We start from the raw sequence: 144,179 nt of genomic DNA, 5'->3' as shown, positions 1-144,179 counted from the left end.
AGTCTTGAGACAGCAGGTAACGGCAGCAGAGTAGACAGGCCCTTGCCCTTTAGAGACATGGTTTGAAGGATATAACGTCCAGGAAATGGACTTGTCACAGCAGTAGTAAGTATCATTAGGTCTTAGAGTCTTGAGACAGCAGGTAACGGCAGCAGAGTAGACAGGCCCTTGCCCTTTAGAGACATGGTTTGAAGGATATAACGTCCAGGAAATGGACTTGTCACAGCAGTAGTAAGTATCATTAGGTCTTAGAGTCTTGAAACAGCAGGTAACGGCAGCAGAGTAGACAGGCCCTTGCCCTTTAGAGACATGGTTTGAAGGATATAACGTCCAGGAAATGGACTTGTCACAACAGTAGTAAGTATCATTAGGTCTTAGAGTCTTGAGACAGCAGGTAACGGCAGCAGAGTAGACAGGCCCTTGCCCCTTAGGGACCTGTGTTGAAGGATATAAAGTCCAGGAAATGGACTTGTCACAGCAGTAGTAAGTATCATTAGGTTTTAGAGTCTTGAGACAGCAGGTAACGGCAGCAGAGTAGACAGGCCCTTGCCCTTTAGAGACATGGTTTGAAGGATATAACGTCCAGGAAATGGACTTGTCACAGCAGTAGTAAGTATCATTAGGTTTATGAGTCTTGAGACAGCAGGTAACGGCAGCAGAGTAGACAGGCCCTTGCCCCTTAGGGACATGGTTTGAAGGATATAACGTCCAGGAAATGGACTTGTCACAGCAGTAGTAAGTATCATTAGGTTTTAGAGTCTTGAGACAGCAGGTAACGGCAGCAGAGTAGACAGGCCCTTGCCCCTTAGGGACATGGTTTGAAGGATATAACGTCCAGGAAATGGACTTGTCACAGCAGTAGTAAGTATCATTAGGTTTATGAGTCTTGAGACAGCAGGTAACGGCAGCAGAGTAGACAGGCCCTTGCCCTTTAGAGACATGGTTTGAAGGATATAACGTCCAGGAAATGGACTTGTCACAGCAGTAGTAAGTATCATTAGGTCTTAGAGTCTTGAGACAGCAGGTAACGGCAGCAGAGTAGACAGGCCCTTGCCCTTTAGAGACATGGTTTGAAGGATATAACGTCCAGGAAATGGACTTGTCACAACAGTAGTAAGTATCATTAGGTCTTAGAGTCTTGAGACAGCAGGTAACGGCAGCAGAGTAGACAGGCCCTTGCCCCTTAGGGACCTGTGTTGAAGGATATAAAGTCCAGGAAATGGACTTGTCACAGCAGTAGTAAGTATCATTAGGTCTTAGAGTCTTGAGACAGCAGGTAACGGCAGCAGAGTACACAGGCCCTTGCCCCTTAGGGACCTGTGTTGAAGGATATAACGTCCGGCAGTAGACTTGTCACAGCAGTAGTAGTAAGTATCATATTAGGTTTGAGACTGCAGGTTTTTGATGTAAAATTCACGGGGGAAAAAATCAGATACAATATTCGCCAAGTTTGTAAGGGATAATTTTCATTTTCTTCAACAATTTTATTTTATTTGGTCTCCTTAAGGATCAATAAGAGGGGCATTAAAATCATCATTAATCCAGGATTCGTTCATTTTGATGAATGTGAGTCTGTCCACATTTTCTGCAGACAGACGTGTCCGGTAGTCAGTGACCACGCCACCTGCCGCACTAAACACTCTCTCAGATAGAACACTTGAGGCGGGGCATGCAAGTACCTCCAGCGCATACTGAGCAAGTTCTGGCCAGGTGTCAATTTTTTTGGTCCAGTACTCCATGGGGTCATTACTCTCTATGTTATCAGGAGCACTAGCCGACCCTAAATAGTCACTCACCATACGGTCCAGCCGCTGGCGGTGACTACTATTGCTGCTGGTGCTGCTGCATGGAGCATTGGAAGACTCTGGCTGATAAAAGTCATAAAACATACTCAGCAAATTTTGTGGTTTTTTGGTACTGCTGGGACCACCACAAGTTTGCTGAGTACTTTGCAGAGGAGTGAAAACTGTGGCCCGGGGTGAAGGTGCGGGAAAAGCATCTTCAACCCAGCGAGCAAGGGCTTCATGGATCTTTCGCATCATGTTGTCTGCCTGGGATGGGGGAAGGAACTGCCTTAATTTCCCTTTACAGCGGGGATCTAAAATGGTGGCCACCCACATGTCCAGCCTCACTTTCAATTTCTTTATCCGGGGGTCACTCTTGAAGCACTGGATCATGTGAGCAGCCATAGGAAAGAGGTGCCTGCCAGAAATCTCCTCTTCCGGCCTGTTATCACAGCTGTCACCATCCTGCTCCAGCAGCTCATCAATCTCTTCCCACCCCCGTACAATTGCCTCTTCCTCCTCCTCCTCCTCAACCTCTGCCTCTCCTACGTCCTCTTCCTGGGCATCAGCATGATCAGACACTCCCAAATTTGCCTGTGCACTCTGATCTCCACGTCCAAGCAAGTTAAACAACATTTTGTCAAGCATGAAGATAAGGGGGAGTACTTGTGAGATGCTACAGTTCTCCATGCTGACCAACTTTGTGGCTTGCTCGAAAGGCTGCAAAACTTGGCAAACCTGACCAATTTGCTCCCACTGGTCCCCAGTAATGTAGTCCAGTGACAAATTTGAGGAAGCTGTCTCAGAAAGATAGATTCTGACTGCCATTCGCTGCTCCCACAACCTCTGCAACATGTAGAGGGTGGAGTTCCACCGCGTTGGGCAATCACTTATGAGTCTGTGCTGCGGAAGATTATGACGGCGCTGCAACAACTTCAAAGAAGCGGAGGCGGTTGCTGAGCGCCGGATGTGAGCTGACACCTTTCGTGCTGTTGAAACAGCGTCCTTTAACCCTTCATATGTTCCTAAGAACTTACTAACTATAAGATTGAAGACGTGGGCCAAACAGGGAAGATGGGTGTAGCCACCTAGACGCATAGCAGACAGCATATTAGACCCATTGTCAGAGACGACAATTCCTGTAAGAAGTTTCCGTGGGGCCAACCACTGGCGGATCTGATCTTCAAAGGCACTAAGGATTTCAGATCCTGTTTGCCTCTTCTCTTCCATCGATACCAGCTTCAGCATTGCTTGGCATCGATGGTGCTGCATGCCAGTATACGAGCGAAACTGCTTGATGGGAGGCTCATCAACTACCTGGCCTGCCACAGAACAGGTGGCAGAGGGGAGTGGAGCGGGCCTCCCCTTGACCCCACGAGGTGGCACCACAAGCTGTTGAGATACTGGACAAGATCTTCCACCATCCCCAGCACGATGTAGAGTGACCCAATGGGCTGTATAAGTTATATACTTCCCCTGCCCATGCCTGCTGCTCCAGGCATCTGTAGTAAAATGGACCTTTCCACCCACCGCATGGTCCATTGACCGGGCTACACACGCCACCATTTGCTGGTGTAGGGCAGGTATCGCTTTCCTGGCAAAATAATGTCGGCTGGGGATCCTCCATTGTGGCGCCACACTGCTCATAAGTTTGCGGAAGGGGGCACTGTCCACAAAATTGTAGGGTAGCAGCTGTTGGGCCAACATTTTTGCCAGGAGCCCATTATTTTTTACAACAAATTTGTCATTTGCAGGGAGCATACGCTTCCTCTGCAACATTTCAGGAACCGAAGGCTGGCGCTGAAAACCTAATGAGGTGGATTGGTGCACTATTCCAGCCTGGCCTGCAGAGAGAATCGGACAGGATTGGGAAGGTGCAGGCTGAATAGGGACAGGCCGAAGGCTGGAAGGAGGAAGGGGTGGGCCTGCTGTTGCTGCTGTTCCAGCCACACTCTTCCCAGAATTCTGTACCCACTGAAATGCACTGTGGTGATGGACGCGCAGATGGCTTCTCATGCCAGAAGTGCCAAAGCCGCTGCCCTTTTGGCCTCTGCTTACCGCTTTGCGGCATATGGTACAGACCACCTTGCAAACGTCCTCTGCATGGTCTGTAAAGAAATGCCATGCTGGGGATGACCTTTCTGCACTCCTACTGGTTTTTTTGGTTGTTTTTTTACCAGCATTGGAATTGGCAGCAACAGGAATTACAGCTGGAAGTTGCTGGCCAACTGGATGATCACTTTGACCATGGTGATTGTGCCTACTGCTGCTGACACCTAGGCCACGAGATGCCGTCCATGTAGGAACATTAGCCTCACAATCATCTACTTCAACCACAGAATTATCATCTTGTTCCTCCACCTGCACACTGTGCAAATCAGTGGTTGTATTAAGAAGTTGAGTAGTACCACTGGTGTCACAAGCTTGTGGAGCTTTTCTGCATGACAAAAAAATGGGGGCCATTTCTGTCAAAACATCACCCACTATTTCTTGAGAGCTTGGACCCAAGGTCTCTGCCAATGCCTCATCCAAATCTTTTTGCAAATCCCTCTCCTCATCCTGAAATGTTAAATTTAGCTCTGGAGAAGAGCACTGGGAGGAGGCAATCACATCACAATCAGCAACTGCCGCCAGGGTTTTCACAGCCTCACGAGGAACATGAGAACTGGTGCTGCTGTGACTGTCAAGACTACCTAACAATTCCTCAGACTGGGTACAGGGCTCCTTTTCAAAATAGTTCAGGACAGTATTGGCTCGTTCCTCATTAATAGTTATCCTGCGACCAAACACAGGGAACAAATTGCGTACCAAAGGGGATCTATTCCTGCTGCCACCTTCTGCCTGATCACGTGCTTTGCGTGATCCACCATCGCTCCACTGTCTTTTTGGAGTGAAAGGTGCATCCTGCTGCTTTCGATCCATTGCCTTTGGACTCAGTAGATAAAATAAAAATTTTATATATATATATATAAAATTATAAATATATGTATATATATATATATATATATATATATATATACACACACACACTCTCTCTGTCACACCACAGTAAGCTAACTATCCCTGACCCTCGCACACTACAGCAAGTACACTCTCTATCACACTACACCTGACTCTCTCTCTCTATATATATATCACTCTAAGCTAAACCTGACTCTCTCTCTCTATATCACACTAACCTAAGCCTGAATCTCTATCACACTAACCTAAGCCTACCTCTCTGATTCTCCTCACAGCAAATATTACACACTACACTACAATCTAGCTCTCACACTCAATCTACAATCTGTCACAAATACCCAGCTAACTCACTAATCCTCACTCTAGTCTAAGCTCACTCACACACAGTCTTTAAAAAGACTATTGGTTTATTATTTATACAGTAAAGTATATATCTCAAACTCAGTCAGTAACAAAATATGGGTCTGTCTCTCTCCTCTGCTCCACAAGACTGAAACCCACAAAATGGAGGACAGCCTCTCCTCTATTTTATACAAGATGGGTGGGATAAGTTGTGATAGGTCGCTAGGAAATGGTTGCTAACGTATGATTGGTCTATCTTTTTAAAGCAGCCCTATTTGTTCAGCAATTTCGCGGATTTCCGCGGAATTCCGAATTCCGGCAGTTGCCTGATTGGTTCATTCATTCCGAATGCAATGATTGGCTTAAAAATACCGTTCTGCCGGAATCGCGGAAATTCCGCGGAATTCCGTTTCCGTTAACGGAAAATTCCGCGTTCCGCGTTCCGATGCGGAAACGTAATTTCCGGCCGGAATTGCGGAAATTACAATTCCGCGATATCCGAGCGAGCAACCCTACTATCCACTACCACAGAAATTTTGAAAGAATTTAAAGAATTCTATAGTAACCTGTATAGGAGCCCCCCAGACCAAGTCTGTATATCTCGATTCTTAAGCAACTGCCAACTACCAGTGGTAGAGGATGCAGACAAGTTACTGTTAGATGCCCCACTCACCCTTGAAGAAATTTATCTGGCCATCAACAATCTTAAACCCAACAAGACCCCGGGACCTGATGGGATACCGGCAGAGTGGTATTTGAAGAGTAAAATGATATCTGCCCCGGCATTACTTAAAACCTTTAATGGAGCGTTCGACTCTGGTTGCTTGCCTGCCTCCATGAGGAAAGCGCATATCACTCTTCTCCTGAAGCCAGGTAAGGATCCGGACACCTGCGACTCCTATAGACCCATATCCTTATTAAATTCGGATGTGAAAATACTCGCTAAGGTTCTAGCAAATCGCCTGAAATTAATAATTGGGAAATTGGTATTTCAAGATCAAACAGGTTTTATTCCTGCAAGATCCACTAAACTAAACCTCAGAAGATTATTTGTCAACCTCCAGCACTCACACAGTAACTCGGGATCCAGAACCCTTTTAGCACTAGATACAAATAAGGCTTTTGACACTGTCTCCTGGCAGTACCTATGGACAGTGTTGGATGCCTTTCAGATTGGTGCCTCCTTCAAGAAGTGGGTACAACTTTTATATACTGACCCTCTGGCTCGCGTTATTGTAAATAATCATCTCTCGGACCAGTTCCCCATAAATAGAGGTACACGGCAGGGTTGCCCCCTGTCGCCATTGCTTTTTGCACTAGCAATGGAACCCCTGGCTGCATATATACGGGAGGATCGGGGTATTGGTGGGTGGAAAATTAGTAAAGTACATGAGAAAATCTCCCTATATGCGGACGATGTCCTATTATATCTTGATAACCCGGGTCCCTCGCTGCGGGGGGTACTGGAGGTCTACGGAATGTTTGGTGGTATATCTGGCTTAAAGGTCAACTGGACAAAATCAATATTATTCCATGTGGACCCAGTGCCCCCTGAGCTATTGCTGCCCAATCAGCCACTACAAATCGTCCCCTCATTTAAATATCTTGGCATCAATATTTCAAGACGTAATGAAGACTATATAAAATATAATCTCACCCCAGTATTACATAACATTGAAGGGAAGCTAAAAAGTTGGTCCGCACTGCCCTTGGACTTACTAGGAAGAGTAAATATAATCAAAATGATTATTGCCCCCAAGCTTCTATATATTTTACTAATGGCACCCTGCTGGATCCATGAATCCCACTTCCGCAACATCAATACTTTAGTACAGCACTTCCTTTGGGCAGGTAAAACACCTAGATTATCCCTAGACACTTTACGAATGCCAGCTAACTTGGGAGGCCTAGCCTTGCCGCATTTCCAACTGTATTATTTGGCTGCTCAGCTTACCTACGTTAGACGCTGGCTGCACTGCATTAGAGATGATGCCTCTCTTGATACCGAAGCTGATATAGCTACTTCATATGAGTCATTATGCAATGTGATATATAGGGGTAGCACAGTTATACCAAGAGAAAATACAATTTTGAAGGTCTCCCTTAAGATTTTTTATAAATCCATGAAGGTTGTAGGTGAAAAAATTGATAAATGCTCTCCTAGTTCCCCGTTATGGTGTAACCAGCGCCTACCAGAATTCCTAACTATGGAAGGGGCAGATTTTTGCATCCAAAGGGGTGTAAAATACATACATCAACTCTATCAAAATGGTATCTTTAAAACATGGTCTCAAATGGTAGCTGAGTTCCAATTACCCAGATACTCTAAATTTAGATATTTTCAAATCAGACATGCTGCTATGTCCCAATTTAAATCCCTACAAGTACAACTAACTGCAGGGGTCGTAGAAAGCTGGCTATTAGCCAAAGATGATATAGGACTAATCTCCAAATTTTACTCCAACCTTGTCACCTACAAGTACTCGCCACGTCTAAGGAAGTCCAGGGCATTGTGGGAAAACTGGGGAGAAGAAATAACGCGGGAAGAATGGGCAGATTTCGCTGATACATACATGAAGTCAGTTGTATGCTCTAGGGATAAACTTATTCAGCTACGCTGGTTTCACCAGGTATATTATACCCCAGTTAAAATTGCGAAATTTGCTAGTGGAGCCAGCGATGTCTGTTGGAGGTGTGGACATAGCCCGGGTACCTTTCAACACATGGTATGGGACTGTACTATAATACAAGTATTTTGGCAGGAGATATCACTCTTTATGAATAATGTACTGGAAATATCCACAATGTCCTCATATAAGGCTTATCTACTTGGTATGATAGACAACTGGCCTTTAAGTAAGCATAAAACAACTTTGGTTAGACTGCTATTATTCTATGCCAAAAAAGCCATCGCTCTTGAATGGAAAAACTCCTCAGCTCCCTCCATCAACTTATGGAAGAAATTAATTAATAACGCCCTCCCTTTATATAAGCTAACATGGATGGCCAGGGGGTCCTCAGCTAAATTTGACAAAGTATGGAAAAAATGGATAGATGCTTCAGAATCAGCGATTGATCACTTAGATATAAACCCACATGTCTTAGACACCTTGTAAATTTATGATAAGGGGGTTTGGCCTACTTCATTCAAAACCATCATATGTATGATTTCAGTGTGTTCTCACTTACTAAAAGCACTATAACACAACCTATGGCCTCTTACCTGTACTATACAGAACTGTCATAAATATGTGCTTGTTTCTTGCAATATATGATTACGGCTATATAGCTTGTTCAACTGTACTTTTTAGTCACTGTCGAAGATTGGGGATACTGTTTTGTCTTGTTTTGTTTTATCTGTTTAAATGTCTAAAAAAATCAATAAAAAGAATAATAAAAAAAAAAAAACACACAGAGAGCATGGTAAGTGTTTTCTCTAATGTTCTTACTAATATACATGGTAAAATACACAAGGGTGCTTCGTCTCTGGTTCCCTTTAAAGATGTCACCACCTTTGATACATTTCAGAAACTAAATCAAGGTGAGGAAGATTTTATAATGAGCAAACACAGAATAATAATTTATAAATGAATATTGTAAAAAATAAGCACTTTTATTCTTTACAATTCTGTTCATATAGTATAGTTCCTCTTAGTTGGGAACTTTACACTATGAAGACCTCTTCGAGCCAGAGCCGGATTAAGGCCAAAGGAGGCCCTAAGCAAAGTACCCGATTTGGCCCCCCTCCCTTAACCACCCATTAAAAATTTTAATAAAAAACTATAGTCAGATGTGCCCTCCTTTCCACATCCACATATATTCAGATGTGCCCCTTTTCCCCACTCGTCATATGTGCCCTTACTTTCCACCTCCCCCTATAGTCATATGTGCCACAATCCCCCCCCCCCCCCCCCATATAGTCAGATGTGCCCTCCTTTTCCCTATAACCAGATGCTATAATTGCTGCAGAGCAATGGGGCCATGTAGAGAGGGCTGCAGTGTTCTTGCAGGCATGTGGCATCATAGCATGCAGTGGCTGTGGTGGCCTGGCATTCCAGTCAGGAAAGAGGGATGAATGATACATATCCATGATCGCCTGGCTGCTCTGGGCTGCTGCCAGCATGTAAAGTGAGGATGATATCGGGTGAAATGGCCGGCTGGCAGGGGCCGTGTGCAGCCTATGTCCTGGTCGTGTTGGTCGGTAGGTAGTGCTCAGCAGTTAGGAGGGGAGCAAAGGTGATGCGTGGTGATGTGTATGGATGGAGCCACGGACCAACCACGTGCTTACAGCGAGGTCCCAGCTGATCCAGCTCCTGTGCGGCGGACATGCTCCTGCTGATTCCAGCTAACACAGAGTGGATGCAGGATGTGGCGAGGTGCCGGCCACGTGAGTTACAGCCAGGGAAGAGCGGAGATGCGGGGTGGCATGTATGGAGCCGCTGCCCGACCACGTGGGCCAGCCAGGTCCCAGATGAACTGGTTCCAGCTGATCTGTGCGGCGATCTGGCCTCAGCTAATTCGCCTTATGAATCAGTGCGGATCCGGCGAAACAGAAGGTTGCTAGGTGCATTGGGCTACAGTCTGCGTTACTGTCAGCCAGGTCTACGCTGATCTGGGTCCTGTGGTGGTGGACTGGACTCTGAGGCTTTGTGCATCCTAGGTCTTTCCCGCAAATAGCATCCATCCCTGGATCCATGTGACAGCGCGTCTCTTCACATACCGTTGCTGCAACCATGGAGAGGACGCCGGGGGCACTGTGGAAGAGAGCTGTCATCGCAGGAATGCCGGTGAGGTTTTTTTACTGTATTGTACTGCCCGGCTGCACGAAGAGGGACTAGGGAGGGAGAGAAGGGGACTCGGGGTACCTTGTCGGGGGCCCTTAGACTGACACATGGGGCCCAAGCAAATGCCTCAGGTGCCTGGTCGGTAATCCGGCCCTGCATTGAGCACAGAGAATATCTAGTCCTGCTCCTTTCATGTTTTTGTGTGCTACTGCTCCAAATATTATCTCTTTTAGGTCTAACCCTGACCTTATTATGCAATTTACTTTTTTTTTCTGAGTTTTCTCCTAGGTGATATTTTCAAACTTGTCAATAAAAAGCCTTTTAAACCACCAGCAAGCAAAAGAATACTGTATATACTCGCATACAAGCCGAATTTTTGACCCCCAAAAAGGGGGCCAAAAGTTGGGGGGTCGGCTTGTATGCGAGTCGTGGGTGGTGGTCTGCGCCCCCCGCCCGCCTGCTTGCTCGCCCCCTCCCTCCGCGGCCGCTGCTGCTATTACCTGCTTCAGCGGCCGCTTCCTAATCCGGGTTCCCCTCTTCATCCTGCGGACTCCGTAAGTGTATCACAGCAGCGCGCCCGGCGCTGCTGCTGTGACGATGCAGGGGGCAGGAAAGAGCGGTTCCCCTGGTAACGGCGCATCGCCGTTACCAGGGGAACCGCTCTTTCCTGGCCCCTGCATCGTCACAGCAGCAGCGCTGGGCGCGCTGCTGTGATACACTTACGGAGTCCGCAGGATGAAGAGGGGAACCCGGATTAGGAAGCGGCCGCTGAAGCAGGTAATAGCAGCAGCAGCGGCCGCGGAGGGAGAGAGGGAGGGAGCGTGTGGGGCAGTGCGGGGCAGGGCACTATACTAGCTATACTGAGCACTATACTAGCTAAACTGGGGCACTATACTAGCTACACTGAGCACTATACTAGCTATACTGGGCACTATACTAGCTATACTGAGCACTATACTAGCTATACTGAGCACTATACTAGCTAAACTGGGGCACTATACTAGCTAAACTGGGGCACTATACTAGCTAAACTGAGCACTATACTAGCTATACTGGGCACTATACTAGCTATACTGAGCACTATACTAGCTATACTGAGCACTATACTAGCTAAACTGGGGCACTATACTAGCTAAACTGGGGCACTATACTAGCTAAACTGAGCACTATAACGGAAAATTGTTACTTACCTATCCGTAATTTTCCTTTCCCGATGCCTTAATGTCATCACACACAAATGGGTAGAAGCCCCGCCCACTCTACCCCATAGGACGTTTATCTAATAAATTTGTTGCAGTTCCGCCCCCCCCCCTCAGTCTCGTCGTCCTCGGAAATACCGAAGGCAACAAGAAGGGTGGGTGCTGTGTGATGACATTAAGGCATCGGGAAAGGAAAATTACGGATAGGTAAGTAACAATTTTCCGTTTTCCCAATGCCTATGTCATCACACACAAATGGGAGTTAACTAGGAAATGAAGGGAGGGTCATTATGCCGTCACACAAAAATAAATTTTAATTATATATTTATACAGTAACAATGTTCAGTACAGCTTTGCCGAATGTTACTGAAGATTGGGCAGCTAGGTCAAGGCGATAGTGTCTCATGAATGTATTTATATTCGACCAATTGGCTGCCTGACAGACTTTATCTGCCGGCACCCTGTTCATGGCCGCCCATGAGGTTGACACACTACGGGTAGAGTGTGCTACCACTTGTTCAGGTGGCTTTAGTCCCATCTTTTTGTAAGCTGCTTGAATAGTTTTAACTATCCATGACGCCACCGTCCTTGTTGTGGCCGGTTGGCCTTTTCTGTAGCCTGATGGGATTACCCATAGTCTCTCTGAATCACGAAAGTCCTTAGTGGCCTCTAGATAGAATTTTAATGAACTTGCAATATCCAATGGATGAATGGACTGGGAGTCTTCCTGTAGAAACACTGGGAGTGTCCAATCCTGATTGAGATGGTACACTGTAGCCACCTTTGGAATAAACCTTTGGATTGGTCTCAATAGTACTCTATCTGGAAAAAATATGAGGTATGGCTCCGCATGGCCTAGAGCTTGGAGTTCAGAAACTCTACGGGCTGATGTTATGGCCACGAGAAATATTGTCCTCAGCGTTAGGTTCCAAAGAGAACATTTTTCCAAAGGAAAAAATGGTTCCTTTGTGAGGGCCTGTAGGACTAAAGGTAAATCCCATTTGGGAAATAAGTTCTTTCTGGGAGGTTTGAGCTTCATTACTCCCCTAACGAATTGCTTAAGCAATGGATGACTCGCCCATGATGTTCCTGTTAAAGCAGAGATTGCCGAGATGTGACCTTTAATTGTGTAATATGCTAGTCCTTTATCCACACCCCTTTGGAGGAAAGCTAAAAGCTGGTGTGGCTGTGGGAGTAGTGGGTCGAACTGTTCCCCCTTTGCAAATTCTTCGAATTTATCCCAGACTCTTTTATAAGTTGAATTTGTAGTAGTTTTCCTCGCTTTTAGCATAGTGTTTATCACTGAAGGGTTGCAACCTAGTGACTCTAGCCTCTTCCCCTCAACACCCAGGCCATGAGGCTCAATCTGCGGGGGTCCGGGTGATTGATTGATCCCTGTTGTAATAGATTCTTCTTTATCGGGAGGGGAAGAGGAGACCGTAACTTCAGCTCCCAGAGGAGGGGGAACCAGGGACGGTTCGGCCAGTAAGGTGCAATCGTAATCAATGTGACCTTCTCCTTCAATAATCTCATGAGAGGGTGGGAAATCATTGGAGTCGGTGGAAAGGCGTAGCCGATCTTGAAGTTCCAAGTGGCCGTGATCGCATCTATGGCTATGGCTTGGTTGCATGGGTACCTGGCCATGAAGGTCTTGCATTTTGCGTTGGCCTGCGAAGCCATTAGGTCTATTTGGGGATAACCCAGTTGGCTGCATACCCAGAGAAACACATCCTCGCATAGGCTCCACTCGCAGTTGTTCAGTGTGTGTCGACTCAGATAGTCTGCCTTCACGTTCTCTGAACCTGGAATGTATAGTGCTCTGATGTTCCAGAGGTTGGCTTCCGCGAACTGAAAGATCTTTTCCGTCTCTTGTAATAATCTTCGACTTTTCGTCCCACCTTGGTGTTTGATGTAGGAGACTGCCGTACGATTGTCTGTTCTGATTAACACTGTCTTCCCCTGTATCAGCTTTTGAAAGTGTAGTAGTGACTGGTAGGCCGCTCTCAATTCGAGAATGTTTGCCGGTGTTGATGTTTGTGGTGTAGGCCATACACCCTGTGCTGTGTGTTGTTGATGGTATGCCCCCCATCCTTTCATACTGGCATCGGATGTGATCACGATCTGATGGTTGGGCTGGATGAGATGGCCCTTTCTCAGATTGGCGTCTATCGTCCACCAGTGCAGACTGTGCCTCATCGTGGTTGTTATCACTATAGACTGATACATACTCTTCCTGTTCCATTGTTTGAGGAATCCGAATTGAAATGATCGAATGTGCCATTGAGCCCACCTGACCATAGGTATGGTCGAGGTTAAGTACCCTATTAGGCTGAGGCACTGTTTTGCTGGAGTCGACTTTGCCAATTGTATCTGACGTACTCTCGCCTTCAGAATAGTAATCTTGTCTTCGGGTAACATTATTATGTTCTCCTGAGTCTTGATTAGGGCCCCCAGAAAAATCATATGTTGTGTTGGTTCCATTTGACTTTTTGTTAGGTTGATCTTCCAACCGAAGTTTTGAAGTGTATCCAGTAATGTCTGTCTGTGTTGCAACAGAGTGGGAAGGTCCTGTGATAACAGCAGTAGATCGTCCAAGTATTGATGAAGTCGAAGTTCTTTTAATCTTAGTAGAGCAACTATTGCTAAGAGTATCTTTGAGAATGTCCGTGGTGCCGTGCAAATCCCGAATGGGAGGCACGTAAACTGGTAATGTGTTGTATCCACTGCGAACCGGAGGAATCGTTGATAATCGGCATGGATGGGGACGTGTAAGTATGCGTCCTCCAAGTCCATTGATAGCATCCAATCTAATTTCATTATGGACGCTGTTATGGATTGTAATGTTTCCATTTTGAATTTCTTTAGGAGGATTCGTTCGTTCAGCTTCCTCAGATCGAGGACTGGGCGCCAATCCCCTGTTTTTTTGAGAACGAAAAATAATGGGGAATAGAATCCTTTGCCTTTCGACTCGTCTGGAACCTGTATGATCGCTCTCTTTAGCAGTAGGGTCTCTATGTACTGTGTCAGGATGGACTGTTTTTCTGCCGTCACTGGGATCTTGGTTGGAGTAAAGAAGTCCCCTGGAGGTCTCTTTATGAATTTCCATCTGTGTCCCTGAGTGATAGTCTTTATCACCCAAGGGTTTGAGATGTTGTCCGCCCATACTTGTCCGAACTGTCTGAGTCTTCCCCCCACCGGGCAAGTTTGGGCGGAGACACCATCAAAAAGACTTCTGCGTTTGATTGATAGGCGCTGTGCGTTGTCTAGTTGTTCTAGGTATGGACGACTGGGGGTTTTGCCAATTTCTTCGGTACTCACGACCGGGTCTATATGTGCGATTAATTCTATATTTGGATTGTTGAAATCTAGTCTGTTGTGGAATCTGCTTTTTTATCTTACGGTTTTGTGGGATTAGGCCTGATCTACCTCCCGTTACTCTTTGGATTGCCGTGTCCATTTCTTTGCCAAATAGGTTTTCCCCGTCATAGGGAATTTTGCACCAGTCTTGGCGTGAAGCGGGGTCGGCTGACCAAGCTTTCAACCAGAGCGCTCTTTTTACTACAACTGAATGTACCATGGATCTTGCGGAGCATCTTATCACGTCCACCGCCGCCTCTCCCATAAAATCTGCGGTAAGCTTTAATTCGTCGAGAGTCGCGATTATTGTCTCTTTGTCAACATCGTTTCTTAGATCCTCCTCAATATTGAGGGTCCAAGTCTTCAGTGCTTTTGCAATAGATGTAAGGGCTATTGCCGGCTTGGTCGCTCCTCCTGACGATACGTATATTTTCTTTAATTCCGAATCCATTTTGCGTTCCAACGCATCTTTGAACGACGCTGCATTTTCCCTGGGTAAAGTAGTCGGTTTCGCCAATCTAATTACCGATGCGTCTACGACTGGAGGGTTATCAAGTTGTTTAGACTGATCCTCTTTCATAGGGTATAGTTTTGTTAAACGATTTGCTAGCGGTGCCTTCTTTTCTATTTTCTCCCATTCTTCCCTTATTACTTGTGCGATCTCATCCATCAGAGGGAATGGGGTTATCCTCTTCTTCAAATGGGAGTAATATTCTTTCTGTCTCTTAGGTTTTTCTATACCCTCATCTTCTTCCATGTCTTCCCATTGTATGGCCTCTCTAACTGAGCATACGTAAGGTTCCACCAGAGCAAAGTCAAATCCTGCCGCCGTGAGATCATCCTCAATCGTTATGGGCTGCTGTGGGTGTTCCGTAGAGGTTGAAGGTTGTGCTGGAAGTGCCTCTATATATTCCTTCATGGAATCCTGGACAGCTTGTTTAATTAATTCTGACACATCCATTGATGCTGGTTGGGGTTCAGTGGACATCTCTGAAAAACACTGGCTGCAAACCGTTTTCCATGGCATAACAGGCCTGTTACAGGCCCAGCATCCCTTTCTTTCTCTGCTGTGTGATCTTCTGTATCTTCTTGGTGATCTACTTCTTTCCCGGTAATGATGATGGGAAGGGCTGCGTCTGCGTGATCTTGATCTACTCCTTGTTTTCTTATTTTTGTGATGTTTCCTAGGACTGACCAAGAATAATTATGTCAGTGTTGCACTCAGAGTTTGTGGGCTATAACTTACCTAAGAAAGAAGGTTCCCTACCTTTTAGCCCGTGGCTGGTTTGATTGCTGATCCGAGCTATCCCTAGTTGCAGCAGAAGACGCTGCAAAAAGAAAGAGAAGAGTATAGTAACCTCAGAGTGTGTAAGTTAGATAGGCAAAGAGGTCAGAGCAGTAAAAAAAAATCGCCACGTAGTAGAAGCATTTTAAAGAGAATCTGCTGTGTACCTGTGCGTGCGGGTTGTCGACCCCCTGAGCTCATCGTCGGCTGCTCCGACACTGCCCTCCGGCGCTCCATCTCGTAGCCAGCGAGAGGAACGCCGAGATTCCATTTTAAAATTTCCTCCTCTGAGCCAACTCCGCCCAGGAGCCAATCGGTGGCTGCGGAATGACGTCGCGTCACTTCCGGCGGAAGTGACGTCGTCGGGAACCCCGTCCTGAGACGCAGAAGGCGGAAGACAGTCAGAAGTCCGGCATTGTGGAACGCAGACTGCGCATAAGGAAGGGTAAGCAGGAGGGAACCACCAACTATCCCTACGCGTACATATCGCTTTCTTCAGCCTCAGTCCCAGACATTTAGTCTGTTAAGGACGTAGCCGCCTGAGCAAACCAGCAAACCACAGGCACCCCCAAACTATTTTAATCCTTATATATATATAAAAAATAAAACCTGACGTCCTGAGGTGAGCTTCCGAGGACAAAAAAGACTGAGGGGGGGGCGGAACTGCAACAAATTTATTAGATAAACGTCCTATGGGGTAGAGTGGGCGGGGCTTCTACCCATTTGTGTGTGATGACATAGGCATTGGGAAACTAGCTATACTGAGCACTATACTAGCTATACTGAGCACTATACTAGCTATACTGAGCACTATACTAGCTAAACTGGGGCACTATACTAGCTAAACTGGGGCACTATACTAGCTAAACTGAGCACTATACTAGCTATACTGAGCACTATACTAGCTATACTGGGCACTATACTAGCTATCCTGAGCACTATACTAGCTATCCTGAGCACTATACTAGCTATCCTGAGCACTATACTAGCTATCCTGAGCACTATACTAGCTATCCTGAGCACTATACTAGCTATACTGAGCACTATACTAGCTATACTGAGCACTATACTAGCTATACTGAGCACTATACTAGCTATACTGAGCACTATACTAGCTATACTGAGCACTTTACTAGCTATACTGAGCACTATACTAGCTAAACTGGGGCACTATACTAGCTATACTGAGCACTATACTAGCTATACTGAGCACTATACTAGCTATACTGAGCACTATACTAGCTATACTGGGCACTATACTAGCTATACTGGGGCACTACCTACCCATACTGGGCACTTTACTAGCTATACTGGGACACACTAGGGGAATAAGGCGGCCAGCATTTCCTACCCCCGGCTTATATGGGGGTCAATCATTTTCCCCTGTTTTTTCAGGTAAAAGTTGGGGGGTCGGCTTATATGCGGGTCGGCTTATATGCGAGTATATACGGTACTCAAAATAATTTTGTCAATACTTTTTCACCTACTTTGTGGTAATTTTTCCATTGCAAAGGGCTGAAAAGTTATTCAAAACCAACTATGAAAGATGTTCTCCTAGGACAAAAATCAGGAGAAAAAAATATAGCATATGGCCCATTTAATGCTTCAGTATTTGTATTTTAAAGAAAACACACACCTGCGCTCAAAAAAACAGTAGTGGCCCTTTAAGTTATGCCCAGGCGCTGCTCTCTTTAGACTGGATGGAGCCAGTTACTGATAAAACAAGAGGGTGGGGGGAGACAGAGAGCGCTCCAATGGTGCATTAACCTGGATGTAAATTTACACACACTTAAATGCTGCACTTACAATTGAGATGATGATGCTGCGCTTTGCTTGACAATCCTCCAGCGGGTAACCTCAGCCTAATCCAGCCTGGCCAGGGCGGGTGGTGCAGATGGTAATGCAAGAGGACATCCGTCTGGGGAGAGAGCTGTGCGCCGCTCAGGGGCGGCGCCAGGGGGGTGCAAGGGGGTGCTCGAGCACCCCCTAGAATTGTCCAAGCACCCCCTGGAGTGAACTGACTTCAGGCGTCTAAAAGACGCCAAGTCAGTTCACACAGCGGCAGCACGGAGCAGCAGGCAGGGCTACGGTAAGATGGCCGCCCGGAGCCCTGTTCTGCAGACTTCGAGTCTGCAGTGCATGGCTTCGGGCGGCCATTTTCCCGTAGCCCTGCTCTCTGCATGCAGGCAGGAAGTCTCGTCGTGACGTCGGGAAGGAAGAGGATCGTGGGCGCGCGGGCGCTGCGCGCCACAAGGAGGTCGGGACAGGAGGTCGGGAAAGAAGGTCTTCTGGCTGTAGGTGAGTAAATAGGTTTTTCTTTTCTTTTTCAGGTGATGCTGATTGTGCATATTGGGGTCATATCTGCTACGGATTGTGCATATTGGGGTCATATCTGCTACGGATTGTGCATATTGGGGTCATTTCTGCTACCGATTGTGCATATTGGGGTCATTTCTGCTACCGATTGTGCATATTGGGGTCATTTCTGCTACCGATTGTGCATATTGGGGTCATTTCTGCTACCGATTGTGCATATTGGGGTCATTTCTGCTACCGATTGTGCATATTGGGGTCATTTCTGCTACCGATTGTGCATATTGGGGTCATTTCTGCTACCGATTGTGCATATTGGGGTCATTTCTGCTACCGATTGTGCATATTGGGGTCATATCTGCTACCGATTGTGCATATTGGGGTCATATCTGCTACCGATTGTGCATATTGGGGTCATATCTGCTACCGATTGTGCATATTGGGGTCATATCTGCTACCGATTGTGCATATTGGGGTCATATCTGCTACCGATTGTGCATATTGGGGTCATATCTGCTACCGATTGTGCATATTGGGGTCATATCTGCTACCGATTGTGCATATTGGGGTCATATCTGCTACCGATTGTGCATATTGGGGTCATATCTGCTACCGATTGTGCATATTGGAGTCATATCTGCTACCGATTGTGCATATTGGAGTCATATCTGCTACCGATTGTGCATATTGGGGTCATATCTGCTACCGATTGTGCATATTGGGGTCATATCTGCTACCGATTGTGCATATTGGGGTCATATCTGCTACCGATTGTGCATATTGGGGTCATATCTGCTACCGATTGTGCATATTGGGGCCATATCTGCTACCGATTGTGCATATTGGGGCCATATCTGCTACCGATTGTGCATATTGGGGCCATATCTGCTACCGATTGTGCATATTGGGGCCATATCTGCTACCGATTGTGCATATTGGGGCCATATCTGCTACCGATTGTGCATATTGGGACCATATCTGCTACCGATTGTGCATATTGGGACCATATCTGCTACCGATTGTGCATATTGGGACCATATCTGCTACCGATTGTGCATATTGGAGCCATATCTGATAACGATTGTGCATATTGGGGTCATTGGACGTGTTTTTTGTTAAAATCTGCTCACATTACGTGTATTTTCTTGAGAAAACCTGCACAATTATGTGAATTTTCTGGGAAAAGGGTCACCAAAACTTGGGCCCTCTGTCTTTGCGTTGCACGTTTAAAGGGAACCCGAGGTGAGAATAATATTGAGGCTGCCATATTTATCTCCCTTTAAGCAATACCAGTTGCCTGGCTGCTGTGCTGGTCCTCTGCCTCTTATTCTTTCAACCATAGACCCTGAACAAGTATGCAGCAGGTCAGGGGTTTCTGACAATATTGTCAGAACTGACAATATTGTCAGAACTGACAAGATTAGCTGCATGGCTTGTTTCTGGTGTAATTCAGTTCACTACTACAGCCAAATAGATCAGCAGGGCTGCCAGGCAACTAGTATTGTTTAAAAGGAAATAAATATGGCAGCCACCATATCACTCTCACCCTGGGTTCACTTTAAATTACAGTTAGCCCCGCCCTCATCCGGGCATGACCACGCCCATTTTTTCGCCGCGGCGCGCTTTGCGCGCCGCAGGTTGTAGCCACACCCATATTTTGACGCGGAGCGCTTCGCGCGCCGCAGGTCGTCAGCTCCCCCGGAAATTGGTCCAGCACCTGCATAGCACCCCCTAAAAAAATTTCCTGGAGCCGCCACTGGCGCCGCTGTTACTGTCCTGCGTCACTCACGCACCCTCATAGATCTTTTGCTTCAGTATGTTCCAGAGGTTCTCACTATGATAGAGGTCAGGGGAGGATGAGGGCCACACTATGAGTTTCTCTCCTGTTATGCTGATAGCAGCCTATGGTGCAGAGGCATTCATAGTTACATAGTTAGTTACGTAGTTCTGGGCCCACTGGAGTCATTTCTGCTTTTGAGCATTGGTTAGGGGAGGCTGAATGGAAGGTTTATGCACAACTGCGGATCCTGCACCTTGATGTTCACAGGACTCCAGAGGCACCAGAAGCTTCAAATACCTGTTTGCTGCTTTGTTATGGCACTTTAGAAGCTATTCTCTTAATCTGATGTACAAAAAATATCAACGTTGGTACATAATACAGAATTGATAGACATAGTGATCACAGTGACAAATGTAACATGATGATCAAAATGTATAGCAAATTCATAGACACAAAGGGTGAGAGAGCCCTGCTCTTGCAAGCTTAAATTCCCAGTCCTCCACTCCAGTGCCCTTATGTGGGGTTAGTAATGGTTGTGAAGAAAAAGGCTTACTTCAAGACATACCAGGTCAATTTCCATAGAAGAGAGGGCAAAACTGAATACTATGCCCGCAAAAGACTGGTTATCAGGACAAAAAAATAGTACAATACACCTAAATACAGGATGATAGTGTGTGTCACCAACAAGGACATAATCTACCAGATTGCTTATGCCAGACTTCAAGGTGACATAATTGTCTGTGTTCATTATGGTCATGAATTTAGCAAGTCTGGCATTAAAGTTGGGCCGACAAACTACACTGCAGCTTATTGCACAGGTTGTCTGCTGTCCTGCAGGCTGTTAAACACATTCAGGTTTCATAAAATCTATGGAGGCCAAGTGGAGGTAGGTAACTAGAGAGGAGTGCAACATGGGGAGCATTAATGGACAGCCAAGGCATATGTATTAATACGCCAAGGGTGAGTTGGGAGCTGGGAGAGCCGAATGTCGGCTCCCCCTGCTGCCGCTAAACTCCCCAGTGGCGATAAACACTATTCTCCCTCCGCATTGTTGCAATTTAGAGGGAGGTTTAATTTGGGGTCCAGCAATGGCCAGAGCCCTGAATTACTCTAACGTGCCCCGTGCAGCATAACATTTCTGCTATGGGGCGCCTGGCTTTGCAGCCAAGTGCCTTCCCCCACTGCTACCTGGATGCTGATCTCACTAGAACCACAGCCGACAAACAAAGTCTTTGGAGCACTCAAGGGAGCCATAAATAGAGGACTTTTTATTCTTCACAGCACCAAACATCAAAGGGTGACAGAAGAAATGTGCATCTACTAACCTAAATGGCAGTTGCAGTGCCAGTGCATGGCTAGTGTTAAAGTGCATGTAAAGCCAAAAAAAAAAAAAGTCAGATACTTACCTATGGACAGGGAAGGCTCTGGATCCTATACAGCCTTCCCTTGCTCCCCTTGTTTCAGCGCTGTCATCCCCATTGTGTACTCAACAAATTGGTTGAATACACGTCTGTAAGCGATTGGGAGGCTTCTGAAGCACTCGTGTGCCTGAATGCTTCGGACGATGGGCGGCTCCGTACTGCGCTTGTGTGAGCATGCTTACATGCATACTTGAGTGATTCTGAAGCTGCCCGAGGCTGCAAATTAAACGGGTGATGGCACTGAGATGAGGGGTACAAGAGAGGACAGAGAAGGCTCTAAGCAGTGTTCCCCAACCCTGTTCTCAAGGCCCGCCAACAGTGCATGCTTTGTGCAAATCCACAGAGCTAGTTAATCAGCTCTTCTGAGACACTAATTACATCACCTGTGCATGTTTGTGGTTTTCTGCAAAACATGCACTGTTGGTGGGCCCTGAGGACAGGGTTGGGGAACTCTGCTCTATAGGATCCAGAGCCTTCCCTGTCCATAGATAAGTATCTAACTGTTGGGGGGCTTTATACTCGCTATTTATCCAGCTAGGTATGTGTATATTGGAATTTAGGTTGGCAACCCTGGGGTACTCGAGGGCTGAGATGATAAACCCTGGCCTAGTGTTCCCCTATCCCTCTGATGAAATCTATTAACCCTTCGCACTCTCGCATGCAAATGTTCAAACAAATGCATTCACAGATTCACTCATCCAGGCACAACTGTTATCCCTACAGCTAAGTTAAAATCAATCATCAAGGGGTGAGCAGCACAAACCAACTTTTAATGCAATTTTTTTTGCAAAGTATGCACGCAGCAGTGGAGACCCCAGTCCCCACAAGAAATATATAACATACAGAGGGGCTGCAGCACACAACAGGAAAACAGTGACAGTTTTTAATTTCTTTTTTTTTCCCATTTAGTTGACTCTTGGGTTTTTGGATTAGTTCCCACTAGACTGCTGATAAAAACTAGCATTGTATGGTTAGAGTAGGACTCACCAGATCGGGGACACTTTGGCGCAGTTGGTGAGCTTAAACACGTTAAAGCGTAACCAAGAGCCCCTGTCACTGTTTTCCTGTTGTGTGCTGCAGCCCCTCTGTATGTTATATATTTCTTGTGGGGATTGGGGTCTCCACTGCTGCGTGCATACTTTGCAAAAAAAAATTGCATTAAAAGTTGGTTTGTGCTGCTCACCCCTTGATGATTGATTATAATTTTCCCCTCTGAGCCTGCATAACCACGCCCACCTCTAGCACAGTTAAACATATAAATGAGTGCATTGCACATGTCCAGAGAGTTCGTTTGGTAGCTAGTGAAAGGTGAGGTGTTTTTAATTTCTTTTTTTTCCCATTTAGTTGACTCTTGGGTTTTTGGATTAGTTCCCACTAGACTGCTGATAAAAACTAGCATTGTATGGTTAGAGTAGGACTCAACAGATCGGGGACACTTTGGCGCAGTTGGTGAGCTTAAACGCGTTAAAGCGTAACCAAGAGCCCCTGTCACTGTTTTCCTGTTGTGTGCTGCAGCCCCTCTGTATGTTATACAGCTAAGTTAAAAGTCGGGGTTTTAGTTCACAGAAGAATGCATTCTTATGCTTAGTCACCTATACTGCGCAGAAGTACCCAGGTAAACATAGGTGTCCTAACTCTGGCCCTGTAACATGCATAGTGCAGACATGCAAACACATTCATTGCATCAAACCTATCAATGGATTAGGAGCACACATCCTGACATCCTCTCCTTGGACAGACAGTGCATCCTACCAAGGGATCTAACGTAATGTATCCATGTGCACCATGCACATACACCAGCATAAGCTGTGTGCATGCTGACAAACACATACAGGGGAAGGAGGGAGTGCACTGAATTAGACCCTAGCCACAGGGGTCAGTAACAAGAAAAAAAATACATATATCCAGGCACATCGCCTCTAGTTAGAACATTAAATAAGTTATTAAGGAAAGGGAGGTGCTGAAGGGGGTGTGGCTAGAAAACAGCAAAAATCTATTAACCCTTCGCACTCTCGCATGCAAATGTTCAAACAAATGCATTCACAGATTCACATTCACAGATGGAAATGCACTACCCATTTAGCCCCAGCTTAACAATACTAAATAATACAACACAAGTGGAAAAAAGTCCGCAGCTGATTTTATTGGGGTTTTAAATTTAATCCCAGATTATCTTGTACTACATTTCAAATATAACATGAGAAACCACTTACATTCAATAAGAACCAAAATCCACTGTTAAAGCAAGAACAATCAACATTCTTGGTATCATGCAAAATGACCACCCATACCTGGATGCCATTATACATTGATATGCACTTACACCCCCAATAAAGATTTGGCCGGCGACGGGGAGGGTGGGTGCTCAGCTTCTGACGTCCTGCTGAATTTGCGGTGATGAAACCGCCCTCTTGGCTCCTTTTATCATTCCTCAACCCCCGCCTGATTGGCTTATTCGAAAAGCCTGCCAAGCAGGAGGCCAATCAGGACTCCAGCTGCGGATCTCTACCCAGGTACTGGGGGAGAGCTGCGACCTGAAAGAGAAGCACCTGCTGGGTAATTAATTATCCCCCCTGAGGGTCGGCATTCCCATGAAGGCCCTCCTTTAATGTCCTGGCCTTATCAGGACTGGGATCATTAGCAGCGGGGACCTGGCTTAGCAGGACTGGAGCAGAGCCAGTGGACGAAGACCAGAGACAGCCCAGCAGAGACAGTAGAAAACCCAGTCACCACCACCGACAGTAATCTATTATGATTATTGTTGGGGGAAACACTGCCATTTTATGTTTATTTGGGGGAAACTGCTGCTAGAATATGTTTGGGGTAGCTACTGCCAGATTACTTGCATTTTGGGGGGAAACCGTTCAGTGGCACTTAAATTTCCCCGGCAGGCCTACTTATACCACTGCTAAGGTCATGCGTGTTTGGCCCCACCCATGACCACATTCTGTTGCACGGCCACACACATTTCTTTGGCATGGCTTGCTTCGCATGGGATAGTGACAGTAAAAAATATCCACTATCAGTACATTTTTAATTCTTTGTCAGTAAAAAATAATGTGAAAGGTTGGCAACACTGCTAATAACACCCCCCTGGAGGGTAGTAATAACCCCCCTTCCCATGATGGACAACCAATAATCCCCCTAGGAGCAGGGGCGTAACAACAGACTCTACAAAGGATGTAGCCACAGGGGAGGGGGGGGGGGGCATCCTAAAAGACTGACAACTAAAGGTAAGGAGAGAAAAAACGTTCTGCTCTAGTCTCTGCGCAGTTGTTTTAATGACTGCATCGGTTAAGCTGGCCACTAACGGTCCAATTTCTAGCAAAAACTCGTTCGAGCGATCAGAAATTCTGATCGGACGAAAAATCGTTCACTACACCATCAACTAACCAATCATTGCTTCCTATCTATCACGACCACCAAGAAAATCCAAATTTTTGTTCGACGAAAATTCATTCGGAAAATGCATTTGGGCGACATTTTTTTCACTCGTTCATAATCGATTGTGTCCACCAATGGAGATTATTTACAACCAATCCGATCAGAATTTCTGATCGCTCGAACGATTTTTTGCTAGAAATTGGACCGTTAGTGGCCAGCTTAAGGCCACTGATAATGAATCATACACAGTTTTGTAGACAAAGATTTGTAGACAGTCTCTACTCAGTGTGCAGAAGGAGGGGTCCCCATCCAAAGTTTTGCAATTGGGCCCAGTGATTTCTAGTTTCACCCGTCGTGGAGGGAACTAAACACTGGCAGTTGCAAATAATGACAGCCAGGAAATGTGAAAGAAGGCACGCTTGCGCAGTCCATTTAAGTTGCAAAATATTACAGGTTGCAATATTTTTCATTACACCTACCACTCCTCTGAAGTGGTGTATTCCCTGGGGTTCTAGTGGTTCCTCCTCCTACCTATGAGGCCACTATTTACCCAGCTCCACCTTTGGTATGAAGTATGTTGGCCAGTATAACCCCCCCCCCACACACACACACACACACACACTTGCTGGGTGACCATTGCGCTCCTACTTCCACAGCTGCCTCTGTCCTGCTGACGAGAGCTGTGCATCGTTCCTGTCTGCTCTACTGCTGTCATTAGAGCCGCTGCTCAAACAAATTAACCTACACAGTTGAACTAACCACCCCGCCCGGTGTACGGAAGCCAGAGAGTAGAGAGCGCTGCTGTACACGGGAGTATACACTGCTGGAGGGTCCGAGGGTGACAGATGCTGCTGCCTTTGGGAAGAGGGAGGAGGAGACCATATGGGTGTGATGTCAAGCCAAGGGTGCCCAATCATCCAGCAAAGCAGCATGGATGATGATGAGCGGTGACAGCAGCAGTAGGGGGCGGAGTAAAGGGAGGGTGTAATTCGGCAAGCCTGCACCCGTGCATCCATGTGTCCTGAACAGTCAATCAAACGTATAACTCCGCCCTCTATCTATTTTCCGCCTAATGGCATCATGGCACTCGTAGCGTTGCTTGCACCTCCTCCCTGTGCTGTCTGCTGTCACCAGGGAAACGGGATTAACACGCTAGTGCAACTGGCAACCTAAAAGGAAAACACGTGATTTGAACCCCAAGAACAGCAGGTGAGAGTGTAATTCTGTATTCTAGGTCATGTGTATGAATGCTGCGGCGTCCTATGATCCCTGCGCCAGGTATGTACACACGTAGTGCAGCTGCTATTCCTCTAGTTTATACTGGTCAACAGTGGCAGTGTTGTCTTCTCCTATTTGGGCAGCTTTTTTATGCTGGGGGTATTATAAATACTATAAACTGTTTTCTACAAACTCTTCCTAGTCATTGGTGATCTGTGATTGGGATAATAAATAGCGTACACAGGAGATGATCATTTGTGCCTTTAGTGGTTTGTGTTGTGTGAACACATTTACCTGTCCTTTGCCACATGCTGAGCATGGAGGGCTTAGAAGAAATATGATACCCATACACACAGGGCTGGCCTGCTAACCTCAATCCCTAGTTAATCCAGTCATTTTATCCAACCCTCTGAAAATCAGATATTTTAATAATCATGACATCTGTTTGATTCATTTTACATGTCCATCATTTGATGAAGAGAAACTGTTAAAACTAACGGAAAATCATTTATCGGATTGCCATGTTTGTGTGTAGGTTTTTTTGACAATTGTAAACTGGCAACTAAAAATTACTGAAATTGTCACGTGTGGAAGCCCCGTTATATTAAAATGTAGATATTAGATAATTAGTATCCAGTTGTTTATGGTCAGGTTGAGCAACATTCGAATGTTTGTGTAGTTGCAGTCTATCTTTCCTGATGGACTCTAGTGATCAGACTTGTTACATTGTTCCAGGGGGTTGCTACTGTATTTACCTACCACAGGAGGTCTGCTGCATAAACCTATAAAGAGCACCTTAAATTGGACGCCTGCTTGCAGATAGTTAGAATAGTTCACCGATAGTCTACGATCAGCTTCCCTTACCTACACCTCACACTAACCTCCCCCCTAACTACACCTAAAGATAGCCATACACTATGCAATATTTCTCCTAAAGATTGATGCCTCAACATGCCATCAGAATATAATTTAGATCAATTTCTTTCTGAAATCGACCAAAAGTGCGTGCGTGCGTGTGTGTGTGGTCGAGTATCCATGCGGGTGAGCTAGATCCAGCGATGGGCCTCCTAGGTGTTCCCTCTTCTAATACTGCTTTAGCTGGTGCCCTGCAGTATTTGTGCAGGGCAACAGGAAATGATAGAAGCAGGAGAGGTGAGTGTGGCTTCAATGCTCTGCAGGGGCGCCAGAGGTGACACTGAAGCGAGTGGTGGTAATTAATTTTTCATAGATTTCATGCTGATATCTATTTAAAAAAAAAAAACCTCTAACACTAACCTCCCCCTTCCTACCCTTAACACTAACCTCCCATCAATTTATGCCTAACACTAACCTCCCCTTTCTTACTTCTAACCCTAACCCCCCCACACACCAGGGCTGTGGAGTCGGTCCAAAAATCCACCGACTCCGACTCCTCAGTTTAGGATTCCATCGACTCCGACTCCTCGACTCCGACTCCTCTAATTTGCATATTACAATTTTGTTGATTAAAAGTATGTAACATGAAATTCGTCTCTTAACTGCCAACGCTTAGGAATTTTACAAGACAACTGAAGTGAGAAGGATATGTAGACTACTATATTTATTCCCTTTAGACTAAAACTAGTCCTTGGTAAGAGTACTTGTAAAAGGTACAAACCGGAACAAAGAACATCTATCAGGCCCTAGGCAATGTAAGTGTGGGTACATGTAAGAGTGATGTGCAGGTACTCTGCAGGGGAATGAGGAGATTCTTCCTCTATTACACATTCTTCATGCACAATCTGAACAAGGTTTATGGGTGACAGACAACACCTCTGTGTTCAATGTGCACAGCATTCTCAGTGGATTCCCTACAGCTCTGTGGGGAGTGCATATGTAGAGTATAGTACTACTGTGTAACAAAGTAAACCTGAGACAGATGAAATTAAAGTTTTATACATACCTGGGGCTTCCTCCAGCCCCCTTCAGGATAATCAGTCCCTCGTTGTCCTCCTCCACCACCTGGATCTTCTGCTATGAGTCCAGGTACTTGAGCCAGTCGGGCGTAGTGCGCATGCACACACTCCGCCGCCAGGAGCATACTACACCTGTGCAGCACTATTGCGCAGGTGCAGAATGTTCCTGGCTGTGGGAGCGGCATGCAGCCGGACAGCGCTGACTGGCTGAATTACCAGGACTCATATCAGAAGATCCGGGTGGTGGAGGACAGCGAGGGACTGATTAGCCTGAAGGGGGCTGGAGGTAGCCCCAAGTATGTATAAAATTTTACTCTTCATCCGTCTCAGGTACCCTTTAATTTGTAGTCACCAAACCAGATTTTAACAACATATATTAAATTATTTGATTTCATCAGCAAAGGGAGTGCATACATTTGCATAAATCAGCATCAGTGCAGAATTATTTCCATCTCATTGACCATCTCTATTAGCGACACAGCTACACATCAGGCTTTATTCTTACAGCATAGATGTTATTTAGTATATATAAGAGATTCCTGTGTACACATCATATATACAGTCACAATCAGATATGTATATCTGACCTTAAAAATACGGGGACTGCTTTATTGAAGCAGCACAAGTAACTAATTTTGATTGGTTTATTTCATTTTTGTGGACTAAGCACAGCTATTACTGTATATATACTGTATATATACATTATTTTTAATGACTATTATCTAAGAAATAGAACATTTTATCATATTTTCTATTTTAATTACAGTTACAAATTCATTAGGAGTCGGAGTTGGAGTCGGTGCATTTTTTCCCAACTCCGACTCCGACTCCAGGCACCCAAAATTGCTCGACTCCACGACTCCGACTCCACGACTCCGACTCCACAGCCCTGCCACACACACACCTATTTATGCCTAACACTAACCTCCCCCTTCCTACTTCTAACACTCACCCCCCCCCCACACACACACACACACTTATTTATGCCTAACACTAACCCCCCCTCCTACCCCTAACACTAACCTCCCCCTACTTATGCCTAACACTAACCTCCCCCTGCATATGCCTAGCACTAACCCCAACTCCTACCTCTAACCCTCCCCCTATCTATGCCTAATACTAACCTCCACCTTATCTATGCCTAACACTAACCGACCCCCTAACTATGCTTAAACCCTTACTTTGCCGCCCCCCCCCCCCCCCCCTACACTAATCCCTCTAATCTTACCTATCACTAGCATTGCTAATCTGATGTTTGGCTACATGATAGCCAAATCCCATGTGCCGATAGACCACCCCCGCCACCCATCATGATTAATGTGTGCACATGTTATACAGGGGAGGATTTTGTCAATTAGGGGAGAGTCGAACCTTGGTGCCCAGTTTACTCAGTCGGTGCTGCCGTAGCTGCAATTTGCATCATGGCCTATGACTATGCCTAATTTATTAATCAGGCTTTGGCATAAGCAGGGAGGTAGTGCACCCCAGGATTTAAGGGCACACATTGCCAGTAGGGGCACCATTACCATCCACTCTCCAACTCCTTGCTCACTAAGCACTTCCCTGTTGTGTGCTACCACTCTCAACTTCTTTTTCTCTATTGGAGTGTACACAACTGCAGGTTTTACCTGGCGGTTCTGGCAGCTACTTCCTGGAATCTGGCTTCCACCTCCCTCCCCAGTGAATATCATGTGACATCATTAGCGACAGACATGGGAGCCAGGGAACAATCACAAGATCAAGTAGGCCAGGCTTCTCTGCAGCTGAGCATAAGGGAAATGTAAGGAGAGAGGGAGTATGGCGGTACATATGACCTGCCCTTTATTTATGAGATTATAGGTGCAGTAGATATGGTGGAACATCATTGTACAGATATTATGTGGGGGATATGATGACTGCATTGGTTATAAGGCAGTGTGACTGCACCTGTCAATATTGTAGCTGCACTGGTTATAGGAAGAGCATTGCACACCTTTGTTATTTGGAGGATCATGTAGCTACATCTGATACATGTTGTATGTTTGCTTTATGCATGTTGCAGGGCTATTAGTATGTACATATAGAAATTCAGAGGAGTGTCTTAATTGACTACACAGAGTTACAAATGTTTTTGTAAACTGATACCTCTGACTTTCATAAAAATAAGTGGGAACAGTTTCATGAAATGCAAAACTGTCCTGGCATGTACAGGGGCATAGTCGTGCCAGAAGGGGTTCCCTTAAATATATATCTGCCTCTATCCAACGCAGTGAACACTGCCCTCCATCTTGCTGACACTTCTGCACAGCCAAATTTCCGGTGTCAGAAAGATGGAGAACACCATGCAGCGCATCGGCTACAAGCAGCGATATAGGTAAGGTAAATCCTTCTGCCACAGACCACACCCCAAAACACAACAGGGCAGTTTTGAATATTGCAAAACCATTCCAACTCCTCCTCACTGGTGGCGTCTCTGTGTGTGACTGTGTAAAACAGGGGTCACACTTGGGGGAATCCCATGCACTTTGCCGCAATGTATACCTGCATATAACGTATTGGCCTACCACAATTTCCAGAAGCATCTGTGATTCAGCAATTTGATTTTTTTTGGAGGGGGCATTTTAAAAACTAAATTGTAGTCCCTTACGCACTCCAATGAGTTCTGGGTCACCATGAGCTTGCTGGTTAGTCTGTACCTCTCGGTGTTACAAGCCCTACTCCATAGAGCCAAATTAATCCATGCCATGCACTGATGAGGATCAAACAATCCGAAACAGTCTGTATGCATGTTGGATTAATATGGCTCTGTACAAATTTAACAAGCTGACACATCATTGCATTCCAGCGGTTCTGGAGGTGTGTTTAGCTTCTAAGGGTACAATGGTTAATTTGCATATATTCAGCAGTGATGCCCTGGGAGACATCTCAAGCTCACTCCAACCTGAATTATCGCAAATTATTTCTGTTTTAGGAAAGCAAACTTTTGTTTTTAAAAACTAAATACATGCACTACTTTATGACATACCGCATGCAGTGTCAATTGCAAATCATTACCCAAATTGAAGATGCTTCCAGAAATCGTGGCAGGTCCATAGAGATTACATTATTTTCATTTTGCAGTGCAACTTTGCATTGTGTGAAATTACCTCTACTTCCCCCAAGTGTAGGGTGAGTGGCATTTGCTGTTTGGAATTTGGCCACATCCTTTTAAGTACCTCCAGCCTATTTAATCCTAGTTAAATGCCTCTATTGTGATGAGCCTGTTAATCGTTAGACATCAGCAGCAGGGCTGTGGAGTCGGAGTCAGGGCAATTTTGGGTGCCTGGAGTCGGAGTCGGGGAAAAATGCACCGACTCTGACTCCTAATGAATTTAAACTGTAATTAAAATAGAAAATATGATAAAATGTTCTATTTCTTAGATAATAGTTATCATAAATTATTTATACATACAGTAATAGCTGTGCTTAGTCCACAAAAATGAAATAAACCAATCAAAATTAGTTACTTGTGCTGCTTCAATAAAGCAGTCCCCGTATTTTTAAAGTCAGATATACACATCTGATTGTGACTGTATATATGATGTGTACACAGGAATCTCTTATATATACTAAATAACATCTATGCTGTAAGTATAAAGCCTGATGTGTAGCCGTGTCACTAATAGAGATGGTCAATGAGATGGAAATAATTCTGCGTTGATTCTGATTTATGCAAATTTATGCTCATGAAATCAAATAATTTGATATGTTGTTAAAATTTGGTTTGGTGACTACGAATTAAATGGTACCTGAGAAGGATGAAAAGAAAAGTTTTATACATACCTGGGGCTTCTTCCAGCCCCCTTCAGGCTAATCAGTCCCTCGCTGTCCTCCTCCGTCACCTGGATCTTCTGCTATGAGTCCTGGTAATTCAGCCAGTCAGCGCAGTCCGGCCGCATGCCACTTCCACAGCCAGGAGTGTTCTGCACCTGCGCAATAGTGCTGCGCAGGTGTAATACGCTCCTGGCGGTGGAGTGTGTGCATGCGGAATAAAGGGCCTTGCTCTCACATGGTTAACTTCTTACCTCTCTGGAAGGTCCTTCACAATCTCCTACTCAGATCGGATCTCTTCTCCTCATGCTTTGTCTGTCGGGGTTCCCCAAGGCTCTGTCCTTGGTCCCCTCCTCTTTTCCATCTACATGCATGGTCTTGGTGATTTAATCAACTCATTCGGGTTTCAATACCACCTCTATGCAGACGATACACAACTGTACCTCTCTGCCCCAGACCTTAACTCCCTCCTTAAACGTGTTCCTGACTGCTTGTCTGCTATATCCTCCTTCATGTCCTCTCGCTTCCTAAAACTTAATATGAGTAAAACAGAACTAATAATTTTTCCACCGTCTCTGTCCACCTCCCTGCCTGTAGTTACAATAAATGTTAATATCACTCCCATAACTTCAGTTCCCAAAGCTCGGTGCTTGGGGGTGATATTCGACTCATCTCTCTCTTTTATTCCACATGTTCACTCCATAACCAGTTCCTGCCATCTCCAACTCAAAAACATATCTCGCATCCGTCCCTTTCTCACTCAAGACACAACTAAAATGTTAATACATGCTCTCATAATTTCTCGTCTGGACTACTGCAACGTACTACTTTGTGGACTATCGTCTAACAAACTGGCCCCGCTCCAGTCGGTACTGAACTCAGCTGCTGGTCTCATTCATCTTTCTTCTCGATCTTCCTCTGCCGACCCTCTTTGTCAAGCTCTTCACTGGCTGCAAATTAACCAGAGGATTCAGTTCAAACTCCTAACCCTAACCTACAAAGCTCTCCACAATCTCTCTCCCCGGTACATATCCTCACTAATCTCCAGATACAAACCCAATCGCAATCTCAGATCGGCACATGATCTTCTGTTGTCCTCCTCTAGAATCAACTCCTCACATTCACGTTTACAAGACTTCGCACGCGCTTCACCCCTCCTCTGGAATGCCCTCCCACAACACATCCGTCAGTCGCCAACCTTTGTTACCTTTAAACGCTCTCTAAAAACACACTTGTTCCGACAAGCATATGCTCTACCTTAGGCCACTTCCCTTTGTACTAAGACCAAATTGCACTCCTACTAGGTATCCTAAAACACAAAGCCTCTATATATTTGCTGCATACTACCCCTCCTCCTGTTCCCCCCCCCCCCCCCCCCAAATTCCCTTTAGATTGTAAGCTTCCAAGGGTAGGGCTCTCTCCCCCTTTTGTGTCTTGGTGACCATTATACATTTTATTCATCATGTTAATTTTATCACTGTCATTACCAATTCGATAATTTGTATTTTGTATCATTCTTTGTATTTTGTCACTAATTATGTATCTTGTATATTGGTGTACACCATTGTCTGTATTATTATGTACCCCATGTTTGTATCTTACTTTGTACAGCGCCACGGAATATGTTGGCGCTTTATAAATCAATAATAATAATAATAATAATAATAATAATGCGCACTATGCCAGACTGGCTCAAGTACCTGGACCCATAGCATAAAATCCAGGTTGCGGAGGAGGTCAGCGAGGGACTGATTAGCCTGAAGGGGGCTGGAGGAAGCCCCAGGTATGTATAAAACTTTAATTTCATCTGTCTCAGGTTTACTTTGTTACACAGTAGTACTATACTCTACATATGCACTCTCCACAGAGCTGCAGGGAATCCACTGAGAATGTTGTGCACATTGAACACGGTGTTGTCTATCACCCATAAACCTGGTTCAGATTGTGCATGAAGAATGTGTAATAGAGGAAGACTCCCCTTATTCCCCTGCAGAGTACCTGCACATCACGCTTACATGTACCCACAGTTACATTGCCTAGGGCCTGATAGATGTTCTTTGTTCCGGTTTGTACCTTTTACAAGTACTCTTACCAAGGACTAGTTTTAGTCTATGACTAAAGGGAATAAATATGGCATTCTCCATATTCTTCTCACTTCAGTTGTCTTTTAAAATTCCTAAGCGTTGGCAGTTAAGAGACGAATTTCATGTTACATACTTTCAATCAACAAGATTGTACTATGCAAATTAGAGGAGTCTGAGTCCGTGGAATCCTAAACTGAGGAGTCGGAGTCGGATTTTTGTACCGACTCCACAGCCCTGATCAGCAGACTAATTTAAGTGTTTATGGCCTTCCAGATTTAGGATATTTAAACAATGCAACTGTTGCCCTGCAAAGGACAATATAATCACATGGCAATGTGATGCTGTAATATTGCATTTGTTCATTCACATCTGCGCATTAGTGGTGTCGTTCAGCAAATTCTGTTATGAGACACAGCCAGCTTGCGCTTACCAGGCGACGAGCATATTAACATGGACTGTATGCATGACATCATATTTTCCACATAGTTTTTCAGGATGCACAACACAAAGTGCATAGTGTGAAAGTAGCCTTATGACAGTGCATTGTTTGCTTGTGATAGGATCTAAGTTTGGAGAGCACCAAGCCAACAATGCTATTTTTAAATGGCGTTTGGATACAAATATGGCTTTGGGTTGTTTTGAAGAAGTGATTGGTTGTCATCAATTATTAATTAAAAATACGCTTTTGGTTGTATTAAGTGTTTGCTGGCAATATTGGAAGCAAAATAGGCTAGTGGGCTTAGACCATAAGTAAAGATGGAAAAGAGAATGGAACTAAGGACTGAGCCTTGGGGTACTCCAGTTGAAAGTAGACGAGGGGAAAAGAGAGTGGGGATCTGAAACTCTGAGGCTAAATTCACACTAAGCGTATTGCATTATGCCTACGCTATAAGGGCTTGTTTCCTTTTGCAACATAGAGAGGCTCTGCATTGCACGTGACTCCTTGGAGGGCGGCGCTTGCGATCCCACTCATAATACTGAATGGGATTGCGGCTGCAATCTCCCCGAAATACAGGCAACCATGCGCTGTGATTCAGCGGTGAATCGCAGCAATCGCAGAGCATGTATGGAAATAGCAGACAGTGCAGTCTATGCTACGTCTATGTTGTCCCTGCAATCGCATTTCCATAAGCATGCCTGAAAGCGTGCTATATGGAAACGAGCCCTTACATAGGCATAACACAATGCGCCCCCTGCATGTTTTAATGTGCACTTTGTATTTCACATTATATAGAAACTCTATGACAATGGGCACGTTATCACTTCAAGTTATCCAGAAATGCACTGTAGAACATGCACTTTCATAATGCAGTTAGTTACAGTGCTGAGATATGAAAATGCCCATACACATTTTATTGCCCAAACACTCAGAGGTAAACTTAATATGTGCAGAGCAGGATCATCCACTAGGCAACCTAGGCAGTTGCTTGGGGCCTAGTGAGTGTCAAGGGGCCCACCTGCCACCTTCTTTGACCTCTCTCCACTTCAGCTTACCAAACGGACCACAAGGGAACCCCAAATCTACTACCTTGCCTAGGGCCCAATTACATCTTAATCCATCTCTGCAGACAGCTACCTTAGGCAAGCACAAAGGTATATTCATACTGAATCCACATACCACTCTTCGTTGACTATTCTTCTCCTTCATCCCTCCGACTCTAGTAATCTCTACTAGAAAAATACTGACTTTTGGCCAGGGCTGTGGAGTCGGAGTCGGAGTCGTGGAGTCGGGCAATTTTGGGTGCCTGGAGTCGGAGTCAGGGTCGGGAAATAATGCACCGACTCCGACTCCTAATGAATTTGTAACTGTAATTAAAATAGAAAATATGATAAAATGTTCTATTTCTCAGATAATAGTCATGAAAAGTAATGTATATATACAGTATAAATACAGTAATAGCTGTGCTTAGTCCACAAAAATGAAATAAACCAATCAAAATTAGTTACTTGTGCTGCTTCAATAAAGCAGTCCCCGTATTTTTAAGGTCAGATATACATATCTGATTGTGACTGTATATATGATGTGTACACAGGAATCTCTTATATATATACTAAATAACATCTATGCTGTAAGAATAAAGCCTGATGTGTAGCTGTGTCACTAATAGAGATGGTCAATGAGATGGAAATAATTCTGCATTGATGCTGATTTATGCAAATGTATGCACTCCCTTTGCTGATGAAATCAAATAATTTGATATGTTATTAAAATTTGGTTTGGTGACTACAAATTAAAGGGTAACTGAGACGGATGAAAAGTAAAGTTTTATACATACCTGGGTCTTCCTCCAGCCCCCTTCAGGCTAATCAGTCCCTCGCTGTCCTCCACCACCCGGATCTTCTGCTATGAGTCCTGGTAATTCAGCCAGTCAGCGCTGTCCAGCCGCATGCCGCTCCCACAGCCAGGAACATTCTGTACCTGCGCAATAGTGCTGCACAGGTGTAGTATGCTCCTGGCGGCGGAGTGTGTGCATGCGCACTACGCCTGACTGGCTCAAGTACCTGGACTCATAGCAGAAGATCCAGGTGGTGGAGGAGGACAACGAGGGACTGATTATCCTGAAGGCGGCTGGAGGAAGCCCCAGGTATGTATAAAACTTTAATTTAATCTGTCTCAGGTTTACTTTGTTACACAGTAGTACTATACTCTACATATGCACTCCCCACAGAGCTGCAGGGAATCCACTGAGAATGCTGTGCACATTGAACACAGAGGTGTTGTCTGTTTACAATCTCCTTCTTCCCCTGCAGAGTACCTGCACATCATTCTTACATGTACCCAGTCGGAGTCGGTGGAATCCTAAACAGAGGAGTCGGAGTCGGTGGATTTTTGGACCGACTCCACAGCCCTGCTTTTGGCTGAAGTCAAATTTTCAGACAGGAAGAGACAGTCTTGCTTTGATGCTCCCTCCTATCACCCTTCCATTCCCTCCAATGGGTCAAGGAAGAGCAGGGAATGGGAGGGTGAAAAGCGGGAGCATCATGGCAAGCCTGCCTCTTCCTGTCTAAAGCGGAATGAAACCCAGCATTTCTTCTTTGCTCTAATAGATTATTTACAGCATATTATATACAACCAGCATTTTTTTTTTTTGCTAGAACAGCATTCAAAGGGTTACACACAGGACTTGAAAGTTCAGTGCAGAGAAATCTGGACGCATCCGAAGTTGTAGATAATGTTATCTTGTGTTTAATTGTATCAAGTGAGGAATGTAAATAAACACTTCTTCTACACTGCCGGGTCCCCTGAACAAAGTCAGACAATTTAGAAAGCGTTTCTGCTTGTTAGAACATGAATAAAGCAGTTATAAATAAAATGCAAAATCAGCTTTCAGTGCAAAAAATGTGTACTTTGGGAATGTATAATTTCGAAATTAATACTAATACTTATGCACAAAAGCAAATATGATAACCGTATGGCATATAAAAAGTAGGAAAACATGTTTTTATTGAATATTATGTCAGGGTTTTATACCGCTTTAAAATTTGGCTGTAGTGAGAAAAGTCAGAATTATAAGGAGTGAATGCTGGGACCAAGGGAGATGAGGAGATGAACTGACAACGCACAGGTATATGGATCCATCATGAACATACCTCTGTGCTTAGCTTAGGCAGCTTTGCCTCGGGTCAGGGGCACTTCAAATCCATTACCTGCTATGGGGCTTAGCACCCCTGTGTGCCCAATGTCCGCCTCCTGTGTAAAAGGGGCCTTAAATTGCTATGTTGGCACCTTGCGATAATTAAGAGGGTTTGGGGTTGCAGTTTGTGTGCTCATGGGCCATCACTGTGATAGGTGGTACTTGTATTTCTGGTGCAAGTTAGATTTAGCTGGGTAAAAGCCAATAGAGGGCAGGTAAAATGGGGTTACTGATAACTGCTGTATCCGCTTTGGGACACTATTTTTGTTGGTCTTTCGGAACATCTCTGAACACTGTGGAGACTTTTCATTCGGTCAGTGGTCGAAATTGCCAAATGCCGAATCCAAGAAAATTCCAAAATTTCACATGGAATTCCGAACAATCTCAGAATTTTTCAAATTCCCACTTGCATTGCAAAATTGAGAAATTGTAGTTTTTTAAAAATATATTTGTGGAAATGTCATTGGTAGTGGCTAGTAAGAAGTTACTTATTCACTATCTGAAAAACAGGTAAAAATCTGTAGCAAAATCAACAGGATTGCCTAGCATAAGAATAATACCCATTTCCGGTGAGTTAATCACCTGTAAAATTACTTTTCCTATATTAGGGAACAATGAGGAATACATTTACTGTAATGTATACTACAACCTTGGTAGTCTTTAACATGAACCTAATCAAGGGTCACTTAAAGTTTCATACCGTAGAAGAGGGAAGCCCCCTGTATAGTTGAGAACGTTCCCGAATCTTCTTCGTCCTCACTGATCCAGCGCTGGTACCCTCTAAACATATTCAACTAGGACTTCATGCGCTCACACTCCCATCTGTGCATGAGCGTGGCCACACTGCGCAGACACTGGTGCAGCCCACCCTTAGGCTATGGTTACATTATAAATCGCAAGCGTGATTGCAAGCCCTGAGTGTTTTTATGGGCGATTTTTTTTTTTCTTCCCTCCCAAGTGATTTCTGGCGTTTTCTGAGCATTGGGCAGTTTTGTTAAAGCGCTTTTCTAAGCGCTTTTGATGAGCGATTGAGATTTTCACTTCCTGTTAGTCAGGAAGTGAACTCTTTGACCCAGAAAAGAATAAATACAATGTATTTATTCTTAAAAGCGCTCAGGAAATCGCTATACAAAGCGCTTTTTCAAGCGCTTAGCGATTTTTCCCTATACCTTCCATTGAGCTAAAGCGCTCAGAAAATGGTACAGGCCGCTTTTGGAAGCGGACCGTAATCGAACTGCTCACATGTGAAAACTCTCTCTTATAGGGAATCATTGCACAAGTGCTTTTAGGGCGATTTTTAAAATCGCCCGCGCTTAAAAAAATACACACATGCTCATAGTGTGAACAAGCCCTTATAGTGCACCTAAGCTGAGAGGGATATGGATGTTTCCTTTTAAACAATATTAGTTGCCTGGCAGTCCTGCTGATCTCTTTGGCTGCAGTAGTGGCTGAATCACACCTGAAACAAGCATGCTACTAGTGCAGCTTGTTGAGGGGCTGTGGCTAAAAGTATTAGATCACAGGATCAGCAGGAGAGTCAGGCAACTGGTATTATTTTAAAAGGAAAAATCCATGTCCTTTTCAGTTTAGGTTCACTTCAAACAGTAGCACAAAGATGGCGATTTTCCTCCTTGCACGAGTGGCTCAACGCTACTTTGCAGGCACCTGCTTAGTGCAGCAACTTTCATACACAAAGGGGGAGCACAGCCGCAAAGAAAAAAGAGGGTTCCGAAGTTTCTGGATTATCCTTTTGGTTCTCTTTACTTCGGTAAGTATCTCATTTTTCTCTTTTTTTTTGTCACAGGTTTGCTTTAAAGAGAATCTGTATTGTTAAAATCGCACAAAAGTAAACATACCAATGCGTAAGGGGACATCTCCTATTACCCTCTGTCACAATTTCGCCGCTCCCCGCCGCATTAAAAGTGGTTAAAAACAGTTTTAAAAAGTTTGTTTATAAACAAACAAAATGGCCACCAAAACAGGAAGTAGGTTGATGTACAGTATGTCCACACATAGAAAATACATTCATACACAAGCAGGCTGTATACACCCTTCCTTTTGAATCTCAAGAGATCATTGTGTGTTTCTTTCCCCCTGCAGTTCCCATGCACTGAAGTTTTAGGCTGCACGTTTTTCTCCTGCAAACAGCTTTGCCCTTGTCTGTAATTCTTCAGTATGTGAAAGCCCAGCCAGCTCAGAGGACGATTTATCCAGCTTGTAAAAGATAAGAGAGAAGAGAGAAGCTGCCCTAATCTAAATAATACACAGGCAGTGTGCATAGAGGGGCCTGGAAGGGGTAGTTCATAGCAGAACCACAACACTGAAGAACTTGGCAGCCTTCCAGACACAGGCCGACAAGTCTGACAGGGGAAAGATACATTGATTTATTACAGAGACTGTGATAGTAGAACGTGCTGCAGTAAACCAGAACACATTAGAATAGCTTTTGGGACTTGTAGGATGATAAAAAACAGGATGCAATTTTTTGTTACGGAGTCTCTTTAAGACTGTGAATGCAGTATGTTTAAGGAGCCAGAAGTTTCTCTTTAATAAACTCTCTTAGGACTTCATACCACCCCATTTACATAATGATCCTCCTAAAAGACAACTTAATTACAGATCCCTACACTTATAGATGGTTGCTAGGTGACTCATCCCTTTCCTCTCCATCGTCCCCTCTGGGTTACCCAGGCACAACATATACAGTATGGGCTATATCACTATCCAAGGAAAGATATAAAAATGGGAACCAAATTGTACGTGCTTACCACCTAATCACAGTGAAGCTTTCTCCACCCACATGATCTCTTTTTTTTTATATTCATCACATTTACGAGCTATAAGTATATTTGCATTTTAACAAAAACCTATTGCCAATTTTCTTTTTATGAGGCCCAATATAAGTTTTATTTTCGGAGAGGGACTTTTTGGTCGCATTCGCAGTGGGACGTTATGGTCGCATGTTATAACGTCTTGCAACGCAGCTTACCGCACTACAATGATAATCCTATTCACAGTGCGACGTTAAAGTCGCATTAACAAAATGTTGCAGTATGGTAACTCACTGCTTGCAGTGCGTTACCTCTTAACCAGTGTTGGACTGGGTGGTGGGAAAGCTGCAGTAAGGGCCTTTTTCCACTAGCCTGGGATTTGCGATTTGCTTCTGATCGCAAATCGCAAGGTACATTAAACTAATGGAAACTGCAGCAGCAATTTCCATTAGTGCGACCTGATTGCGATGCGATTTTGGTCAAATCGCAATAGTTGTCCTGCCAGGTTTTGTATGCGATTGAGCTGGACTATAATGAGTACAGTAGTTCAATCGCAATCGCATGGTGGAAATTGAAACGCGATTGCGATCGCAATCGCATTTCATAGTGGAAAAGAGCCCTAACCCTGTGTTATCACTCCCAATAGAAATCTTCAGCAAGTCTTCACAGCGTGCAGCAACACCTGATTACTGCTGCTTGGCCAGAAAGTGGATTTCCTCAACTCTCCCAGCTCCCATTCCTAAACTGCTCTTAACGCAGACACATTGCGACTTTAACGACGCATTAAAACGCAACATCCCACTGTAAATACAGCCTTTGTAAACAGTGTTTCTATGATTCTTCCAGTTCTCCTTTTCTTTTTCTATGTGTTGTATCTCACATAATGTTTTTTTAGAGAGTCTCATGGTCTTGAAGTCCTCTCTGAAGACAACTCTAAACACTCAACCTTTAGGCATGAATCACCTTTTGTAGCTAGGTGTAGTCCACACTGAAAGGTTGTTATGTCAGGGTTAAATAATGCTTCACTTGCTTTCAAAAGGGAATTTATGCTTTCACTGTTTGAATCTCTGAGCGAACTAGACACCTTGTCTCCAAGGTCATTGTATGCAGTATTCATCTATGTTTTCCTTAGAAACAAATGTCCTGGTGTTCCTTGGGCCTTTATTTTTGGTTGCCTGCAGTACAGTTTATTGAATTGTGTGGTACTTGGCTTTGTCCAAGTATTTCACAGGTATCAGTGATCTGAACACTCTTTTAATACACATATGCAGCATTTTTAGCAATCTTTTGGGTGCTATTACTTCTTGCTGTTCAATATGAAACTAGAATTAGCAAAGTTAGGCTGATTTCACAGTGGTCAGTTGCATAACCGAGGCGTTAAAATGTTTGTGAACTGCAATGGAGACTACATAGACTTTAATGGAAAGATTGCATGCAGCGAGTTAGAATGATCACGATCAGTTACAATGTAGTACTATGAACAGGCCCATAGTACTGTATGGGCAGGGAGATGATATGCAGAATTATTCTGCAATGCAATTGAGCTCTGTGAACTACGCCAAGACAAGACAAGACAAATAACATTTATATTGCGCTTTTCTCCTTGCGGACTCAAAGCGCCAGAGCTGCAGCCACTAGGGCGCGCTCTATTGGCAGTAGCAGTGTAAGGGAGACTTGCCAAAGGTCTCCTACTGAATTAGTGCTGGCTTACTGAACAGGCAGAGCCGAGATTCGAACCCAGGTCTCCTGTGTCAGAGGCAGAACCCTTAACCATTACACTATCAGCCATAGTGTGTTGTTATAGTTCATGCTTGAGATGGCTAGATTCAGGCCTAGTTTGTAATGGTTATGATATAGGTTGGAACAGAGCTACCTCCACCACTAACATTGACATATAGTTACCGTAGTTTGTTCAAAAAAGTCAAGTTTAACCAGAAAAAGGTGCGCTAAAAAGTAACATGCTTTCCCGTTAATATTCCATCTATCGATGTGCTCCTACATTTGAGTTGTCACTTCATTTAATTAACCATGCGTATGTGTTTTTTTTTCCAAAAGTCGATAGAATTAAAGGGATCCAAAGGTGAGAGACATATGAAAGCTGACATACAGTATGTATATCCTATTAAACAATGCACATTGCCTGGCTGTCCTGCTGATTCACTGCCTCTAATACTTTTACCCATAGACCTCGAACAAGCATGCAGATCAGATGTCTCACTCAATTCTACCACACTCGAGACTGGACAAGCACCATCTCAAAATATAATAACTATAATACAAAAATAATCATGTGCAGAACGGTATAAAAAAACCCATAAAGACCATAGAAACCAGAACTGCACCAAACTGATGCATATTGAAAAATCAAAGCAGAAACTTTATTAAACTACCAAAATATTAAAAATTCTTAAAAATAGCAGAGCTAAGCAAGGTGGGCCCAACAATAAATTAGTATACCGTAATATGAATAATATAAAAAGTAATCAGAATAAGTATCTGGGTAGAAAATACAAAGTGCTATGTGCATAGGATCCAAAAATGACAATACAATATACGCTGATAATAATGACAGAGCAAAACAGTACTTTCTTATTGGTTACATGCTGAAATCCTGGAGGTTTCTCCAACTGTCACTCATTAGTGTCAGTCACACGCGCTCTATGGTATTTTCTTAACTGTTGCTTTGCCAATGCAGGTTTCTGTATTCACTTTACACTAGTAGTCTATCCTCTACTTCCGACATTCATCATTACCCTTCTCTGGCTCCACTTTTGTTTCTATTTGCTCTGTCATTATCATCAGTGTATATTGTATTGTCATTTTTGGATCTTTTTCACATAGCACTTTGTTTTTCCTACCCATATACCTCTCGTAATTACTTTTTATATTAGTCATATTATACTCCATTTATTGTTGGCTCCGCCTTGCTATTTTTAAAGTGGACCTAAACCCAGGACTCCCTCTCTGCTCTAAAATATAAACTTCATAATTTCCTTTACAGAAAAAACATATCTTTGAAGAGAACCCGAGGTGGTTCTTGGGGGGGGGGGGGCAGATGGGACACAGAGGCATGTTCTCTGCCTAATGACATACCTCTGTGTTCCCCCCCCCCCCCCCATCGCTGCTCTCTGCCCCCCCCCCCCTCCCGCCACGCTATAGCCCTCCGAGATTGGCAACATTATTTGTCACCATCTCGGAGGGAAACCCAGGGGAGAGAGATTCCCTGTTGAAAACACCCTCCAGGAGCGTTCCTACAGGGTCTCCAGAACGGTCTTTGGGCAGCTCTCTCTCCCTAGCCGCGCCTCCTGCTGCTCCCCCACCTCCCTGCGCGCTGGTGAGAGAATCAATCTCTCTTTCCAGTGTCATGACCCAGAGGTCACGAAAAAGAAAGTGGGCCAGTGCGGCCCACAGGAGCGGTGGGGAGCAGCGTTTTTGAGGCTACTTAATCCGCCCTGTTCCCTTGATCAAGTATCCTACTTTTTTTTAATTTTTTTTTTTTTTATTTTATGAGCTCACCTCGGGCTCTCTGTAAACAGCAACATCTCTGTAGAGAAGTGTAACCATTAAAATATACTTCCTGGTTTCATGGAAGCACATATAGGGTTAACTCTCCAGTGTTTACATATAGTTTGTCACCCCAGCACAGACCAGACAGAGGTGTCAGCTCAAATTACAGTGACTTATTGCTAGCAGATAAGGGAGAATTAGACAGCCTATTATATCTAAATACTAACTGAGTTTTTCTGTTTCCCTCCATACCTGTAGAAAAGTTAAATTTTTGGTCATTAAGTTGCTGCTTTGATTTTTCAATATACATCATTTTGGTGGGATTCTTTGAGGTCTCACTCAAGTCTGACTAGATTAACCACATGCTTGTTTCAGGTGTGTGATTTAGACACTACTCCAGTCAAGGAGATCAGCAGGACAGCCAGGCAACTGGTATTGTTTAAAAGGAAATACAGTACATATGTGTCTCTCACCTCGAGTTCCTGTTTATCGTTTATCGTTCGCATTGGACGTTTTTAGAAAAAATTTTATTGCCCTTCCCGGCGATTTCTCTTCGTTGGACGTTTTGTGTAAGGCGTTTTTGCAGAGTAATTCCGTTTTTTTCACTTCCTGACATCAGTCAAGAAGTGAACTCTTTGATCCGAAAAATAATAAATACAATATATTCATTCTTAAAAATGCTAACGCAATCGCTGCACAATGCGATTTTGTGAGTGTTTTGTGTTTTTCCTATACCTTCCATTATAGCAAAATCGCCCCGAAAATGGTCCATGCAGCGCTTCTCTGAGCAGAAAGCGGACAGATCGCCCTAATCTGAGCTAGCGCATAGGATAGCATGGTGTAAGTGCTTTCAGGGCGATTTTGAAAAATCGCAGGCGCTTAAAAAAATCCAAAGATGCTTCTAGTGTGAACGAGCCCTTAGTCTTTTCTTTCTGAATGAGATATGAGCTATGCAGCGATACAATAAAAAATACTTTTTTTTTTCGCTTCAGTGTTACTTTGCTCAAGCACATTACATTTCACAGTACAATTTGTCTCTGAAAAGTACATTAATTCTTCCACAGCTATATACCTTGCCATGCTCCCATTTTTCTGTAAAACAGACAAGACAAGTGGTAAGCTGTCCTCTATTTGTCCTCTGGGTAATTCTTTCCTAATCTCATGTAAAGCGATTACTGTGTAGTGTATCACTGAGACTGACGACAGACTGTCCACAATTGGATTTTCTTCTCATCTAGGTTCTGTCGAGTACCCTAATTTTGTGTTGTGCATGAAAAATAACGGACTATTAGAACTACTTGCTGGTTTAGTAAAACCGTGTTAATCTGCTGTGAATGATAATCGTGTTGCATACATACATCCTTATTTTGTATCCTGTCATCTTTATTTACTCTCACAAATTGCCAGCTGCCTGCAGTGTTCAACTTTTTGACATTTCTTGTCTCTCGGTGGTATACATGGAACCAGCAAGCAGCTAGCACAGTCCAGCATGCTTATTCTGGGTCAGTGATTCAGAAGATATTTGGAAGGAGAAGCATGGGAAATGGGTTAATTTAATTTTTATCCAAAGTGTAAAGGCGAAGGCGCCCATACATCAAGCGATGAGGGGCAGATTCGACCAAGAGACAAATCTCTCTTATCGAATCTGATTAGAGAGAGATCTGTCAGCTGCCCATACACCACAGGCCGATTCCAGATCAATTTCAGCATGAAATCTCTTGGGAATCGTCCGAGCCTGCCACGTCTCCACTGTGTGTTTGTGTATGTAATGTATGTGTGCTGTAATGTGCATTTATACATTACCTGTCCTGTGTCGGGGTGTCCATCCATCTGCTGCATCTCTTCAATCATCCACATACTCGCTGCCGGCGTGACATGTGTATGACGTCACGCGCCGGCGTGCTATGCACCGGCAGCGTGTATGCAGCTAATAAAAGAGAGGAAAATGGATGAACACAGCGACACAGGACAGGTAATGTATTAATGCACATTACAGCACATATACACAAAATGTAGGAGGCGGCGAACATTTAAGACAAGCTGCTCAGGGCTTTTCAAGGCCAGTCCCAATGCCCTGTATTAATGGAAAGTCAATAGTGATGGAAAAGCCCAGCGCTAAATAAAGCTAAAGATCCTGCATGCTCACAACTGAACAGTAGTCACAATACCTGCTGCCGTGCTATCCATATGGTAAGTAATGTGAACAGTTTATTCACGGCCAGCAGGAATACTCAGTGAGGAGCCTGGATAAATCTGGATTAGCACGAAAAAGACCAGGCGCGTGAGGAAAGTTCGCCGCTGCCTGTCAGTTCCAAACACGGCAACCAGATATGACGTCAATCCCTCTGCGCTCCACGCTGCATTCCAAGGGCCGTCGGCTAGAACTTCCTGGACGCGGGGGCGAGAGAATACAAAAACCAATAGTGCAGACTGCGCCCACAGTTGAAAGACTGCGCAATACACATGTACACTTACTGGAAAGCGTCTTGTTTAATAGCACATCAAGGTTAATACAATTCCCAATCCGGATTTCGGCTGTTGCCTTCATCAGGGATGAAGGCAACAGCCGATATTGGAAGTGATAAATTGCCTTCTCTATGCCTCTGCTGCAGGGCTACTGTCAATTTATGACCCATTTACTAACAATTTTTGCAGAAATGCAACCCTAAATCTGCGGGGAACCTCCACAATGCTTCATTGTTGTCTTTAGATTGTACACTAATCATCAGTCCATAGACTAAAAAATAAATTTGGTACTTACGTTGTAGCCCGTCGACTGCAGATTCGGCACTCACTCCCCTCTCCTTTGCATAACATTTACCTCTTTTCTCTAATGCCTAACAATAACCTACTGTCTCCTCTCCATACTACTAACCTCCCCTCTCCAATGCCTAAGTCTAACCTTCTCCCTTCTCTGCCTAACACTAACCTCCCCTCTCCTCTGCCTAATACCAACCTCTTCTCTCCTCTGCCTAATATCAGCCTCCCCTCTCCTCTGCCAAATATCAACCTCCCCTCTCCTCTGCATAATACCAACCTCTTCTCTCCTCTGCCTAATATCAATCTCCCCTCTCCTCTGCCAAATATCAACCTCTCCTCTCCTCTGCCTGATGGCCCATACTCACGGGCTACAATTGTCGCCGCAACACGCGCGCCGTGAGTATGCGGCGTTGCACGGGCGTGCACCCCGAACTGTCGCCCGTCGCTGATATCGCCAGGCAATTGAACCACTCAATCGCCTGGCGACAGTCGCCGCCGCAGCAGTGAGTACACGGACTAGCGACAGCAACATACATAAAGGAATACGGAGCTTCCGGCGGGGGGAGGAGGAACGTCGGCGACAGCTTCCGTCGAACCGCTGGTCCCTCTTCCGCGTGTGTACGCGGAGGGACCTGGCGAGGAGCTGTCGCCGGCCTGTCGCGCACGCTCACGTGTGCTGGCGACAGGCCAAAAAGTTGCCCGTGAGTATGGGCCATGATACCAACCTCTTCTCTCCTCTGCCTAATACCAACCTCTTCTCTCCTCGATCGGAAATCAGATTGGACATGTTGGAAATAATCGATCTGACAGTAAATCTGTCAGAAAATTGCATTGTGTGTTCTAGGCATAGCAAACCTCCTCTTACTTCTGCCTAACAATAACCTCCCTCCCCTCTCCTCTGCCTAACACGAACCTTCTCTCTCCTTTACCTAACATGAACCCCCCTCCTCTCTCCACCTACCTAACACTAACCTCCCCTCTCCTCTGCCTAACACTAACCTCCCCTCTCCTCTGCCTAACAATAGCCTCACCTCCCTTTCCTCTGCCTAACACTAACCTCCCCTCTCCTCTGCCTAACACTAACCTCCCCCTCTCCTCTGCCTAACACTAACCTCCTCTCTCCTCTGCCTAGCACTAGCCTCACCTCCCTTTCCTCTGCCTAACACTAACCTCCCCTCTCCTCTGCCTAACACTAACCTCCCCTCTCCTCTGCCTAATACTAACCTCCCCTCTTCTCTGCCTAACACTAACCTCCCCTCTCTTCTGCCTAACACTAGCCTCACCTCTCTTTCCTCTGCCTAACCCTAACCTCCCCTCGCCTCTGCCTAACACTAACCTCCCCTCTCTGATACCTGACACTAACATCTCATCTCCTATGTAAATCTGTAATAATACATAATAATAATTGAAGTGCCTGCATGGATAAAGCAAAGATCCAGGATTTGTTTACTGAGTTGCTCTATATTTTGTAATTACAGTTTGAGTATATGTTTTTCATGAGAACTAGAGTATCAAAGGCCAAGAAACACGCGTGCTGCTTAGATTATCCAACAACAAGAGACGACTCCAACATTTAATGTTAGGGATAATTAAAGATTACGGGGATGCCAAGGCACTCGGCAGCACCACAGAACAACAGATATCATCATATAATGTGACTTTGTCCAGTCGGTGTAAGTGCATTAACTGAAACATGAGCGAGCTCAACTAGGTCACAGGCAGCGCTTCACATTCAAATGTACTATAGAACATTTCATTCTGGATTCACCAAAGTGAAAAAAAGGCTGTAACAGAGGTATGGAAAACAGAAGCTGAATAACATGCCTGTCCCATTGTTGCTTACATGCGGGCATCTTATTCTGTAGATATTTTATTGAATTATACCTGAGAATTTGGTGTTAAAATGTGTAATTTGTAGTTGTTAAAAATACAGTATAGACAATTTGTGCAGCTGCTAGCTTCCAGAGCTAAGTATGAAATGCTTTCCCATCCTCCTTTCATTTTAGTACCTTTGCAATGTAGTTGTCTCTGACATGAAGGAAATAATCAATGAAAATAAAGCTTGGCAAATCCCTCCTGTGAAACTGCTAGTCAAGAAGTTGTTGTGTTGGAAAATATCACTCCTCACTGTACTTCGGGTAAAAAACCTCTGGATCCTGCAGAGGCTTCCCACACCATCCTCTGAACCACTGGTGCAGCTTGAGGACCCTGAAGTGCTCGTCGGATTTCTGGTAGCAGTCGCGCTCCTCCTTATGCACGAATGTGGCCGTACTGTGCCTGTGCAAGTATGGCCATGCCTGCAAAGTAAGCCGGAGCCACTTGTGCATGAGCGGCTCTATGTTACTGTGCAGGTGCGCCCCTGCTCGTGCGGGTGAAGCATGGCTGCGAGACTGTAATTGCGATCTTCAGGAGGATCCCAAGCAGCCATGGCGGTCAGGAAGAGGATGTGGGAAGCCACTGGATCCAGAGGCTTCCCTCTTCTTAGGTAAGTATCTGTTTTTTGACCCAAGGTTTTCCTTGGGTTCATATTAATGCCATATGCAAATTGGTGAATATACAAAGAACAACCAGGGCTGGTACTTCAGTGGGGCAAACTGGGAATTTTCCCAGGGACAGAAGCTTCTTAGGGGTCTCCAAGTCACAAGTTGCAAAGGTCACCACCATAACCGGGGCCCTGGTTCAGATTAAGGCTCTCCTGCATCCTTCATCCTAATACAGGAGTCAGCAGAGAAGCACAGAAAATCTGGCATACTGAACCGGTTTAGAACAAGATACCAGACGCTGGGATTTCCTGGGAAAGTTCGGTCTAGCCAGCCCGCCTCCACATTTTCAATTTTTTAAATATTATAAAATATCAAGTTATATACTCAAAGAAATCAGGTCTCTAGGCCCTATTAGGACGGAACTGTCCAATTTTTAAAAATGGTTTCTGGACAGGGAGCTTGTCAATTCTGTGTGGGTCGCTGCTACACTTCACGGGACAGAATTATGGAGAGGTGGGAAGGTGAACTGAAAATTAATCTGGACGATAAAAGCTGGTCGAGCTTTATAGAGAATGTTTGGATGCCTAAAAATACACTACTTCAATTAATGCAATATAAAGTAATTATGCGCTGGTATTCTACTCCGGATTCCATTAATTAATTATAGAGTTCCGTTCCCTCTATTTGCTGGAGATGTTCTCGTCCAGTTTTACATTATTCCCACATATGGTGGTCCTGTGCCTCAATCCAGAAATTTTGGAAAAAGGTTGAGGTTTTTTTAAGAGTAAACACAGGCCTAGACCTCTGTATCAATAAAATAGAGACAATCTTTGATCAGGGCCTGCAAACCACTACCGAATTATCTATGGACCTCTTAATGTTTTCAACCTTAATTGGTAAGAAACTAATTATTGAACACTGGGGTACCCACATTAGCCCTACAATATCAAGTTGGCTCACCAGATTTAATGAGCTCTTAGAGATAGAGTACTCGCATCGCCCCGAGGCCCAAATGACTAATGAGTAAAGAAAAAAGATCCCTGGTATGAAAACTGCTGCACCACCTTTGATGTTACAAAATGCTTTATTGGAAAATGCTAAACAATTCTAAAAACATTTAAAACCAAAACAATGCACAACACAGTAATGTGGAAAATATACAAACAATCATAAGTGCCTCACCTCCTAAATAAAATTTAATAAGCCCTAATGGTTGCTCACTTATCCACCTTGGTACTGCTGAACCAATGATGGAGTGATGGGACCCGGGTTCTGGACAATTGGTCTACCAATACTAAGGTGCTAAGATAAGAAAGTGCAAAAGAAGTGCCAGCAAAAAAGTGCATACATGCAAATTTACCATGTGTGATAATATGCTCAAGAACATATGGTCAGACCGACCAAAATATATGTAAAGTGCATAAGATATGGACAGACCTGACAGGACCAAGCAATGGCAATAAGGATGTGATACATACAGTACGTAGTCCTGGGCAGGGTTCCCCAATGTGTAAAAGCAACCAAGGAAGTAAGGGCGGAGGGAGGCACAGCATTAAATTGGTCTGTTATATATTCCTGGTGCTAGCACACCGCATGTGATTTACAGTGGTGTGAAAAACTATTTGCCCCCTTCCTGATTTCTTATTCTTTTGCATGTTTGTCACACTTAAATGTTTCTGCTCATCAAAAACCGTTAACTATTAGTCAAAGATAACCTAATTAAACACAAAATGCAGTTTTAAATGATGTTTTTTATTATTTAGTGAGAAAAAAACCTCAAAACCTACATGGCCCTGTGTGAAAAAGAAATTGCCCCCTGAACCTAATAACTGGTTGGGCCACCCTTAGCAGCAGTAACTGCAATCAAGTGTTTGCGATAACTTGCAATGAGTCTTTTACAGCGCTCTGGAGGAATTTTAACCCACTCATCTTTGCAGAATTGTTGTAATTCAGCTTTATTTGAGTGTTTTCTAGCATGAACCGCCTTTTTAAGGTCATGCCACAACATCTCAATAGGATTAAGGTCAGGACTTTGACTAGGCCACTCCAAAGTCTTCATTTTGTTTTTCTTCAGCCATTCAGAGGTGGATTTGCTGGTGTGTTTTGGGTCATTGTCCTGCTGCAGCACCCAAGATCACTTCAGCTTGAGTTGACGAACAGATGGACGGACATTCTCCTTCAGGATTTATTGGTAGACAGTAGAATTCATGGTTCCATCTATCACAGCAAGCCTTCCAGGTCCTGAAGCAGCAAAACAACCCCAGACCATCACACTACCACCACCATATTTTACTGTTGGTATGATGTTCTGCTGAAATGCTGTGTTACTTCTACGTCAGATGTAACGGGACACGCACCTTCCAAAAAGTTCAACTTTTGTCTCGCCGGTCCACAAGGTATTTTCCCAAAAGTCTTGGCAATCATTGAGATGTTTTTTTTAGCAAAATTGAGACGAGCCTTAATGTTCTTTTTGCTTAAAAGTGGTTTGCGCCTTGGATATCTTCCATGCAGGCCGTTTTTGCCCAGTCTCTTTCTTATGGTGGAGTCGTGTGAACACTGACCTTAATTGAGGCAAGTGAGGCCTGCAGTTCTTTAGATGTTGTCCTGGGGTCTTTTGTGGCCTCTCGGATGAGTTTTCTCTGCGCTCTTGGGGTAATTTTGGTCGGCCGGCCACTCCTGGGAAGGTTCATCACTGTTCCATGTGTTTGCCATTTGTGGATAATGGCTCTCACTGTGGTTTGCTGGAGTCCCAAAGCTTTAGAAATGGCTTTATAACCTTTACCAGACTGATAGATTTCAATTACAGTACTTTTGTTCTCATTTGTTCCTGAATTTCTTTGGATCTTGGCATGGTGTCTAGCTTTTGAGGTGCTTTTGGTCTACTTCTCTGTGTCAAATAGCTCCTATTTAAGTGATTTCTTGATTGAAACAGGTGTGGCAGTAATCAGGCCTGGGGGTGACTACAGAAATTGAACTCAGGTGTAATAAACCACCTTTAAGTTATTTTTTTAACAAGGGGGGGCAATCACTTTTTCACACAGGGCCATGTAGATTTGGAGTTTTTTTTTTTCTCACTAAATAATAAAAACCATCATTTAAAACTGCATTTTGTGTTCAATTGGGTTATCTTTGACTAATAGTTAACGGTTTTTGATGAGCAGAAACATTTAAGTGTGACAAACATGCAAAAGAATAAGAGATCAGGAAGGGGGCAAATAGTTTTTCACACCACTGTAGGTGTGCATATCCATTTCCGTTTCTATAAAACAGAGGCCCAAATGACTTACCAACGAACAAAACAGGTGGATAAAGCTGTATAATTTTTGTTCTGAGAAATTCAAATTCTAGCCATACTATTCTAAGGGTAATGTTAAAGTACTACAATATTATAGCAAATCATCTGCTATTGCTATAGTCATTCATGTAATGGGAACAGACAAAATAATCAATGTACTTAGTTTAAGAAAAAAAAAAAAAAAAAAAGGCCAAAATGCCACTTTTCAGTGTGTGTGACATATTTTCTTCTGTCAGTAAGTTTTCTGAAAGAGTTGAGGATACCCCTGTCCACTTATTCTCTTCCAACTCACAAGACTTGTGACAGCCATTATTTCTATGCACACAGCTGACACATCAGTCACTTCAGTCTTTTTAAAGGGGCACTATGGTGAAAAATTGCAAAATGTTAAATATGTGCAAACACAGACAAATAAGAAGTATGTTTTTTCCAGAGTAATATGAGCCATGACTTACTTTTCTCCTATGTTGCTGTCACTTAAAGTAGGTAGTAGAAATCTGACAGAAGCGACAGGTTTTGGACCAGTCTTCATAGGGGATTCTCAGCAAGGCTTTTACTTTTTATAAAGTTATTCTCTAAAAAGGATTTAAACAATTATGTTGGCCAGCTTTCCTTCTCGCTACACAGTTTTTTGGCAGTTGGACAGAGCAACTGCCATTCACTAAGTGCTTTTGAAAATAAATAAATCCCTGAGAATTCCCCCCCCCCCCCCCCATGAAGAGATGGACTAGCCCAAACCTGTCACTTCTGTCAGATTTATACTTACTGTAAGTGACAGCAACATAGGAGAAAAGTAATTTATGGCTCATTTTACTCTGGAAAAAACGTACTTCTTATTTGTTTATGTTTGCACAGATTTTAAATTTTACAATTTTTTGCCATAGTGTCCCTTTAAGTGAAGGAGAGACCAAGTGTGGAGTTGCAAATGAAAAGCTGTCAGATATTGAAAAGAGGCATTTCCAAGCACTTTTTTTTTTTTTTTTTTTTTTTTTACGTAGAATGTACAATATTTTGTTTTTTCTTCTACTATGACTTTAGTGCTAGCAGACTGTTAAAGGGAACCCAATGTGAGAGGGATATGGAGGCTGCCATATTTATTTCATTTTAAACAATACCAGTTGCCTGGCAGTGCTCCTGATCATGTGTTTAGTACTTTTAGCCATAGACCCTGAACAAGCATACAGCAGATCAGGTACTCTGAGTCAGCTGACTCAGGTTTTACTACATGAACTATATGCTTGTTGCAGGGTTTTGACTCAGACACTACTTATGCCAGAAGATAAACAGGGCTGCCAGGCAACTTGCATTGTTTACAAGAAAATACATATGTCAGCCTCCATATCCCGCTCACCTCAGGTTATCTTTAATCTCTTCACTATGGTGCTCCTCTCAGTTGATTTCACACAGGCAGGCTCTCACTAGTAAAATTACCAGCCTAATAGAGTTCATGCTGATAACAGTTTTTGTTCTTTTTGTTTTGTTTCTCAGATTCCATTGAGAATGGCGAAATCCGTGGAACTTCTCCTTCTAACCATCAGTCTCCTGAACCGAATGCTTCACCAGCAGCTCTGAAATAAAACTCCCACATGTATATTTTGTATAGATTCAGCTTTAAGTATCTGACTTTTTTCTACTGCTTGGTTTACGTCTTCTCACTGACATCATTTTAACATCTCGGGATTACACATTACGCAACAAAAATGAATCGCTACACTACAATGAAGCAGCTTGGAGATGGCACATATGGAAATGTACTGATGGGGAAAAGCAATGAATCTGGAGAACTAGTGGCTATCAAAAAGTAAGTATGCCATGCGGGTGGGGGGGGGGGGGGGGGGGGAATGGTCGGGGGAGGCGGAGTGGTGGCAGAACTTGTGGTGTAGGGGCCATGGGTGTTACCATTATGTCTACACAACAGTATATTGCCATACCTATACCTATCAAACTATACTTTTGGAGCACTCCCTAATTGTTTCAAGTATTTCAAAGGACCAAAATACCGTAGGTTTTATTGTGGCATAAAGCATAACTGAAAAGAAAACATGTATGTTGTTGTTTTTTCAGTTTGTTGCAGAGTGAAAGGCAACAATTAAAGGGGTGAGGGGTAAATTCTGCTATGTATTTATCCTCTATCCTCAATCCTCCTACAACATCATATTCCATGCTCTTTCTTGGAGAAGTGGTTTCCAGACATAGGCGTCTTTCAGGGTTTGTTATACAAAAGCATATATTTACAGGCATGGCCAGCTTTCATTTTTATTTAGCCATGTGCCACGTAGAGATTGAGGTTCTAAGGAAGCCAGAATCTGCCTTGAATAAATAATAAGTCAATAGTTAGTTATTTTAAAGTATGATTAAGTATGAATATCCAATTGTATGTATAGTTCAATGTACAAAAATTGGATAATACAGTTATAAAGGTGTCAAGGTAAAAATCCAATTTTTTGTTATTGTAAGAGTTCTTTATTATACCCTACATGTTTGATCCTGAAATTACTGTATCAGTACCGTTTCATCCTTTCTGACCCCTTTGCCTGCTTACACAGCTTCTGAATGAAGCAAGTCAGAGCAATGAATGTTATACATTTACTATTGTTTTTCTGCAAAATTTATATTGCACCTTATCTTTCTGTGCCTGTGATAAGTCTTCCGATTTTGTTTATTTATTGCATGAAAATGGCAAAAGGTTATTATAGCAGTATACTTACTATCAAAGGGAAGCAGGTACTAATGCCTGGTACACTCCATGCAATTTCCCGTCAGATTGACGGGTCAAATCAATCATTTCTGTCAGGTTTGATCAGGTTTCCAATCGATTTTCCTATTGATTTTATATACAAGTGAATGAAAAATTGATTAGAAAAATGATCGGAAACCTGATTGGACCTGTCTGAAATTATTGATTCAACCTGTCAATCTTGCAGGAAATTGCATGGTGTGTACCAGGCATAAGAATCCTTAAGCATTGGAGAGAACTCGAGACACATCCGCAACTGTAGGTTTGTGGTCTCTACAGAGGTTAAACATTGGTGAATTTTAGGCTAGTGCAACACAGATAGAAAAACTCTGCAAAACTATCACTACAATTTAATTATATTCTAAATTAACCATCATAATGTCAATATATAAATATTTGTGTTTTTATGCAGGATGAAAAGAAAATTCTACTCTTGGGAGGAATGTATGAATTTAAGGGAAGTTAAGGTAATATTATATGATATGAATGTCAGCCGCAGTAAATATAAATATAAATATATATATCTCCTGTGTTGTTTCTGTATAAACCTAAGGCTATTGGTACAGTCTCCATTTCTTCTATTCTATTTGGGTTGTAGTAATAACTGCTATAATAACTGCTATTATAAGATGCTATTCCCCAGTAATGGCTGACTCATGTTCAGGGCTGGTTCAAGTAACAATTGGGCCCTAGGGCAAAATTAGCCTGGGGGCCCCCCAACAGACACCCCCTGACTAAAAAGCGCCATTAGAGGCCCTTTGTTGCAGCCAAATTTACATCCTGGGCCCCTGAGCTGGCTGCTGACCCTCCCCCAATCACCTCCCAACTTAACAGACTCTGCAGAGCCCCTGGGGAGCAACAGTTAAGATGGGGGAGGGACATCTTGGGGGCCCCTACAGGCTCTGGGGCCCTGGGGCAATTGCCCATTTTTTCCTATGGTAGCACCGGCCCTGCGTCATGTTTACCAATGTAAATATTCACTGACATTGGTTCATCAGCTATAAATAGGAAAATGATAGTGTGGGAGCCATCCACACAGCAGACAGTTGGAAATATGGTATTATATTGCACAGAGCAGGAAAACACATTCAGTAAACTCCAGTGTAATTATTGCTGCACATCCTGTGCTACTTCTTAATCTGCATGTCAGTCAGGAAATATCGATTTGAGAATGTGGTTGGTCCAGTGCTTGGTTAGCACCGGAAAACAACACGTCCTTTGTTAGCCTTGGTCAGCATGTCCTTGGTTAGTTGTAAGCTTGCCATACACACACCAATCTTTTCTGATCAGTTTCTGTTTCATTCAATTACTTTGATCAAATCTGCTGAATAATCGCGTATGAACGATTCTTTGTATGAACATTTGGAAATGATCCTTTGGAACAACTAAAGGGACAAAACTCCCCCAACTAAACTGGTCAGATTAATGAAATTGGATCTATTCCACATGAAGAATCGTTTGTAAACGACCAATCGGCAGATTGTATCCCTAGTGGCCACCTTAATTCACATTCCATCCAATTTTTGCAGTTTCTTGATTGAACGTCTGACTGGACTTGTTGGAAAATATCTCTGTGAGGGGGATGGGCCTCCAGCAATGCCGTGCTTGTGGTTTGATTGATGCTTTATAGATTTCTGCTGAAATATATCACAGATGAGTGTGCCGTGATGGGTAGAAATTGGTGTACTTATTGTGACGCCGCCGGTGAGCTGGGTGCAGGATGAGCTGAATGATGGCTCACCCTGCTGCTGCTCAAATCCCCGGGGGTGTTAAATAGTATCCCCCCTCCGAGTTGTCACAACTCTGATGGAGATGTAATTTGGAGTCCGGCAATTGCTTGAACCCTGAATTACCCTTACATGCCCCGCTCACTGTAGCATTGCTGCCATAGCGGGACCTAGTTTCAGAGCTGAACGCTGTGTGCCGAAACAACCTGTTTTGAGAAATTGACTTTCACTATCCCATGGATTTGAAAACAGAACATAAATTATTATTGACCCGTGTATGTGGTCAAGTTGAGTGAACCAAAAGATAATACAAGCAATAAAGTTTGGATGGTACTTATAGTGCTCCTATGTGGATCGTTAGCAGTCTGCAGATTTCACTCACTGAAACTGAAAACCTTCAGATCTGATTATGACTATATCACTAATATTATAAATGCGAAAGTTTGGATGTTTGTTACTCAATCCGCAACAATGGCTGAACGGATTTGAATGAAATTTGGCACACACAAAGTACATTACCTGGAATAACATATAGGATACTTTTTATCCCCATAACCAAAAAGTGGGTGGGGACAAATACAAATTTCACTGGGAAAATGTAAACTGCAGCCATTCTTACACTGTTTATGGTAGGGTTCTCAAACTTTGCACAGTTGGTCACTGGATGACTGGGATTAATATTCAGAAAAGTGGGTGGAGCCTACAAAAGCCAATCAAAATTCACCTATTGATTTTCAAAGGTAACATTTAATTGCTGCCATTCCTGCACTGTTAATGGCACAAGCCTCAAACCTGGTACAGTTGGTCATTGGGTGACTGAGTTTCAAATTCAGAAAAGGGGGTGGAGCCACAAACAGCCAATCAGATATGTTTCATTTCAATGCAAAGTATTGATGCCGTAGACCGCAAAGCTTACAAACTAGGTCATCGAGTAATTGTGTGTCAGGGTTAGGAAAAGTGGGCTTAGCCAACACCAACCAAATACATACCCGGCCATCAGCTAGTAACATAAAAATGCTAATTTGCACATGCAGTAAAAATCCCAATTAATCTAGAAAATACAAATCCATGTAAATATTGTGTACTTTATCCATTCTGGTAACGTTTTATTGATTCTAGAAATAAGAATTGATTAGTTTTGTTTGTTTGTTTGCAGTCCTTGAAAAAGCTTAATCATGCAAATGTGATTAAGTTAAAAGAGGTGATCAGAGAGAACGACCATCTTTATTTTGTATTTGAATATATGAAAGAAAATCTTTACCAGCTGATGAAAGACAGGTATGATCTTGTATTTACCATAATCTTAATTAGCTTGTTTTTACTGGCTGAAAAGCATAGGCTTGTGTAGGTGCCCAGGTAGATAAAAGAACCAAAATCTAAATAGGAGTGCAAGTAAATGCACTTACAGTGGTGATTGAAAGTTTGAAAACCCATTAAAATGTTTCAGATATTGATGTATATCTATATTATATACCGGTAAATATGACTTCAAGTGAACCCCAGCTGTAAATTCCAAAATGAAAAAAAGTCAGACTGACACTATGATTGGTCCACCTCTTTTTGTTTTTTTACCCAGTGCAGCAATGGCTGATTTCTATATTAAATCAAATCTGAAAAAAGAGTTATATAATCACCTATGGAGTGGGAAGGCTATGGATCCCGTAGAGCTTTCCTTGTCCTCTCTGTCTCCGGGAGACCTGGTGCAGGGTTTGGAAGTACTGTGCAAGTGCCGACTCCTGCATTTGCAGTATAAATCCAAATACTTCCAAAGACTGCCAGAGGCAGGCCAAATAGTTATTTGACCAAGCTGGTTGAGGAACTTCACCAGGGCCCTGCCGTTGAGCAAGGGGATGGAGAGAGGGCTGGCAAGGGTTGGTTGGTTTTCTCACATGAACCACTCACTTTAGATCTTTCCACAACATTTCAGTTGCATTAAGGTCAGGACTTTGACTTGGCCATTCACTTAAAGTGATACTGAAGCAGAAAAAAATTATGATATAATGAATTGTATGTGTAGTACGGATAATTAATAGAACATTAGTACCAAAGAAAATAGTCTCATCTTTTTATTTTCAGTTAAATAGTGTTTTTTTTTTATAACATTGCATCATTCTCTAATATTTGCAGTTTACTCTCTACACTCAGCATTATAAATGATTTCACAGAGCAGGGCAATGAACTTTTGAACTTTACTCTGCAGAAAAAAACAAAATTCAGCGACAGACACTTAAGATAATAAGCTTCAGAAGACAGAGCTCTCTGCTACTTTAAAATTGTGGAGCTCAGATAAGATCTTTTGCATAGATAACAACTGGAGTTTCTTAACTCTTCCTGTACTGGAAACAATATTAGACTCGTATCTCTGCTGCTAATGTTTTATTTCTTAGCTGTACTACACATACAAATCATTATATCATAAGTTTTTATTTTTACTTCAGATTCCCTTTAATTCTACTTTAACCAATGACTTGTAGAACGACTTGTGTGCCGAGGACCATTGTCTTGCTGGATGGCCCACTGCCTGCAGATGCCTTAACCTTTTATTTTGCAAGTCTCTGGAATACTGTAGTTCAGAGTTCATTGATTCATCAATTATAGCAAATTGTTCACACCCAAATGCAGCCAAAAGACCCAAACCAGAACATTCCCGTCACCATGTTTCACAGTAGGTGAAAAGGTTCTTATCCTGGAATGGAGTGTTTTTCTTTCTCCAGATGTAACACTCTTCATTTAAGCCAAAAAGTTCTATTTTGACTTAATCCATACACAAAACATTTTCCACTATCCTTCTGTTTTGTTCACATGGCCTTTAGCAAACTGTAGAGGGTCAGCAATATTTTTGGAAGGCAGTACTTTTTCCTTGCTGCCCTTCCATTCACACCATTGCTATTTAGTTTTCTCCTGATAGTGAACTCAGGACTGCACTAGTCAATGTTAGACACTTTCCACTTATTTGCAGGTATGTGCAATTAATATTTTTTTCATAGTAATCAAAGACAGGTTCTCTTGATGAATTGGTTCAATTATGCTTAGGATATCTTTTACATAGTATATGCTCCATCTTTGTACCCATACCAATTATAAATTGCTCTATGCAGAATGCCACTTTTATCTATTGCATCAGCTCAATGCTGACAAAAGACAATCATAAACATTTTTAAATGTGTTGTCTGAAATAAATAACTGACAATTCAAGTTTATTTTAACTACTTCCATACCAGCAGTCTCTGGCCCCTTAAGGACCAGAGATTGCTGGTACCGCAAAACGGCGCTTACCGATGATTTGCCGCACAGACCCGTCACTTCCACCGTTCATTCCGCTCTCCCATCGCCACATGTCCCTCTCTCTGCTGTCCCTATGACAGCAGAGCTGTGTGAGCAGGTCAGGGAGCTGCTTACATTGGCTCCTGACGCTATCCATCAATGTAAGCCAATGTGATTTGCTTACAGTGATGACAGGGTAGGAGCCAATGAAATCGGCTCCTGCCCATTATATAGATGGCAGTGCTAGTGAGTTGCAGTTATAAGAGAGCGGCATGATTGGCTGGAGCAGCTAGAGCACGCAGTGGCAATGTTTTAAATCTAGCCGCACAGCCACTAGCAGAAAGTAGATTTCAACCGCGCTGCTCCGGAAGCAGTTAAAATAGCAGGTGGGTCCATGGGTAAAAGACCACACTGGGAAACATCATTATGGCAATCTTTGAAAAGAGAATATAAATAACAATGATCTTGTGGTGCTAATCCACCCTTAAAGGATAACCATCACAAGAAATTATAACATTTTAAATAAATGTGTACACATACATATAAAATGTGTGCTTGTCCCATAGTAAAATGCACTGTAAATTATTTTATTTTTTTTACTATTTAGCTGTTATTTACAGTAAACCGCATTAATCTGATAACTTTGAACATCTTATGCTGGGAATACATGGCTCGATTTTGAGCCATTAAGATGGCTCGATAGATAATTTCTGACATGTTCGATCGTTTTTCCGCTCGATTTCAAGTGAATTGAAAAAAAAAAAAATAAGAAAAACGAGCGGAAGATAAGAGAATCAAATGGGCAAAACGATCGGGCGCAGAATCGAGCTCCAGAATGGACCTGTGTATTCCTAGCATTACCAATACATTGTAGACTAGGCCATCTCTTCATGTAGGGTTTGCAGGATTTATTTTCTTTCAGCAGCACTGGTAGCTGATAAACAGTGTCAGTTCATGTCACTCAGAAATAAATTATATGTAGGTTTTTCTAATTATTTTGAAATAATTCTTATTCATTGTCTCTCAATAGAATTGATAATAAAAAACAGTTACCGGTATAATGCTTGGATTTATAATTACAATCTAAGAAGCTTGTACAGAGTACAGCAGCTTTAAAACTCCATACACATGCTCGACCGCCGCTTGAAATGAAGGAGGACGTCTGAGAATCGTTAAAAAAGACCAATCCGTCCTAGCAGATTGGTTTGGATGATAATCGTTGTTAGTCCTTTGTATTGCTCCATTCAAACTACTTAGGTGTGGCTAATTACACACTTGGTGGTCCTCATTTTCACATTTTCACTAACGATCCAATTGGTAGACCGTTGTTGCATTCAACCATGCTCCCATATCGTTCGTTGTAAACTGCCATGGCTCGCATTATAATGATGATCATCTAGCATGTATGAGAAGGACTTTTAACCCCTCTTTATCAATTTTTTACCCTTTCTATTTTAACTTTTCAAACATCCATAAAAGTACAAAAAAAATAAGATTAAAAAGAGTCACATAATCGGAGACAACTTATTCTAAGTACTTTTTATTTGCTAGATACTAAAAATAAAAATAAGTTGCCTGATGCTGTAAGGAGAGCAAATGTAACTTTGCCTGTTTTCACCACAAAAAATCCAAACAAATCAGACTCTGTTTTTAAGGGTACTTAAAGTGAATAAAAAAAGGTAGATATTTACCTCGGTAATGGAAAGCCTCTGGCTGGCCCAATGTTCCTCCTGCAGTCCACCTTCCAGCGCAGGTCCCTGACCCGAGCAAGTCAAATAGAATTCTTCTGAGCTCAAGATCGGCCATGGACAAGCGCATCCGGACTGGGCATAAAATCCTTTGTCTTCTCCCTACTGGGCTTGTGAGGTCTTTACTTAAGCATGCCCAGCTCAGATGCACTTGCCCGAGGCCAGGAACATGTCCAAAAGATGAAGTTGGACCCTTCGCCGGAATGGTGAGCTCCATGAGGATCTGCAAAGCATCTGGACTATCCACAGGCTTCCAGCTACTGAGGTAAGTATACAACATTTTCTCACTTCAGTGTGCTTTAAATTCTATTAAACCCTTGAACATGATTGGCAATTTTGAGGTTAAAACCGGCAAAATGAAATTTTCTGTCTCTGTAGCAACAGGTCAATGGTGAGATAAGTAAGGGGAAAATTTCTTGCATCAGGGCCAATGTGTCATGGATACTTTTTGTAGTGTCTGTGTATGCCAAGCATGTGACCATCAGAAAGCTGTGTGAGATTGTGGTTTTTAGTGGAAAGTACTGCCACATACAAGAATGTGCTCTTAAAGGGACTCCGAGCACCCCTCATGGGCATGCCTTTAAGCCAGATGACTTGTGCTATGGCCCCTCTGGAGGAGCCTTTTGCAATGGCCATGCATGTCACTTCCTCTTCCTGCTTCATTCAGTGATGCACTTCTCTAAGAGAGAAGACAGGGGTGACCCGGAAGTTATAACATAGCCAAGAGTGCAGCCGCAATTTTTAAATTGAAATCGAACGAAAACTATTTGGTGTAGAATGGCGATTCATGCATCAAATGAAAGAGGAGAGCACAAGCTACAGAAAGGTATGCATCTTTAACTACTCGGAGTCTGAGTCTTAAAGGCATGTCCATGAGAGGTGCTCGGAGTCCCTTTATGATTTATACTAGCTTACCTGAAGCATTACTTGAAGTGTTTAACTTGTCTCTTCACAGAAATAAGTTGTTTCCTGAGTCAGTCATCAGAAACATTATGTATCAGATTTTACAAGGCCTAGCCTTTGTCCATAAGCACGGTAGGTTTATACAGAGAGAGTGGTGCTTAACTTCTGGAATGTTTTGCTTTGGTAATGTGTATCTCCATCCAGTTTCATATCTTGTGTGAAGGATTATGTACACAAAAATGTTGACAATCTGCTACCCTTCATCCTTCATCTAGTGGCAGCAAAATAAAATCTACAATGTATGTTGTGCAGGAAAAACATGTCAGAAATGCCATCTTTGAGTGCCTGAAACCTCATTTTCTGTCAGCAGGGCTGCTGATGTTGGATGTAGATCACCCTTCTAAAGGGAATCTGAGATGAGAGGGATATGGAGGCTGCCATATTAATTTTCTTGTAAACAATGCCAGTTGCCTTACAGCCCTGTTTATCTTCTGCCATAAGTAGTGTCTGTTCCAGTCAAAACCCTGGAACAAGCATATAGTTAATGCAGTAAAAACGGAGTCAGCTGAGACAGAGTACCTGATCTGCTGCATGCAGATCAGGAGGACTTCCAGGCACCTGGTATTGTTTAAAAGGAAATAAATCTGGCAGCCTCCGTATCCTTCTCAGCTCAGGTTCCCTTTAACTTGATCTCTTTCATCTGCCTATATTTCTAATGGTCGTTATTACTTTGCATACAGCTTTTGACCAATCAGTCACGGCAGTCAGGTAATGATTGTTAGAAGCCAGCTTGTGTTAAAGGAGTAGATTCCTGTCAATGTAATTTCTAAGCATGTTTACACTAAGGTAGCCTTCACACTTGACTGCTTCACATGCAATTTCCTGCATTCGGCCTCTACAGCCTTTTTGTGGACAGAGGGCATGTTCTTTCTATTTTTTTTTTTTTTTACAAAATGAAAAAGAATGAATATGAAAGCATGTGATATTTGAAAATCTACATGCAAAAGTATGCATGTGTGTTCTGCACATTCATTTTAACGAAGCCTAAGTGTATTTTTTACTTTTGCTGTCATTACACAAGTGCATAGTTGGGTAGCAGAATGCCAAAACTTTCATTGTGGTGGTTCTTTCCTAATAGGCATCCTCCTTAAAGTGTGTCTACCGCCTAAAAATAGGGGTGGCAGGTGACAAGACTTCCACTTTAACAATTTAATGTTGAGATGCACAATTATCTAATAGTACAAGACTGGTGTCTGCACCTTGCATTCTTTATCCTTATTTTTCTCTTTTTTGCTTCAGCTGTCAGAGGGGTCCATTGATACCATTCCGATATGATTCTGATGAAGACACACACAGACCCACACAGACACAGACACAGGCACACACACACACACACACACACACACACACACACACACACACACACACACACACACATACGCACACACATATGCACACACACACACACGAGCACACACACCACACACGAGCACACACACCACACACGAGCACACACACCACACACGAGCACACACACACACACACACACACACACACACATATAGACATATACACACACACACACACACACACACACGAGCACACACACACACACACACACACACACACACACACACACACATACACACACACACACACACACACACACACACATACATAGACATATACACACACACCACACACGAGCACACACACACGAGCACACACACACACGCACCACACACCCACCACACACGCACACACGAGCACACACACACACACACACACACACGAGCACACACACACACACACACACACACACACACACATATAGACATATACACACACACACACACACACACACACACAGACATATACACACACACACACACACACACGAGCACACACACCACACACGAGCACACACACACACGCACCACACACCCACCACACACGCACACACACACACACACACACACATATAGACATATACACACACACACACGAGCACACACACACACACACACATAGACATATACACACACACACGAGCACACACACGAGCACACACACGAGCACACACACACGAGCACACACACACACGCACCACACACCCACCACACACGCACACACGAGCGCACACACGAGCACACACACACACACACACACACACACACACATATATACACACACACACACACACACATCACACACGAGCACACACACACACGCACCACACACCCACCACACACGCACACACGAGCACACACACACACACACACATATAGACATATACACACCCACACACACACGAGCACACACACAAGCACACACACGAGCACACGCACACACACACAAGCACAAAGCCTATATATGATGTTTTCAGTGTGGTAAAAGGTTTTTAGCTACAAATTGACTGGCATTGATGGATTTCACATTAACATCCTTCACAGAGTAAACTCTAAATGGTATCAAGTGTCCTTGTGATTGTGGTTTCCTTCTCATTACTATTTATTCTGTTTTTTCTTTCTGCTATTGCTTTCCTACACCACCATTCAGAGAGAATAAGATGTTCACTGAGAATGAAATAAGGAACATTATGTTTCAGGTGCTCTCAGGCTTAGCCTTTGTGCACAAACACGGTAAGCATCCAAAATGCCTTGTTCATTTGCATCTTAAAGGAGAATTCTATGATGTGTCATTGCATTGCGCTTTCAAAAAGAAAATCTATTGTTTTTACCCATTAAATTGTTTGTCCTTCAAAAGTCAAAACTGTTCAAACCATGAGGTATTCACATAGCTTCAGTAAAATGGCTGTGCGCAAGTAATGCAAAGCAATTTTACTGATAGTTACGTCGCATGTGTTGCACAAATTCCATAACTCACATAACTTTGCATAATGTGTAGTACAACAGCAACACACATTACCCAGTAATGCAAGTAGCGCTATTTGTGCTATGCTCACCACATATCTGGCATAGGTACTATTACAGTTGCCCTGTGCTTCCTACGCACAGCAGTTTCACCAAAGAGGCGTGAATATATCCAAATCTTTCTAGTCAGGCATGTCTGGTGGGAATTTACGGGGATGGATAAGAGATGATTACTGCTGCTTCACCAGTAGGTGGATTCTCCCAGTTCCCCACCAGCCCAGTCCAATTGTACTAGTCAGCACCCTGACTCATTCCTGGGACTTTGTTGGAGAAACACCCTAAAGGACCACAATCTCAAAACAAATGTTACATTTGTGTTAACGCACACACCTTGGATGTACAATTTTTTTGACTGACATGCACCATTATTTACTTTGTATCTATACATTCTAGTATATAGGCAAAACCAGACAGATTTTGAACTAGTCTATCTCCCATTGGGGATCTTCAGTGTTTCCTACATTCTTAACAAACACAGTTCCAGGCAAGAATCTGTACAAAGATGCTGGCATCTTCCTGATTTTCAATAATGGTCCTTTAAGAGACAAACCGTGTAATTGAGAGATCCATAAACAATAGAGTCACATTGAAAAATATTAGAATGTTAGGGTTCTGCCTGTGAGAACTTGTAGCCTAGCATGAATTTTAGATCCACCTTATCAAAGCACTTATCAAACTCAGGACATGACACAGACATAGCAGTGAAAAAACAGACCTTTCAAAGGGCATTATAAGCAATGGTAAAAAGGTGTTTAAAGTTAGTAGCAGTAATTGATATGGATTGTGCGATAGTCGCATAATGCATCATGGAAGTCTCCTTTAACTGAATTTTAGTTACAGTACTTGTTATTGTTATTATTTTCTTGAAGCCTTACCTAGCATGCATGCATTTATATCTAGCAGTTATTCAGTATACCATGTCCATTTATGGTCCTTATTAGAGAGTGTTAGAAGAAGTTGAGATATTATCCTATAGTGTATATAGCCAGGGCCGGTTGTAGACTTCTTGTTGCCTGAAGCAAACTTTTAAGGATGCTCCCCCTCGATTTGCAATGACAATTTACTCTGCTTCATTTAATGTTCTCACATGACATGCTGCAGCTCAACACAATAGCACACTGGATGGCTGTGAGTCTGTGACAAACAAACTGCTCACCCTCAGCCATTAAATTCCTCCTCTGTCAGGACAGCAGTGTAACCTCCATCCTTCTGCTGTGCAAGTCAAATGAAACACTGCTGCTCTCCTGCCTCCCCACTCCTCACACACTGCCAGACTCCTCACACAGCACAACAAGCTGCTTTTCCTCAATGATGACCTCTTCCCCTCGCTCGCTCTCCCCTCACTTCTCCTCCTACTCTGACTGCATGCTGTAAGTGTAAACACAGTACAAACCTGCTGCCCCTTTAATCTCTGCGTCTGATGCAAATGTTTCACCTTGCTTCATAGAGAACCGGCCCTGTATGTAGCTGAATGCATAATGGAAATATACACATTGGTCATTAAAACATAACTGCATAACTTGACCAGATTCATATATAAAGGCCTCATTTATCCTCTCAGTTTTTCAGTTATAAACTCTGTGTCTCTGTTATTTACTGCACTGTACAAAGCCAGATGGAGATTGTTCTGTGGTTTTATTAGAAATCTGTAACAAGGCATCTGTACACACTTTAAGCCGTTGTCACCCAGAACAATAGTTACAGGCAGCAGTTTTGAAACTATCGCCTTTTGCATGACCATGTTCCAGCTTAGCAGCAAAAGTAAATTGCAGGCTGCACACCAGCATGGGTAAAGTCCTGTATGCTATTTATTCTATTATATTTATTCTAACACAGGAATTTACTTTTGCTGTTGAGTTGGCTGGGATCCCCTATTCTGCTGCATAGTACCTCTGGACAGGTGTGCAACAGGCAAATGTGGACTAAATGTTTCAGTTTAGAGCTGCAATTGTTGTAGTATAATTCATTTCCAGATATTTGGAGACATAGGAATTAAAAAAAAAAAAAAAAAAAAGCAAACAAATGACAATATATTCAGATTCTTCTCAGGGCTTAGGCTTTATATTTTAATTTCAAAACTTCATGCTATACAGGTAAACTTTTCAAATATGTGTGTTGTGTTCTCATTCCATTCTTCATGTAACTGGATTAGGGTTTTTTCATCGGGACATGAAACCTGAAAATCTTCTGTGTATGGGACCGGACCTTGTGAAAATAGCTGATTTTGGGTTAGTGCGAGAACTGCGATCTCAGCCACCTTACACAGATTACGTATCTACTCGATGGTAAGTACGTTTCTTCAATCCCCTGCCTGTTTGTCAACAAAATGATCACTCCTAAAAATATTGTATACCATTAGTGTTCTTAACCTACATATATTTCTATATCAAGCCTTGGTGTTACAGGTTGAAGAGAAATTGAGAGCCCAATATGGTGTAGTATGTCAAAATTGATTGGATAAATGAAACAGTGAGATGGTAATACTCACAAACACGGGTTACCACCTAGGTAACCACTCATTAGGCAGGTGAGGAGATTAGACCTGTCCTCACTCAGGATTAAGAAGTTGCTCTCTGTAGATAGGAAGAAATGGGCTGTTGCAGGTGGCTAAATTAAATTAAGCTACAGCATATCTAACATCTCTAAATCATCAGAGAAACTGAGTAGTCACTTGTTATGGAATGAACCTGATGTTTCCTGTCTGATTATGTGTTTTTATAGTACACACCATCTGGTTACTCCTATGAAGGCTGTTTTCTGTAGGAATATTTGTACTATGACATTTCAGTGATTAGTGTTAATTAGAGACAACGTAGTCAAAGTTATCCTTTTGACATAGGAACAGTCTCACGTTTCCGGTCCATCACTCAATATAAATTAGACATTTGAAGTGAACAGTAAAGATGGAGCAAACTGGGCATGATACAATTATTTTAAATCGCTAGTTCTATTCCACTATGTTTAAGTTTATAATTCCATATGTAAAATGTAGCCGTATAGCCTGTACAAATGATGCTCCAAAGCCTGGGAGGAGAAAGAGATGCAGGGTCAACATGTGCCTTGATGGGCACTTTGTCAGGACCTAAAGACCCTCACACCATTGTAGACCAACCAACTATAGTCACTACAATGTGTAATGCCAATAAACAAACTTGTTTAAAAGTGTTTCACTTGCAAGGATGGAGAATGCAGATATACATAGCAGGTAAGCAAAACATATTCTATGCACTTGCAATAATGGCTCTCTCTATGAGCAGGCAGAAGCAATGGGTGCTGTGGCCCGGCCAGACCTGGTGGCACCCCGGCTCTTCCTTTAAATCATATCACATGCCTGTGCTTTTTTTTTTTTTCAAACTCAGCATACCTACAGGGTATATCCCGACTGATTTTAAGGCTTCACAGCAGTGCGCCTCATGTCGGGTAAAGTGTGCATCACAGTTTGAAGAGTTGTATTTTATTAATGATAATCAAAAGAAAATACCAATAATAACAGCCAACATGAGGTGATATAGTGATTATGCTATATATTCAAATAAATAGTGCACTACATATCCACACACCCATTCAGCACTGTCCCCAATCACCCCCTCCCCGGCAACCCCCGACCTTAAGTCACCTCCGGCCAGCCAGCAAGCTGCTTCCCGACAGTAACAGATACAGGTGCCCACAGGGAGACAACAGGGCGATGCACAAAAGGCACCACAGAGAAGGAAAAATAAATAGCTAAACAAACAAACGGCCCCCACCCACATCCAAGCAGAAAGCGCCCAGCCCAAAACCATCCACACCCTCCACAAACTTCCACAGTGGGACAATCCAAAGCTCCACACCTCTCCATAAACTCCAAACTGTGCCAAACATCCCAACCACCACGACCAACCGGGCTGTGCCAACCAGCTCAACCGGTGCAAAGCAGCAGCTCTCCGCAGCCGGTCAGCGGTCAGCCCAGGCCACGACAACAGCCTAGTGAGGACCTGTGGCTGCACACCACAGTCGCTCCCAGCCAGGAAAGGGCCACAAGGCCGTCCCCAAATGCCTCCAAGTTCCAGGCAGAAAAGGACCCAAGGATCACCACCAAGGCCACCCCGGCTAGCCCAGGCTCCGCTAGTGCCAAGGCAAATAAATCCACCAGACAATGCACACCACCGGGCCCCGCAAATGCGGACCAAAGGAGGATGCCGCCTCTCCAGACAAGGTCCAAAAGCTCGCCTGGCCCCTGCAAATGCTCATCCGGACAGGGAGAAAGACCCGCGGTCCCCTGTGTCGTGGTCAGATGAAACAACAATTAAATTGCCTGTGCTTCTACCCCCATTATGTGTTCCATGGTGCCAGAGTGCAGTTCCAACCCTTGCTATACTGAAATTAGTTGTTCTTACTATTACCATTTGCATACCTAGGAATGATTAGACACAGCACCACCTAGTGGGGAAGATGCATTGCTGGTGAACAGGCTAATTTTAAAGCCTTACATAATCTTACTAGCAAACATGTACCAAAAAAAGATTGAAAGTTAATTTTTAAGCAAAAAAGTCACCCTCCAAAAAGCGGTAGTGCAGTCTAGATTTGTATAATTCTATATAGATCTAATGTATCTAAGAATAACTTCTCCTCCAGAGAGAAATCAACAGGGAGATAATTATCTTTGCCATGTCTGGAGATTCTAGACTAAAGCTCTATACACATTCTTGACCATCATCGTTCAAAATGGACGCGAAACTGCAAGACAGACGGGAATCAATCAAAAAAGGTGTCCCAATGACGGCAAAAGAAAGCAGTTATCGTCCATGTAGACCGATCCATCCTGGCTTATTGGTTTGGACTATAAACGATGTTAGTTGTTAGTATTGAACAATAACAAATGATCGCTGCATTCAGGCCAGTTTTACACGTGAAGATTGCTGTGTGAGCAGCCTACATATAACCCTGTGCCACTGTGTGGCAGTGACATACTTCCCACTGGGCAGGACATCACTGGGATTCCCGTCAATCCGCACATGAACGCCGCATCGCACCACGCTCCTGTCCGTTACACTTACTGTGTCACTTGTTGACACTGATCGTGCAGCACCACACTGCAGACTTTGCTTCAGGCAGGGAACACACTTGTCTTTCAGTTTTCTGTGCACGTTTTTCTGCATACTTTTTCTGCACACTAAGTGTGTTTCTATGCAGGGAAACGCGCGTTTTTTTTCTCAGCAGCTGATGTAATTGATAGAGAAAACTGACAAAATGTGCAGAATCATGATGCAGAATATCAGTTTTTTTTCTGCGTGTGAACAACATATTAAGTGTGAACTAGCCCATTGATTAACATTGCGTGCAGAAAACACGCACGAAAACAGTCAAGTGTGTTCCCTGCCTCAGGAATGTGGTGGTTTGAATACTTCTGGCACACTGCATTGCACCCCATTAAGTGTGCAAGTCTCCATAGACTTTCAATGCCCTTGTGGCAGGGAAGCCTAACGTGGGGCGACGCAGGCCACAACTGTGTAAAAGAGGCCCCAATGTATGTGCGACTAGTTAAGCACTTCCGGTTCCTCGTGAACAAATGCAACTTTAAAAAGATTCATTGTAGTGTGAGGAAGAGAAAAAAAAAAAAACTAGAAAAAGAGAGACTGTATAACTTGCTACATAAATACACCAACAGACAGTGGATGTAGGGGTTGTTGTAGTTGTCCTAGGAGGCGGAGGGAGAAGAAGACTGAATAGAAGGATTAGTTTGATCAGTAAAGCTGTGCTAATTATGGTAATTCTGTCTTATTCTATATGGCAAATTTGTCAGCTGAATCTGCAGGGTGTTGGGAGATGTAATGCTGGGAATACACGTTAAGTTTTTACTTTAGATAGATGGGTTCGATAGATAAATTCCAACCTGTTGGATCTGGTCGATTCTACTTTCGTTTCGATTCTCCTCATTCAAGTGAATGTAATTGATAAGAAAAGATAAGGAATCGAGAGGGGAATCGAGCAGTGAATCGAGAGTAGAATCTATCGAAAGCGAAAACGACGGCAAAAACTAACGCAAAAACGCATCGTGTATTCCCGGCATAAGGCAGAGTAGGCAGTTAATATTCTGAGCATCTGTTTAGGATTATGGGACAGTGATCTTATGAGACAGAAGACGTATGATCATGGGGATGATAGTTGTTTTCCCCCAGTCCCAGGCACAAAGTGGCCATTTCATAGCAGCTCTACCACCCCTAAGCATATCTTTCTTGTGTGCAAATATACCATTGCTAATGTAAAGCAGCAAATCAATACATTTTGCAGTTGTATTAATATAGATAAAAGAATACAATATGTTGCAAAATAATATAACATTTTACAATGGTGCCCCCCAAGCACTCTATGTAACAATTGATACGGTGCACAAAGGTACAAGAAGGGATGGGGAACAGTTTGTGAATGATTACCACAATTCAAAGTATCTATAGAAGTGATTATTATGAGCACAGGATCAATAGAGAGCCAATACTGTAGTTGAGGGAGGGCCCTTCGGGGCCCCTCTGGCCCAAGGGCCCCAATGCAGTCGCAACCTCTGCAACCCCTTTTGCTACGCCCCTGATAAATACTAGTAAATCTATTTTGAATAATTCAGACACAAGTGATTCATTTTGTATTAGTTATCCAAGGAGCTTATGTACAGACCAAAAATACATTCTACTACTGAGTGCGTACGTAATGGCCTATGTATCAGTTCATTTGGGCGGAAGGTTCGGCGTGTGTCTAATAATAATATTGAAAAATATTGGTATGCAAGTGCCAAGATGGTGAGTTGGGCACATGATACTACTACGTAGGGTATCCGATCAGCTAGTACTTACAGTAGGGGATCAGCTATTAGTAGCCGTTTGGCTAGTAATTTCAATTTGTGTTGCGGTTGTTTGGGCACTGGAGGGAGGGGGTGTGTGTGTCAGTATTAGGTACTAGGAGGGGAGCTGTTAGTGTTAGGTATTAGGTAAGGTCCACTACCACTATGAAAATGCTAACACGAAAACCTGTACATTTCATAGCTACATTTTTTGGTTTCTGTCAGGTCTTGGGTAGTAACAAGCAGCAAACCAGACCCGCCAATGTGACTTTTATACACCAGAACCATTTTTTATACATTTATCATCATTTTATTACAAAATTGTTGTTGTTTTTACAGGTACAGGGCCCCCGAGGTGCTTCTGAGATCTTTAACGTACAGCTCTCCCATAGACCTATGGGCGGTTGGGAGCATAATGGCTGAATTGTATACTCTGAGGCCTCTCTTTCCTGGAACAAGTGAGGTCGACCAGATCTTCAAAATCTGCCAGGTTCTGGGTACACCAAAGAAGGTAAGTTGTTCAGTGCATTGGTAGACATAAACATAAATAGATTCATTGTCAACTTAATGCTAATTTAAAACAGTATAACAACAGCTATATGCGATGGTCTTATGTAAAAGTAAACAATTATTTCTTGTAATCCTTAGAGTGATTGGCCTGAAGGCTATCAGCTTGCAGCAGCTATGAATTTCCGCTTTCCGCAGTGTGTTCCCATAAACCTGAAGACTCTGATACCCAATGCTAGTGAAGAGGCTCTGACACTAATGAGAGACACTCTACAGTGGGATCCCAAGAGACGCCCCACAGCCAGTCAGGTAAGTGTCTAATAATCACTTTGCATGTATGGAATACAAATACTGTGTTGGCCAACTGTTAAGTGTAATGTCAGTGATAGAGACATGACGGCACTCTTATGCTGGGTACACACTATGAGATTTTATGGTCGATTTACTGTCAGATCGATTATTTCCAACATGTCCGATTTGCTTTCCGATCGATCACCGAGCATTTTTCAATCGATTTCCATTAACTTGAATTGGAAATCGATCGGAAAATGTTCGGAAATCGATTTGAAAGTAAATCATACATGTTGGAAATAATCGATCTGACAGTAAATCAGCTAGAAAATCTTATAGTGTTCCCAGCATTACATCTGATAAAAAGGATTTACACTCCGGCCGTGGAAGGAATTATTTACCATAATGCATTCCTCTAAAAGTGATCCCGTCATGATAGTTTTGAGGTTCAAGTGCATTTGCCTAGACAGGCCTGAATAAACATACTGTATGTACCCGTATCTGGTGTTTTTCAGTATATACTGTAGTATATATGCACCCCCTCCTCCTGTGACAGAGCTCTGCTATGACCTCTCTACCCTAATAGTTATGTGCATTACAGGAGACCGGAGAGTGCTATGTTGCATTAACCGGTTCAGCACCGCAGTCTGAAAATCTCATGCATCCGAGCAACGTTCACCTCCCATTCATTCGCCTATAACTTTATTGCTACTTATTACAATGAATTGATCTATATCTTGTTTTTTCCGCCACTAATTAGGCTTTCTTTAGGTGCTACATTTTGCTAAGAATTATTTTTTTCTAAATCTATTTTAACAGGAAGATTAAGAAAGAAATGAAAAAAATTCATTATTTCTCAGTTTTTGGTCATTATAGTTTGAAATTAATATACGCTAGCGTAATTAAAACTCATGTATTTTATTTGCCCATCTGTCCCGCTTATTACACCATTTAAACGATGTCCCTATCACAATTTATGGTGCCGATATTTCATTTAGAAATAAAGGTGCATTTTTTCAATTTGCGTCCATCACTATTTATAAGCTTATAATTTTAAATAATATAATAACATATTCTCTTGACATGCATATTTAAAAAGTTCAGACCCTTGGGTAACTAACTATGTTGTTTTTGTTTTTTTTTAATTGTATTTTTTATTTTTATTTTTAATAAAAAAAAGTGTATGTGGGTAATTTTTGGTGTGGGAGGGAAACTGTTAATTTTAAATGTAAAATATATATTTTTTTTAATTAAAAATGAATTGTGGTGCAGTTTACTATTCGGCCACAAGATGGCCACAGTGAAAAAAGTCCTAGATGCGAACGATTTCGCATCTAGGAACTTAAAAGCAGGGGAAATGTTTCCTGGGGGAAGAAATACCGCGCTCTCTGGAGAGAAAGCGTCGGTATTTCTGCGGGGAAGATAGATCGGTGAATGGGAATTATATTCCCATTCACTGATCGGGGGGCTAGCGGCGGGCAGCGGGAGCGCGCGCGGGGGCGCGCCCGATCGCGCGCACGAGGCGGCGGCAGCAGCAGTGCCTATCTGGACGAGGAAGCTCGTCCAGATAGGCCGAACTGGTTAACACTGCACCTGGTCAGTATTTTTACAATGTGCACATATTCACACATTAGCCATAAACACACTGTATACAGCAAGTTTGGATACTGCGATACTGTATAATATCAAAAAACTCAAAATTATCACAAAAGCCCCCCCTCAGATCAATATCAGAATCATTTTTATTTTGCCAAGCATGACTGGGCCGGAATTGGGCTTGGCATGAACATGGCTCAAGTACAGGATAGGACACAGAATATTCTATGGAGACACAATTAACATATAAAGAGATAACCGGGTAGCATAATCTATCAAATATGGCCTTATGACACAGAATTCGATCACAAATATGTACAAGGTTCAATGTTCAGCATTGCAAACGTGTATTATCAGTTTCAGTTTAAGAAAGGAAGAACAACCTAAGGAGGGGGGGGGGCGGGGGGGGGGCGCTGGGGTTACTGTGGGGGGAGAAAGTGAGTGAAGAGAATTCAGTGAGTTGACAGCTGAGGGGGAAAAGCTGTTCCTGTGCCTTGAGGTCTTGGTGGCGATGGACCGAAGGGAGCCAACTGAAGAAGCGGTGGCCTGGGTGTGAGGGATCGTTGGAGATCCTCAAAGCTCTGGAGCACAGTCTGGAGTTGTAGAGGTTGTCCAGAGGGGGGGAGTGGTTTCCCGATGATTTTCTCCGCTGATCTGATGATCATCTTTGTGTCTGTCACTGGTGGAGGAGGCAGCGTACCAGACCAGGATGGAAGAACAGATATATGATGTCATATCATGTGTAGAATATCATGTACTAACAGCAAGAAAACAAAAAGCCTCAAGAGATGCTTGAGTATTATTCTGTAAATATGTAATAGGTCGATTGACCGGTCTATAGAAGTATAAGTCAAGCCTATTCTTAGGGCAGTACATGACACAGAGCATGGTCTTCAGTGGCCACAAAAGACCATGGGCTCCAGCACTACAATCAAGTAGCTTTCTTTAATATGGTATGATTAAACCCTTGAGGACCAGAAGTTTATACCCCCTTAGTGACCAGGCCATCTTTTACAATCCAGCACTTTGCCACTTTAACAGTTCGGCCATACAACTTGGCACCCAAATGAATTCTACCTCCTTTTCTTGCCACTGATAGAGTTTTCGTTTGGTGGTCTCTGATTGCTGCTGCGATTTTTCTTTTCAATTAATTAACCATTTAAAGAGACACTGAAGCGAAAAAAAAATTATGATATTATGATTTGTATGTGTAGTACAGCTAAGAAATAAAACATTAAGATCGGATACATCAGTCTAATTGTTTCCAGTACAGGAAGAGTTGAGAAACTCCAGTTGTTATCTCTATGCAAACAAGCCATTAAGCTCTCCGACTAAGTTTAGTCGTGGAGAGGGCTGTTATCTGACTTTTATTATCTCAACTGTAAGTGAACAGTTTTATTTTTATCTGCTAGAGGAGAGGTCATTACTTCACAAACTGCTCTGAAAGACTCATTTTGAATGCTGAGTGTTGTGTAATCTGCACATATTATAGAATGATGCAATGTTAGAAAAAACACTATATACCTGAAAATAAAAGTATGAGAATATTTTCTTTGCTGCTAATCTTTTAGTAATTATTCATAGTACACAACCAATTCACTATATCCTATTTTTTTTTTTTTTTTTGCTTCAGTGTCTCTTTAAGCCCTCTGGACGTAGAGGCTACGTCCAAAAGGCCATGTGCGCTCCAGCGGCCAATCGCGCGTGTGCACGCGTGCTCTCGGGCTGCAGTTCGTTAGTCCAGGGATCAATGAATCGGGACATGGTGCCTGATCATTGATCCCTTTCCCCTGCAGAAAAGGCGACTGCTTCTCTCAGAAGCCTCGCTCTTTCTGCCTCTTACCTCCCCCTACCTCCCTCTAAGCTTACATGTTACGCTTAGAGTGACATCATGTAAACACTCATGGTTGCCATCTTGTGCCCAAATAATAAAACTACATCTACATGTAAAATATTTACCTAAGGGTCTAAACTTTTTAAATATCCATGTAAGGATGAAATATTTCTATTTTTTTTTTTTTATTATAAGCTTGTAAATAGTGATGGATGCAAAACAGAATTAATGCACTTTTAATTACAAATAAAATATTGTCGCCATACATTGTGATAGGGACATAATTTAAATGGTGTAATACCCAGGACTATTAGGCAAATACAATACATGGGTTTTAATTATGGAGGCATGTATTTTAAAACTATAATGGGCGAGAACTGAGAAATAATTAATTTTTTTATTCTTCCTGTTAAAATGCATTTACAGTAAAGTATCTCATAGTAAAATGTACCACTGAAAGAAAGCCTAATTAGTGGCGTAAAAAACAAGATATAGATCAATTCATTGTGATAAGTAGTGATAAAGTTATTGGCAAATAAATGGGAGGTGAAAATTGCTCGGATGCATAAAGTGAAACATGACTGAAGGCTGAAGTGGTTAAAATTGTTTATCTTTTGTAATAAAAAACCTTGTGTCCTTTAATTTACTCTTTCCCCCTAAATTGGCCCTAGACTGCAATCCATTCACTATACTCCACTCTCGTAGGCATCAGCCTATGGGACGGATTAGATTGGGAGCCGTTAGGAGGGACAGTTAAGTGACAGGGCTGTCCCCTGTACAGCGCTGCGCTAGATCGCAGCGCTGCACAAATTTGCTTTTTTTTTCTCAACAGCCTGCAAACTCCGTTCTCCGTTCTCAGCTGGCAGGCTGATGAAAGATCCCTGCAGTGTTGATGTGCAGGGAATGCACACAAGCGAGCACGCACTCCCTGCTAAACCCTCCCACCGCACTTTGACGCCAATTGGCATAAGGCGTTCCCCAGGCACCCATGCTCCCACCGCCCATTGGTGTTAGGCGGTTGGGAGCTGGTTAAAAGGTTACAAAAGTATAGACGGCAACAGCTGTTACAAACACCTACTCAAGGCAAACGGGGCAGCAGTTGCATTTGATTGCATATTTAACATAACATTTGCATAAACTTAGAATGTTTCAAATCATGTGCAGGATCTTGTTTGTTGTGAGCTCCTTGTATATCCTGCCTTGTATGTTAACACATTTATCTATTGTGCAGAGCTGCATAATATGTTGGCACTTTATAAATACAATAAATAATAAAATAATGTATATGAATATTTACATTTTATCGACCATCTCTACTTGGAAGTACAGTAAAACCTTGGATTGAGAGTAACTTGGTTTTAGAGCACTTTGCAATACAAGCAAAACATTTTATGACATTTTGACTTGATATACAAGCAATGCCTTGAAATACAAGCAAAAAAGCATATACGGTACGTGCATCGCGTCCTCACAACTGAACCATTGGTTCTTCTCCCTTTGAGGCTGCAGGATTGTACTTTAATTGTACTCAGATTGCAGAGACTGTGCGAAGTCACATTTCCATGAATTCCTTAAAAGTAGGCAAAACAACTGTCATTGGATAAGTATCTTGTTAAAGTACTTACGAGGCCAAAGGGAAAAAAAAAAGTTCAGTACCTGTAGCTAATTTGAATGCACGGAGGACGCCATCCGCGGCCTCCGTGCAGTTTCGCCGGGTCCCCGCTGCTCAATATCCCCCGAACTGGCTCCCGACCCCACAGCCCGGGTCGGGCTCTCATGCCACCTGCAAAATGTCCGCCCGAGCTGGCTGTGGCTGCGCAGTCTGCACAGACGCAAGTACGGCTGGGCAGCTCTAGGGCCTCCCCCTGATCCATGCTACAGATAAAGTTCAAGTGCGGAGGTGGCACACCTTACCCAAGATGTGGGTGCTATGGCCTGTGGATGCTGAGCCCCAACATCCAAACTTCAACGATACAGTAAAAAAGTCCAGGTCAGCACACCTTTTTCAAGAAAAGAATTTTCTCAGTTTATTGCTCCATAAAGCAATAAAGTTTTCACGTGCTTATGGAGCAATAAACTGAGAAAATTCTTTTCTTGAAAAAGGTGTGCTGACCTGGACTTTTTTACTGTATCCCTGATCCATGCTACAGGAGACAACCCGCAGCGTGGATTAGGGGGAGGCCCTAGAGCTGCGCAGCCATACTCGCGTCTGCGCGCATTGCGCAGCTGCGGCCAGCTCGGGCGGACATTTTGCAGGTGGCATGAGAGCCCCGACCCAGGCTGTGGGGTCGGGAGCCGGCCGGGGGGAGATATTGAGCAGCGGGGATCCGGCGAAACTGCACTGAGGGCGCAGATGGCGTTCTCCGTGCATTCAAATTAGCTACAGGTACTGAACTTTTTTTTTTCCTTTGGTCTCGTAAGTCCTTTAAAGTCTCACAAAAAAGAAAGGTTGGGACGAACTGCCAGACAGTAAGGATTCAGTTAGATATAGTGACAGCATTATTTACATTTTTATCCGATATAGTACCTCACTACGTACTACATATTTTTTTATAAATGTTTTTGGATTGTGGAAGTAATCATCTGAGTTTCCATTAAACCTTATGGGGAAATTCGCTTTGATATAAGAGTGCTTTGGATTACAAGCATGCTTCCAGAATGAATTATGCTCGCAAACCAAGGTTCCACTGGATTCCCAACAGCTAATTCTTTAAGAAATATCTATTTAACATAGAAAAAATTTCCAACATACCGTAATACTTTTATTTTGACGATCTAAGGAAGCATGACGTCTTGTTTGTATTTTAGAAGAATGGGGGCCGTTTCATCAGATCCAATATGATGTGCATACAGATAAAATGTATAAGATTTGAATTAGTTAAGAGGGAAAACAGTAATTCCTTTGTTACTGTTTAAAGGCTTTAAGGTACCCGTATTTTCATGTTGGACAAGCACTCGGCCCTCCAGCTCAAGCTACAGAACAGAGAAAGACTGTAGTAAGTAAGCCAGCACAGCCCAGCGAGCCACCGCAATTATCCGAGATAAAAAAGCAATCTCCACTTGAAGTACCAAAGAAGACATCAAATGACTCGCCTGTCCCACACAGACCCCTACAGCAGATACAGCTGCCGCAAAGCACAACCGACAACCAGCTGCCATCCAAGCCTCCTCAAGTGGCTCTTCCCAACATCAGCAAGATCATTTCGCCAGTAAGTAACATGACAGATCTAAAGATGTACATGAGTTTTTATACACATTGCTAAATGTCAGTAACACTGTAATCACATTTTACTATTGTCTGTACTGTATTCCTAGCAGTTTCCATGCACAAATTATGTAAAACATACCAACATTACCATACTTATATCCTAAAAAGAAATTGTAATATGCACAGCGTGGACGCACGTATTACACCTGCCTGTGTGATGATGGGGAGAATGCGCATGTGCGGCGGAATCTTTAAAGGGACTCAGAGCAGTGCAGAAATTATGGAAAGATGCACATCATTTTAAAGCTCTCTTTCTCCTCTTTCCAATGAAATATAAACCGCCGCCCTACGCTTTTTAGTTTTTGCTATTTTCGCGATTGAAATTGCCGTGGCCGCGATTTCAATTGCGCAAATAGAGAAAACTAAAAGGCGTAGGGCGACGATTTAGGTGTCGCCAGAAAGAGGAGAAAGAGAGCTTTAAAATGATATCCATCTTTCCATAGTTACATTGTATTACACAGGACGACACTTTCCTAAAGGCAGCAGCTCCATTCTGCTAAATGGAGCTGCTGCCTTTAGGAAAGTGCTGAATGGAGCTGCTGACACTGGGGAAAGTGTCGTCCTGTGTAATACAATGTAACTATGGAAAGATGCATATCATTTTAAAGCTCTTTCTCCTCTTTCTGGCGACACCTAAATCGTCGCCTTACGCCTTTTTAGTTTTCCCTATTTTCGCGATTGAAATCGCGGCCGCGGCAATTTCAATCGCGAAAATAGCGAAAACTAAAAGGCGTAGGGCGGCAGTTTATATATCATTGGAAAGAGGAGAAAGAGAGCTTTAAAATGATATGCATCTTTCCATAGTTTCTGCACTGCTCGGAGTCCCTTTAAAGATTTAGGGGATTTCCTGGTTAAACCTAAACACTAAACCATAAAGAGGAATATCCAGGCAGCATTAAAGTGACCTTTGTTGCTGCCTTGCTGTGGTTATATCAGTAGAGGGGGGAGAGCAGATGGGTAACCAGAAGTATTGATTAGCAGATTGGCATGAGAATGCTGTAATATGGACATTTGGTTAAAATAAGAGCTGGAAGAGGCTAGCATATCTTATATGCTTTAGCATATCTATAAGCAGGAACTCTAAAGCAAATAAAATTGATTCCTAAACATGGGCATACACTGTACAGTTTTCAAACAGGTAAGTTCAATTCAATAGAAACATTGACTCTAATGATCATCTATTTAGAGTAGTACACTGTCACAGGAGCCCTAGTGGTCAGACCGCGAAATGCCTTCCAAACGGTGCCAGCGCACGGATCATGCGAACTCTGGTCGCAGTCAATGCGTAGGAACCGTTGGGAATTGGCCGCAGACAAACCAGAAGGGAGCCTGTGATGTACGGTAATTACAACTTTACACACTATTTCAGGGTAAAACTGCCACCACCTCTGTTTTCTGAGACAGAGGAACTCACTAACTGGTTATTTCTCGACCTGAAAATAAAAACAGTTAAACACACTCTATTCTGTCTAGATCTCAACAATAGTAGCGTCTCTTCAGAAGTCTGGTTCAGTTGTGCGGCTGATAAGCAGGGTAGCGGAACAGTGAATGACTTTGATGAAGTCGTTTATTCACGGCAATATAAATAATTAATATATACAGACAATTATTAAAATCAACAATTATTAAAACAGTAATAGCCAGTATGAAATAAAAAAGGAGAAAATACTTAGGGTTTGTGGAAATATGTCCGTTCTGGGAAAACTTGTAGAGTTCCTTTTGTTCAGTTCAGCAAAGTTTAAAATCCAAGCAAAATGGAAGATGTCCTTTGTTCAGTTCAGACAAGATGGCCGATCAAGATGGCCGCTAGCCATGTGTCCTTGGTTTCAGCTAAGACAAGATGGCTGCCAACCACATGGTCCCCTGGCTGGCAGTGTGCTTTCGTGATGGTGGAATTTGGAGGACTGAGGGCCCACCTGCCGGCCATGTGCTTTTGATGAAGCTGGCTTGGGGGTGTGGCAATGCCGGCCCCCTCTGAGTCACCCACCAATGACAGTTCATTCCCTCTGAGAGATTTTAGGGCTAAACTTATAAAATGCCATAACTCATGAACGATACACATTATATTTAGGGGGATAACAGATTCATACTGGTCGGAAGATACAGATTAATATGACATCAGACATGGCTAGGGCAGCGGGTCAGGTTCCTGAGAAGATTCATACCTGGGTTGTAGGGGCCCCGACCTTTTGGTTCCTTTAATTAACATCTGAATGTGAAATCAGCTTGGACAAGCTTTGAGTTTACACCTCTGGCTAACAGGTCACAGGCACCAGGTTTCATGAAAAGAACTCTGCTGCTCTTATGAAGACAGCAGAGACCCTCCAGGCTGGACTGCCTGGTATCCAGACATGAGATTCTGATTTGGCAGCGCAACGGCAATCGAGGCAGGAAACCGACTACGGTTGCGTTTTCGTTTCTCACGGCTGTTCCGTGACATTCACCCCACTCAATATTTGATCAATGCCCATTGTTTGTACGAGTGATGAAAGCTAGAGCATAGAGAAGGCCACAGGTGGAAGCAGTATGAAATGAGGAGGAGGCTCATCTCACAAATGTATTTACTACTAAGAGGACCTCTATGACATACAGTACACTGTATAGATGATATATTAAACACACACACGCACACACACACTATAGAAAATCCCTGGTTTCTGCGTCCGTGTGTGTGTGTGTGTACCGCCACACTTGTTGGGTGCAGTTTGCTGACTTTTTTTTGTTTAGAGAATTGCAGGTGAGTGTGTGTGTGGGGGTTGTGGTTGCATGTGGGTTGCCAGTGTTTATCATTTACTTTAGTCACACTTTAAAGACATTTAGCCCCTGTATCTGCCCCTGTATTAGCCCCTGTAGTTTGTGGTTTTCATAAGGTTATGGGGCATACTGCCTAGTTGAATATGTATAAACCAGTCTTTGCATGTTTTTAAATATGGATTAATTACTTCTATTTTCCCCATTACAGAAATCCGTTGTCAGTGGACCACAAAACAGCACTGCCAACTTAAAGCATGGAAGACGGCGCTGGGGGCAGTCTGTTGTAAAGGACAGCTGGGATGATTTTGATACAGACTTTGGTATTTCTTTTTCAAAAAAGCCCAGCATGGCAGTGGTTAAAGAAAACAAAAAAGAAGATTTTGGGTGAGTCTGAAGTCCTAATATGTTAAAGTGGACCTGATTTATGTGGAGAAAAAAGCAGTACCCTTGTAGACCTCCCCATGTTTACAGGGACTTTAGCAAACACTGCTGTAGAATTCAGGGGTGTCCAAACTTTTTAGGCCAGGGGCCATATTGCAGTTTTTGAGAGTGCTAGGGTGGAAAACTAGCAAGATTAAATGATTTTCGGGGGGGGGGGCGACAATTATGTTGAGAACGGTACACTGCGATATGCCTGTGACATTTTTGTCAGATACAATATTTCCACAGGAGAAAACATATACTGTTTGCAATTAGCACAGTGGTAGCTGCTAATCTGTGACTGTTACTGCTGCTGGCAGGTGAACAAAGGGGAGGCAGAGCAACGACACTTGCGGTTCGCATGGAATTAACAACTGTGAAGAGCTTTGGGGGCCACTAGAAAAGGCTAGGCAGGTCGTATTTAGCCCCCGGAATGGACTTTGGACATGCCTGCTTTAGATTACTAACTCTGGAACTAGGGAAGATTACATTTCTCAATGAATCAAGGACAGCGGGCTGTAACTAACTGGAGGCAAATCTATAAGATGTGATACATAATTACAACCAGCCATTGGAGACTTTATAGAAAATAATTACACATTCTCAAGATGGAGCACTCCGTGCTTTTAGCAGCGTTCTTGTGACAAAGAGAAATATATACTTCCTTGCAAGTTTTTAGTAATGACAGTTTTCTGGGAAATGACATAGAAAAGTAATTTTTAATATCATTATTACAAATCAAATAGCTTGCATTTCGGTTTGCAACACTGGATAAAACAGTTGGAAAACCTTTCAGATTGTCACCTTAGAGGGATACTGTAAGAGGGTCAGGGGAAAATGAGTTGAACTTACCCGGGGCTTCTAATGGTCCCCCGCAGACATCCTCTGTTGGCGCAGCCGCTCACCGATGCTCCGGCCCTGCCTCCGGTTCACTTCTGGAATTTCAGACTTTAAAGTCTGAAAACCACTGCGCCTGCGTTGCCGTGTCCTCGATCCCGCGGATGTCATCAAGAGCGCACAGCGCAGGCCCAGAAACAATCGCACAAACCCACAACCAGGCAGAGATGTCACTGTTTAGGAAAAGACTGACAAAACCAGGAGTAAATGAATAATAAGGATTTATTATTAAATGAAAATAAAGTAATACTGTGCATTAACCTCATGCACGGAAACAATCAGTATCAACTTGCAGGCAACGTATTCTACACACATACAATACACTGCATCAAATAATACAGGCAGATATATACAATAAGCATACAAGGTAAGAAAATCAGGGTTTATACAAGGACCTCTCTGCATAAAGCGAGTTATGCAGAGTAGATCCAGTGTATAGAATTGTGTGCACACAGACCCTGGATCCAGGATAGTAACACAACATAAACCTAGAAATATATATACAAAATACAGATTCACAATCGAGGAGGAGACACACGGATAGTCAGCAAGCATAGGTCATACTCAGGAGATCAAACAGTACAGTAATCGCTAGGCAAAGAATAGTCGGTATACAAAGCACAAGGTCAACACGGGAGATCAATACAGCAGGGAATCAAGGAACTAAATTACCAGGAACAGGGAACTCAGGGCAGGATGGCTAGAACCAGGAACAAAGAGCTAGCAACTAGTTAGTTTACAGGTGTGGCTTAAATGGCATGCTGAGAGACCATGTGACAGTCCAGGCCTCCTCCCTGTCTGTGGAGAGATCTCTAGACAGTCCGCCCTCTGCTGGTGGGCAGAGGAAAGTTCAGGTTGTAAATTCATGGAGGAGGCTGGTGACATCTGCTGGTGAAGCAAAGTTAGTTCATTCAGGAATTTACCAGCAGATGCAGATTGTAACAATTACAAGTACACTGTGGTGTCAACATGTACTTAAATTAATCAAATGTACAACAATTTAATCACTTCTTGAAAAAAAGACAGTGGGCCATATGCAAAGCACTTTTTCACCTGAGTTTTCTCCTAGGTGATATTTTCATAACTTGTAAATAAACTGCCTTTTAAACCAACAGCAAGCAAGCAAATGCTCACAATTATTTTGATAGTACTTATTCACCTACTTTTTAGTATTTTTCCATTGTAAAGTGCCAAAAAAGTCATTTTAAATAAAAAATTAAAAATTATCTCCTAGGAGAAAACTCAGGTAAAAAAGTGAATTGCATATGGCCCAGTATATCTACGCCCTGAGGGAGCACTGTTCCCGTTCCAGGGGCCTAGATATATGTCTCAGGTGCGCCTTCTCAACCCCCCCGTTAGTAGACCGTTCCCATTGGCTGATCTAAGTGCCTGTGGTCACTGATCACCAGCATCAATGAGATGCCATGGTCATTGATAAAACGAAAGTAAATACATACACACATTGCTTACTGTTAGCGTACTAACATTATGCACAGGAAGATAAAGTTGGGGGACACCTAGTGGCCAAATAGTAAAAATACACCCTACACCCTACATACATTAGATTGCACACACATACACACACACACATACATAAATATCTCCCATAGTTCAAGAAAAAATGGTGTGTGTGTGTGTGTGTGTATGTATGTATGTATACATGTATATATGTATGTATGTATATATATATATATATATATATATATATATATATATATATATATATATATATATATATATATATATATATATACCCTTAGGGACTCAACTTTTTTTTAATATGTATGTCATGGGGGAATATTACTATTATTTTCGCAAGTAAGGGCTTGTGATTAGTGCCGGATGCAAAACTGAAAAAATACACTTTTTTTCCAAATAAAATATTGTCGCCATACATTGTACTAGGGACATCATTTAAATGTTGTAATAACTGGAACAAATGGGCAAATAAAATGTGTGACATTTATCCAAAGTAGCATGTATTATTTTAAAACTATAAGGCCGAAAACTGAGAAATAATGATTTTTTTTCCACTCTTTTTGTATTATTCCCGTTAAAATGCATTTCGAATAAAATAAATCTTAGCAAAATGTACCACCCATAAAAAGCCTAGATGGTGGCAAAAAAACAAGATCTAGATCATTTTGTTGTGATAAGCAGGGATAAAGCAATTGGTGAATGAATGGAAGGCGCACTGAAAGGTGAAAATTGCTCCGGTCCATAAGGGGAAAAACCCTTAGTGGTAAAGTGGTTAACATGCTTCCATCGTCAAGTATTTTAAGTCTATGTGAGGTCAGGACCAGCGGAAATAGAATCAGTTCTGTAGTCTTCAGTTCCATCAGTTACATCTGTTGAAGCAGTGTAGAAGGTCCTGGCATTAAAGTGAGGGAAGCCCCAGGTGAGTAAATCTCATTTTTTTCATTTGACTTTAGGTTCACTTTAAAGAGAACCAGAGACGAAGCACCCTCATGTATTTTATTACATTTATCAGTGGGAACATGACAGTAAACACTTACCCTGCTTTTAGTTTTATTCTTCTCAGTCTAATCTATCTGTTATCAACTGTGATAAGAATCCACCAACTGATTCAGCCTAGGTTTGACCTGGAATCATTATAGCTGAGTCACTCTTCTGTGGAGTCTTTTCAAGCCCAAGCCTTCCCCCTCCTGGCTCAGATTTCCTTACTCGGAGCTGTTGACATTGGAGGGGCTGCTGCTGCCGAGAAAGAAGCTCTGAAACAGACAAGTGTATCTGTGTGCACTGTGCAGCCAGTCATTATCTACTGTATGCAGTTTCATTTCTATGAGAAACACTTCCTACAGGCAGCCACACAGCATACCAGAATAATAGTTAAAAGCAGACAGATGAAAAGCTGCAGCAGCCCTGCTTGTCTGTAGTCTCATAGAGGCTAGACAGCACATCCAGAACAACTCATAACCCGGAAGCAGAACAGGTATGAGCCGGCGGCCATATTGGATATTTCCTGGAGCAATAATGGATAAAAAACACTCAAAAAGGCACACCAGAGTGGCGAAATTATCAGGTAGAGCATTTACTCTTTACAAGCTATCAACTGATATGTTTATTTTGTGTGAATCGTTCATCTCTGGTTCCCTTTAATGACCTATGGATTTGCAGACTACTGACTAGACAGGCAAGGAACAAGATGACAGACTGCAGACTGGACTGGCAGTGACCAGGATGACAGACTGCGGACTGGACCGGCAGGGATAAGGATGACTGACTGCTGATAGACCTGGCTAGAACCAGGATGACAGACTACAGAGAAGACTAGGACTGGGAGAGCAGACTGACAGGATAGACTGCAGACAGGACTGGCACTGACTTGCAGACTAACAATGTAAGTAAAGGACTGGCAGGGCAACTGACAGACACACAGACTGGCCAAGAGAAACAATGTTGAAACGTGCTGCAGCTGAATTTGCTAATGAGCAAATAAAATTGAGCATTGTTTGGCCAACCCTGGCTTTCATGCCAGTGTCATTGCTGCCCCCCTTCTCTAACACACCAAGGGTTGACAGACTGAGGAGGGTGCCCGCCAAAAAAACAGAGGGGCGCCGTCATGGAGGACTTTTGAGGCTGTCACAACTAAGGGAATGACAAACTCAGAGAATGACAGAGATGACTGATGTCAAACTCCAACAACTTATGACACGCTGGGGCTGATTTATCAAAATCAATGTAAGCAGAACTGGTGCAAAATTGGTGTAAAAGTAGTGCAGTTACTCAGTATGGGCATCTACTCCATGTTTGCACCAGTTTTGCTCCAATTTTCATTGCACTAGTTTGATAAATCTGTCCCACTGTCTTCTTCACAGTCTCCTTTGTTTGCAGTGGGTAAAACACTAGCAGAAAAGACTGCAGTGGATTTCATTGGCTTAGTTGTGTGGACAGAAGCCGAAGGCCACAGCAGGACAAAGCAGCATTAGAAATGGCAAAATATCAATGTCAGAAATAGTACCACTTTAAAAAATGATGAAAGGTATTTCTAGCGTGTCTCAGTACTACTACGCAAATGATGTTGACAGTCAAAGGGCTAAAGCTGCATATTCATAGATTAGCGGCACAAGCTTGGCCCAGCTGGAGCAGTGAGACTAACCGAGAGTTAATAGCATGGATTGCAATATCCTTCATCTATTTACATATACCTCAAGTCTTACTGTATGTTGTTGTCTTTAAATATGAATGTACAGTAAATAGCTGAATGTATTGTATAATAAATACTGGAAAACTCTCAGCTTTGCAGAATCAATTTCTTCTGATGAAAACAAAGATGTAAATGCAGCTGAATTAAGAACAGACTCTGGCAAGGCAATTTTAGCAAGACAGCATTACCTCAGGCAGTCACGATACCTACCAGGTAATTATTATTATTATTATTTAGTATTTATATGGCGCCAGCATCTTCCTCAGTGCTGTACAGAGTACCTTATATTGTCTTGTCTAACTAACTGTCCCTCAGGGGCTCACAATCTATTCCCTACCATAGTCATATGTCTATGTATGTATCATAGTTTAGGGCCATTTTAAGGAGAAGCCAATTAACTTATCTGTATTTTTTGTGGATGTGGGGGAAACCATAGTGCCCGGGGGAAACCCATAGAGACACGGGGAGAACATACAAACTTTGTGCAGATAGTGCCCTGGCTGGGATTTGAACCGAGGACCCAGCGCTACAAAGCAAGCATGCTAACCACTACTCTGCCGTGCAGATTCCTTACCATACCATACCTTTCTTCTGTGCCTAGTACTTGCATTACATATGTACAGTATATAGTATATAGTAATCAAGCATCTAATCACATGTGTAATACCCCATTTTATACACTGTCTACTCCTTGCCACACACTGAGGGCCCATTCACACTTGTGCGTTTTCAGAGCGTTTTCAGCTTTGCTGAAAATCGCTAGCGATTTGAAAAACGTGTGCACAATGAAAGTGTATGGAAGTGTTCTCATCAAAGCGTTTAACGTTTTGCTGAAACGCAAACGCGTTGCATGCAGCGTTTTCTGAGCGATTCTGGAGCGATTAGCGATTCAATAAAAGTATTTGAATTGAACTAAAAATCGCAAAACGCTAATCGCTGGAAAAACGCTCTCTATACAGTGAAAAATCGCTAGAAAAAAAGGCCAGAAAAACGCTCAGCGTTTTGCATTAGCGTTTAGCGATTTCTAGTGTGAATGGGCCCTGAAGGTGGCTGACTAGTACTAACCATGTCCTATTTTTCTCATATGACTTTCAACCATTTGCTTTCTTGCTGTCTTTTTTTGAGAGGCATGACTATGCATTTGTCTTCCTGTATGCAGCCTAATAGTTAGGTTAGCAGCATACTTAACTTACTTCTGTGACGGTCTCTGCCACAACTGCCAATTGTATACAAGCTGGTCACTTACAGCTCAATCTAGTGTGTAAAGGCCCATACTCACGGGGGACGGCCGTCGCCGCAACAGCGTGGCACGCGCGTGTTGCGGCGACAGTTCCCCCGTGTGTATGATGCGCGCGCCCCGAACCGTCGCCCGTCGGAGCTGTCGCCAGGCGATTGACCTGTTCAATCGCCGGCTACAGTCGTCGCCGCAACCTCGCCGGAACTGTCGCTAGCCCCGCATGTGTATGCGGGCTAGCGACAGCTACCCACACACACCACACGGAGCTTCCGGCGGGGGGGAGGAAACTCGGCGACAGCTTCCGCCGCATCGCTAATCCCTCTGCTGCCGTGTGGATGCAGAGGGATGTGGCGACGAGCTGTCGCCGAACTGTCGCGCACACGCTCCCGTGTGCGGCGACAGCCACAATTGTACCCCCGTGGGTACTTAGCTTAAGGCTAATGTAGAGACCACAATAAGTAGAGCTTGATAGGGGACACCTGAAAAGCTAACCGCTTGTTGCAGATGCCAGTTTTTCCCCCTTTTTTTTCACCAAGATAAGGAAAGGAAGCTGTTATTCATGGATACACTACTACTTACTTAATCCTATGTCTCCCACTGGAGCCAAGAGCCTCAAAAAATGTATGCCATATACATACGCTACTGCTTTTGGAAAATATTAAAGGGGACATCATAGCAGAAGATGTCTTCCTGAAGAATGATTTCAGTAGGTAAACTTCACCGATATGCTCAGCTTTAAGTTATGCACACACATTTTTTGCACACAAATTTTCTGTAGCTGAAACAATTGTTCCCTGATGTCATGGCCTCCTCCTTAGTGGTCCTGCACTATAGATGACTGACCTGAGTGCCATTGTGCCTGCCAGGGCCGGTTCTAGACCTTTTGCTGCCTGAGGCAAATTTGTGAGGACGCGCCCCCTCGATTTGGAATGATTGCACAGTACCCGACAATTTACTTCATTTAATGTTCTCACATGACATGCTGCAGCTCAACACAATACCACGCTGGCTGTAGGTCTGTAAGAAAACAGACTGCTCACCCTCTGCCACTCCATTCCTCCTCGGTCAGGACAGCAGTGCCACCTCCTCTTTTTCTGCTGTGCAAGTCAAATGAAACGCTGCTGCTCTCCTGCCTCCCCCCTCCTCACACACTGTCAAGACTCCTCACACAGCACAACAAGCTGCTTTTCCCCAATGATGACCTCTTCACCTCGCTCTCTTCTTGCTTCTCTTCCTACTCTGACTGCATGCTGTTAGTGTAAACACATAGTACAAACATGCCGCCCCAGTAATCTCTATGCCTGATGCAAATGTTTCACCTTGCTTCATGAGAGAACCAGCCCCGGTTCCTGCAGAAATTTTAGCGGTGACAGATTCTACTTTGGCCCGGTTCACATTAGCATTCGCTATCCGGATTTTCCGGATATGATCCGGACCGCATACTGTACAAACGGAACGTACGTTCCGCATAGCAATGTAAAGGCTATGCGGACGTTCACACGTGTCCGTTCCGTACAGTACGGAGCCGGATCGGATCCGGACTCTTTTCCAACATGCGCTTTTTTGGGTCCGGCTCTCCGGCCCACGCACCCGGACCGGAGCCGGACCTGAGCCTGACAGCACCATCAGGAACACAGAAACCAATGGGGAACGGAAGGCACAGAACACACTGCCTACAAAAACCTGACGTTCTGCCCCACTTCCTATGCGTATCCAAGCGGCCATTTCGGATGGGGACACATGGGCCAAGCATGTCTGGAGTGGAGCAGCAGTGACAGACGTGCTGGAGCTGTTTGGCAGAATGTCGGAGGTGGAGGTGAGGCCTACAGCGGAGGAACCTGATTCTACAGGTGCACCAGGTGCACCTTCTGCTGACCCCAACTTTTTTTTTTAAAATTCGCTATTTTTTGCCCACGGATCCGGATGGCAGCCTGATGCATGCCTGATACAAACGGACCGGATCCGGATAGGAACCGTACGGTTCTGATCAGGATCAGGTCAGGATCCGGTCCGTTTACTTGCCAAAACGCAAGTGTGAACGGGGCCTTAGTCAGAACACTAAATTTACTGTATAAAGAAGGCTATGACTGTGTTATCAGGTAAAGTTCCTACATGCAACTGAACTTTAAGCTATGTACACATTGGAAAGATTAATTGCATTAAACAATTTAGAGACAAACAATTGTTTTGGGCTGCCGCTTTTGTACGAGACCTATACAGACACACTGATTGGCTGCCCACTGAGCAGCATCTTCTATTCTAGACACGGTAGGAAGGCAGATAACGTATCTACCTTCATGGTATGGTGATAAAATTGGCCAATCGTTGGCCAGTCAAAATTGGATGTGTTCCACATGCCTCGATCTCTACTCTGAGGTCTTTTTCACACTAACAATGTTTTTGCCCTTTTTTCCAGCACAGGCGATTTTCAAAATCACCCACAAAACGCTTGTGCAATGAATCTCTATGAGAAGGTTCATATCAGCACGTTGCAAAGCGGTGCCTGAACCATTTTGGGGCATTTTTGCTATAATGGAAGGTATAGGAAGAGCGCTAAACACTCACAAAACCGCTTTATGCGGTGATTGCGTTTGCATTTATTAGAATAAATACATTGCATTTATTATTTTCCGGGTCAAAGAATTCACTTCCTGACTTGTGTCAGGGAGTGAATGACAAAATTGCTCTGGAAAACGCTTAGAAAAGCACTTTTACCAAAAACACAGCGTGCGGTGGAGCATCGGGAGGGAAAAAAACCGCTGCACAAAATCACAAAATGCTTGCGTTAGCGACTACGATTTTAGATGTGAACGAGGCCTGAAGTCCTGTATTCAGTAGGAAAAAAAAAAGTAAAAAAAATACAGCTTTAGGTTGATCAGTAATATACCGGTATTTATAATCTCTGAACCGAGCAAAGTTTAACTTCGACTATATTATAGCCAAGCGGTTGGCTTCTTCTTAGCCGGACGCTAGTTTGTCACTTGTAGGAGAACTTCATGGCAGCCACAATCCTTGTTATGTACAGAATAGGTGCAATTGGCAGCTTGAAGATGACATTTTACACCTGAGGATTTTCACACAAATACTTAAATTTAGGGCATACTTATTATAATTTTTTTCCCAGTGTACCCTTACAGCAACCATAATTTTGTAGAGAATTAATGTTGTTTTCTTCCACTTAGGTATGAACCCCAAGAATGTGGGGCTAATTACCTCAGGTAAAGAAGCAAACCATTCCACATGGGGCAGTGCACTCTCCACAAAGCCTCTGGCTCCTATCGATGGTGGCGTAACATTTAACAGGAACACTACAGGTAATGATGGTGCGGAAAGAAGGCAGTGGAATTGTATACAGTATTGCATGATATGTTAGTAAAACATAAGGCACTCCACTGCAAACTTGTTTCACCTATTGTAAAGATATTATTTTTCAAAAAGCACACACTGGTCAGCAAATATTATTTAAAAAAAAAAAAAAAAAAAAAAAGCACATTGATCTGCAAATATTCATTTTCAAAAGCATACACTGGTCTGCAAAAGCAATGCAAAACAATATACTGAATTATCAGTGCAATTTTGAGATTAGGAAAATGATTGCAATTATATATGTTATTGTCTAATAAGTTTAAATTATAATGTATATAAATGAACATGTAGGACCAGGGCAGTGCAGTCGGTACAAAAAGCATCCAACTCCGACTCCTCAGTTTATGAAGCCTCCGACTCCAGGTACCCATATTTGCTTTGACTCTGACTCCACATCCCTAGCAGGGCTTTCGAATGGGCACAAAAATCATCTGACTCCGACTCCACAGTTTATGAAACCTCCGACTCTTCGACTCCACAGCCCTAGCAGGGTTATGGAATCGCATGAAAAACCATTCGACTCCTCAGTTTATAAAAACTCTGACTCTTAGTTCTCAAAAATTGTGCCTGCACAGTACACTGCGAACCAACATGGACTTGCAACGTGCAGGCGCAGTAGAGTTGGCCTCTGCACCGGCGGAGACCCCGGGCCCGGCGGCTGCGAGCGGAGATGCTGCGTGGGACATGATGGCTGCAAGGGGCTGGAGAAAGCCCCAGGTAAATGGGGCAGCACATTTTGCCTTTATGTTTCCTTTAAGGGGTACCTTTAAAATTGATTCATTACAGTTCTGACAACATTTTGTCAGAACTGAAATGTAGCAGTTGCTGTAAGATTTATAGCAGTTGCTGTCAGTTATAACTGAAATGACAACTGATGAGCATGTTAATCTCCCATGTTTCCCTATGGTTCAAGTTGGCGATATTACAGTTCAAAAGTTTGCTGACCAGGAAGCTGTTATGGGTTAACAGCCATTTTCAAAATGGAGGATGGAGAATTCCATTGATCAACGTAGACTAACAGAGACTAACGTAGACTCTCCAAATCCCTCACCATCCTCGCACTCACTGAGACATGGCTCGCCCCCTCTGACTCTGCCGCGGAGGATGCCCTCTCCTATGGGGGTCTTCACCTCAGTCACACCCCCAGACCAGATAACAGGACCGGGGGAGGGGTGGGTCTGCTCCTCTCCCCATCCTGCACCTTCCGTGTCCTCACACCACCTACCTCTCTACAATTCACATCCTTTGAGGCCCACACCATTCGCCTCTACCACCCCCTCCCTGCCATTGTTGCGGTCTTATACCGCCCTCCGGGCTCCACCCCACAATTTCTCGATGACCTTGCCTCCTGGCTCCCTCACATCCTCTCCTCTGACCTCCCCACCATCATCCTTGGGGATTTCAATATTCCCATCGATGAAGCCCAGAGCTCTGCTGTGACCCGGCTACTCACCATTGCCAACTCACTTGGACTAGTACAACACGCCAACACCCCCACTCACACTGCAGGTCACACTCTCGACCTTGTATTCACTAAATCTGCCACCATTGCAGACCTTGACATCGCACCCTTTCTACCCTCAGACCATCACCTTCTCACCTTCAACCTCCTCACGGAAGGCACCTCCAAATTAGCCACCCACCCACCTGGTCGATGGCAGCGAGACCTACGCAAGCTCAACCCTAGTGTCCTTGCTGACCCCCTCCATGCCCTCTCCTCCACTCTCCCCACCCTAACCTGTCCTTATCTTGCTGCAGCTCAGTATCACCAAACTCTCTCATCAGCCCTAGAGAAAGCTGCTCCACCAATATTTCGCCGCAACCGACCCCCTAACCCCCAGCCCTGGCGCACTACCCATACTCGCATCCTCCAGAGGAAAACACGCGCCACTGAACGGAAATGGAGAAAAACTAGGCTTAACCAGGATTTCCTACAGTACAAGACCAACCTGCTGCAGTTCCACACTGCCCTTGCTCATGCAAAGCAGGAATACTTTACCAAGCTCATCGGAGCACAAGCTTCCAACCCCCGGCGACTTTTTGCCACCTTCAACTCCCTGCTTAAACCCACCGCCCCACCCTCCGTTTCCTCCCTCTCTGCCACAGATTTAGCCACCCACTTCACCAACAAAATTGTCTCCATCCGCCAAGAAATATCCAATCTCCAATCTTCACCTCCCAACCAGCTCCTCCTCCACCTTATCCTCCCCTCACATCCTTCACTTCTACTACCACCGAGGAAGTCAACCACCTACTGCAGACTTCCCATACCACTACTTCCCCCCTTGACCCCATCCCTTCTGATTTACTCCAGCCTCACTTCACGGAATTAGCCCCAGTCCTCACTACCCTGTTCAACCTCTCCCTATCCACAGGCACCTTCCCCACAGACTTCAAGCAGGCCACTGTACTACCCCTGCTCAAGAAATCCTCACTCGACCCCTCGCTACCCTCCAACTACCGTCCTATCTCCCTCCTCCCCTTTGCCTCAAAACTCCTTGAGCGTCTGGTTCACAAACGCCTGACCCAGTACCTCAATGCCAACTCACTGCTAGACCCACTCCAATCTGGATTTCGGCCTGCCCACTCAACCGAAACTGCTCTCACCAAAGTGGTCAACGACCTTGCCTTAGCTAAAGCTGAAGGTAAATACTCCATTCTCCTCCTCCTTGACCTGTCAGCAGCTTTTGACACAGTAGATCATCCCCTACTCCTCCAGTCCCTCCAGTCCTTGGGCATTCACGATCTCGCCCTGTCCTGGCTTTCATCCTACCTCTCCAACCGCTCCTTCACGACCACCTTCAATGAGTCCTCGTCCACCCCCAACCACGTCTCGGTGGGAGTCCCCCAAGGTTCGGTCCTTGGCCCCCTACTGTTCACCCTATACACATCCTCCATTGGCAAGGTTATCTCCTCCATGGGTTTTAACTATCATCTGTATGCAGATGACACCCAGATCTACCTCCACACCCCTGACATATCCACCACTACCATGGACAAGGTCTCCTCCTGCCTATCAGCCATCTCCTCCTGGATGTCCGCTAGGTTCCTGAAACTAAATCTAGACAAAACGGAATTTATGATCTTCCCACCCCGGCCATCCACGAACCTCCCAGATGTGCATGTCACTGGTAACCACACTACCATTCGCCCTACCTCTCAAGCCCGCTGTCTGGGTGTCACCCTGGACTCCGCACTCTCTTTCACTTCCCACATCCAAAACCTCACAAAGTCCTGCAACTTCCACCTTTGTAACATCTGTAAGATTCGCCCTTTCCTGACCTCTGCCACCACCAAACTCCTCATCCATGCCCTCATAATTTCCCGCCTTGACTACTGCAATGCCCTGCTGTCTGGTCTACCTATGACCCGAACAGCCCCACTGCAATCCATCATGAATGCGGCAGCCAGAATTATCCACTGCTCCCATCGCTCCACCACGGCAGATCCCCTCCTAGAATCCCTCCACTGGCTTCCTATCCAGTCCAGAATCAGATTCAAGATACTGTGTCTGACCTACAAATCTGTCCACAAAACCTGTCCAACCTACATTTCCGATCTTACTCAGAGGTACACACCTAGCCGCTCACTCCGCTCTTCCAATGAACTTCGCCTAACCGCCCCCCGCATCACCCAGTCCCATGCACGCCTCCAGGACTTCTCAAGAGCTGCTCCAACACTATGGAACTCCCTACCTCCACCCATTAGGGCAGCCCCCTCCTTCAACATCTTCAAGAAAGCCCTCAAAACTCACCTTTTCACTCTGGCCTACTACCCCTCACAAGTGCTCTAAACCTACAGCTGAACTCTGGTCCCCTACCATTCGTGTCCTTACCTCTCCCTCTAGATTGTAAGCCTTTGGGCAGGGTCCTCCTCCTTTTGTGTCCTACCTGATCTTGCACCTCCATTACTGTGAACCCATGCTATGCATCTGAGTGAACCTAACTTGCCTAATATCCATGCTCCATCCAGTGACTGACTAAGCATTACCTGGTACTCATACTGTGCTGTGTGATCTGGTTTTCTTGTATTCCTGTATTGTCATATTGCTGTATGTCACCCCTAAATATTGTCTGTAACCTAAATTAATGTTCAGCGCTGCGTAATATGTTGGCGCTTTATAAATACAATAAATAAATAAATAATAAATAAATGTAAGAGAAGAGAAAGAGATTGATGAGTAGACTACACGGGAGGTTGTGTGTATGTTTATTTTGACTTTTAATTTTCAGTTTAGGTTTGCTTTAAACTTACCTAAGGTGATCATGTTCAGTGTCCATTACAAATACAGAAGAAACCATAAGATGCATATTGCCAGGATAAGCCCAGCAAATACATAACATTCACTGCTTTACGAATGATGTTAAGTGAAAGAAGACCAGCTTTGGTATTTTACATTTTACCAAAACAGATGACATGTTGGATTGTATTGTCATGTGACAGGTTCTTTCACCTCTCCAGGCACTCTTGGTGTATTTGCAGGCCCTGCATACAATACAACAGGAGGATACATTCCTTCCTTCCATAAGAAAGAGGTTGGATCAGCAGGACAGAGAATACAGCTGGCACCCATTGGGCCCACAACAAGTAAGAGATTTGTTGGAATGATATTCATTATCTTGCAGTAGACTGTAAAAGTGGGAGTTAAAAAGTACACAGTATGAAAATATTTGTTTTTCTGCTGTATATTTAAATGTGTATAACTACATCATTATTATGTATAAATCCTAAAATGTTTAAAGTAATTAAAGTAAGAAAATATGAAATGTTAAAAAGTGGATGATTTTTTTTCTTATTCTCCAACTGCTGGGCTAATTGACCACTTTTATAAGCATAAAAGCATCTTCCTGCTGTAATCAAGTTTCCAGTATTACAGACCCTAAGCCTCAGCGTGATCCCTGAAAATGAAACGTTAAGTAAATGGTAATGTGGCTAGTTACTTACCTGGGGCTTTTTCCAGCCCCTTGACGTCCTCCTGGTCCCTCACCGTCATTCAGCACTGGTCCATACTTCCACTGTCCCCATCTGAATGCTGCATGTGTGACCTTGTGCCTCCTCCATCGCGCTTCTGTTGCTGGGAGCGTTTTGCTCAGAGAGATCAGCAGAACTGCCAGGCAACCAGTATCCTTTAAAAGGAAATAAATATGGCAGCCTCCATAGGTCTCACACCTCAGATTCCTTTTACCATTCCCTTTAAATCCCAATGTTCAATAGGGACTTCATTTCACAAAACCAGGAACCTTTCTAAAACAAAAACACAACTTACCACTGTAACCAGAAAGGGAACAAAAACATTATTTTGTTGTATATCATATTTTTCTGATAAAAAAATGGAATACTTAGCAATAACCCTAATCACCTTTTAAAGCATAATGATATTGTGCCATCAAAGATTTCAGGACTGCTGCCTATGAACGTCTGAGTACACATATTTTAAGCCTTATCTGTAGTTCTATTTTATATACATCTTACTGGCTCCCTTAACATGTTGTGTCCACCCATTCAGGTGTATTCACTAAATTGCAGTAAGCAGAATAGCGTGAATAAAGTCTTACACGCAATGAGTAGAGTATAATACATTGCATGTAATGTATTGCTGTAACGATCGGTGTGATTACCGGTGAACTGCAGTCTCACCAGGAATACAGAATATACCCGATTATTGGTGATCTGCAGTATCACCGATAATCAGATATATCTACTAACCTCTGGACACCAGGGAGAACAAGTGAGTGTTTATGCAACAGTATACTTTGAGTACTTCTCCAGAAGTATGTTCCTTCCTATGGCCTAGACTCTCCAGGAGGGAGGAGCTAGGCTGAGGGTAGGAAGGTCAGAGCGTGAGTGACACCCAAGAGGGAGGGTGTCACTAACAGGTCTGGGAACTGCCTCTAACAGTAAGGCCAGTTCTCGTGGTCGGCAAGCCAGGTCGTTAACACACAGACAGATAAAGTACAGAATCAGGATGCAAATACAGAGTCCAGGAAAGAGCAGAGTTTGGCAACAGGATATCAGAAATAGCAAGGTACAAGATCAGAGTTCAGAGGGATCGTCAGACAGGCGGAAGGTCATAACAAATAATACAATGCAATGTTCCTAATGCTAAGGTGTGAACGCCTTGATGTCAACACCTTTGGAAACTATGCTAGAACACAGATACAAACAAGGTCTGAGTGCTACCACGTTGTGATCGCAACGGCAGACAACCAGAGAATGCCCAGCACCCAGTATATATAGTAAGGTGCTCTACGGCACCTCCCCTAAGTGCTGGACCAATGGCAAGTGGTGAAATTGTCAGCTGACCAGCCTGGTCAGCTAACCCTTTTCTGGCTGTCATATAAGCTCTGCCTCTCAGCGCGCGCGTCCTTCTGAATCTGTGTGGACTAGCAGTCCCAGCCACACCAGACATGTCTTGCAATGTAATCCCTGATTCAAGCGTGGGGACCGCCGCCCCGCTCTCTAAGGGAGCGGCGGTCTCCCCGCGTCCGGCTGCACTGTCAGTTGCTCTGCTATCCGTGCAATCTGCCGCCTCCAACGCGGAATCCGCCGCTCTGTCCATGCGGCGGTTTCTCCGCGTTGTGCCGCCATGTTGGACGCGGAAACAGCCGCCTCACTCTGAGCCCTTGCGGGGGCTTTTCCGCGTTTCCTCACAATTGCATTATGTGTTACTCATCGTGGGGTAACACTTTATGCACATAATTCTGCATAACGAATACACCCCATTATCCCTGTAAATGTTTAACTCAAGTGAATAGGGCCCCCTCTCTTCTATTGTATCTTGGTATTGCTGTTTGTAATGACTGTCCATGTATGTATATAAGCTTAAAATTTGAAGTGCTGTATACTGGTAACTACGATTTAACTGTTTTTCCCTTATTGCCCTTGTAACTAGTTTATCAAATATTTAGTAGCACTGCACCATGGAAAATCTAATGTAAATAAATAACACAAATTTTGCAGGGTAGAAGGGACACTTACAGAGGAGAAAATGTTGAGGTTCAGTTATTCTCTGTACTGCAATTTCATTACTTTGGTGTTAATCTTAACCTTTAAATGGATAGCCTAACCCTAACCTGTATCTCTCATATGCCTAAACATATCCTTTAACACTGGTTAACACTACCCTTAACCTTATTCCCATCCCATTATTTTACGTAGCCAATACATTTGGACTCTTAATTCTCTATTACATTACATGCACTTAAAATATTGTGTTTAACAGCACTGCTCTGAAATGAATTGAAAAATGTCTCAGATATTTCAAATATTACTGACTGTTGAATATACTTGCTGTCTTCCTTCCTATGTGGCTTGTTTTAATTTCTTTACTCCTTTCAACTTTTCTTCTGCCAGCTGTGCCTAGTGAAGCTGTGAATGGTAAACCAAAAATTATCAAACCTAAACCCACCTGCCCAAAGGCAGTTACTGAGAATAGCTCAGGTAATCTGTATTCTTATCTGATCCCATCTGTTCCCAAACCTACCATGTTTTCTAGTTGTATCTATATTAAAACATATATGACCATGCAGTGATGCATACCAAATTAAATATCCACGTGGAAAGAAATGACTTGGTGTGGAGAACAAATGAAAGAGTCAGGTTATCAACACCACCACATATCCATCTGCCTATCATTCCTAGTAATCCCCCTCTGCAAGTGCCTAACATTTCTAGTAACTTTGCAAGTAGCTAAAGACTGGTTTACACATTCCTAGCAATCTCACTCTGCAAGTCTTTAACACATTTCTAGTAACCCCCCTCTATAAGTCATTAACACACTCCTACAAACCCTCAAGGGCCTGATACACTTCTGCCAACTCTTCTCTGCTAGGGTCCAACACATTCCTAGCAACTCCCCTCTGCAAGTGCCTAACACACTCTTACTAACTCCCCTTGGCAAGTGTCTAACACACTCCTACTAGGGGCATAGCAATAGGGGTTGCAGAGGTTGCGACCGCATTGGGGCCCTGTAGGGCCCACCTTCAACCGCAGTATTAGCTCTTTATTGGTCCTGTGCTGGTAATAATCACTTCTATAGTTGCTTTGAATTTTAGTAATCATTACCAAACTGTTCCCCATCCCCTTCTTGCACCACTGACATTGTGGATGTCCTCGGCGGGTTCTGGTGCACCGTATCAATTGTTATGCATAGAGTGCTTGGGGGCCCCAATGTAAAACTCGCACTGGGGCCCATAGCTCCTTAGCTACGCCACTGACTCCTACTAACTCCGCTTGGCAAGTGTCTAACGCACTCCTAGTAAAGGTCCCCTGAAAGTATCTAACACATTCCTAGGAATCCCTACCAGTGCTTTTCCTAGCAATAGGCTCACCTCTATCAATCAAAGACTAACTGGTAACACTGACTGTAATCCTCACTCTAATCCTAAACCATTGACAGTTAACAGGGGCATTGCTAGGATCCTGAAAGATGGGGGGACCCTGGGCACTCCTGTGGCACGCTACACATTGGGCTCGATTCACCAAGCGGTGCAAAGTGTTAGCACCGTGGTGAAAAGGCCCTTATCACGCCTAAAGTCACTTTAGGCATGATAAGAAGAAACTCGCGCGAAGTTGCCGCGCGTGCGCGTAAGTGCGCGCGCAACACCCGACGCTTCGCGCGAAGCTCCCATTAAGCCCTATGGGACTTTGCGCGCGCTCTTACGCGCGTACGCGCGAACGCGCTTACGCGCGGTAACTTCGCGCGAAGAGCAGGAAAAATCGGTGATAACTCAGTGGTGAAAAGGTCATCACGCCTAAAGTCTTTTAGGCGTGATAACTGGGTTATCACCGCTTTGTGAATCGAGGCCATTATGTGCTGGAAAATGGCCATGGCCACACAATAGAACAGGGGTGTGATCATGGGAGGAGCCATATGTACCTGAACTGAGCAGGGGTGTAAGCATGTCCAGCATCACATTGGATAAACATAAATATGCAGCAGATCACATAAATAGGCAGGGTCCCCTAAACCCAACTAGGCAGAGTTACCTGGGTTTTGTGCCATGTTTGCTGGCCAGGCTTTTGAGCTCTGCTGGTTGGTCTGATTTGCTACTGTGCTGGGTGGCCTGATCATAGGCTGGCTGGCCTGTTGCCAGGGTGGCTTGGCAGTCAGCCCACAGTATTCCCTGGTAGCCTATCCTCACCCACTATCCTCACATCATATTCCCTGGTAGCCTAGTGGTCCCCCTAAACCCCCAATAGTATTCCGTTGTCATCTAGTGGTCCCCACATAACCCCATAACATTACCTGGTTGTCTAGTGGCCCTCTCCAATAGTATTCATAGTATTCCCTCGCTTTCTAGTGCCCCCCACCACAACCCAAAATATTGTTCCCTGTTGTCATCGGGGGGGGGGGGGGGGGGGAAGGGTGGCTCGTCTTTCCTACATTGTATTCCCCAATAGCAGAGAAGTGAAAACAACAGCTGCTCTTTGGAAATGACTGACATGTCTCCTGTCTCTTTTAGATTTTGATGCATGGAAAATGAAAGTGGTGCGATCTCAGCTCCCAGGTCCACCTTTCAAGTCTGCTACTAAAAACCTTTCTGTAATAAACCGACCTCAACCAGTTCAGCCAGTACACGGAAGGACAGACTGGATTGCAAAGTATGGCGGGCATCGTTGATGTACTCTTGATCATTTCTTTTAGAATCCTTGCTGAATTCTGAATGTACTCCAGGAATGAAGTCTGCCAAAATGTACCAGCATACCGAACTTATGTGCACTGTACTTGGTCGCTTCCTGGAAGTCTGACTTTTGGGCTTTGAAAGGGGATTTTAAGGTAGAAAAAAATTCAGATAGGGTGATTGTAAAAAAAAAAAAAAAAAAAAGTTGTACCCTGGAACTGGAACTGTTAAAACATTTATTATAATTTTGTACAAATATGGTATTCTACCAGGAATTGTGATTGATTCACTAGCGTCAACTGAAAGCAAGAACACTGGAGAACATACAAACCTGGATTAGATGTGTTAAATGTGTCTGTTATGAGGTGGTTAACGTTTGAAGGCCTTGCCTGAGTTGTATCAAAATGTAGTGAGAATTGCTGAAAGGTTAGTGCATTAGTGTCTGTGCTCATACAGTTAGATGTAGGCATCCATTGCAAAGACTCTGGTCACACAACTCCTAACATTTGCATAATCCTCCATGGACTCGGAACGATTTGCATCTCATTGACTATCCCTAGTTCTAATGAGTGAAGGAGATTCATATGCACCTTATGAGCATAGGCAATCCATTTACTTCCGCCAACAGCCTAGCTAATTGACATTATGCAAGGTAGGATACAGTATATCTTTCCACCCCTATGCCAACTTTCTTGTTGCTCCCTAATGTGCATTCTACTCGCTCTTTCATGTATAACATTCATGTATAGCAGCCCCTTTCATTCATATATATCTCTGTTAGGCAGCAGCTCCACTCCTCCAGGCATTGTTCCATGTTTGCAGCCTCCATTTTTTATTATAGGTCCCTTGTTCTAAATGCAGTCACCCCTCTTCCATGTCATACCACATGTGGCCTTTCCAGAAATCCGACCCTGCTAATATGTAGTATTAAGTGCCTGGCTGAAGGTGTATACTGTCTCCGTCATGTGCTGGCAAACAAGATATAACGGTGTTGGATGCTGATGACAATTGGTGTCAGGGGCACTTACCCCCAATAATATTGCTGTGCGTTATACAATAAGTGTGATCCAAGGTACATGATTAACAAGCGTGTTACTGTGGTAACGCACAGGACACTCCTGGCAGTAGTAACGTTAATATTTCCATGCACTGCCTGCGCACTGCAATGTTACGGACGGTTAGTGCAGCAATCCCATAGTCTCCTCCCTGCCTCTTGCAAACCTTTTTTTCCCTATCTGTGCAAAAAGGCTTTCCTTTGAGGATGGGGAGAAAAGTTGTACAGAACCTGTGGAAAGCGGACTGGAACAACCATTACTAAACTGAGAAATCATCATCTACAATTGTGATCAATACATCATACTGTTTTATGTTGCTTGCCTATATATTGTGATAGTAATAACAATGCTAACATTTGTATACAGCTTTTCTCCTGTCAGACTGAGGGCCCTGGCACACCGGGAGCTTTTTGCGGGTCATTTTTGAAAAAACACTTCCATTGACTTGCACTTAAATCACAAAGGTAGATATTTTGCCATGATTGTACCATGATTTTAATGCAAATCAATGGAAAAGTTTTGTTTGTCTTTTTTAAACAAAAACGACCCACAAAACGTTCCCCGGTATGCCAGAGCCCTCAGAGTTTGAGAGCTGCAGCTACTCCCGCTCAATATGCCACTCTGCAGTGTAAAGGGTAATACACAGGTACCAACAATCTGTCCAACTATCTTCCAAACTTGTCTGTTGGAAGATACGGTAAGTTGGGCATGTGTACGGCTGGCAGACAACCAGATGACCAACTGATAACAGGTTGTTTGCCAGAACCAACCTTTGGATCAATCTGCCCTACTATCATACAAGTTGGAACTTGTGTACAAGTGTTTTGAACAACTTTGGGCTCTATTCATAAAACTTTACCGCAAGTTTTCCGCTCAAAACAGCGGACTTTCCCGACCATTTAGCAAAGTGGGCATTCATAAAAGCTGTTCCCGCATGAAAATCTACAATCCCCCAGCAGAGCGAGAAATTTTCGCCTTCTGCAATGTTTTTCTAGATTTATCTAGAAAAAAGTAACAAAATGGCCATTCATAAAGATTAGAGGAAGCGGTATGTGGACGGGAAATACTGCTTCCTCTGATTTAGCGAGAAGCCTGCGGATTACATACAAGTGAATGGGACAGACCTCCCAGAGAGAGCAGCGCACGGAGGGACTCTGCTGGCTTAAGTGTTTTTGCATGCCTTCCGACAGCTTACTGCCAGCCTTCAGCGGGAGATCTCCGCACTTGCATCGCAGCTGCCAACATTTTTATGAATGACCACCCAGAAGTCTAAAATACCGCTGCGGTATTTTCCCTCCAGGAGTTTTTTCGCCACAATTTTTTTATGAATAGAGCCCTTTGTTGTTTTTGAATGCGGACATGTGCTGTTTGTCATGTAGCTTGCACACATAGTATTTAAGTGAGTTGGTTGTGTAGTTGGTTGGCGTGTGTGTACATACTTGTCAGGTAAACAACTTGTTGTGTGGTTGGTCAGGCTGTGCGGTTGGTTGTGCATTAAGTTGGATGTGTGTATGAACATTTAGGGAGTCTTGGTAATGGTGCCAGTTAGTTGGACTGTTGGCTGAAGTGAATGGATTAGCTATACTTAAAAGGCTTAGTAATATTCACTCATCATAACTTTAAGGACAAATGAAGTGAGAAGTATATGGAGGCTGCCATATTTAATTCCTTTTAAAGGGCAACTGTAACGAGAGGAGTATGGAGGACATATTTATTTCCTTTAAAAAAAATACCAGTTGCCTGGCAGCAGTAGTGTCTGAATCACACCAGAAACAAGCATGCAGCTAATCTTGTCAAATCTGGCAATAATGTCAGAAACACCTGATATGCTGCATGCTTGTTCAGGGTCTGTGGATAAACGTATTAGAGGTAGAGGATCAGCAGGATAGCCAGGTATCTGGTATTCCTTAAAGTGAATGTTTACCGTTTAAAAAAAAAAAAAGTCAGATACCTAAGGAGAGGGAAGGCTCGGTCCTAATGAGCCTTCCCTCTCCTCTCCCGGTCCCGTGCAGGATCCCCCGTGGCAGTATTCGACCAGTTCGGTCAAATACTGCCACTTCCGCAGCCGAAGGGATGTTTCGGAAGCCTTCGGGAGCACTCGGGCTCCCGAGGACGGGCCACTCCATAGTACGCATGCGCGAGCGCCCTCTATGACGCACTCGCGCGTACGTAGTATGGAGCGGCCCATCTTTGGAAGCCCGAGTGCTCCCGAAGACCTCCGAAGTCCCTGCGGCGGCGGACGCGAACGAGCGAGCCAGCGCAGCACCGAGGGCATCGGGAGAAGAGAGGGAAGGCTCATTAGGACCGAGCCTTCCCTCTCCTTAGGTGAGTATCTGACTTTTTTATTTTTTAAACGGTACCCATTGGCTTTAACAGAAAATAAATATGGCAGCCTCCATACCCCTCTTGCTTCAGGTGTCCTTTAAGTTACTTTGCAGGAGTGGTGCAACATCTTCTAGAACAGCCTAATGTGTCCAATTGAAGCTACCTTATTTAAAATTTGGATAAACTACTAAATCATTAGCCTTTCAATGACACCCACTATATTTGTGAATGACCCAGATGAGGGTTACAAATGTAGCTTCCAGGTTTCATTAGATACTTTCTCCAGTGTTATCCAATCCTAGTACATCAGTATCACTGACATTACTTTTCAATGGTTTACTTTTACAAGCTTATTTTAAGTATAATTTAAGTTTACATTAACCTTTAAAATATATATATTGTTACATTTCTGCATCTAAACACACACACACACACACACACACACACACACACACACACACACACACACACACACACACACACACACACACACACACACACACACACACACACACACACACACACACACACACACACACACACACACACACACACACACACACACACACACACACACACACTTGTTTTGTCTGTATGTCTAAACCAAGATTTGTAGAAGTAATTTATTTTAGTTCATTCTGAAAATAATTGATGTGAGCGTTCTGGATATTTGGATTGTGGAAGCAGGTAGAAACTATCATTCTTTGGCTGTCGTGTACATAATGGTTATCCTGCTAGAGCAAACATTGCAGGCCAGGCATGGTATTTGTGCTCTCTTTGGCCCTGTTCACACTCGGAACCGCAAATCCTGATGATTTTGTGCTGCAATTTTTCACGATTTTTCTGCAATTGCATTTTGCGATTCTCATTCCAGTAAATGAGAATGGTAACACAGTCGTTGGGAAAATGCTGCATGCAGTTCGATTGCGATCCAAAGAAATCGCGTCACAATTGCCACTGTGTGAGTAATCCCATAGGATTACTTGTGCTGCAGCCCAGACAGCACCCATGTGAGAACGGGGCCTTTGGAGTATGGACTGCCCAGATCTTGCCTCTTTCTGCATGAGTACTGCGCTGTACAGAAGAGGAGTAGGATCCCTACTATTCAAGGGATTGCCATCAGACTGTGGCACTTCCATCTATCAGAAAGTGCCTGTAAAGGTGTCCATACATTTATACATTTTTTCCATTGATATCCAGTAGATTCAATCACTGGTAGAAATCAGTGCTGCAAACGATTTCTGTCTGAACTCAATTGAATTAGCAATGTTCCTTTTGGCGATGACAGATGCAGAGTGTTGACAGCAAAGCGAATGCTCACCTGTCCCAGCAACATGCCGCCTCCTGTGTCCAGTGGCTTTTATCCATGCTGCACTGTTCCTCCCTGTGTCATGTGACAAAAGCTGCAGTTCAAACACTAGAGGCCCAGCTTGTATGCTGCTGGTTATGGTTTTTTTTAATGGTTAGTCTTTTGATCAATAATCTGAAATAAATTGAAAGTTGATTGGGCATACTTCACTGGCTAATTTGTACTCAAACTGGCTGGAAATAAAATTGATATGTGTATGGCCAGCAGACTAGGTTCCCAAAACTTTCTATAGGTTATAGAAAGTAGTATACATTATTCTATCTTCTATGTTACAGATACTGTGAGAAACAGCAGAGCCTGCCAACCCTGTCTATTACTACATATATTGAGGTAGAGCAGAAACGTTCTGCAGTGTGCCCTGGGCTACAATATACTGTAGTACTACACCCAAAAGTTCTTTATTGTGCAGTGTCAGTATTCCCATGCCTTCTGGGATAATAAAATAGCCAGCTCGTACCTAAAAGGAAGTCAAGTTAACATTGGGCATTATCTCAGTAGCAACAACAGATAAGTCAGCACTGCTTAAAAGGGAAGGTCCAAGCAAAATAAAAAAGTGTTTCACTTACCTGGGGCTTCTACCAGACCCATGCAGCCATCTTGTGCCCTCGTAGTCACTCACTACTGCTCCAGTCCCCTGCTGGTAGCTTGCCGACCTCGGAGGTCGATGGCCGCATTGCATGCAGGAACATTAACACATACATTTTTACGCATTACACCAGTAACGTGTAAAAATGTATGTGTTAATGCTCCTGCACTAGCGGGAATGCGTAAAAATGTACGCAATGCGGCCGCCGGAAAGCTGCCAGCAGGGGACTGGAGCAGCAGTGAGTGACTACGAGGGCACAGGATGGCTGCATGGGGCTGGTAGAAGCCCCAGGTAAGTGAAACACTTATTTATTTTGCTTGGACTTTCCCTTTAATGTATTTCATGCTCTTTATTTCATACGAAGTCTGGCAGCAGTGACATGCTGCTGTTTCAGGATGTCTCCCTTTTTCAAACTGCAAAGCCACCATTGGCTTTGCAGTTTTAAAAAGGGAGACATCCCAAAACAGCAGCATGTCACTGCTGCCAGACGTCGTATGAAATAAAGAGCTTTAAATACATTAAGCATGGCCTACCCATCTGTTATTGGACTGGTACTCACCAGGAAGCACTGGGGGTTTGGTCTTGGCACACTATCCAGTTTACCTGTCGGTGTTCCCCTCCATTTGATTTTTCATTATCGCAGTTGTAAGGCACCACCACCATCTCACCGTGTCTCAACGTCACACACCAATGCCCTTGTCTGGAGAGTGTGTTCATGACACGCACCCCCCCTACACACAATGTTCAGCAGATATCATTAAAATCAATAAAGTGCTGGATCAGCAGAGTACCAATCATACCGTAACACATTTATTAATAAAAATGTAAAAACCGGAAGTGCACGCACAATTGTAGAGAAATACTATATTATATATACAGCATTTAATATAGTGATACAGCATGTAAGAGTATGTGTGGTCATCCGGCAAGGACTACTGCAGCATCCACAGCTACCTGCTGTTAGATCATCCTATGCTATCTCCGACACCACCATGCTCCTTCTGCATCTGGGATTAGACCCACACACTAGTTAGCTTCCCCCACTACTACTGTACTACACTTAGACTCACACTAGTAGTAAAGCCATAGCTCATTTTATAGAAGGTGGGTGTACAATCTACGGTACAACAGCACACTCTAGTGATCATTTGTTGAGATCACATTTGAGTATTTTGGCCTAAGTAATGGAGACTGGCATAATATTCTCGCTGTAATTGATGATCTAACCTATCATGCTGTGCAGTAAGCGCAGCAAACAATGTGATAAGGTAAGCATCATATCATGCTGCAGCATGTTCAGTGTCTAAATTTGGGACTAGTGTTACTATACAGAGCTGCTCTGACATCCATCTAAAAGCAAATAGTCACCTTTCATCCAATATCTACTTTTTTTCAGACTTGGGTCTACTTTTACAGGCTAATATATGTGTACTGTACCATTCAAATATATAGGACTATTTTTTAAAATGTAACTATTTATTGTACTTGCCAGATTAGAAACTAAATTAATTTAACTCTTTCAAAGTACAGTATATTTTTTAATTTTGTACATAGTAGAATTCCAATCTCTAATAAAGACATTTCTTAATACTCTTCTTTGAGAGTCTTGCTTTACTGTACTGTAACCATAAGATCAAAAGATGCACTTTTGAAGACCATCAAAGATGGATTGCAAAAACAACACGCGCTTAAAGGACCACTGTAGCGAAAATCTTAAAATGTAAACCCGTACAAATAAGAAGTAAGTTTCTGCCAGAGTATGAGCCATAAATTACTTTTCTCCTATGTTGCTATCACTTACAGTAAGTAGTAGAAATCTGACAGAACCAACAGGTTTTGGACTAGCCCATTTCTTCATAGGGGTTCTCAGGGTTTCCTTTAATTTTTAAAAGCACTAGTAAAGGGCAGTTGCTGTGTCCAGCTGCCAAAAAAAAGTGTACGGTGAGTAGCGAGGCTGGCCAGCATATTTGTATCTTTTATAGGGTATGTCTTTATAAAGAATAAAGGCCATGTTGAGAATCCCCTATGGAGAGATGGACTAACCCTAAACCTGTCGGTAATGTCAGATTTCTACTACCTACTGTAAGTGACAGCAACATAGGAGAAAAGTAATTTATGGCTCATTTTACTCTGGAAGAAACATACTTATTTGTATGTGTTTACATGTATTTTAAATTGTAAGCCTTTCACGACAGTGGTTCTTTAAGGTCTGGTATAAACAAAAAAAAATTGATTAACCACTTAAGGACCGCCCCCAGCCGATAGGCAGAGGCAAAGTCCAGGCCTAAACGACCGCAATACGCCCATCGGCGGGGGCGGCTGCGGGCGTGGTTATGCGACGATTGCGTCATTCGTGACGCGATCAGCCGCCGGCGACTGGCTCTGCCCCCCTCACGCTGTAACCCGCCGGCCGTTCGGAAGCGCCGGCGGGTTACTAGCACCCGGATCGCCGCATGTACTTCGTATAATAGGCTTTGTAATGTATACAAAGCCTATTATACTGGCTGCCTCCTGCCCTGGTGGTCCCAGTGTCCGAGGGACCACCAGGGCAGGCTGCAGCCACCCTAGTCTGCACCAAGCACACTGATCCTGCCCCCCCTTCCCTCTGATCGCCCACAGCACCCCTCAGACCCCCCCTGCCCACCCCCCAGACCCCTGTTTGCACCCAATCACCCCCCTAATCACCCATCAATCACTCCCTGTCACTTTCTGTCAACGCTATTTTTTTCTTAACCCTAAACTGCCCCCTGCTCCCTCCTGATCACCCCTCAGATTCTCCCCAGACCCCCCTCCCTGTGTACTGTATGCATCTATCCCCCCTGATCACCTGCCAATCACCCCCCTGTCACTGCCACCCATCAATCAGCCCCTAACCTGCCCCTTGCGGGCAATCTGATCACCCACACCAATAGATCGCTCGCAGATCCGACATCAGATCACCTCCCAAGTGCAGTGTTTACATCTGTTCTCTACCCTAAACACCCACTAAATACCCATCAACCACCACCTGTCACTGTTACCCATCAGATCAGACCCTAATCTGCCCCTTGCGGGCACCCAATCACCCGCCTACATGCTCAGATTGCCCTCAGACCCCCCCCCCCTTATCAATTTGCCAGTGCTGATTTACATCTGTTCTTCCCTGTAATAACCAACTGATCACCTGTCAATCACCCCCTGTCACTGCCATCCATCAATCAGCCCCTAACCTGCCCCTTGCGGGCAATCTGATCACCCACCCACACCATCAGATTGCCCCAGACCTACCCTCAGATCACCTCCAAAGTGCATTGTTTACATCTGTTCTGCTATCTAATCATCTACTGATCACCCATTAATCAGCCCGTCACTGATACCCATCAGATTAGACCCTAATCTGCCCCTAGGGCACCCAATCACCCGCCCACACCCTCAGAACGCCCTTAGACCCCAGCCCTGATCACCTCGCCAGTGCATTGCTTGCATCTATTTCCCCCCTCTAATCACACCTTGAGACACCCATCAATCACCTCCTGTCACCCCCTAGCACACCTACCCATCAGATCAGGCCCTAATTTGCCCCGTGTGGGCTCTTGATCACTCGGCCAAACCCTCAGACCCCCTTCCGATCACCTCCCCAGTGCATTGATTGTATCTATTTTCCCCTCTAACCACCCCCTGAGACACCCATCAATCACCTCCTGTCACCCCCCAGCACTCCTATCCATCAGATCAGGCCCAATACAACCTGTCATCTAAGAGGCCACCCTGCTTATGACCGGTTCCACAAAATTTGCTCCCTCATAGACCACCTGTCATCAAAATTTGCAGATGCTTAAACCCCTGAACCAGGGGACTCAAACTCAATTTACCTGGGGGGCCGCAGGAGGCAAAGTCTGGATGAGGCTGGGTCGCATAAGGAATTTCAAAATCGCGGCACGTCGCCGCCTCTGCCCGCCCCTCTCACTCTTCCTTCACAGAGAGGGGCGGGGAGAGGCGGCGATCCGTGCTGCTATTGACATCAGGAGGGGCAGAGCTGAAGCTGAAAGCTCTGCCCCTTCCAGGAAATGCCGGCGGATTGCCCCCCGGGCGATTTGGGGGCTCTGCAGCCCTCGTTTAGCATCGGGGATGCGGCGGATTAATTGGGAGCACTGAAGCGAACTATAAGGAAGCTTTTGCCGGCGAGGGCCACAAAATATTTGTAACGATCGGTGTAGCACAGAGAGGATCTGATTACCGGTGATCTGCAGTATCACTGGGAATACAGATATATACCAAATTATAGATGATCTGCAGTATCACCGATAATCCGATATACTAGCTAACCTCTGGACACCTGAGTAGAGTGTAGGGTTTGGTGTAACTGTAACACTAAGAAGCCTAGGCCTCAAGGCAGTAAGGAGTACAGCACGGATTCCTTCCGAAGGCCTGAACTCTCCTAGGAGGGAGGAGTCAAGCTAAGATAGAAAGGACTCTCTGATAGTGACACTCAGGGGGAGGTGTCACTAACAGGACTGGGAACCGCCTCTAACAGGAAGGTCGGTTCTCGAGGTCGGACAAGCCAGGTCGTAAACACACAGACAGATTAAGTACAGATTCAGAAGGCAGATGTGGATTCTTGATAAACAGGCAGGGTTCGGCAACAGGGTATCAGAAATATCGAGGTGCAGAGTCTTAGGGCGAGCCGGGGTTCGGCAACAGAGTATCGGAAATATCGAGGTACAGAATCAAGAGTTCAGGAGATAGTCAGGCAAGCCAAAAGGTCATAACAGATATCACAATCAAACTAGTACTTTAAGCTATCAACAGAATCTAGCTAAGTGTAGGATTACAGCTCCAGCTGGTCCTGGCACACTTTAGGATCTGACTAGGGTCTGAGCGTTAGCACGTTGTGTTCGCAACGCCAGACAACCAGCAACTGAACAGCCGGCAGTATATATACACAGGCATCTCTCCAGCACCTCCCTAAGTGCTGGACCAATGAGAAGAGGCCTGGTCGTCAGCTGACCAAGCAGGTCAGCTGACCTTTTTCTGGCTGCCATATATGCTCTGCCTCTCCGCGCGCACGCGCATCACTCTGAATCTAGAGGGACTATGAGTCCCAGCCACACGCTCGGTGGTGTCTCAGGGCCCTGCGTGCTAACCGCCGCGTCAGACGCGGCAGTTTCTCCGCGCTCCGCCATGCCCTTGAGGGAAGCAGCCGCCTCACGCTGAGTAGAGGCAGCTGCTTTCCCGCGATTCCTCACAATATTGCATCGAGGGCCGCGAGTTTGAGACCCCTGCCCTGAACAGTCATTTTGAGAAATTTGGTTTCCCGACTACTCAGTTTTGGGCCCGTAAAATGCCAGGGCAGTATAGAAACCCCACAAGTGACCCCATTTTAGAAAAAAAAGACACCCCAAGGTATTCTGTTAGGTGAATGACGAGTTCATAGAAGATTTTATTTTTTGTCAACATTTAGCGGAAATTGTTTTTTATTTTTTTCACAAAGTGTCATTTTTCACTAACTTGTGACAAAAAATAAAATCTTCTATGAACTCACCATACACCTAACGGAATACCTTGGGGTGTCTTCTTTCTAAAATGGGGTCATTTGTGGGGTTCCTATACTGCCCTGGCATTTTAGGGGCCCTAAACCGTGAGGAGTAGTCTTGAAACCAAATGTCGCAAAATGACCTGTGAAATCCTAAAGGTACTCATTGGACTTTGGGCCCCTTAGCGCAGTTAGGGTGCAAAAAAGTGCCACACATGTGGTATTGCCGTACTCAGGAGAAGTAGTATAATGTGTTTTGGGGTGTATTTTTACACATACCCATGCTGAGTGGGAGAAATATCTCTGTAAATAGACAATTGTGTGAAAAAAAAAATAAATAAATAAAAAAAAAATTGTCATTTGCGGAGATATTTCTCCCACCCAGCATGGGTATGTGTAAAAATACACCCCAAAACACATTATACTACTTCTCTTGAGTACGGCAATACCACATGTGTGGCACTTTTTTGCAGCCTAACTGCGCTAAGGGGCCCAAAGTCCAATGAGCATCTTTAGGCTTTACAGGGGTGCTTACAATTAGGCACCCCCCAAAATGCCAGGACAGTGAACACACCTCACAAATGACCCCATTTTGGAAAGTAGACACTTCATGGTATTCAGAGCGGAGCATAGTGAGTCCGTGGCAGATTTAATTTTTTTTTTTGTCGCAAGTGAAAGAAATGGAAAAAAATTTTTTTGTCACAAAGTGTCATTTTCCGCTAACTTGTGACAAAAAATAAAATCTTCTATGAACTCACCATGCCTCTCAATGAATACTTTGGGATGTCTTCTTTCCAAAATGGGGTCATTTGGGGGGTATTTATACTATCCTGGAATTTTAGCACCTCATGAAACATGACAGGTGGTCAGAAAGTCAGAGATGCTTCAAAATGGAAAAATTCACTTTTGGCACCATAGTTTGTAAACGCTATAACTTTTACCCAATCCAATAAATATACACTGAATGTTTTTTTTTTTTTTTTTTATCAAAGACATGTAGCAGAATAACTTTCGCGCTCAAATGTATAGGAAATTTTATTTTATTTGAAAAATGTCAGCACAGAAAGTTAAAAAAGTCATTTATCGATTATCTAGCTGATTCAAATGATCAAATAGGCTGGATATTGATGCAAAAAAATCTACTAGTGTATGGCCACCTGACTACCTAAACCGCTCACCCGCGCCAGGATTGTGAATCAAGTGTTGTGACTTTCATGATCTGCCCATGTTCTTGTGGAGCCATACAGCTATGAATCTGACATTCTTTAGAAGGTGATTAATAGCAGTCTCCATGGTACACAAATGCCATGTGTACTAGAATAGGGTTTTTTTCTTCTGATTTGTGTTATTTTGACAAGAAAACAAATAGCATTCTATAAATTAAAAGGGAAAAAAAAAAATACACATTTTCTTTTAGTAAAAGAAAGCGACTTTACTAAGAAAGTGACATTTACAAGAAAATCAAGTCTTGTACACGTTATAGATCTAGAATATTTCAGTGCTGTGGCAATTTCCATCATGAATCGTGAGGTTTCGCCAACATTTTAAGGCCAATTCTTCCCAACATTAGCAAGCTGTGGAAAAGAACACCAGCGTTAAAACAAGAACATATGAATGCATTTTAAGGAAAAATCATGACAAAAAAAAACAAAACTTACAATTCATGTAACTGCCATGAAAAATGTAGGTGGGAAAGGCTGCATAATTTTAACCCTCAGTTGACCTGAGCAGAGACAGCTGCAAATTAAGGTACCAACATGTATACTCATCCCTGTTCTTTCCTCTACTGATAATGGTTAATTAATTAATACTTTAATATGAGATGATATAGGAAAACAGAGTAGCGAAAAGTTGGGGACAAAAATGAGCCCCCTACCATTGGGTTCCATGACTATAGGGGCAACACTGGACCTAGTTTGGCATTCTTGTGGGTCAGTATGGTGAGGAGAGGGCCCACAGCAGAAATGCAGCGTAAGCAGCAAAGCATGCTGGAGGCAATTGACCCATCTGTCAAGCCCATTCACCTCTGGCTAGCATGTCCCATCTTTATGGCTCCTTGCCGCAGCTACGTCACTGCACTTGTGACCTACCAGGATGTGATGTCAATTTGTACATACTGAGGGGAAAGAGTGATGCTGCGCCAGTGAGAGGAAACAGTGGTACGGCTAGCCGATCGGATGGCGGAAGCACAGTGGCAGGACAGGTGAGTGAATCCTTCTAGCTCCTCTGCTGTGCACTCTGCATAAGGAAAGGAGGAAACAGGCAGGACACAAAAGGCTAACAGTGCTGGATACCTAAAACTGCTACCTAGGGCACACAATAGCAACCTAATACTGATAATATGGGGGGCACACTGGCTACCTAATACTGATATATGGGGGGCACACAATGGCTACCTAATACTGATATATGGGGGGCACACAATGGCTACCTAATACTGATATATGGGGGGGGGGCACACAATGGCTACCTAATACTGATATATGGGGGGGGGGCACACAATGGCTACCTAACACTGATATATGGGGGGCACACAATGGCTACCTAATACTGATATATGGGGAACACAATGGCTACCTAATACTGATATATGGGGGGCACACAATGGCTACCTAATACTGATATATGGAGGGGGCACACAATGGCTACCTAACACTGATAATATGGGGAACACACAATGGCTACCTAATACTGATAATATGGGGGGCACACACACTGGCTATCTAATACTAATATGAGGAGCCCACAATGGCTACCTAATACTGATATATGGGGGGGCACACAATGGCTACCTAATACGGATATATGGGGGGGGGCACACAATGGCTACCTAATACTGATATATGGGGGGGGGGCACACAATGGCTACCTAATACTGATATATGGGGGGGGGCACACAATGGCTATCTAATACTGATATATGGGGGGGGCACACAATGGCTACCTAATACTGATAATATGGGGAACACACAATGGCTACCTAATACTGATAATATGGGGGGCACACACACTGGCTATCTAATACTAATATGGGGAGCCCACAATGGCTACCTAACACTGATATATGGGGGGGCCCACAATGGCTACCTAACACTGATATATGGGGGGCACACAATGGCTACCTAATACTGATATATGGGGGGCACACAATGGCTACCTAATACTGATATATGGGGAACACACAATGGCTACCTAATACTGATATATGGGGGGGCCCACAATGGCTACCTAATACTGATAATATGGGGAACACACAATGGCTACCTAACACTGATATATGGGGGGCACACAATGGCTACCTAATACTGATATATGGGGGGGGGGCACACAATGGCTACCTAATACTGATATATGGGGGGGCACACAATGGCTATCTAATACTGATATATGGGGAACATACAATGGCTACCTAATACTGATAATATGGGGGGCACACAATGGCTACCTAATACTGATATATGGGGGGCACACAATGGCTACCTAATACTGATATATGGGGGGGCACACAATGGCTACCTAATACTGATAATATGGGGGGCACACAATGGCTACCTAATACTGATATATGGGGGGCACACAATGGCTACCTAATACTGATATATGGGGGGGCACACAATGGCTACCTAATACTGATATATGGGGGGGCACACAATGGCTACCTAACACTGATATAGGGCGGCACACAATGGCTACCTAACACTGATATAGGGGGGCACACAATGGATACCCAATACTGATATAGGGGGGCACACAATGGATACCTAATACTGATATATGGGGGGGCACACAATAGCTACCTAACACTGATATATGGGGGGGCACACAATGGCTACCTAATACGGATGGCTGTCTGTGGGCAATTTTTTGTATCAGAGCTACCTGGCTTCTTAACCCTGTCTACTTGTATGTCCCGCATCGCGGGACAATGCGAATTTCCCATTGCACTCGTATGTCCCGCTATGCAGGGGACAATTTCAGCGGCGGTTCGCAGGCACATCAGCGGGGGGCAAAGTCCGATCTCTCTCACCTTGTATAGTGGGCATGTAAGAGTACATGCCCACACAGGTGGTACCCCCTGCCCCAAAACGAAAGTGCGCGATCAGCACTACCAGGAAGTGACCAATGCATTGAATTTTCCTTGCCAATTCCTTGCTTATTCCTTCTTGCAGATTCCATAGAGGAGCAATGGCATCCTATGCAATGGACTTGAAGGAGCATCTAAATAGTAGCCAGCATTTCATTGCTCTAATTCCCAATCGAAATACCAAAGATTGCATCGTGTGTAGTGACAAAGATACCAGGTGGCAGGCATAAAACCACCTATTATTGCGAAACTTGCTCATGCAAGCCAGGATTACACCCACGAAATTGCTGTAAAATTTACTATACCTTGGCCATCTTCTCTGCTACCAGCCAATAGAAGATGCCAAACTGTCCAAATAAGGTATTAAATTAAACTTTATAATGTGTTCTTTAAAATAAGATATACTATGTTACTATGTTATGTTCCATGTTAAAATGGGAGAGAGTAAGAGGGAGAGTGCATTTCTGTAAAAAAAAAACAAAAAAAAAAACTCCGAGCAGAAACTACTCCCTTTAGGAAAAAATAGAGTGGAAAGGGTTCATTCTGGTGTCTGGGGCCCACATGGCTACTTAATTCTGATGTTTGAGGGTCACATGGCTGTCTAATAACTGCAGTGCTTGTCCCATAGATAAAATCCAAACTATCCCTGTGGTATCCCATAACTGAATGACATTATCCAACATTTCTTAGTCCAGTTTCAATCAATTAATTAGGAGGTGTGGCGTCCAAAGCCACTGCCCTGTCTGGTGTTAATCCAGCTCTGGATAATGGTGGCCATACACCATACAATTTTTTGTTTAGATCTTTTAAATTCAATCAATGTTCTTCACTGATTGTATTTGAAAAGTCAAAAACAATTCACCATACACGATTCAATTTTTTTTCTAAAAACTGGTCAGAATTTTTCAACATTGCCGATAGTTTAAAAGATCAAAAATTCAACAAATACTTTTTCAATAAAATAAAAAAATAATAATAATTGGATTTTTCCATACAATAGATAGTTTTTATCGAAATATAGGAAAATCTAACATTTTCATTGACCCGTGTATGGCTCCCTTAACCACTTAAGGACCTAGGGCTTTCTACCCCTTAAGGACCGGCCACTTTTTTTCCATTCAGACCACTGCAGCTTTCACGGTTTATTGCTCGCTCATACAACCTACCACCTAAATGAATTTTGGCTCCTTTTCTTGTCACTAATAAAGCTTTCTTTTGGTGCCATTTGATTGCTCCTGCGATTTTTACTTTTTATTATATTCAGCAAAAAAGACATGAATTTTGGCAAAAAAAATGATTTTTTTAACTTTCTGTGCTGACAGTTTTCAAATAAAGTAAAATTTCTGTATACATGCAGCGCGAAAAATGTGGACAAACATGTTTTTGATTAAAAAAAACCCATTCAGCGTATATTTATTGGTTTGGGTAAAAGTTATAGCGTTTACAAACTATGGTGCAAAAAGTGAATTTTCCCATTTTCAAGCATCTATGACTTTTCTGACCCCCTGTCATGTTTCATGAGGGGCTAGAATTCCAGGATAGTATAAATATCCCCCAAATGACCCCATTTTGGAAAGAAGACATCCCAAAGTATTCACTGAGAGGCATAGTGAGTTCATAGAAGATATTATTTTTTGTCACAAGTAAGCGGAAAATGACACTTTGTGACCAAAAAAAAAAAAAAAAGTTTCCATTTCGTCTAACTTGCGACAAAAAAAAATGAAATCTGCCACGGACTCACCATGCCCCTCTCTGAATACCTTGAAGGGTCTACTTTCCAAAATGGGGTCATTTGTGGGGTGTGTTTACTGTCCTGACATTTTGGGGGGTGCTAAATTGTAAGCACCCCTGTAAAGCCTAAAGGTGCTCATTGGACTTTGGGCCCCTTAGCGCAGTTAGGCTGCAAAAAAGTGCCACACATGTGGTATTGCCGTACTCAGGAGAAGTAGTATAATGTGTTTTGGGGTGTATTTTTACACATACCCATGCTGGGTGGGAGAAATAGCTCTGTAAATGACAATTTTTTATTTTTTTTTTTACACACAATTGTCCATTTACAGAGTGATTTCTCCCACCCAGCATGGGTATGTGTAAAAATACACCCAAAAATACATTATACTACTTCTCCCGAGTACGGCGGTACCACATGTGTGGCACTTTTTTACACCCCAAGTACGCTAAGGGGCCCAAAGTCCAATGAGTACCTTTAGGATTTCACAGGTCATTTTGCGGAATTTGATTTCCAGACTACTCCTCACGGTTTAGGGCCCCTAAAATGCCAGGGCAGTATGGGAACCCCACAAATGACCCCATTTTAGAAAGAAGACACCCCAAGGTATTCCGTTAGGAGTATGGTGAGTTCATAGAAGATTTTATTTTTTGTCAAAAGTTAGCGGAAAATTGATTTTTATTGTTTTTTCACAGTGTCATTTTCCACTAACTTGTGACAAAAAATAAAATCTTCTATGAACTCACCATACTCCTAACGGAATACCTTGGGGTGTCTTCTTTCTAAAATGGGGTCATTTGTGGGGTTCCTATACTGCCCTGGCATTTTAGGGGCCCTAAACCGTGAGGAGTAGTCTGGAAATCAAATTCCGCAAAATGACCTGTGAAATCCTAAAGGTACTCATTGGACTTTGGGCCCTTTAGCGCAGTTAGGGTGCAAAAAAGTGCCACACATGTGGTATCGCCGTACTCGGGAGAAGTAGTACAATGTGTTTTGGGGTGTATTTTTACACATACCCATGCTGGGTGGGAGAAATCACTCTGTAAATGGACAATTGTGTGTAAAAAAATCAAAAGATTGTCATTTACAGAGGTATTTCTCCCACCCAGCATGGGTATGTGTAAAAATACACCCCAAAACACATAATACTACTTCTCCCGAGTACGGCGATACCACATGTGTGGCACTTTTTTGCACCCTAACTGCGCTAAGGGGCCCAGAGTCCAATGAGTACATTTAGGCTTTACAGGGGTGCTCACAATTTAGCACCCCGCCCACTTGCCAGGACAGTTAACAAACCCCACAAATGACCCCATTTTGGAAAGAATACACAACAAGGTATTCCATGAGGGTAATGGTGAGGTCATTGAAAATTTTATTTTTTGTCACAAGTTAACGGAAAATGACACTTTGTTAAAAAAAAAAAAATTAAAAAAAAATTCTGCTAACTTGTGACAAAAACTAAAATCTTTTATGAACTCACCGTGCACCTCACATAATACTTTAGGGTGTCCTCTTTCCAAAATGGGGTCATTTGTGGAGTCTGTCCTGGCATTTTAGGGTCTCTGCAATCATTACATGTATGGCCAGTATTAGGAGTTTCTGCTATACTCCTTATATTGGGTATACAAGTAATGCACTCTGGGCTGAAAGGAAAAATGAACGGCAAACATACCTTGCTCCACATCAATGGCAGATCTTCCTCCACATCAATGGCAGTGATAACCTCAGGAGAGAGACACCCCGTGCCACCCTGCACTCAGGGTGAGCCACCAACTTATGTGACTGGGCCTCAGAACTTTAGTATACAGCATTATGCCTGTAGGATACAGCAATATGCCTGCCAATAGAGATGACTCTGTGTGGCATTAAAGCATCATCATAGGCCCAAATCACATATAAACCGGGGGTGTCCACACTCAAGGGAAATTCAAACATGCCGTCTTATATCGCCAACCCAGGACAGATCAGCAATATCAAGCATGGAAACCGATCCTTCTTCCCACTTTTATGCTTACCCGTTTGGTCTTCAAGCTTACCTCTCCTCTCCCTGCGACAATGTGCGAAAGACCACTGAGTGTGTGCCTACTCCTGTGTCTGGAGTTCCCTAGGTTCTAATAGTGTACCTGCTCGTGGTACCTCTCAAAACACGGCCCTACGCATAGACCAGGCTGGTCAGGACAGCGGGGACAATAAAAACTGGTGTCATTCCTTCTTCCAGTCCTGCTGCAGACACGACAACGTTTTCTTCTGATGCGTTGACCTGGGGCACACGGAATCTGATAGGCGTAATGCCTACCATGCAGTTGGCTAGTTGCATCTGGGGGGGGGGGGGGGGGGGGGGGGGGGCTGGCACCTCCTGGATACAGGATGTCCAGAATGATCTGTTCCTGAAATTGGAGGAAAGATCCAGTTCTCCCAGCCTTACTGTAGAGAACAAAGCTGTTGTAAACTGCCAATTGAATCAGATAAAAAGACACTTTCTTATACCAGCGTCTTGTTTTCCGGGTCATTAAATAGGGCGCTAACCTCTGGTCATTGAAGTCCACCCCTCCCATGTTGACATTATATTCGTGGACGACAAGGGGCTTTTCAATGACCTTAGTTGCCCGTTGAATTTGGACTGTCGTGTCTGTGTGAATGGTGGACAGAAAGTAAACGTCCCTCTTGTCCCTCCATTTCACCGCGAGCAGGTCTTCAGTACGCAAGGCGGCCCTCTGCCCCCGTTCAAGTCTGGTGGTAATGAGCCGTTGGGGGAAGCCCTGGCGACTAGGCCGCGCAGTGCCACAGCATCGGATTCCTTCTAACTTTAAGTGCTGAAAGAGGGCCACACTTGTGTAATAATTGTCCACAAAAAGATGGTACCCCTTCTGGAACAAGGGTGACACCAAGTCCCACACAACCTTTCCACTGCTCCCCAGGTAGTCAGGGCATCCGACCGGCTCCAATTTTGAGTCTTTTCCCTCATAGACCCTAAAACGACATGTATAGCCTGTGGCCCTTTCACAGAGCTTATACAGTTTCACCCCATACCGGGCGCGCTTGCTTGGGATGTACTGTTTGATGCCAAGGCGCCCGGTAAAGCGTAAGAGGGACTCGTCTACGCAGATGTTCTGTTCAGGGATATAAGCATCTGCAAATGTTGAGGACAGGTGGTCTATGAGGGGCCGAATTTTGTGGAGCCGGTCATAAGCAGGGTCTCCCCTTTCATGACAGGTTTAGTCGTCGTTGAAGTGCAGGAAGCGCAGGATGGACTCAAATCGTGTCCTGGACATGGCAGCAGGGTACAAGGGAACATGATGTACTGGGTTCGTAGACCAATACGACCGCAATACATTCTGTTTCATTAGTCCCAAGTGAAGGATAAGGGCCAAAAAGATTTTAATGTCGGAAACTTGGACTGGTTTCCACCCGAAAGGCTGGGCATACATGCTCTCCGGGTGCTCGGTGATGAATTGTGTGGCTTTACGGTTGGTCTCAACCACAATTAAGTCCAAGAGAAGCTGGGTGATGAACAGCTGCAAAAATTCTAGGGCCGTTCCTAGATGAGCTGTCGCCACCTGGACTCCAGACTGGGTGGTGAAAGGGGGCACTACGGGTGCGGCGGAATCAGGGGATTGCCAATCTGGTTGTGCCAGCACCTCTGGGAGTCTATGGGTACTACGGGCCCGTCTTCTTCTTGGTGGCTGCGACGGGGGTACTACTGCACTTGCCACCGTACCAGTTTCAACTTCCATGCTGACGCTCACCACTTCGCCAGGGTCTACGGAAGCACTGGCACTAAGTCCAGGAGATGCTGCGCTGCTGGTGCCTGCCTCACCAAGAAAACTATCAACAGCGCTAGCACCACCCTGCTGCCCTTGAGGCGGATCCTGCGCCACCTGCGGTCTAACGACTTGGGGTCTGGTACGCCTGGCTCTAGCCGGGACCATAGCCTCGTCATCACTATCGGTCAGGGAACCACTGCTTTCTACAGGTTCAAATTCGGACCCGGAAGATTCGACGGATGATTCTTCCCAAAAGAACTCATCCGACTGGTCCATGTACCTGTATACCTCGTCATCGGAAAGCCCCCTTCTTGCCATTTTGGATTGCTAAATTTATGGTGTTTTCCTCCGAGACTACCCAGAAAAAAAGAGCACCTACCTAGCAAAAAGGGAGTATTTGAGAGGTATTGGGGTTGGTGGGAAGTGGGGTCTCAGAGGCAATCAAACAATCACGGGACAATCAAATACAATTACAGCACAATCGACTCCAATCACAGCACAATCAAATCTGATGCACTCGGAAGGTGATGGGGGGAGGGTGGGATTGGGTGTGGCGGGAAGTGGGGTCTCAGGCAAACAATCACGGGGCAATCGAAGCCGATCACGGGACAATCAAATACAATTACAGCACGATCGAATCCAATCACAGCCCAATCAAATCTGATGCACTCGGAAGGTGATGGGGGGAGGGTGGGATTGGGTGTGGCGGGAAGTGGGGTCTCAGGCAATCAAACAATCACGGGGCAATCAAAGTCGATCACGGGACAATCAAATACAATTACAGCACAATCGACTCCAATCACAGCACAAGCAAATCTGATGCACTCGGAAGGTGGTGGTTGGAGGTGGGGGGAGGGGGGGGGTTGGGTGTGGTGGGGGGGGGGGGGGAGGGGGGGGGGGTGTGGTGGGAAGTGGGGTCTCAGGCAATCAAACAATCACGGGACAATCGAAGCAGATCACGGGACAATCAAATACAATCGCAGCACAATTAAATACAAGCGCAGCACAATTGAATACAAGCGCAGCACAGTCAAATACAATGCACTTGGACGGTGATTAGGGGGGGGGGTCTGAGGGCGATTTGAGGGGGTGGGGGGTTGATCAGGAGCCCGCACGGGGCAGACTGAGTCCTGATCTGATGAGAGGCAGACACAGGGGGTTACTGATCAAAGATCAGTTAGTGATCGCTGGGGAGGACAGATGTAAACAAAGAGCAGGGGATGTAATCAGAAGGGGGGTATGAGGGCAATCGAGGGCCTGGGCAGGTGATCGGTTACCCCCGCGGGGCAGTTAGGGTCTGCTCTGATGGGTGGGGGTGCTGAGGGGTGATGGACAGGTGATAGACAGGTGATCAGAGGGGGATCAGGGGGTAAGGTAGCTGTATACAGATGTATACAGTATACAGGGGGGTAGTCTGGGATGGGGTCTGGGGGTGATCTAAAGGTAGGGGGGGGGGGAGATCAGGGGTGACTAGGAGGCAGTTAGGGACCTAAACTAAGGGGCAGCGTCGCTAGTTAGTGGCAGGTGGGGGGGTGGGGGTTTTGCAGGGGTGCAAGGGTGCTAGGCAGGGGTCTGCTGGGGTGATCAGGGGGGGTATGAGGCCTGGGGTGGGTGATCAGGGGGCTGTAAGGCAAAAAAAACGGCTGTGTGCTGATACTTACAAAGTGCTTCCTCCTCGCTAGTGGTCTCTGCAACAATGAGACCACGAGGCGAGGAGGAAGCACGTATAAGGCACTTTGTTTACTTAACAAAGTGCCTTATACTACCTGATTGGCTACATTGTTGGATTCCTCCGCTCGCCGGCTCTGCTAAGTGGCCGGCGAGCAGAGGCAAAATGCCGGGCTTCCGACTCCCGGCGGAGGATCGCGTCACTGATGACGCGATCGCTCCGCCCATGCCCCTACAAGGACCGCCGCCATTTGTCAATACGGCGGTCCTTGCGGGGTGCACTTCCCGGCCGCCAAATTGTACATACGGCGGTCGGGAAGTGATTAAACCTGACAAAGTCCTTGGCGTATGCCATGAAAGTGGGTCTGGGTCTCAAAACTGCTAACCTCAGACTTAAGCTAAGTACCCACAGCCAGATGGATCGGTGATCGCCGATGAACGTTCCCCGACCCAACTGGCCTAATCTACAATTTATGCAATTGTGAAAACTACCACGGGAGTCTATGGTGATCTTAACCATCACTCGTCCAGTTATCCGACATAACAGTTGTTCAATATGAATGGTCACCGTCGGTGGTAACATGTTAGACATCATTTAACACATTTTCATTAAACGATGTTGCGTGATATTGCAAAAACAATTGCTCATCACAAGAGAATTGTCGCAAAAATCGTGCCGTGGATACGAACCTTTAGATCTGCTGCTTTTCTTAAAGGACACTTAAAGAGACTCCGTAACAAAAATTGCATCCTGTTTTTTATCATCCTACAAGTTCCAAAAGCTATTCTAATGTGTTCTGGCTTACTGCAGCACTTTGTACTATCACAGTCTCTGTAATAAATCAACTTATCTCTCTCTTGTCAGACTTGTCAGGCCTGTGTCTGGAAGGCTGCCAAGTTCTTCAGTGTTTTGGTTCTGCTATGAACTCCCCCTTCCAGGCCCCTCTATGCACACTGCCTGTGTGTTATTTAGATTAGAGCAGCTTCTCTCATCTTTTACAAGCTGGATAAATCGTCCTCTGAGCTGGCTGGGCTTTCACATAGTGAGGAATTACAGACAAGGGCAAAGCTGTTTGCAGGAAGAAAAGAGCAGCCTGAAACTTCAGTGCAAGAGAGATGCAGGGGGAAAGAAACACACAAATGATCTCTTGAGATTCAAAAGGAAGGCTGTATACAGCCTGCTTGTGTATGGATGTATTTTCTATGTGTGGACATACTGTACATCAACCTACTTCCTGTTTTGGTGGCCATTTTGTTTGTTTATAAACAAAACTTTTCAAAACTGTTTTTAAACCACTTTTAATGCGGCGGGGAGCGGCGAAATTGTGACAGAGGGTAATAGGAGATGTCCCCTAACGCACTGGTATGTTTACTTTTGTGCGATTTTAACAATACAGATTCTCTTTAAAAGTGAGAAGACTAGGTAAGCCGCCATATTTATTCCCTTGTAAACAATACCAGTTGCCTGGCAGCCCTGCTGATCTGTTTGGTTGCAGTAGTGTCTGAATAACACCAGAAACAAGCATGCAGCTAATGTTGTCAGCTCTGACAATGTCAGAAAAATCTGATATGCATATGCTTGTTCGGGGTCTATGTCTAAAAGTGTTAGCGGCAAAGGATTAGAGGGATGCCAGGCAACTAGTATTACTTAAAAGGAAATACATATTGCATCCTCCATAATCCTCTCACTTTAGTTGTTCTTTAAGCCATGGTCTTCACTGTCCATAGACCTGACATGATGGGAGAGCTGGACTGTGTTTTTTCACCAGCATGAGCAATAATCTCACATGCATTTCCAAAGTTGTAAGTTTAGAAAAACACCTTTCGGCCCCATTCACAATCGCAAAACGCCGGCGTTATTGCGTGAGTGATTTTTCTGCGATTTCACGTGGAAAAATCATTGGACAGTGCATCGATTTCTCCGCGATTGCGTTTAGCGCTTCTATAACACTGAAAAGCGATCGCCGGGAAATCCCCTGAAAGTGGTGCAGGCTGCGCGTTTGAGTTTTTGGGCGATTTGCTTTCCCCCTGTGCCATCAGTGCTGGCTCACTGCTACCAGTTTCCTCTCCATAAACCACAAATACAAACAACAGTACTGTTAATTATTTTCCTTATCTTTTCTACAGTTTTCAGGATAAGTTAAGAGGCCAATACTTTACATTGGCCTTGGTATCTACATTAATAGAATATGAGGTTTCTTTCTACAGACTGGATATCTCATTTTTAATGTGAGCGAGAGCTAGCAGTGTAACTTTTGCATATAAACCCTCTCCTAATCTATGACCATCTTGCTGCTGACCTGCAGCAGACACAGGAAACGTGTTGGGCGTATACAATTAACAGGTCTTATCAAGGCAGCAAAAGCTGCTACTCTACACAACAGTCACGATAAAGGTTTTTGATCTTGCTGGTTTGCACACTTTCATCTTACGTCTCAAGTCAAACTGTCATGTACCCACCTGGCCCCAGCAATGATCCCAGCCGGCATAAATTTTCCAGAATTGTAGAATCTGTAGCCCATAACTCCAGCTAATGTACCTGATGCAACTGGAATACAAAAGATGGACAGTGAGCTATAAAAAAAAAAGTCTTATTTAAACTGTAGGCATTAGATATAGTTATTTGTTTTGTTCTGTAATTGGCACTGGTGCTAGTCAATTAAAAAAAAAATCCATTGTTTCTCAGCATGGTAGTTGGATATCTTGCAGCACTAGATAAGACAAATAACACTTATATTGCACTTTTCTCCTATTTATATTGCGTTTTTCTCCAGGCTGACTCAAACTGCTTGGGCTGCAGTCACTGGGGTGCACTCAGTAGGCAGTAGCATTGTTAGGGAGTCTTGCCCATGAACTCCTTACTGAACAGGTGCTGGCTTACTGAACAGCACCTTACTGTGCTGTCATTTACCTCCGCTCCCCGCCTGCGTCCCTTCCCTCCAATCAGCTTACAGAAGCTGGAAGGGACGCAGGCGGGGAGTGGCGGGTAAATTACAGCACAAAGGTAAACAGCCAGCTAGCGACAAGCTACGTATTGCTAGGGTGGCTATATTGGGGGACAGCAGAGTGCAGGGGGCCTGGGGGCGCACTATACGGACACAGAGACTGGGCATGGTATACAGAACCAGCCTCTGTGTCCTAATATTCATGTCAGAAACCCACCTCGGGTTCTCTTTAAGTATCACTGACCCCCAATGGGTCAGCATATTCTGCGCATGCACAGGCTAGCCCCCGCGCCGTGCGTGAATCTGACCAGGTCATTGGGCGCATACTGCGCAGTACGCTTGCAGTAATGGAATCTCACTCTCGAGTGCACGCCCACACATGCACAGAAGACGCTGACCCATCAGAGGCCAGTGATACTTCACAGGCTGCTAGCAGGACCCGGGAGAAGACCGGAGCTGCGGCAACAGAAACACGTGACTTCTAGGGTCTGGAAGAAGCCCCAAGTAAAGCAAAGCTAGATTTTATTAATTGCCTCGAATATGCTTTAAAGCAAACCTGAGCCGACATAAAAAAGCAGAACATTTGTGACCTCTTGTTGGACACGTTCAGATGGTCCATGAGTGGCAACAGTGGGGTCGAGAAGGACATGGGAAGCCTCTGAACTATCTAGAGGCTTCCCTCTACACAGGTAAGTATCTAACTTTTACATGTTAGGTCAGTTCCCTGACCCAAGGAAAAGCCATTTAAGGTAAGCACAGAGTTATGTTAATGTTGGGTCCACATACAGTGGGTTGCAAAAGTATTCAGCCCCCTTGAGGTTTTCCACATTTTGTCATATTACTGCCACAAACATGAATCAATGTTATTGGAATTCCACATGAAAGACCAACACAAAGTGGTGTACACGTGAGAAGTGGAACGAAAATCATACAGGATTCCAAACATTTTTTACAAATAAATAACTGCAAAGTGGGGTGTGCATAATTATTCGGCCCCCTTTGATCTGAGTGCAGTCAGTTGCCTATGGACATTGCCTGATGAGTGCTAATGACTAAATAGAGTGCGCCTGTGTGTAATCTAATGTCAGTACAAATACAGCTGCTCTGTGACGGCCTCAGAGGTTGTCTAAAAGAATATTGGGAGCAACAACACCATGAAGTCCAAAGAACACCACAGACAGGTCAGGGATCAAGGTATTGAGACATTTAAAACAGGCTTAGGCTACAAAAAGATCTCCAAAGCCTTGAACATCCCACGGAGCACTGTTCAAGCGATCATTCAGAAATGGAAGGAGTATGGCACAACTGTAAACCTACCAAGACAAGGCCATCCACCTAAACTCACAGGCCGAACAAGGAGAGCGCTGATCAGAAATGCAGTCAAGAGGCCCATGGTGACTCTGGACGAGCTGCAGAGATCTACAGCTCAGGTGGGAGACTCTGTCCATAGGACAACTATTAGTCATGCACTGTACAAAGTTGGCCTTTATGGAAGAGTGGCAAGAAGAAAGGCATTGTTAACAGAAAGCATAACAAGTACCATTTGCGGTTTGCTACAAGCCATGTGGGGGACACAGCAACCATGTGGAAGAAGGTGCTCTGGACAGATGAGACCAAAATGGAACTTTTTGGCCAAAATGCAAAACGCTATGTGTGGCAGAAAACTTCACTCTGAACACACCATCCCCACTGTCAAATATGGTGGTGGCAGCATCATGCTCGGGGGGGATGCCTCTCTTCAGCAGGGACAGGGAAGCTGGTCAGAGTTGATGGGAAGATGGATGGAGCCAAATACAGGGCAAACCTGGAAGAAAACCTCTTGGAGACTGCAAAAGACTTGAGACTGGGGCGGAGGTTCACCTTCCAGCAGGACAATGACCCTAAACATAAAGCCAGGGCAACAATGGAATGGTTTAAAACAAAACATATCTATGTGTTAGAATGGCCCAGTCAAAGTCCAGATCTAAATCCAATCGAGAATCTGTGGCAAGATCTGAAAACTGCTGTTCATAAACGCTGTCCATCTAATCTGACTGAGCTGGAGCTGTTTTGCAAAGAAGAATGAGCAAGGATTTCAGTCTCTAGATGTGCAAAGCTGGTAGAGACCTACCCTAAAAGACTGGCAGCTGTAATTGCAGCAAAAGGTGGTTCTATAAAGTATTGACTCAGGGGGCCGAATAATTACGCACACCCCACTTTGCAGTTATTTATTTGTAAAAAAAATGTTTGGAATGATGTATGATTTTCGATCCACTTCTCACATGTACACCACTTTGTATTGGTCTTTCATGTGGAATTCCAATACAATTGATGCATGTTTGTGGCAGTAATGTGACAATGTGGAAAACTTCAAGGGGGCCGAATACTTTTGTAACCCACTGTAACTGTGCACTGTTTGTTCCTCTCCTTGTTCCCCGGTCTCCAGTAACCACTCCTTGAAAATTCAATATAGTCAAATTCTCAGACAGAAAGAGACAGGCTTGCTGTGATGTGCCCTCCTATCACCTTCTCTTTCCCTCCTCTTGCCTGTCCCATTAACTCCCCTTAAAGTACCCCTGACCTGGTTCCCATCCCCCTCAAATACTTTTAATATTGTTTTATTACTGGTGCTGTGACTATGCCACAGTATGTTTATACAATGGTAAAAAGAGTGGCACTCCTTGCCCAGGGATAAGGGTGCCCAAGCCTCTATGGATCCTCGCACCTTTTGGATCCAAGCTGAATACAAGAAGAAGGTGGAGGCTGGCACGTCCAAAAGTAAAAAAGCTCTTTTATTGAAGTATCACATTAAAATCTGTGGCCATACAACGACAGCCCGCTGTTTCAGGTTTCAGCCTTTCTTCAAGCTGTTTCAACCACAAATAAGGAGTCAAACAGCATCATATTTATAATGCCCACCCCCATTCTCAACCAATCATTTTGAAATACAAGCAGCCAATCCGTTTACCTGTAGAGATGTGCGGACCTGACAGGAGACTATGGGCTTGATTCACAAAGCAGTGCTAACCTACTTAGCACGTCTAAAGTCTTTAGACGCGTTAACCAGGGTGCTAAGTAGGTTAGCACCGGATTTCTCAATCAGATCGCGCGCAAAGTTTTACACACGCAAAGTCCTATGCGCGCGCGAAGTCCCATAGGCTTTAATGGGCACTTCGCGCAGAGCGCTCTGTGCAGTGCGCGCGTAAAGCCTACGCGCATAAAGTTTTGCGCGCGAAAAGCTGGTTTAGACGTGCTAAGAGGGTTTTCACAGTCGTGCTAACAGTTAGCACCGCTTTGTGAATCAAGCCCTATGTCTCTTCCGTGAAGTGACACCCTCTGAATAATCTATTTTAATCTGAATTACTAAGGAGAGAGGCGAGTTGGATTAAGAGATTGGGAGTGCTGGGGAATGGAGGACTTAACCGTGAATATGAATTGGGTTTTTGTATTTAATTCGACCTGGACAGGGCTTAGGCTGCATGTTTTTAATGTATCTATTTTTGCTCTTTATTGCAGAGCTCTCCGTTTTCCTGCATTGGCGGTTCCTGTATGAAGAAGTTTGCCGTTTTACGTTTGCTGCGCAGGAGGTGGTGAGATGTTGTATTATGTCTATAATGTTGAGTGGTGTTACCATAGAAACGTTGCGAACAGGTCCGGGACAGCGCATTTAGTACAGCGCTGTTGTTTACTAGTGACGATAGGTGGTGTCCGCCTATTGGGCGGCATACAGTTACGTATGTGGTTCACTGCGCACTTGGTTTGCGCAGGACTGATGATCGGACCAATCGCGGCTTTTGTGTGGTGACGTCACATGCTAGTGAGTCACCTGATCCGAACACAGCAAATGGCAAGCCGAGGGAGGACTCTGAGCGGAGGACGCTACAGAGCCCCGGCATAGATTATTTAGAGGGTGTCACTTCACGGAAGAGACAGTCTCCTGTCAGGTCTGCACATCTCTACAGGTAAACGGATTGGCTGCTTGTATTTCAAAATGATTGGTTGAGAATGGGGGTGGGCATTATAATTATGATGCTGTTTGACTCCTCATTTGTGGTTGAAACAGCTTGAAGAAAGGCTGACACCTGAAACAGCGGGCTGTCGCTGTATGGCCACAGATTTTAATGTGATGCTTCAATAAAAGAGCTTTTTTACTTTTGGACGTGCAAGCCTCCACCTTCTTCTTGTACTATGCCACAGTACACAGCACCACCCTCCTGAGCCCCCTGTGGCTCCCGATCTGGCATCAATTATGGACAGGGAGGAAGTGGCAGTTCTTCCTTGCCTCTGCGCGTCCTTAACTCCGCCCCCTCCACTCACAGCTTCAGGTCTGTATAGGATTCACTGTAGGCAGCGCACTGGGGAGCTGCGCTATGTGCAGGCTTGTGATAATTGAGGTTGGAAGGATATCCTACCTCAATTACCACAAGATCCCACACCGCACAGCTCCCCTTTATGGAGTGGATCATAAAGTGGAACTGTAGCAGCGAGTGGAGGGGACAGAGTTATGGATTGGCAGAAAGGAGTGAGAACTGCCACTTCCTCCCCGCCCGTATTCGATGTTCTGCTCAGTCGAAGATTACAACTGAGCAGAACAGAGGCCACAGGGGGCGCTGGAACGGGAAGGACGGTGCTGTGACAGTCACAGCACCAATAATAAAACACTATTAAAAGTTTAAGAGGAGGAAAAACCGGGAGGGGGTACTTTAAGTGGCAAGGAACAAATGGTAATAAGAGGGTTACAGCAGGGAGCATTGCAGCAAGCCTGCCTCTTCCAGTCTGGGAGTTTGACTTAAGCTGGTCAGATTTTTGAAGGAACATTATGGGGATAGTAAGGAACGAGGAGAGGAAAGTACCAGCGTGTATCCTTTAAAGACCAGTGTACTTACATTTGCATGAGTACAACACACCTGAAGTAAACTTTACATCACTTGATCTCATCATGGCAGTGTTCTGCATACTTTTTTTCCCCTTTAGCTTATGTACAGTGTCATTTCACCATGCTGACCAGAGCTGCAGAATGCTTCTGTGTTAAGAGTTGCTGCCATGTTACCTTCTGCTAATTTTGATAACATTTCCTCATTCGTTGCTCATGAACCTGAAACTGTATGTCAACTCTAAAGTTTTTTTTTTTGTTTTTTTTTTTGAGGAAAAAACAAACAAGGGTTCTGTCTTCACTGTGACCTAATCTAATACAACATGTCGGCACTGTCAGCCAGCTCAGTCGCTGTGTGAGTGGAGCTCAAGTTTAGCCATTTGCAAAAATGTTCCGATTTCAAGTACACTTTAAATTGGGGCTCTAAGCAATAATACAGTATACCTGAATAATGTGCTTTGAAGCTGTTCACACTACTTTTCCAGTTATAAATGTAATCAGTCCATTTATTATCATCCCACTACACAGCTTTATGAAACTACAAATGAAGGGGTGTTTTACTGATTAGTCATAGGAATTTGCTGCTACATTTGTTACTTTCAAAGCAATGTATGATACAATGTAGAGATACATTAACAGAACTTACTAAGTGAAAGTAAAATATTCTTAGAATCATGTGACATTTGATAGGCGCCCAGTCCAGCTAGACCTCCAAAAACAAGACCAGCAGCAAGAGAAGGGACACTACCTAGAATGAAAACACACCAAAGAAAAAAAAAATGTTATATCCAACTCCATTACAGTTTTCATTACTCCAGGTGGTCACTGTAATTCAGGGAACGATCGTATATGAACTATCGGAAATGATCATTTGGGACCACTAACATGAAGCTCTAACCAATCTGATTTGATTAATGTTAACAATCAGATTTGCAAATCGATCCTGTCAATCTGATCGGATTGGTTAGGAGATTGGCCATTAGTGATCCTAATTGATCATCTCCGATCATTCAAATGAATAATTGTTCATAAACGATCATTCAGCAAATTGTATAATTCGTGGCCACCTTCACAGTCATCTGAAGAAATGTTTTATTAAAACGTTATATCCCAGTAGAACAATATACAGAATTAGCAAAACAGGAAAGCCTTTTCCATTCATTATTTTAAATAATGGACAATAGTGACAGTAGAATAAGGCAGAAATGTGTTCTGAAGAGGACTGTAAATATATGAGTACAGCAGACTGTGTGGGACATTAAGCAGATCTGATTACAGGCCTATAGGCTCATACCCATGCTGGTCTGAAATCAGCCGTGGTGGATGATGATGACCGCCATGGCCAGGCGATCAGACCAGTATGGGTAGAGCAGCACAACAATGGCTAAAGATCTAAGATGTCGAAAATTTAGTGATGCCCGACACCTGCAGGTTACATGAACACATAGTTTTCGCTACTCCCCCGCCTGCTGGAAGCCGCTTCGTCACACACGTTGATTGTCCCTCCCCCCCGCACAGCAACATACGCGGCGTCAGCCAGAGGTTGAGGATGTGTGTACAGCGTCTTTGGCAGTCGGTACCCGATACCTTGGGCGACAGAGATCCATTGGCCAATTATAGATCGTCAGCAGGTGAGTATGTACCGTATTTTGCAGACTATAAGACGTTCCTGACCATAAGACACATCTAGGTTTAGAGGACAAAAACCAGGGGGGGGAAAAAAAAAATACTAAACCTGGTGCGTCCATGGTGCAGGGGCAACTTGTGGAACTTCTCCCCCTAATTATGTTATTCCTTTTGTACCTCGTGTGCCCCGGAGTCCCCCTTCTGGCTCCGTCATTGGGGCCAATTACTGCCCTTGCTGAGTAGCAGCGAATGAAATGACTGGCCCCAATAACAGAGCCAGGGTTCCACCCGCAAGACAATCAGCTCCAGGAAAAGCACAGTAATTTAAGTTACTGTAGTTTTTCCCCATAGGCTGAAGCTGTGCTCAGGGACACAGTGCAGCATAGAGCTGAGAGACAGACAGAGGAGGACACGGTAAGACAAAGGTGGACATGGGGACAGCAGAAGACAGTGGGGGGACACCAGGACAGCTGCAGGTTTGTAAAATTGTAAGGTATGTACCATACTAGACACACTGACTTCTTCCCCTACTTTTGGAGCCGAAATGCATCTTATGGTCCGAAAAATACGGGAAGTTTGATTCTGGAACATCCTCATTTTATAAATAGCCCTCTGTATATTCAGTCGTGGCTCACTGACCTTAGCAGGCTTCACTAACATAAAAACAATACAACCAGGCAATGCAAGGATTTACAGAGGAGGACAAATTCGCCCTTACAACGCATTAAAAAAGTGATTAAAATTTACACTCAAATATAGACAAATATAGAAGCACAGCAGTGCAATTCATTTTTCATTGAAGGACGTTGCAGTGGATTTTGGAAAGCTAAATTCATAGGGACACATATGGGGAGAATTCTCTACCTCTCACCCACTCTTGTGTGTGAGTTATAAGGTGGTTGGCTGGAGATGACAGCTGTACAACACTTAACATGGTGTTGTAGCAATTTAACGTAGCTTAGTGTAAAGCTATGTACCCACGTCACGATTTTCCCAGCGAGTGCCGAGTGGTTGTTTCCATAATACCGTGATGTGGGTACAGGCACACAACCACACAAACGTCACCCAGCGTCGTGCCGCAATAACAACCAACATGGCGGATTGCTTAGATCCGACGGCTCCTGCGCAAAGTACCGCGATCGCTTGAAGTCTCGTTCACTCCCAGCATGACATCGTGCAAACCCGCCAGCAGGAAGAGGCGGCCCTGAAGACCGTCATCAAGGGGACGTCGCAGGACCCGTCAGGCGGTGAGTACTCAGCAACAACCTACTACCAGACATTACATGTGGTGATTTTGAATCCCAACTCCACATACCTTTGTAGACACCTTTGCCTGACTACATGCAGAATGCTGATAAATAAACTGTGTCAGGGCTCTTGCACACTAGATGCGATTCAGATTCTGATTTTGACGCAATTTTACTTGCAATTCCAATTTGCGATTTTTAATCAGTACTGCATGCTGCATTTTTCTTCTCGTTTTGATAGCATCCAGGGAAAATCAAAATCGCAAATCGGATTTGCAGTGTGCAGGGGGCCTCAGGACACTACATGCAATTCTGATTTTCTTATACGATCCTTTTATTGATTCAGATTAAAGAAAAAAAAAAATAAAGTACTGCATGTTGCTACGTTTTTTTAATCTGAATTAAAAATTAGATTGTATTTAAAAAAAAAAAAAAAAAAATTGGAATCGCATGTAGTGTGCAAGAGGCCTAATAAGCACAATGTGATAATCTGGCCATCTGAACAAGCCCAAGGTTAGTTTAGAGGCTCAGTTTTGTATGAGGGAAGATTTCTCATGTTGGGTCTGTGTAAAAATAGTTCAGGTGTAATGCTAAGTACACACGATACAATTTCCCTTCAGATCAATGGGTAATCTGACCGAGCGTTGCGTTGTGTGTACATTTCTAAACTGCTCCCGATGGGGAGGGGGAAACCTCTGGATCCTAATGAGGCTTTCCCCCGTCAGCCAGATCCAGTGACAAGATCTCTGAACACTGCAGAGCCATAATCCTTACATGCACTTGTGGCTCTCTGCTCAGGGCCCGGCAGAAAGAGTCAAGCCCGATTGGGTCAGCTCTACAGGTGCAGATGGCTTGCACCTGCACAATAGAGCAGACCCGATTGGGCTAGTTTTTTTCTGCCACATCAAAAGGGGAAGAGGATACTGCGCCTGCACAGGGCTCACAATAAGAGTGGATCTTCGGAGGTGCAAGCGCTGGATGAGGATGGGATGCAGAGGCTTCCCCCTCCCGAGGTAAGTACCCCATAGGCCAGGGCACACTTTTTCCCTTCAGGTACACTTTAAACCTAAGTTCCAATTTGGCAAAAAAGGTTGGGTAGGCTAGCATGAGAAATTAGGGCTAGGTGACTAAAGCTTTTATTTCAAAAACATACCTGCTTTTACATAACCAATAACTCCTCCAGTAGCAACCAAAGCTGCATATCCGAAACCAAACCATTCAACACCCATACTGGAAAAGAGAAGAAACAAGATTATTTATAAACCATCAGCAATGAAATATGCCTCTAACCAAGCCTTTTTAAATGGTGCAGTGGTACAGCTGCTGCAGATTTACTTTGCAGAAGAAAAGCAGTATATGTATTTTGTGTGCAACCATAAGGAGGAATTCAGCAGGTAAAGCTGTTCAAACAGATCTTCGTAGCTCCTGGTACCTCTGAGGACTTGTGCTTTGGAGACTTCGTTCAGGGGTTCTGTCACGTTCATCCCAATATCGCACAGCATTACACCCTATTGACCACATCAGCCCAAGACTTCCCAGTATGTGCTATCGATTTCAGCCTGAAGGTGGTTGAATCTGATCTGGCATGCTTACTGCGGTACTGCTTTTCATCTGATTTGATTATCGAATTGGATGCTCGATAGGCCGGTTGGAGAAACAGGCATGTTTGAGAAGCTGTCCTGCTGCCCAGAGCCAGGACAAAGTCCTTCAGCACCGAAGGCTGAGACACCAAAGTGCGCCCCTGCATCCCTCCCACCCCAGTTGTCACACACAGATTGCTATTGGACTAAAAGGCGGCCCAGGGCCCCCAACCCCTTAATCTCTAGTTACCTGTCTTGCAGTCACTGCTTCAAGCACAATAGGGGAATGATAGCTGAGTGAGTTGTGTGCACCCTCCTACACTGCACCCTGAGGCTGGAGCCTCTCTCGCCTCTGCCTTGGCTCCCCCCATTCCCATCCTACCTAAATGCCCCCTGTCAGCCTCTTCCAGGTGGGGCATTAGTGCACATGCTCTGCAGTGTTGCCAACCGCCCGTGAAAATATGGACGGTCCGCCTTTTTAACCACAAAAAGGCAGTGTCCGTACCCGCCTGTACTTGGGGAAAGGCATCCGTTCACAGAGGGTTGGCAGGCAGGACGTGAACAGATTTTTAGGGTCTAATAGACGCCGCATCAGTTCACCGTCAGCAGAGCAGGACTTTGGGAAGATGGCTGCCGAAGCCCTGCACTGTTGACTATGTGTGTCTCCAGTACATGGCTTCGGGCGCCATCTTCCCGTAGCCCTGCTCCGCCTGTGAGTGTGAGGCTGAGCGCGGGAATTTTGCAGCTGCTGGCTGTGAAGAGTCACACCGTGGGAGCTGCGCTGGAGGAAGGCCGGGACTCAGGAAAGGAGTTGTCTGCATGTGAGTAAATGTTTTGGGATTTTTTGCAAGTGCTGCCCACATTACTGGTGACAGGTTCTGCCCATGCCCACATGTATTACTGGTGACAGGTGCTGCCCATGCCCACAGATGTATTTACTGGTGAAATGTGCTGCAGTGCCCATGCCCACATGTATTTACTGGTGAAATGTGCTGCAGTGCCCATGCCCACATGCATTTACTAGTGAAATTTGCTGCCCATGACCACATGTATTTACTGGTGAAATGTGCTGCCCATGCCCACATGTATTTACTGGTGAAATGTGTTGCCCACATAGTGTATTTACTGGTTAAATGTGCTGTCCACAGTGTATTTACAGGTGAAATGTGCTGTGGATTTACTGGTGAAATTTGCATCCCATGCCCACATGCATTTACTGGTGAAATGTGCAACCCATGCCCACATGCATATACTGGTGAAATGTGCATCCCATACCCACATGCATATACTGGTGAAATGTGCATCCCATACCCACATGCATATACTGGTGAAATGTGCATCCCATACCCACATGCATATACTGGTGAAATGTGCATCCCATACCCACATGCATATACTGGTGAAATGTGCATCCCATGCCCACATGCATATACCGGTGAAATGTGAATCCCATGCCCACATGCATATACCGGTGAAATGTGCATCCCATGCCCACATGCATATACCGGTGAAATGTGCATCCCATGCCCACATGCATATACTGGTGAAATGTGCATCCCATGCCCACATGCATATACTAATGAAATGTGCATCCCATGCCCACATGCATATACTAATGAAATGTGCATCCCATGCCCACATGCATATACTAATGAAATGTGCATCCCATGCCCACATGCATATACTGGTGAAATGTGCATCCCATGCATATACTGGTGAAACGTGCATCCCATGCATATACTGGTGAAACGTGCATCCCATGCATATACTGGTGAAACGTGCATCCCATGCATATACTGGTGAAACGTGCATCCCATGCATATACTGGTGAAACGTGCATCCCATGCATATACTGGTGAAACGTGCATCCCATGCATATACTGGTGAAATGTGCATCCCATGCATATACTGGTGAAATGTGCATCCCATGCATATACTGGTGAAATGTGCATCCCATGCATATACTGGTGAAATGTGCATCCCATGCATATACTGGTGAAATGTGCATCCCATGCATATACTGGTGAAATGTGCATCCCATGCATATACTGGTGAAATGTGCATCCCATGCATATACTGGTGAAATGTGCATCCCATGCATATACTGGTGAAATGTGCATCCCATGCATATACTGGTGAAATGTGCATCCCATGCATATACTGGTGAAATGTGCATCCCATGCATATACTGGTGAAATGTGCATCCCATGCCCACATGCATATACTGGTGAAATTTGCATCCCATGCCCACATGCATATACTGGTGAAATGTGCTACCCACATAGTGTATTTACTGGTGAAATGTGCCCACATAGCTTCATCTTTCTTTTTCTCCTCTGAAATTCACAAGGCGTTTCATAAAAAGCCCGCTACTGACTCCGCCCCCTGTCCCTCCAAACCTTGAGGTGTCCAGATTTTTTTACCATTTTGTCCAGGAAAAATAAGAAATTGGGTTGGCAACCCTGATGCGCTGGTGCAGCTGCACGCATCCTATATCTCACACGCCCGCACTGCACATGACGTGACAATTACATCACGCGCTCCTGGCCATAGGCGCACGATGTAGGGTGCACAGCCTGGCCAGCACACTAATGCCCGACCTGGAAGAGGCTGCAGGGAGGCATTTAGTTAGGAAAGGAGGGTTTGGAGGAAAAGGGGGGATGGCAGCAGGCCAGCTTCCCATACATGCCTGCTCCCCCCATTTCTCCAACTATCTTCAGCTCTGGTATATCTCTAGTAATAAACCTAAATATACTTGAACTCGGGGTATGCTGGTCACACAAATGATGGTCAGTTAAAGAAACTGCTGGTGAATGCTAGTTCTAAACCTCTAATCATTCTGTCTTTCCACCAATGCAGCGCAGGGAATAGCACTACAATGCCACAGCACAGACAGCCAAGAAAGCTGCACACGGCCATGCTGGAAACGTCAGTACTACTAGCGCTGACAGCAGACACGTGACCAGGAACAGAGGCAATGCATGAATGCAGCCGTAGGTGCAAGGCAGGAAGCTGCAAGACTGATCACTCGAGCACTAACCTTCAAGAATGCCCTGCGGACGGCAGTACAGCACGCTGGAAATAATGTGCAGTGTGACTGTGTCCTCGGAGTCACGGCGCCGCGATAGAGGCGGATACCGATCATATGACCTCTAATATCACGTGTACAGCACAGGCCTTGCCCCCTTCTATGTTGCGGTTTTTGTATTCCTCCTGTTCCTGGGAGATAAGTCGCTGCTGGGGAGAAGCAGCTGTGTGTCGCAAAAGTTCAGTGAAAACAGTGTAATGAAAACTGACACAATGTTACATTGCCAACCAGGACAAAGCTCCTTATTCTTTATAAAATAGTTTTATAGACTTTTTGTGAAAGACGTTGTCTATTTGGTTACGCAATGAATGGAAGTACATCATGGCCAATATAACAAAAACTGTCTAATGGACTTTAAATTACTTCCCCTGTGTTAGTTGTCAGGTATCATTCTTAGGGCTCCGAATGTATACCTTGTCACCCATCTTAAAGGACAACTGAAGCAAGAGGAATATGGAGGCTGCCATATTTATTTCCTTTTTAACTATACCAATTGCCTGACTGTCCTACTGATCCTCATCATCTGATACTTTTAGCCATAGACCCTGAACAAGCATGCAGCAGATCAGGTGTTTCTGACATTTATTGTCAGATCTAACCAGATTAGCTGCATGCTTGTTTCTTGTGTTATTCAGACACTTCTACAGCCAAATAGATCAGCAGGGTTGCCAGGCAACTGATAGTGCTCAACAGGAAATAAACATGGCAGCCAGCCTCCATATCCCTCTCACTTCAGTTGTCCATATTTAAATGACAGTGGGACTTAAGGCTGCTTTCAGAGTGGGACGTTACAGACGCACGTTAGAGCAGCCTGTAACGCAGCCCAACTCACAGTAATGAAAAATCAATGGGCTGTTCACAGTGCCCACGATGCGGTACAGTGTAACGCTGGACGTTATTGGAAAGTGCAGCATGCTGTGCGTTCTAAGCGGCGTAGCCGCATTAGACTGTTTGCACATGCTCAGTAATTTGTTTTTGTTTTTTATATTTTTGTAGAGGAGGGGAGAGTTGCTATTGTCGGCAGCCACATGGCTAATCAATATTCACTGCACTGCAGTGTTTTCTTCCTGGAGCGGCCGCTTATTGGCTGGCGGGACCACGTGATGCGGAGTGTTCTGATCATGTGGTTTCCGCAGTCTATACTGCGCACCAAGAGCTGCATAACGCGGCTCACTCTGACGTCCTCCTTCAACACCACCAGGCGTTGCGTTAGGGGCACGTTGTGCGACCTTAACGTCCCCTAAAACGCAATGTCTTGGTGTAAAATAGGCATTACACTTTATTGTTTTTTGTATTTGCCCACATTCAAACTTACTCACCTGACCACACAGGAAGATGGAACTCAGTGACGTCCCCCAACAATGAGCGTTCTGCTGTTCCCCAATCCATCTTCTTGGCGGCGGGTACACACGATGGATGAAAACGGGTAGTCAAGTGATCGCGGTACTTTGACTGGATTAGTCAGGGATCTTAAATATCCATTGTGACAGTCATTATCGCCCTGTGTCGCCAAACATCATTTGCGTAACAGAGTACCTACATTACAAAATCACAAAAAAAAAAAAAAAAATCACTCGTCACTAAAAAAAAAAAAAAAGCAGGTCTTCGGAAAAATTGTTGTAGAAAAAAACGGGCAAACCCAGGATTTTCAATGGGGGGATTCCTGAAAGGTCTCTTTTGGCAAGCCGCACACTACCGCGCATGTGTTTGCCCACAAAAGAAGGGTGCCACTCTGGGGGGAGAGGAGGGAGGAGGGTGCCACTCTGGGTGGGTAAGAGGGTGACATTGTGAGGAGGGAGCCAACATGGGTGGGTGGTAGGGTGTCACTCTGGCGGGAGTGGAGGGTGCCAACATAGGTGGGTGGTAGGGTGCCACTTTGGGTGGGAGAAGGGTGCCACTCTGGGTGGGTAGGAGTGGGTGGGTAGGAAGGTGCCATTGTGGGAGGAGAGGAGGGTGCCAACATGGGTGGGTGGTAGGGTGCCACAGTGGGTGGGTAGGAAGGTGCCATTGTGGGAGGAGAGGAGGGTGCCAACATGGGTGGGTGGTAGGGTGCTACCCTGGGTGGGAGAGGAAACTAAACGTCACTGCACGCTCTCTGCAAGGGGACTCGGGAGGGGCCACTTGATGGAGAGGGAGGGAGGAGTGATGACGGCCTACCTTCCCATATTACACTTCAGCGCATGGTGGCATAATCATTTTTTTCTATCACTGCCCAGCCGGCCGGGAGGGGGTTGCTGGATAGCAGAGGTGATTCTGGGCATCGGTAACCCCCCTCCCCCCTGCATGCGCTAGTGAAAAAAATAATAGAAATTGTTGCATAAAATTGCACCCCATGCGCTTCTCATTAAAGGGAACCTCAACTCTGCAGGTTCAACGCGTATAAAGATACATGTTACCACCCGCGATAGCGTCCTGCATCACCGGTAACGCGTGCAAAGCTACGCGTTGGGGGCCGCCGACTCCGAGTCAGCAAAATCGAAACTAGCTGACTGCGGGGGACCGGAGGAGACGTGACTGACGTCAAGGGCACAGGATGGCTGCAGGGGGCTGGTATAGGCCTCAGGTAAGTGAAACTTACAGTATTTTTTATTTATTTTTTTTGCCAGAGTTAAGTTTCCCTTTAACTGCTTGCCGACCACGTCACGCCAATGGGCGTAGCTGCGGCGGCAACACCAGGACCGCCTAACGCCGATAGGCATAAGGTCCTTGGGGCAAGTATTGCAGGAGATCGCGCGGGTTGATGCGCATGCATCTCCGCATCTCCAGCTATTTACCTAAGGCTGTCAGTCACTGTCACTCCCCCACCTCCTCCATAGCGCAGCTCCCCGTCCGTGTCCCTTCCCTCCCCGCCTCCGTAAGCTGATTGGAGGAAGCTTACGAATGCGGGGAGGGAAGGAACACAGGTGGGGAGCCGCGCGGGGGAAAGGCGGTAACTGACAGCCTTAGGTAAACAGCCAGCTAGCCAAAATCTGTGTGTTGCTAGCCTGGCAGCAGAGCCCAGGGGGAGCTTGGAGACAGTCTGTAAGGATACAGAGGCTGCTCATTGTATTTTGATTTAAAATTGATGAGCTACTGTGGAAAAATGTACATTCTAACTGGCAAAATACTAGTGCATTTTGGCAGCATTGAAAAAGCACAATGATTTTGTATGCGGCCACTTATTTTTTAGGAGGCATCTGTGATTTTGCATAGGCTTCAATTCACGAAGGGCCGTTCTGTTCAACATACCTCCTAAGTTTTTGAGATAAGAAAGAGGGACACTTAAGGCCCCCCCTTTCAAATTACATCCCCAGCTCGTTCACATCTAAATTCGAAATGCTGATGCCAGCGATTTTTGATTTTGTGGGCAATTTTTTTCTCCTCCCGACTCTTGGGTGGGTGCTGCGGTTTTTGTAAAGTGCTTTTTTATTTCAAACAGTTTAAAGGGGAACTGACCTTAAAATTTTATGCTGTAAAAATACCTGATGTGTTGCATAATACTGCTTTAATAAATAAAAATATATGTTTGCTGGAATACATCTTTTAGTTGTCCTAATTTCTATTACTGCATTCTAGTGCAGTGTGGAGACATATGTTGGTTGGCAAGTTTACAGTGCCATTCAGCTGAATTCTACTTCCTCCAGCCCCTCCTTCCTCAAGCAGCTCCTTTCTCTAATCAGTATGCAAATTAGCCTGTGATAGTGTACAGTTACAGTGATGTCATCTGGCTGCGCCTGTGTATGGATGTCTGTCTGTTTTTTAGCCTGTCATTTTTCTTCTCTGTATCTTGTCTATCCTCTGTGGTTATTCCTCTACTGTCAGTATACCGCACTGGGCACATTTTACACTAGGGAAGGGGGGGGCCATCCACGGGGGTTCCGTCATGTTTGTCATCACAATATCCCACTACATTTCTGCTGCGCACCAGATTGAGCTTGTTGGCCCTACATCTTCCAGCATGCCTGATCGATACAAGCTACACAAAATTGGTTGCATCGTCAATTGGACATGCTTTTGGTGGCACCAATCTTCATTCGATTATAATAGTGGAATCAGATGGTCGATTGACTGCCAAGTTTCCAGATGTTTGGCCAGCTTTACACAATGCACATATCTAAATCAGTTATGAAATGCAAGTTATCTCCCACACACGAGACCTAGCAACTTACAATGAATTAAAAAATTCACTAACGACCACCACAAATTACAACAAAAACCAACTCCATAAGATTTGTAACCCAGGATTTATAAGCCAAGATTTGGGGCAGCACGGCGGTGTAGTAGTTAGCACTCTGGTCTTGCAGCACTGGGTCTCTGGTTCAAATCCCAGCCAGGGCTCTATCTGCATGGAGTTTGTATGTTCTCGTGTATATGTGGGTTTCCTCCGGGCACTTTGATTTCCTCCCACATCCCAAAACCATATATATGCGCTACACAATACACACAGAGACATATGACTATGGTAGGGATTAGATTGTGATTAGCCCTTCTGGGGGACAGTTAGTGACCATATACTCTGTACAGCACTGCGTAATATGTCGGCACTTTATAAATACTATAATAGCCCCGGCAACGTCCCTCCTAATAAAGTATGTGC

General features: G+C 44.1%; 3 protein-coding genes across 8 annotated transcripts; 2 read left to right on the top strand and 1 right to left on the bottom strand.

Moving 5' to 3' along the window:
* The first annotated feature begins 15,633 nt into the window (after positions 1-15,633).
* LOC137519386 (large ribosomal subunit protein uL18-like) lies at positions 15,634-21,129 on the top strand. Its single transcript, XM_068238340.1, is given in 5 exon segments — positions 15,634-15,711; positions 20,314-20,694; positions 20,696-20,742; positions 20,975-21,026; positions 21,028-21,129. Coding segments are annotated over 5 exon segments (660 nt in total).
* Positions 21,130-25,667: 4,538 nt separating this feature from the next.
* On the top strand, positions 25,668-105,168 carry MAK (male germ cell associated kinase). 6 transcript variants are annotated; one of them, XM_068236887.1, is made up of 15 exons: positions 25,668-25,819; positions 53,575-53,887; positions 55,236-55,290; positions 57,707-57,828; positions 65,025-65,107; positions 67,551-67,683; positions 72,549-72,720; positions 72,858-73,025; positions 79,356-79,646; positions 82,668-82,843; positions 88,036-88,157; positions 92,364-92,495; positions 96,991-97,134; positions 99,901-99,987; positions 102,012-105,168. In XM_068236887.1, exons 2-15 carry the CDS (start codon positions 53,787-53,789, stop codon positions 102,167-102,169), a joined length of 1,944 nt encoding a protein of 647 aa, XP_068092988.1. In that variant the 5' UTR covers positions 25,668-25,819; positions 53,575-53,786; the 3' UTR covers positions 102,170-105,168. The 6 variants fall into 6 exon arrangements, with proteins under 6 accessions (XP_068092988.1, XP_068092991.1, XP_068092992.1 ...); XM_068236890.1 differs by lacking the exon at positions 65,025-65,107 and adding an exon at positions 62,518-62,597; XM_068236891.1 differs by having other exon boundaries at positions 25,669-25,819; positions 97,009-97,134.
* An 8,873-nt stretch (positions 105,169-114,041) lies between these two features.
* TMEM14C (transmembrane protein 14C) lies at positions 114,042-139,664 on the bottom strand. Its single transcript, XM_068234623.1, has 5 exons — positions 139,556-139,664; positions 136,089-136,165; positions 132,709-132,810; positions 126,726-126,813; positions 114,042-114,591 (listed from the first exon to the last, which is right to left on the bottom strand). The coding sequence occupies exons 2-5, from the start codon at positions 136,162-136,164 to the stop codon at positions 114,534-114,536; spliced, it is 324 nt and encodes a 107-aa protein (XP_068090724.1). The 5' UTR covers position 136,165; positions 139,556-139,664; the 3' UTR covers positions 114,042-114,533.
* Positions 139,665-144,179: the final 4,515 nt, after the last annotated feature.

The sequence above is a fragment of the Hyperolius riggenbachi genome, chromosome 5 (genome assembly GCF_040937935.1).
Source record: "Hyperolius riggenbachi isolate aHypRig1 chromosome 5, aHypRig1.pri, whole genome shotgun sequence".
NCBI lineage: Eukaryota > Metazoa > Chordata > Amphibia > Anura > Hyperoliidae > Hyperolius > Hyperolius riggenbachi.
Note: the sequence above shows the minus strand (reverse complement) of the source record. Positions and strands in the feature narration are given on the sequence as shown.

Coding starts and splice junctions, on each gene's coding strand:
- MAK (XM_068236887.1), top strand. CDS start 53,787: ATGAATCGCTACACTACAATGAAGCAGCTTGGAGATGGCACATATGGA. Junction 53,888..55,235: donor GAACTAGTGGCTATCAAAAA/GTAAGTATGCCA, acceptor GTTTTTATGCAG/GATGAAAAGAAAATTCTACT. Junction 55,291..57,706: donor TGAATTTAAGGGAAGTTAAG/GTAATATTATAT, acceptor GTTTGTTTGCAG/TCCTTGAAAAAGCTTAATCA.
- TMEM14C (XM_068234623.1), bottom strand. CDS start 136,164: ATGGGTGTTGAATGGTTTGGTTTCGGATATGCAGCTTTGGTTGCTACT. Junction 132,811..136,088: donor TATTGGTTATGTAAAAGCAG/GTATGTTTTTGA, acceptor TTTTCATTCTAG/GTAGTGTCCCTTCTCTTGCT. Junction 126,814..132,708: donor GAATATTTTACTTTCACTTA/GTAAGTTCTGTT, acceptor TTTGTATTCCAG/TTGCATCAGGTACATTAGCT.